The sequence below is a fragment of the Bos indicus x Bos taurus genome, chromosome 11 (genome assembly GCF_003369695.1).
Source record: "Bos indicus x Bos taurus breed Angus x Brahman F1 hybrid chromosome 11, Bos_hybrid_MaternalHap_v2.0, whole genome shotgun sequence".
In the NCBI taxonomy this organism is placed as follows: domain Eukaryota; kingdom Metazoa; phylum Chordata; class Mammalia; order Artiodactyla; family Bovidae; genus Bos; species Bos indicus x Bos taurus.
In genome coordinates, this window is record NC_040086.1 from 64,003,908 (window position 1) to 64,148,086 (window position 144,179).

Below are 144,179 nucleotides of genomic sequence, written 5' to 3' on the forward strand. Positions count from 1 at the left end.
TTGAAATGTGATGTGGGAGCAGCCCAAGATGGGCTTGGACACAAGCAGGGTCAAAACATAGATAGCCATATCCATTCTCAGAAACTGGACTTGCTCTTAATGACAGTGGAGACTCATTGATGGTTTTAATCAGCAAAGTGACATGACCAAATTTTTATTTTGGAGAATTCCTTCTGGCTGCTGCAAGGAGATGTGATTACAGTCAGACATGGATGAGAATGGTAGCAGAGACCACTTAGGATGCTGTGTGGTAATTTAAGTAAGAGCTATTGGTGGCCTGAACTAGGCTAGTGAGAGAGAGGCCCGAGAGAAGAGAGCAGAAGAGACGAGCTAGAGATGGGAGGAAATCAGAGGAGAGGAATCAGAATAACCCCCAAATCAAGGATAACACGTGGTAGATGGTGGTATATTCACCAAGGAGGAGCAGCAGGTTTGGGGTAAGAAGAGGAGTTTTGAAGAGCAAGGAGCTGAGTAATGGAGTCTGACCAAGTTCAAAATACATTTGGGCCACTGGGTGACAACCTCAAATAATTTATGAGAATAAAACTCAGATGGGCAATGTAACTGGGCCAGGTATCAAAGTGTTGCAAAGACCAAAGCTGATAAGACCTGGGTTCACATCCCCATTTGCTCATCTATTTTTGTTTTTTTAAGTTTGTTTGTTTTGTTGTTGTTGTTTGTTTGTTTTTTAATTTGCACCATTGCTTCTGTTTCATGTTTTCGTTTTTTGGCTCCAGGGCATGTGGGATCTTAGCTCCCTGACCAGGAATCGAACCTGCATCCCCTTCACTGGAATACAAAGTCTTAACCACTGAACCACCAGGGAAGTCCTTACTCATCTCTAAATGAGACAGTTGGGTTAGATTTTGAGAGTTGTTAAATTTCTGTGGCAGGGTGAAGAGTAAAGGCCGAGTTTGTAAGAAGAAAACTTTTGGAAGAATTCTGTCTCTATATAAATAATTTCCATTTTTGAAATTGATGGTTTGAGACTAACATCAATTTATTTTTGTGTCAGCAGAAATAGAACCAGGGTGAAGAAGGGCAAGTAAATACTCTGTATGTAAATTACAAGGAAAACAATTGTTAAGTACCAAATGATATGGCCAAGAGAAGGGAGTTGTGAAGGGAAACAAAATAAAACAGGTTGTGAAAAATGTGGGCATGATTTGATCCGGGGATACGGGTATAGAAAAGGAGAAAAAATGAGGGAGACATCAACTTATCAATAAAGATCCTCAGAAGCAGTGAAAACACCTGTGGGTATAACAACAGTAATAAAGGCTATAAAAGAGGCAGAACTAACCAGGAGGGGAAATAAGCTTTAGGGAGGAAGAAGGGGTAGGACAGTGGATGGAGAGGAAGATCATATGAGGCTATGATAACCGGTAGGTAAGGTTTGCAGAGAGATTCCTGGTTTGCTTGGTGGTATTAAGGCAGCTGGAAACACACGTCTCACTTGTGGGCTTTAACGCCTGTGAGCGTCAAAAGTGATGACAGTTGAGAGCACTTAGGGTGGTATAAAATTCTAGACACATGTAGGAAATTCTTAAGCTTTTTCAGTTAAAGAAGAAAAATATTCTTTCCGACGAGTGTGTTACTTGTTCTTCCCCACTGAAAACCACAGAGGAGTAGATCAGACACGTGAAGGTGTGTTTGCTTCTTACACAATCTCCTGAGAAGGAGACGTGTTCATACACCTTAAGTGGGAGAATTTGGGCAATTTATTCCTGATTATTTAGGACAATGATATTCAGGTTCCTCTGTGTGTCGTAGCTGTTCTACAGGGAACCACTGCATCTGTCAATTCTGCTAAAGTCTGAGTTTGAAGATTGTTTCATTCCTGTGACTTCCTTTGATAAATAATGTCTTAATACTCTGTAGACATGATCAAATGTAACTTGAAGGGGAATAACACTGGGAGGTAGGTTTGGCAAGGTATCATCCTCTAGGACTTACCCAGCAGGCATTGATTCAGGCCGAGTAGTTGAGAGAGAGAGATTGAGAGACAGAGAGATGATTATATTCACTGGAAAACAAGTACATATTAATGAATGTATTTTTTTTTTTTCTGTAAGCTAGCGAATGTGGCTAAGAGTCTTGACTTTTCTCCTTGGCTGAACATGAACTTCTTAAAGTCCACCTGAATGACTCTCAACTTTGGTTCGAGGCTTCCCAGGTGGTGCTAGTGATAAAGAACCTGCCTGCCCGTGCAGGAGATGTGAGACCCAGGTTCAGTCCCTGGGTTGAGAAGATCCCCTGGAGGAAAGGTATGGCAACCCACTCCAGTATTTTTGCCTGGAGAATTGCATAGACAGAGGAGCCTGGCAGGCTACGGTCCATAGGATCACACAGAGTTGGACGCAACTCAAGTGACTTGGCATGCATGCATGCGTATGCCATCCCCTGGCTCCTAAGCCAGTTTCTCTAAACTGGGTTATGGCTGCTGTGTGGCATTGTTCATGGGAATGCGAAAAGTGTACTTTCTGCCCCCAGGTTTTCCCACATAGTTTCTCTTAGCTTCTTCTTGCTCTCCCGTTGATGTCTTTTCACCCGTACTTTTTAACATAAGTGATGTCGGTATAGTACTTGAAGGATTTTCTGAGAAGTGCCACTTCTAGAGAACGTGGTCCCTTTGGGCCTCTGGCTGTGCTTCCAGAAGAGAGCATCCTTGCCCTCTTCTCTCCTTTCCTTTCTTTATTGTCTGCCTTCTTTTCTTCTTTCTTCTTCCCCATGCATAGTTGGATAGTCAGGCCTGGAGCGATCAGAGTTATATCAGTACCTGCCCTGAATTCTTTCCTAATCCAAATCCTTCCCCTACTTGGATCCCCGAGTCAGATGTCTGGACTGTGAGAATTTCTCTGGAGGAGTTGTTGCTCCCTCCAAGGTGGCTGAGCAAAGTAACATTGTACATGTGGCAGGCACATGGCTGCATGCTCTGCCTTTGCCTGGGATTGGATGTTGATTGACAGGGCACCAATAGCAACTTTATTTTATGTACCCAGAGCCCAGCTAAACTGTATGCCTTACCAGGTGGCAAAGGCTGGTCTGAAAGTCTGGAGAAACTGTGAGTGTCTGAGTGAGTTTTGATATTTAATTTTGCTCTGATCCATTTGAGAGGCAGAAAGGGAAGACCGTGGGTGGTACAGAGCCTCTAGGGGTGTAAGTGACACTCTGAAAGCATTCCTTCCTTTCTTGGTTGCTGTTTCTTGATCTAATGGAAACAGAAGGCCACATAGAAAATTCTTAAGCTTTAGCATTTAACTAATGCGTTTGGGGAATTGAGGGAGGGGAGCACTTTTCCAAACTGGTAGAAAGACCTCCAACATGGAAACAAGAAAAAACTCTTTAAAATAGCTGAAGACATGTTAAAATAAATAGGGCCACCTTGCCTTTTCCCTTTCAGACAAGACTTTTCAAGTAGCCGCACAAACAAAATCACTGTGCCTGGGAGTCTTGGGGACTCCACAAACACTTGATGGATTCAAGACAGAGGTGTGGAGGGCTGCACTGATTGTGGTTGAACCCAAGAGAAGACGTGACAAAGGATCCTGGTATATTCCTGTGTATTAAATTTCCCTTTCCAATTTAGTATGTTTCATCACATTTGCCGTCAAATTTAATAGATGCCGTTATTTTATGTTCCATAAAGAAAAGAAAAACAAGTTGTCTAAAGTATGAAATGCCATTGATTTTAAGATGAATCTTGATTTTAGAGCAGTTATTTTGTGAACAGCTTTAGAATAGGTGAAATATCATAATAGAAGATCTATAGACTCTAGAAGGGAAGAGAGATGACCTGCCCTTCATGCAGTTCCCTTTGCTGAAACACTGAGCTGAATGCCCAAACTTCTTTAAGTTTCTTCCTTTAGTAGATGAATAGAACTTAACAGGTTTTCCTCTACTAGTTGGTAAGTAGGAGTGCCTTTGACCTCCTGCCTATTTTCCGTGTACTTTGGAAACGCACGGTTATCCCCTAGGCCCAGGGATGGTCAGATTTGTGAAACAGATGGTGTATGCTTTTCAGACATCTCCATCTTGCTAAATCCCATTCATTCTGTGACACTCCATTCATTATTCTCCCCAGTATTGCATGCCCTCGTGTTCCCTAGTGATTGCCCAGGCGGCTCTGGGGAAACCTGTCAGTGCGTGTTTTGAGAAAGTACCTCAGATTCCTTTCTTTTCCATCCCCCATGTCAAAACTTAGTTGTTCTGGATACTATTCCCTTGGATCCTTGCTAGGTGACTAGCTAGTTACTCTGAGATTAAGTAGTGACAAACTGGTACTAGCTTAGGTCATTCCTTCCAAGATACACATTTTAAAGTGAACTTGGACCTTGTTGAAGATTTTTAATCCTAAAAGTGATGATTGAAAGGTCAAAATAATTGAGAAAATATTTGACCTGAAGGGCTTACTGTATTCTTCAAGTCAGAGTATATATAGAGAGCATATTCTAAGGCTTTAGTTTACCAGGTTAGTACATAGACTGTCAGAAGGATCTGGGGCAAGTCTAGCCCATATCACAAACTGTCCCCCACTCCTGAGCCCTTGGCACACTCTATGATTTAATCACAGCTCACTTCTTGTTGAGACATGCACTCAGAATCCTTCTTAACAAAACTCTTACATCAAGTGATTGGAGTTGACACGTGAAATGAAATCTGCTTTCTAGCTCTGATATAAGTCCTCTTGGGCAAGGGTGTTTATCAGCTCACATACCTTTTCTCGCTTATGAGCACAGTCACCTTCTTTCCATCCAGAGTCTCTTAATCCATCAGGGTAAGTGAAGGAAATAGTAAGAAAATATGTAGAATCTTGTTTTCAGAAGTATTTCAGTCTCATGTATCAGGACATTTGTCAGAACTGAAAACTGGAGAAGATGTTTTTGGAAAACAGTGTGTGCTTGTCCTATGTGGAGCTCTCCCGGGCAACATGGACAACAGAGAACTGGGGCAGGCTCTGGGCCAAGCAAGGGAGATGATTAAAGGCTGGGGCTGGAGCATCTGTGTGTGGCAGTGTTAAAGCATGGACTAGCCTGGAAAGGAAGAGCCTGCCGAATGACCTGAGGATGGTCATGACACGCTAGGACCGTGACTGTAGTGTTCACCAGCTATTTTCTGTCTCCCGGAAGATGATGGACCTCTGGCCAGAAGGAAATGTTGATTTGTTTAAAACAGGAGCTGCCAGAAAGGCCTGCACATGTTGAGTGTTTAGTATATAGTATATACTCTTGTAGGGGGTGCCCATCTGTGATGGAGTTGGGGGGCTACAGATTTCCTGCTCTTGAGCAGCTGATGGTAACTAGAGTGGGATGAGACAGCATCTTAATAGTGAACAGTTACTTAGGGCCCAACTGGAGCTCATAGTCACTCTTCTCCATGCTTTCCATACATTAACGTATTGTCTCCATTTTACAGATGAGGAACTGAGGCCTGGAGAAGTTCTGTAAATTTCCCAGGATCACACTGCTGGCAGTTATTTGAGTTACTTAGAGTCAGGATGGGCTCTAGAATCCCCACCTGAGTCATAATCCCGTGCTCTCTCTTCAGTCACTCTCCCCCTGGGCAGAATGAGTTACTCTAGAAAAAGAGAAGTGAGAGAATGCTCCCAGATTCCTCAGTACGAGCTCACTGGGATGTCCCTGTGGCCACTGAGAATCTCCTCCTGATGAACTCTGTGATTCTCTTGTAAAATTGGAGAACAGCGCCAAGACGTCAACCTATATGCATCCCCAGTGAGAAGCACAATGGTTGATAGGAAGAGTGTTCAATGGATGGATGGGTGAGTGGATGGATGTTTACACTGGACATCAGCCTAGTTTTGAAATACACACTAGGAGAGAGAACCAGCCTCTCCAGAAAAGGAGGGAGAACTGGTCTCCGACGAAGTTAAACAATAACCAAAATTCAAGACTCTGTTCCTTCCCAAGAACTCAAAGATTATGTCTTGTTAAGACCTTACCTAAAACTTACTTTCTCCACAGATCTCCACAAAGAGCACCAGACTTACTCCTTCCCATGCCAAATGTCTGTCTGTGCGGAGTCTCAGTCCATCTGGATGCATTGTACACGTCTCTGCTATCGAATGACTCCTAGTGAATTCTAGTATAGAATGAGTTCTGTGAGGTGACACACCAGCTCTCCAGAAGAGGTGATAGCCGATGTCTCAAATCTTTCATTTCTGGCTTGTTGTTTTGGCTTAGTTCTGAATGAGTATTTGAGAAATACTAATGAATCTGAGTATTTCCACTCAAGACGTAGCAGGTGAACCAATACAAGGCCCAGAAAGCACTATACCAGGGTTATTGTAATGCCTGCTGCTTATTTTTATTATTTAGAAAAGAGAAATTTCGATTTTGCTGCTGCTATGCTGATCACCCCCTGTAATAACTACTATATGTAGTCATTCATTTTACTGTGGGAGAAACGAAGCCATCCAATTCTGGTACAGGGCCAGAGACTGAGACTATAATCTGCTATAGGACTGAGACTATAATCCACACCTCCTGGTTCTTAGTTCCCTGCTTGTTCCTCTAAACCCATATTTTATTAGAAACTAGTCTAAGGAGTCCTGGTAAATGAGAGCAGTCACAAGTAAGCTTGTTGATCACCAAGAAGTTACAGCCATCAGAGGAAACGGTCCAGGGCAGTGGTTCTGAAAACCGGGCTGTAGGTCATGTGCCATCAGGATCAGCTTGAGTTCTTTTTATAAATGCATATCCCTGGGCTTCTACTCAGAACTGTTGGATAAGAATACCTGCTGGCTAGCTCAGGACTCTGCATGTTCCGCACATTCCCCAGGTGATACTCACAGCCAGGAATTTAATGGACCAGCTGGTCAAGTGATTTCCTACAGTATAAACCACTTATTGAATAGGCTTTGTGCATAAAAACAGTCTTAGGAGATGATTTACTTCCATTACCTTGGTTACTTTCTTGGGGTGGGGGGGGGGGTCTTTATTTCTGTTTGTCACTTTTCATTTTTTGGGACATTTAAAATTACATTTAAAAGAAATAAAAGAGAAGAATACATAAAATATGAGTTTCTTGAGCTTGCAATTTGGACTGGGTCATATATAATATATGTGCATAAACTTTGTTCTTGTATACATGTAAATAGAATTTGTTTTCAATCTGTTAGCCACATACAGCAGTGATGAACAAAGTGTGTATGTGTAAAGAGGTCTCATCTGGAAGCTGGTTCACCTAAAACGGGTAGTCCTGCGTAGAAATAGTTTGGAAAAGAATGAGGTTTGGGAGAAACTTTCTGTCTCACCTTGTTTGTTTTTGAATGATGTTTTAATGCTCTTTCCCACAGCCCCATTTTCTCCCTCTGATTTTTCCCAGCCCTTGGAAAACTTCTTAGTGGCTTTTCCACTCAGGCTGTGTGGCCCATGACTCCTTCCTCTTCCTCATTTTCAGGCCTTGCCTTGCCTTTAGGTCCATGATGAGATGTTCAAGACATCTCTCCAGGTCTATATTTTTCCATCTGTAAAATAGCTAAATTTATATTCCATCAAAGGATCATCAAATGTATAGTGAAGTTATTTTTTAAAGGTATACTTTAATATGTGATAAGCAGGAGTTCCCTTGGATCAAGAGGTTTAAATTTCTGCCAGGAAGTTACTAATCAAGACTGGCCTGCTGCCTGGTTGAAGCCCAATTTTTCTCTTAGAGATAGTTTTCAAATATACCTGTGATGGATTCATTTTGATATTTGGCAAAACTAATACAATTATGTAAAGTTTAAAAATAAAATAAAATAAAAAAAAATATTGGAATTTCAAGGCTCTTTTGGCTTAAAGTAGATGCTAGAATCTGAAGGCCTAGAGGGTACCTGAAGCCCAGAGAGATAAAAATGATTTTCCAAAGTCACATACCACAGTGGCAGAGCTGTTGGATGAAGTCTCGGACTCCTGGTCCAATATTTAACTTAAAATAGCACCAAGGGGCCCAACTCTTCAACTGCAGGCCTTTTTTTTCTTTTACACTCAGTAGCATGGCTGAAAAGTTGAAGAGACCACAGCTGGACTCCTAGGCATCAGTGATTTGGATCAAGAGGATGACATCCCTCAGGCAAAGTGCACCTGGAATATTTTTTCTTAAAGCAAAAGTTGGTCATGATAAAAATCATACTGGCCAGTGTCCTTGCATGTTTTATTATTACTAAAACATTAAAACATAGAAGTAGTTTGTTTTTACTTAGATTACTGTGTTTCTCTACTTGGAAAGTGGCAGTCAGCCCTTAGAATATTAGCTGTGTGGTATTGGTACAGCTACATGCAGTCTCTGTGTTGCTTTTTTTTCATCTTTAAATGGGACTGACAGGATCTGTCCTGCCTACCTTCCAACATAGTTGTATAGAAGGAATGACATGTGTTATAATAATATTTCAAAAATTAGAAGAGCTAAAGGAGAACTCTAGTCAAAGCTATGGTTTTTCCAGTGGTCATGTATGGATGTGAAAGTTGGACTATAAAGAAAGCTGAGCACCAAAGAATTGATGCTTTCAAACTGTGGTGTTGGAGAAGACTCTTGAGAGTCCCTTGGACTGCAAGCAGATCCAACCAGTCAATCCTCAAGGAAATCAGTCCTGAATATTCATTGGAAGGACTGATGCTGAAGCTGAAGCTCCAATACTTTGGCCACCTGATGGGAAGAACTGACTCATTGGAAAAGACCTTAATGCTGGGAAAGATTGAAGGCAGGAGAAGAAGGGGATGACAGAGGATGAGATGGTTGGATGGCATCAGCGATGCAATGGACATGAGTTTGAGTAGGCTCCAGGAGTTGGTGATGGACAGGAAAGCTTGGCGTGCTGCAGTCCATGGGGTCGCAAAGCATAGGACACGACTGAGCAGCTGAACTGAGCTGATAGGACAATTCCTGAGATCTGGTACAACTGTGATACATTTCAATAATGCAAAAGCCCTTGAAAGAAAAATGAGGAAATCGAAAAACTATAAGAGTAAGAGGAATGGGACTCCCATTCATCTTCCCCTTGCAGCTTTAACAGACTGGCTGGCCACTATGAGATCTGCATTTTAGATGAACAGGCTAGTTAGACACCCATCTATCATTCTCAGTCATTTCTTGGCCCCCCATTTGGTCAAAATTCTAAGTACAGTGTCTCTCTAAGACGTTTTGTTTCCCACATCCCTTGTCGTGAATGGAAAGCTCCAGAAAGGTGCAATGGTTACCCAATGACGTAAACTTTTCCAAAGATTCAAAGAGCCAAAGTCATCCCAGTGAGAAAACAAATAAAGAAAATGCTAAAATAACATTGAGGACAGAGGCTGCCATAGAACCTGCCAAGAAGATATGAAGTTTGATTAGAATAATTATTTTAATTGAATTATCATTTTAAATCAGTTACAGGAAAGGATTTCAATGGAAAGATGCCAAAGTGTACGCATGGGATCCATTTGTTGGGCGGCATGTTGGGAACATAAGTAACTGTGGGGTACACTCATGCCTTCCTTAATAAACACTCACACACACTCATAAAACCTCTCCCAACTGATCTTCACACCCAGAGCTGCAGACCTTGGCTCTGCTGGACCCTGTAATGGGATAACTCAGGGTGATTATGTGGTTTAGTAAATATCCATAAATTAAGGATAGTGTTTGAAGGCTGCCAGTAACAACCTCAGTTTCCCAGTATCCCCCAGAGGAGAAAATTAATTCTTCCTAAGAGTTTGGGGTAAAGGCAAGCCAGGACAGAGAAGATTACCTCCTTCTATTTCTCCCTTCCAATAATTGGTTACCCTCCTGGTCCTTCCCAGGACACTGGAAGCAGTTCATGCAATCTCTGGGTCTCAACAGGAACATACTTCGAAGAGGAGGCTGATTACATTGACTGAAATCCATCCTGGCAAAAAGCTTTTGCTGCAGCTGGTTCCATTTACATTTTGTATTTTTGTAGCTTGTGCCTGTTCCAGGGAGGGATGGGATAATTGATTTAAATCAAATTATGAAACGTGATACTTTGAATTCCTAAAAACATATTTCCTGGCACTGCATTCAGCAATGGAGCTCTCATAGGTACGGTGGAATGGGATGGGCAAGGCTGAGTCTCCTTGAACTGTGTGTGTGTGTGTGTACGTGCATGCGTGCACATGCATGTCTATGTATATGTGTTTAGAGCTTGGACAGGAGTATCTGCCTAAAATCTCTAAGGGAGTCTGATCTCCCCTTGTCGTAGGTGAGAAGCAGCCATCACGTCTCCACTGTTCCTTTCTCCTAGTACAGCCATTGATTTTAATAGTGAGCTTCTCCAGTTTCATGCCTTTGATCATGGAGCTGAAATTAAAGACTGTACATCGTGTAAATGACAAAGGAAATAGATGGGGGCTCAGCCAAAGATGCTAATAACTTTAAGACTTCACTGCATCACACATTCATTTCCATTTGGAAAGACAATTTGCCTCCTAGATTTTAAAAGCTATTTTAGAACGATTTCAAAATCAAGATCCTTAATGTCGCTTTGCTCCCATCTGTAGCCTAAATTATTTGTAATTAAGTTAAATAGCTTCATATAAATAGTAGACCTATGCAGTCGGGGGAACGATTGTTTCACATACATCCATGCTTTGTGGAATTACGAATAGCAATAGCATCTTTAAAAAGCAGCCCCCACTCTGTGTGGTGCAGAACTTTGACGTGGAATTTTGGAAAATGATTTTTTTCCTTTAAATATTACAAGTGATTCACATTAGATCCTGGGTCCAGTGAGGTAGCCAAATTTGAATTACACCTCTGCTAGTTACTACTTCTGCAACCTTGGGCAAAATATTTAACCTCTCTGTGTCTCAGTTTTCTTATTTGTAAAATGATCATGATAATAGCAACATTAGATTATACAAAAAGCCTAGCACATAGCAGGACTGTTTCTTTTTTTCAGTCATTATTGAAGAAAGAATAACACCTATCCTGACCATCTATATACTTCCTGGAGTGTTTTTAGCCATTTATTTGGATGGCTTGTTAAGCCTTGCTATTTCCACTCACGTGGTCAAGTACTCTTCTCTTCTAGAGACTTAACCCAGCCCAGGGAGTAGCTTGGGAAGGTCTTGCAACCTTAAGCCATTTGGACTGAAAGGTTGGGCCTTTCTGGGACTCTAACCTTACCTTGACTGTCCTTATATTTACTTATGGATAAACTTATGAATGGGCTTCCCTGGTGGCTCAGACGGTAAAGAATCTACCTGCAATGTGGGAGACCCACGTTTGACCCCTGGGTCAGGAAGATCTCCTGAGGAAGGGAATGGCAACTCACTCCAGTATTCTTGCCTGGAGAAACCCATGGACAGAAGAGCCTGGCGGGCTAGTCCATGGGGTCACACAGAGTCAGACATGACTGAGCGACTAACACAAACTTATGAACAAAGATGGAACTCTCAGACCAGCAGTTAATTTCTGAAGACCAGTGCTTGCTGTGTTGCCAGGCTTTATAATCTGCCCAGAAAAGTGTGTGCTTTCTTCAACTTCTCCCCAGCAGCATCCCAGGTTTGCTTCTGTGAGTGGTTTTTCAAATGAGTTAGACTTCATGACACTGTCACCCCCGCCCCCCACGAGGGGAGCACAGACACCTTTACTCAGGCTTGATACTCAGGCCATCTGGGCCTTGGCGAACCAGGGCAGTCCAGGAGAGCACTCAACAAGGGCAGGTAGAAGACTGATACAACTTTGCTTTCTGAGGTGTGAATTCAGAAGAATGGAGAGAAACCCAAGCTCATGCTCAACTCTCTTGAGATAGAAATGTCAGATAATGTCAAATAGTGCTTTGAGTCATTATCAAAATTCATTTTGATCTAAGTGATTCATGCACACAATTAAACAGTACAGGGAAACACAGAGAGAGCAGCCCCTTGGTCCCATTCTCATGTGCTTCATTATCAGAGAAGTAGATTTCAGTAGTCTAAACTGTTTCTTTCTGATGTGTATATCCATATTGCTAAAAGAACACCACTCTTAACTACTGTTGTTTAATGTAGACCTTATCTATTGGCTCCTTTTTTTGTGATAAATAACAATTTAGCTCTTAAAACACCAAAACCCTTAACTTCTTCTTCTCCTCACATCTCAATATAGTTATATCACAATCTTATTAAATTGATAGAATTTCCATTATCACAATTATACAAATATTGTCACTGTAGAATTAGTAGTATGCTATGATTCTAATGATTGCCCTGTTTTAACACATTGTGGATTTCCATATACTTTTCAGGTTGGGCTAGGTTTCATTCATTCAGTTAGTTCAGTCGCTCAGTCGTGTCTGACTCTTTGTGACCCCGTGGACTGCAGCATGCCAGGCTTCCCTGTCCATCACCAACTCCTGGAGCCTACTCAAACTTATGTACATCGCGTTGGTGATGCCATCCAACCATCTCATCCTCTGTCATCCCCTTCTGCTCTCAACTTCAATCTTTCCCAGCATCAGAGTCTTTTCCAGTGAGTCAGTTCTTCTTATCAGGTGGCCAAAGTATTGGAGTTTCAGTTTCAGCATCAGTCATTCCAATGAATATTCAGGACTGCTTTTCTTTAGGATGGACTGGTTGGATCTCCTTGCAGTCCAAGGGACTCTCAAGAGTCTTCTCCAACACAACAGTTCAAAAGCATCAATCCTTTAGCATTCAGCTTTCTTTATAGTCCAACTCTCACATCCATACATGACTACTGGAAAAACCATAGCTTTGACTAGTTGGACCTTTGTTGGTAAAGTAATGTTTCTGGTTTTTAACATGCTGTCTAGGTTGGTCATAGATTTTCTTCCAAGGAGCAAGCATCTTTTAATTACATGACTGCAGTCACAATCTGCAGTGATTTTGGAGCCCCCCAAAATAAAGTCTGTCACTGCTTCTGTTGTTTCCCCATCTATTTGCCATGAAGTGATGGGACCAGATGCCATGATCTTAGTTTTCTGAGTGCTGGGTTTTAAGCTAACTTTTTAACTCCCCTCTTTCACTTTCATCAAGAGGCTCTTTAGTTCCTCTTCACTTTCTGCCATAAGGGTGGTGTCATCTGCATATCTGAGGTTATTGATATTTCTCCCGGCAATCTTGATTCCAGCTTATGCTTCATCCAGCCTGGCATTTCTCATGATATACTCTGCATATAAGTTAAATAAGTAGGGTGGCACTTTATAGCCTTGACGTACTCCTTTCCCAATTTGAAACAAGTCTGTTATTTCGTGTCCATTTCTAACTCTTGCTTCTGGACCTGCATACAGATTTCTCAGGAGGCAGGTCAGGTGGTCTGGTATTCCTATCTCTTTCAGAATTTTCCAAAGTTTGTGGTGATACACACAGTCAAAGGCTTTGGCAGAGTCAATAAAGCAGAAATAGATGTTTTTCTGGAACTCTCTTGCTTTTTCAATAATCCAGTGACTGTTGACAATTTGATCTCTGATTCATTCAGTAATAACCCCATTTTAGTGTCTCAGAACAACAGAGGTTTTTTTCTTATTCATGTTGTGTGTTCACGATGGGTGATTTAGGGGATGTGAGAGGGACTCTACTAATTATAGTCACAAAGGGTCCTAGGCCCTTAGAGCAACTACTATCTTTTTAAAAAATGTTTTAGTGAAGTTGATTTACAATGTTGTGTTACACTTGTGTCTTTTTGTTTGGCTTTTATGGCTGAGCCAGGTGGCATATGGGATCTAAGTTTCCTAACCAGGGATTGAATCCATGCCTCCTGCATGGAAGGACAGAGGCTTAGGCCTGGACCACCAGAGAAACCAGTGTCTTGAACCAGCCCGTCTCCACACAGAAGGAAAAGTGCTCTGGAGGCAAACAAGCCACTTCAACTGCTCTGGCCCAGATATTATGCAGGTCACATTTGTTTACAATTCCTTGGCCAGAACTAGTCACATGGCTTCACAAACCACAAGATGCCTTTGAAGAGAAATTCTACCTTGTGTCTGAAAGGTGGAGAGGTAGATAGATCTGGTGAAAAGCATTTAAGTTGGCCACCAAATATTTTCTTAATTTTTCACAATTGGTTTGTCAGATCTATTAATATAATATATCTCTCGGTTATATGTTTTACCCAAGTGTTTAAATTTGTCATTTAATCAATTCCTTAAAGAAAACTATTTCACAGCTACTGTAATGGAGACTTCCTTTTGTCTTTCCTTTGGATTGGATCCCTTACTCCTTACTGTTTCTCCATCTAATTTTACTCCTTTTCATCAGGGAGGTTACTCTTTCAGTTGCTTCCTAAGAAAGGGTACGGGGAGCCAGAAGATGCAGGGAAGTTATAACTGAGTCTTTCAGAGCAGTCTTCCCTGCTCTTACCTCCAACTACGTTTTAATTTGGCTGTGTTAAGAATTCTGATTTGGCAATCACTTCTCACTAATAATTCTCAAGGCATTCTTCCATTTATCCAGCTCTTTATTATTGTTGAGAAGTCCTGTCATTTTGATTCTTAAACCTTTGCTTGCAACCTGGAGTTTTTGAGTGGAATCTTTTAGAATTTTCACTTTACTCTTACTTTGAGACTTCACAGTGATGTGCCATGGTCTGAGTGTTTTGCAAATGATTTTTTTGGTAGATGTTCCATGCTCACCTGGGGTTCTAAGAGTGTGGACCATTAAACGATTGATAATTTTGGCTTAGAGAAATTTTCTGGTATATTGGATAGTTTACATCTCAGCAGTTTTTTGTTTACTTTTGTTCGAGCTTTTATCTTCACCTTTTGTGTAGGTCTGTTTTTCTCTTATCTGCCATCACTCTATCATCTTTTATTTTCTTTTCGGATTGCATGATTTTTTCTTCCAACTCTTCTACTGATTTTTGAAAGATTTTTAAAGAAAGCTTTATCTATCATAACTAGCTACTAAAAGCTGTTCTATTTCTTTGATTGTTCCTCCTTTATAGCATCTAATTATTGTTTTATAGATGCAATATCTTCTTACATCTCTGAGGATATTAGTTATAGTTTGTGAAACTTTGTTTTGTTCCTACATTATCTGTGCTTCATCTTGGTTCTTATTTCTCTGTTATTTTGTTCTTGTCTCTTTCATTCTGGAGACTTTTCTCAAGTCTGGTGATCTTTGAATAGCTGCTCTTACTTGAGAGTTGTGTTGATTGAAAGCTTTGTGGGCCTATTAATTGGTATAACATCATTGCACAGAGAATAGCATTTCCGTTGGCGAATGCTCCATATGTCAGCGTATAGATGTCTAGGACTGCGCTCCATCTCCAGCAAAGAATCTGACAATGGGAACTCTGAGGGCAAGGCATACACTTTGCTAGTTCTTCAGATAGGGCGAGTAAAAGAGGCTAGTTGACAGCCCACAAAACTCCCTTAGTCTTCCAGTTTCTTACTTCTTTATCCTATCCCATCACCTTTGCTTTATCTGGAGCCTCTTTAGTTTATTCCTTTTAGAAGAATACACAGTTACAGTTTCTGCCTGGAGACTGTGTGGTATGAGGAAAGGAATTTAGACAGGCAACTGCTTTCTATGCAGACTTAACCACCAACTCCCGAAATCTGTATTTGACTTGAGCCTGACTGCTGCCTTCTCCAGCACTGTTGGTGCCTGGTCATCTTAGGGACTCTGTAAGGGATCATCCCTCTCTTCTCATTGTGATGTCTCCCTTTCTGGTTCTAGCTTTTCTGGCTTAGCTAGACTGCTCACCTGTCTTCCTTGATATAGTTTCCTTCTGAAAATGTATTAAATTTCTCTTCTACTGATGTCTCCTCTCCTGCTTCCCTGTCCTTCAGAACATATATCCTTTTTATTCCTTTATAATCATTTTAGTGAGGACTCCGAGGGATGAAAGGTTGCATGTCTGTGGTCAGGCTGCTGTATTTAACTGGAAATCTCTTAATGAAAGAATTATCTCATAGTGTTGGTGACAGATTCCTCTTCTTCCTAAGTCATTTACAGCAGTTCTTTTTCTCTAGGCAGCCTCAGTCCCAAACAAAAAGGTCAGTCCTTTTTGTTGTTGTTTGGGGTTTTTTTTGGGGGTGGGGGGGCATGCATCATGTGGGATCTTAGTTCCCCAGCCAGGGACTGAACCTGTGCCCCTTGTATTGGAAGCCTGGAATCTTAACTACTGGACCACCGGGGAAGTTCTGGTCGGGAGCCCTACAGATTCTAGGCTTGAAACTATGGCAAACTTGGCTTAGAAGTGGTAACTGCTTAGTGGTTTTAAAGCATGGACTCTGGAAAGACTTGAGTTTTTGCATTTTAGCTCCATTGTTTCCCAGCTGTGTAACCCTGGGTAAATTTCTTATTCTAAGTCTGTTTTCTCAGCTATGAAGTATAGATAATCATAGTATCTGCTTCCCAGGATTGATGAAAAAATGAAAGAAGGTTATACATCTCCTGTGAAGTGCACAGCATGGTGCCTAGCATGTGAAAAGTGAGCAATGATAGTGGATGTTATTATCATTAATTTAAACATTTGGAGCTTTCTGTTGGTGTTTTGGCTAAAATAAGTTTTATTTTACTTCACAGTTCTCCAGAAATTGCAAGCTGAACAAGTGACTGGATCACCTCCAACAAGCACTGCTCTTGAACCCAAGTTTAGTTTAATTTCTAGAACCCATAATAATCTGTCCTATTTAGGGAATGAGCTTATTCTCAGTGGCACATTTAAGTTAAATCCCAGCAACATTTTGAGCTCAGAAAGGCTGAGCCATACCCCAGAAGGTTGAAGTTAGGGTCAACCCATAGTCTAGAGCAGATGTTGGCAAACTTTGCTTGTAAAGAGCGAGATAATAAATATTTGAGGCTTTGTGGTCCAACTGGTCTCTTTCTCAACTCTTCAGTTTTGCCATCAGAGTGTGAAAGCCACCACAGACAACACAGAAACAGATGCACCTGGTTGTGTTCCAATGAAACTCGACTTATAAAAAATGGTTTCAGTTGACTTGGGTTGCTAACGTCTGGCTTAAGGCATAAGAGCAAGAGGAGGGAGAAGAGAATGAGAACAAGGAAAGGAAACAGAAATGTACTTATAAGGGGGGGAAGCCATGCCTCTCAAAAGCAATCTGGTGATTTAAAGTAGGCTTAAGGATGTTGACTACCATGAAATCTCTCTTACTTCTCTATCTAGTTGCCCTGTAAAGGATGACCCTGGGGAAAAGTAGGATGAGGGGAAACATTTTTGAGCTGCAATTTGAGGATCTTCATGCTCAACCCTCTTTCCTTCACATTCTTCTTTGACTCCCCTGCCTTAGGTAATGACTTCAAACTTCTTCCCCTATTTCTTTCAGAGCCCATTAGCACAAAATTACTAGTGATGGCTTGGTTTATTATTTCTCCTAGGGGAATTTGTACTTTGAAAAGGAAGTAAAATGAAAGAAAATATTTCCTCCTAAGAAATAGTTTTCTCCTTGTTTTTGTTTGTCATGTATACAGTGGACATACCTCATTGCTGAGCCTGACCCCACCTCACCCCACCCCTAATCCTTTCTAGAGTGTGGTTCAGAAATTGGGTGGTGATCCATGGTTACTATTGCACATGTTACTTGGCAATAAAAACAATGCTTCAACAATTTGAGTTGTTTTGAAATGGTTATGTTAAAATGTCCTGTTTCATCAAAAACATTAGCTTAACTTTTTAACAGGGTGACTTGATTGGATAACCCCAGTGGAATATATTCTAGGAGAAAAAGAACTATAAAAACGTCTTAAATGTTTGGGGAATCATATTATTGATTATAGCACTGACCTTGCCATCCTGAAGTTGTTGTGTGTGTATATGGGATAATTCAAATGGATATTTATTTTGCTTTGTTTAAAATTGAGATTTTCAGAGTGGTTTAAGGAAATAAAGATGTAGGACCAATGAGATAAAGTGAAAATCACATAGTCCAGAATTGCAATCAGAAGGGTCATTGTAAATTCATAATGTTCTTTCTTTAAAAAAAGACATATTTTCAAGCTCCAGTCTAAAAAAACTTAGAAATAATAACCACTCCAGTATTAATGTGTACCCAGTGCATCCGAGTGCTGTTCTACTTGATACCATTTCTCACCAAAGGATCACATCTCTTTGGAGAAATGGGTAATGCCACGTATGGGAAAGGAAATGTGCAAGATTAGTGGGGAACACTTTGTTAGACTAGGTAGTAACAAGGGTCTCAATAATATGGGGCTTATTTTAAAAAGACTCAGAAGATAATTTAAATAAACCTTTACTCATAGAAGGTGGGGCAATTTAAGTTGAATGCAATGTATTTAATCACCGGGAATGAGTTCATAGTGGTACTTTAAGACAAAACAAACAAAAACACCAAAAAATCTTAAATATATCATTGGTCACCTTTGGAGAAGAGTAGGGAGCTACCTCCTATTAAAAACAGGTAAGTAGAGGGAAAGACTCCAGCATGTATCCTGAGTTTCCAATATGATCTGTACCTTAGATTACCACATAGTTAATGAGAAGTTTCTTTTTATGGGAATATTTCAGTTACTAAAAGAAAATGATAGAATTAGGAAAAATCATGAGTTTGGCATCTCAGTTAACCTAGATCAATAGTCAACAAACTTCTGTAAACAGTCAAATAGCAAACATCTTAGGCTTTGTGGGCCATATAGAGTTTGTTGCATCTACTCAAGTTTGTAGTTGGAATATGAAAGCCATCATGGGCTATATGTGAACAGATGGACATAATTGTGTTCCAGTAAAACTACTTATAAAAACAGGGTACACTGGCTAGATTTTGCTTATAGCCTGTAGTTTGAAGACAATCAGATCAAGTGATAGACAACAATCATCAGTGTTTAATAGCATTATTATAAAAGAAACAACCAAATTATGGCCTCCTAATGGAGGTAACAGAGAAGGCAATGGCAGCCCACTCCAGTACTCTTGCCTGGAAAATCCCATGGACGGAGGAGCCTGGTAGGCTGCAGTCCATGGGGTTGCGAAGAGTCAGACACGACTCAGCAACTTCACTTTCACTTTTCACTTTCATGCATTGGAGAAGGAAATGGCAACCCACTCCAGTGTTCTTGCCTGGAGAACCCCAGGGACGGTGGAGCCTGGTGGGCTGCCGTCTATGGGGTCGCACAGAGTTGGACACAACTAAAGTGACTTAGCAGCAGCAGCAATGGAGGTAAACAACTCCATCTTGAAAAAACAGCAAATCAAGCTGGAATCTGACCAAGCCTCTAGACTTAATGACCAATTTCCAGAGAATAAAAAGAACATAGTAATTTAGAAAACTCAGGGAGAGGCAATCAGACAGATCTAGACTCTGGGAAACTCTAGAGAACAAACAACTGATTTTTAAACAAACAAAAACATTGCAAGAGGAAAAATAATGGGAAGGAGTTACCTGTAGATTAAAAATGACTTAAAAAACACATCAGACAATTTCAATGAATGCACGTGATTGTTTCCTGGCAAACAACCTCAACACCAGTAGTCAGCAATAATTCCTCCCATCTCTGTACAGTTGTGGCCTTCTCCTTTCAAGAGATGGGATCTGTTTTCCTGTCCTTTTGAATGTGGGTTGACCCTAACTTACTTAGACCAATAGCATATGACGGAAATGACACTGTTCTGGGCCTGAGCCTGAGGCCCCTTGCATCACCTGCTTTTGCCATCTTGGAACGCATCGTGTGTGCTAAGTCACTTCAGTCATGTTTGACTCTTTGTGATCCCGTGGGCTGTAACCTGCCAGGCACCACTGTCCATGGAATTGTCTAGGCAAGAATACTGGAGTGGGTTGCCATGCCCCCCTCCAGTGGATCTTCCCAACCCAGGGATCAAATCCATGTCTCTCAGCAATGATATAAGGATGTATCTCCTGGTAGAAACACTTGGATTAAGTGGGAAGGAGAGAATCCTGGCCCTCTAGCCATTTTCAGTGCAAATAAAGCATGAATTGCTATGCAAACCCTTCTCACACACCAGCGACTGCTCACCACTGCGCACCTTCACCAGCTGGCTGGAACACTCACTCTTCACCCTGGCATGTTCTTCACCAGACCTGTCTTGGATCAATGTAAACAAGGACACAAAACAGGATTGGAGCCTGAAATAATAAAAGAAGAGGAAGATTGGTATAAGATCAAGATGTATCCCATATCGGCCTGCAATTTAATTTCAGTAGTTCTGGAATTAAGTTCTGGACTGTACTATGCTCATACCTACACATGGGCTTCCCTGGTGACTCAGTGGTAAAGAACCCACCTGCCTGTAGAGGAAGTGTGGGTTTGATCCCTGTGTCGGGAAAATCCCCTAGAGAAGGAAATGGCAACCCACTCCAGTATTCTTGCCTGGAGAATCCCATGGACAGAGGAGCCTGGTGGGTTATAGTCCATGGGGTCTCAAAGAGTCAGGCAAGACTCAGAGACTGAACAACGAGCAACTAGTGTGGAGAGTGGGGGCAACCCTCTAGTTGTGGTTTGTGATCTCCTCATTGTGATGGTTTTGCTCGTTGTCAGGCACAGGCTCTAGGCACACAGGCTTCAGTAGTTGTGACTCGGGGGCTCTAGAGTGCAGGCTCGGTAGTTGTGGCACATGTTGCTTAGCTGCTCTGTGACGTGGAATCTTCCCGGACCAGGAATTAAACCCATGTCTCCTGCATTGGCAGGTGGATTCTTACCCACTGTACCACCAGGGAAGTCCAATAAATCATTGTCTTAAGCCACCAAGACTTGATATGCTTTGTTATGCAGCAACAGATAACGGATACATTGGAACTTATTAATACTTAGAAACAATTCAAACAGATTGTTAAAAAATTATGAAATAATGAGGGAAATATGAACACTGAATGAATATTTGATGTTATTAAAGAATTATTGTTAGAAATCTGAGGATGTTTCGTACCTTTGCACAGTGACAGATGGTAGTTACTTATTGTGGTGATCACTTTGCAGTGTATAGCAAATATCAAATCATCATATTGCATACCTGAGACTAAAACAATGTTACCTGTCAATATGCTTCATTTCAAAACAGAGAAAACTTTAAAAGCTTCACATTTAATTTATATAAAATTATCATTAGTTTTTTAAGGTGTGATATGGTATTGTGGTTATATCTTAAAAAGATACACATTGAAATATTTACACATACAATATCTGGGAGTTGCTTCAGAATTATCTGTGAAGGAAAGAGTTGATCAGATAGAAATGAAATAAGGTGATATTGATCATTTTTGAGACTAGATGATGAGTACATCAGTTCAATTCAGTTCAGTTGCTCAGTGGTGTCCAACTCTTTGTGACCCCATGGACTGCAGCATGCCAGGCCTCCCTGTCCATCACCAACTCCCAGAGCCTGCTCAAACTCATGTCCATTTAGTCGGTGATGCCATGCAACCATCTCATCCTCTGTCATCCCCTTCTCCTCCCACCTTCTGTCTTGCCAGCATCAGGGTCTTTTCAAATGAGTCAGTTCTTCACATCAGGTGGCCAAAGTATTGGAGCTTCAGCTTCAGCATCAGTCCTTCCAATGAATATTCAGGAATGATTTCCTTTAGGAAATCATATATGAGTATATATCATGAGTATATAGTGGTTCATTATTCATATTCATTAATCTTTCTACAGTTGTATTTCTTTGAGAATTTCCATCATTGAAACTAATAAAATTAAACAAAACAAAATCTTGGTTTATAGAACTTGTATCTAAAGGGTAAAATTCCAGACATTTTGTAGCAAGTAGGGGAGTGAAATTCTTGAGCAGCAGAACCTTCCTAGCCATCTTGAAAATACCATGAAGATAAACACCTACTCAGCAAGACCAGTCCTAAATGATCACCCTTAGTGTTATTCTTTGGGGATTAATTATATCTAGAAAGTTAATGTTAAAATTCATTTTTTAACACCTTAAGTTAACATGTTAGCTTGTTTTCACTCTTTATATACGATGCAGCATTTGAAGTCAGAAGAGCCATTCCTCTTGTGACTGACTGACAAGATTTTGGTCAGATCACCTAGCCATTCTGAATCTCAACTTCCTCATGAGGATCAAATGGGGATTTACATGCCTTACTTTGGCCGTGACATCTGGCCCTGAGACAGTCTGATAATGTCCATAGGAAGTAGTCAGGGGGCAGGCTGTAGGAATCCAGTGATCTCTAGTCGTGTTCTTGTAGAACTGGAAAATATTAGGACATCCTCTTATGATTCTCTTTCCACAGAGATGGAAATGGATGATCAGAGAATTTTAGTGAATTGTATGGGACTGATGTTGATGCTGAAACTCCAATACTTTGGCCACCTGATATGGAGAGCTGACTCATTTGAAAAGACCCTGATGCTGGTAAAGACTGAGGGCAGGAGGAGAAGGGGACGACAGAGGATGAGATGATTGGATGGCATCACCGACACAATGGACATGGGTTTGGGTGGACTCTGGGAGTTGGTGATGGACAGGGAGGCCTGGCGTGCTGCAGTTCACGGGGTCACAAAGAGTCGGACACGACTGAATGACTGAACTGAACTGATACTACTATCGGTTGAATTGTGTACCCCACTCCCCAAATTCATATATTGAAGTCTTAACCTCTAGTCTCAGAATGTGGCTATATTTGGTGATAAGGCAAGAGGTAATCCAAGATGACTGACATCTTTTTAAGAAGAGGAGATTAGGATACAGACATATATAGAGGGAAGACCACGTGAAGACAAAGAAGATAGCTATCTTCTCTCAAGGAGGGAAGAAATCAGTCCTGCTAACACCTTGATCTTGGACCTGTAGCTTACAGAGTTGTGAGAAAGTAAATCTCTGGTTGAAGCTATCCACTCTGGTTCTTTGTATGATAGCCATAGAAAAAGAATGCAAACTTCCAATCTCAAACATTAAGATTCTGTGGCGGATTCATTTTGATATTTGGCAAAACTAATACAATTATGTAAAGTTTAAAAAAAAAAAAAAGATTCTTAATGAGATCATGGCCCTGATGGAATAGGAGGTAAGCTCTGTGCTGGGAGGAGCTAGAAGGAAGTGGGGGTAGGAAAGAAAAGCAAAACAAACAAAAAGGAGCATGGTGGAATGGAACCTTGGTGCTCACTAGATCCTGTGAGAAAGGGACTGAAAGAGAATGCAAAATATGCAAACATCACCTTTGTAGATCAGCGCGGTTGGAAGGCTTGGACTGCGCACTGATACTGCGTGTGTGGGGTGTGAATGGCTGGACATAACCACATGAGGTAGGATTATGGCTATGCTATCAGTAGTCCAGCCAGCTAATAGACGTCTGCAGTATCTTTCTTCTAGAACAATATTTCAGGGCAAAAACTGGATCAATATACTTAAATATTTTTTTAAAAACCTCTTTAAAAATAAAAAAAAATATGTTTATAGGCACTCCTTTAATTTAGAGCTTTAAAAAGAATATGAGCAACATAGGAAGAAATGTGTGATAACTAGGTAAATTTGGTACTAGTTTTCACTATTTGTACTTACCTTATGCTTCTTAGATTACTCTGGAATTAACCTTCATAACTGGAAAATTTTCTCAAACTTTCAGGTCAAGCTCAAAGTCTTTTTTCCACAAGTAGCATTCTTAAAAGCACCCTAAAACTCTCTAATGAAATTTTATACATCTCAAGGTCTTCATACCTTTATATTTTATCTTCTAGTTAGTTGTCATTTATTTATTTATTTATTTATTTCTGCTTGAGGATTGAAAACACTTCGAGGTCAGAACTGTCTTAATTTTTGTATCTCCACATTGCCTAGCAGAGGGTGTTGTAATAAATATTTACTAAGTGACATTTTGTTTTCACTTGCAGAGACTCCAGTAGTTGAGAAGCAGCCACAGTCTGGTTCTTATATGATATGAAAAGCCCTCGAAAGGCTTTTTACTCTATTTTCTCAGAGTGAAGCACTGACACCCTCATATTACTCTTTCTACAAACTAGCAAAAAGTTATTGAGGGCCTGCTCAGCATCTTGGGTGCTGCTTGTCTTTCTTTCTTTTGTTACCCTTCTTATCTCTGGGGATTTGGCTCACTGACACCCCTTATTTATATGGTCATGTCAAAAAAACCCCCACCAAACCGGTCAAACAAAAAGCTGCTTTTCTTTTCTTTTTTTTTTTAATACTCTGTGATTGTCACCTTTCTATTAATTTATTGCAACTAAACTAGAAGCTGTGAAGTTCTCTCCTACGCTTTTCATTTTTGTTCCTTTTCTTTTGTTAAAAAATAGGTGATTGTCATTGCATAGCTTTTTTCCCCTTGTATTCCTACGGTTTTTTGCATTTCACCACTTGCTGCAGATTTCAGTATAAAAAGGTTCAACTTTGTTTTCTGAGCTTTCTGAAATGTTTCTGATTGTAATATAATAGAGCAGTAATTAAATACTGATTTAGGGAGTAATTTTCTTGTGTCCCATTTCATCATCAAGGGAAGAAAACTGTTATAGTCATCAATCTTGGGGCCTTATGGTGCTAATGTTAGGTTTTGATTAGAAACTTTTCATCCCCCATTCTCCAACCATTTTATCAGCCCTTGGAATTTTCTCTAGTTTTGCCAAGGGTTCCCAGGGGAATCCCTGCAATGTCTTAATGGCTTGGAGACAGACAGGATAATGCTCCACACCTCAGGGTTTCCTTACATCGTCACACGTGCACTCTCTATAGCCTCTGGGTCCAGGTAAAATGCTGGTACGGTTGCTGATTTGAAACGTGAGCCTGCCGCACATCTGCTGAGGACACTGACTATGGCAGAGAAAGTGACCCTCTCCAAGCTTTATTTGGGTCATAAAAATTCATGCTGTACACCACCTCTTTAAGAATCTGTGCCATTAAATGTGGCTAGATCCAGAGTACACTCTGGAGGAAGCCAGAAAGGACATTAAAATGCTTAGTCTATGACACACTTCCTTATTTTTGTCATTTTGACATTTATGTGTTGTTTCATTAGGGATTTTTAAGAGAAGACCCTTTTTCAGCAAGAAAATTCCCCCAGATCTTGGTAAGAATCAACAGTTTATAATCAAACAGCTGTCTGGTTTTCATTTGGACTGAGCTGGACCACCTGCCGGCTGTTAACCTCTGGAAGGTTATTATGATACAATTGTTGTTGTTGTTTGTTTAAAAAGTTTCGGAGCTCAAGGAAAATATTAGTAATGAGTTACTTAACCTGCAGTGTTTACTGTTCCCACTCAACTTGCAGATGGTGTCCCAGTGGCCAGCGAGAGGGAGGGCTCATCCGAGGCCAACACTATTTTGCACTTGTTTTGGAGACGAACCATAAAAATAGGCTTGGCAGTAAGGACGACTGCCCTTGTGGGAGGAGGAGTGGGCAGCCTTACAAAAGCCTTTTAAAAGGAAACACAACCCTTTCTGATGAGTGAGGTTGAGAGGCACCATCTCAACATAACTGTTCATTCAGCACACAGTAAACTTGAAGCTGAGGTCAGGAGATCAGTGGATCTTTTGAGCACATGTGTTTCAGCCTCAGCATTTTGAGGCTTGCTCACCATCTGCTTTTTTCACTTATATGCACACCCCTCTGACTAAAGAAATGGTGGCTACAGATTCTCTCAGGGGGCCACCTGGGTATAATTTTCTAGGCCTGATAAAAGTCCAGTCCCTGGACATCTTTGTGTGGGTTCTGATTACACGGTGACTTGCCTCTTCTCTGGACCTGGGGCCTGAGAGCATGGGCATCATTTGTAGAGATGGGAATGTCTCCATTTGGATGGAAGATTCCCCTTCAGGGACCACGAAAGGACCGCTTTCTGGAATAGATGATCCATGAGGATCAAGATTTCATCTGTTTCATTCCCTTCTTTATCCTTAATGCTTAGAATGGGGACCAGCAGCACATGGTAAAAAATCACTAAATAGTGAAAGACAGAACAAATGAATGAATATCTCTTCTTCCTGTTTTCTGTTCATCTTATTTATCCCCCAAACAATAATGAATAATATGAATAATCAATAATTATGGTGACTCTCACCATTCATATCACAAAACTTCCAAAATTCTTTCTCTCTTTCAGAGTTTGGGAACATTTAAGATGAAAATTAGGCAAGGTAGCATTCAGGGGTTGCTTTGGGATGATTTGTGAGGCAGAAGAGATTGGGAAAAGAATTCAGACTTTGGCTGTAGATACGCTTGAGTTTGGAGTTGGAATGTGTCTCTTTCTTGCTCTGTGACCTTTGGCAAGTTAATTAGTCCCTCTGATTCTCAGTTTTGTCCTTTTAAAATGGGAATAATGCTAGATATCCTATAGGTTTTTGTATTAGACTGTATAGGTAAAGCCTGGCAGAGGACAGAGGAGCTGTAAATAGCAATATAGGGATGATATAGTAATAATTGTTACTTGTACTATCAATACTATTATAATACTTACTATCATTAATTCTTTCTTACACTGACTACCAAAGGAATTAATTCTTTGTGGACTGAAACATTTTGTGACAGAAATTGCTGAGGATTTGGAGGGTTCTGGTAGCTAGCTGTATTGTTGTCATTTAGTTGCTAAGTCATGAGATCAAGTCCTCAAATGTTAAGTGCTCTTCATCTGTTCTTCTGCTCCTGATTTTCACAATTATTATTGTGTATTTTAATTGCCAATTTGTTAAATACAGTAAGATCCTTGAAGGTGGGGGTTATTGCTTATTTATCTTTGTCTCCTTATCACCTAGAAGAGCACCTGCTACATGGCAGACACCCAGTAAATATTTACAGAACTAATACTGAATAAACAAGATCATGTAGCTCAATGTTAAAAATTGCAACTTGAAAGACAGCAACAGGAAGACCTATGGGAAGGACACACCTTGGAAGGAATTGAGTTTAGGGATTTAACTCATGGGATAATGTCTCAGGAGAGGACAGAAATTTGGTGAGGTGGATTGGCAGAAATTTTTGAGAAATTTTAGTGAGTTATAGGATTAGATAATCCGAATTTCATTGGGCAGAACTTAACAATCATTTCTAACTAACAACAGATGGTTGACTGGATTGATGAGTTAATTGGTCATTCAATGAAATAGTACAATTGGCTGTAAACCTTAGATGGTAATACTCAGTAATGGTCTAGTAAATGCCCCTCAATATTCTTAGAATAAGGAACAGTTAAGAAGAGTATTACATCTAGTTCATTACCAAGTCATTCTTTTTGGAAAATTCTCACTTATTGCCTCTATGAATATACCATCTATGCCATTTCCTCCTTTTTTTTTCCTCTTAAACCGAGATGATAGAGCCAGGGTATGCAAACTTTTCTGTAGAGTTAGTAAATATAAATCAGCTATGTGGGCCATTCTGCTCTTGTTGAAACTATTCAATTCTATTGTAGAAATTACTCAATTCTATTGTAGCCTGAAAGCCTAAACAATAGGTAAATAGATACATATAGCTGTATTACAGTAAAGCTTTATTTATGGATCCTGAATTGAATTTTCACAGTTTTCATGAATCACAAAATATTAGTTTTCTTTTGATTTTTCATAATCATTAAGAACTGTAAAAATCACTTTTGACTCATAGCCAGAAGGCTGGATTTGGCCTGTGGGTCATAGTTTGCTGACTCCTGGTTTAGAGCATATCAGTCTAGAATCCATATCTCATAGCTGTTCTTTCTGGTCACTTTGGTTTCTCTGTGCTTTGATATAGATAAATTCCTCTATAATATCTTCTAATTTCAGAATTCTGTTCTTGATTGGGTCCAGTCTAGATTTTAACTTGTCTATATGAGTTTCTTCAATAGTATTAATGATTTATATATTTTACTTCCAAGATTTCTAATTGGTTCTTTTTCAGACCCACATGTTCTTATATTATTTCTGCCTGTTCCTGTTTCACATTTTTGTTTTCGTTTAAACAAATACTATTATTTAATTTTCAATTAAATTTCTTCAACCTACTTATTTAAAGTCTTTGTCATGCTCTTCTATATAATCAGTTTTATCTAGCATGAATTCACATTTCTGGTGCTAATCTTTTCAGATGTATTTCTTAACCATAGATTATGCTAAATATTCAGAATTTTATTATATAAGCTTATTTTGATTGGGTCATATTTTCTCTCCCTCAACGATCACCTCTCCTTATCTAGTGGGTTTGTAATTGCCTCTGCCTCCCCTTTTGTTCCCTCCTCCCTAAGTTCAAGATCAGATCTCACAATAATAACATTTTATACTTCTCCTTAAGATGAAGTCCCTGGAGAAGGAAATGGCAACCTACTCCAGTATTCTTGTCTGGAGAATTCCATGTACAAAGGAGCCTGGCAGGCTATAGTCCATGGGGTCACAAAGAGTCAGACATGACTGAGTGACTAACACTTAGGATGATATAGGAATGTGGCACATATAGACACTGAGTCAGAGGGTGGCTTAGCTCAGTCCTTATTAATGAAACTGAATATGTCTTTACCCTACTGCTTATATCCACAGCCACAGAACCAGGAAAAATAGGGCAGTAGTCTCCCATCTACAACTTCAGTTTCATTTCATCGGTAGGGGACCTTTAGCTTAGTCCCTAATTTCAGTTTCTCATTTTATATGGAGCTGAATTCCTAGCTCCAGTGTTTGCTTCCAGACCTGGAACCCAGTTGACCAGTTGCTCCAGCCAGCTTCCTCTCTCTGCATTTCTGGTTCTGAAGTGTTTAACTTTTGAGTTCAGTTATTGCTCTGTATTATTTCAGCAGATTTGGAGAGAGGGATTCCATTAAAAGGTTGTTACTCTTCCCTATCTTGACTTATACTATATTATAAGAATATAAATAAATTTACTTATATACCCTTTGGTTAGCTGCTAGAATGTAAGCAGCTTGAGAATAGGGCCCCTGTCTATCCTGTTGACCACTTTATTGCTAGTGCTAAGCACAGAGTAGTTGCTAAATTAATGTTTATGGAAAGAATAGTGATATAGATAACAACATATGAATGATTGTCTATACATATACATAAAGTCAAATTTTATTCTTTGTGCAAATTGCAATTTTATTTGATGACAAGTATAATTAGCACCATATCCACCTATCCATTTATTCTATGTATTCAGTGCTTGTAGGAGATATTTTTGGAAGTCAGGTATGGCATGTATTCATAAGTTATTCTTCTGCCTCCTATTAGCATTAGTCTTTGCACCTGTGAGCAAAAATAAATAGAACTTTATAAATACCAAATATTATCATCTCTTTTATTATAGCATTATTATGCTTCCAGTGATATCAGCTGTAAGATAAAAATAAAGAGAATTGAATCAATGACAGAAGCTTTTATTGATGCCCTGTTGGGCTGCTCTTGCCATATGGGAGGCTTATACCAGTACACCACTGAAGTGGTGTGAAGTTGCTTTCTGCTTTAGTTCAGAAGTATTTGTGGAGCATACATAGCTAAGTGCTGACCTTCTAGTCTCCTATTAAGGTAGGATAGTAGGTAGGGTATAACAGTCCTTACTGTCCATTTGGATAAATGATCTCTAATCATCTCCATGGGATTGTCAGCTCTGTGGGCTTCTAGGAACTAGAAAGCTAGTAGACTGGCCAGGAAAGACTGTACATTAATAAGTGTAAGACTCTTAGGTCCCTTCTTTGTCTAATTTGATAAGGATCTGAAGACAACAGCTCTCTTTGAATCCCAGAGAATAAGGACTTGCCACTTCTGCTGATATCTTCCCAGCAAGTTGAGAGCCAGCTGCATTCTTGGGGAAGGGATATAATCTGTCTAGTGCTGTGTGTCTGTTGGAAGTGCGTGGGGCTTGTTGAGTCTGTCATAGGGAGATTTATCTAACAGGAGGCAGTGAATATGTGTTTGGTATCATTATTAAGAGCTAGTTTGCTCCCATCCCAAGCCATGCTAAGTGCTGGAGAACAATTTATATTGCCAGCTAGAATAGTAATATCACAAGCTTACTGAGATGACAGAGTAATCTTGTTAGCTAGACTACTTTTCTATATTGAAAACATAAAGTATTCTGCATCAAATCATATAATCTACATTTTCCCTTTCTCTCTTTAATTTGATTATGAACTATTACTGTGCTTTGCCATAAAATATGAAAGTTTTACATTTTGATAGTTTTTCAAATGCTGATTTTACTTTCTGTGCAAATACTTCATATCTTTCTAGCATAATTATTTAGCAGCCTTTTCGGGTTAATTATTGTCATTAACAATATGAGTCCTATGAGGGAATATCAATTAAAATATGCACAGCTGAACTTTCAAATGAGTAAATAATTTAGTTTTGGAGAATGACTGGAAACAGCAGGGTAACAGTCAAAAGGGGAACAATTATTTTAATGCTTATTTGACAAATGAGTCATTTTTACAGCAAATTAGATTCTTATCATAGCACCCCTACTGGTTGCCACAGGAAAGCTGTTAACATGAGTTTTTAAAATAAAAGCTGTTAAGTTATGCATGCAAAGTTAAGGAAATCATTTGTATGAAGAAAAGGTGATTAGGCTATGCATTGTTAGCTGATGGAATACTGCCACTGGGATCTAATTAGGGCCATAAATCACACAAAATGATGTGTGTATATAGGGCTTGAAGCATACGAGTGATACATGCCATTGACAGTGAGATGGATGATTCGCCCACCCTGACTTTGATCGCTGTCCTTGTCTTTGTGCCAACCAAACCCTAAAGTCCTACTTAATGCAGAGTGGAGTTGGGGCCTGAGCCACAGGAGCTTACCATTGTAAAGGATGCCGGGGAAATTCCAAATGGACCTCCATTTTTTTTTCATTAGGAAAAAGCTCAGGAGAAACAGGATGGTGGCCTTTATGGTAAATAGCCTTGAGATGAGTTCCAGTCTGTATTTTGTCAATTTCACTTAGTTAAAAAATTTTTTAAACTCAGTGATTCCAGAAGAAAAGAAGGGAGGGAGGGAGAGAGAGGGGAAGGAAGGAAGGAAAAAAAGAAGGGAAGGGGGAGGACACATTTATAAAAACCACATATTGTTTCTAAGATACATATAGTGTCTACTCCAAGCCCCATAGGGCTCAGCGGAGGGTTGAGGCAAAGCCTGATTGTAGACTTCTGGAGTTCTGAAACCAGATAAACACACTCATCATTTCCCTAATTCTCTTGCTTGGTGTTTTTGAACTGAATTGCTTTCCTGAATCCGCTTACACCATCATCCCACGGACCTCTTTGTACTGGCCTCAGAATTGATACCACATTCCTCAGCCTGAATGGGAAGTTGCCCCCTCTCTGTCCCAGATGGAGTAAACTGGACCAAGGCAGCCTACCAGTCACAAAAATCAGACCCCAAGAAATGGTCCAGGAAAACAGATTCTGAGATATGATCTAGGCTACTTCCACGTCTGCTGTATCAGCATCACTGGGAAATGGCTAGAATTGCAAATTCTTGGACTGTACCCCAGATCTACTGAGTCAGAATCTCTGGGGTTTGGGCCCAGCAATCTGTGTTTTCACCAGTTCTTTGGGTGACTCTGATACATGCTTAATTTTGAGAAGCACTGAGCTAGGCTAGAGCCTGGAAGAACCAATCTGATACCTAGTTCTTTCACGTGATTCTGAACATGATTTCAAGAAGTCTCCAGGGAGTTAAGAGCCCTTGTAAGACACCAACGCTAGTACCTTCCCCTCCCTGCTGCCATTCATTGTTAACTACAGGTGTGACCTTGTACTTTCAACTTGATATTTTCAGGGTCTTAGTTTTTCATGGGTAAGTGCGAGTGAAACATTGCCTAAGGGAAGCAGGAATTTAGACAGATTAACTTGTAAATTAACTGCCAGTTCTTGATCTCTAATTTTTAAAGACTTGTTTAAAGATTAAAACAAGAGAGAATATATAGCAAGATATGCTTTCATTACAGGTTTCTGGAATTCTTTCAAAATTGTCACTTCCTAACTGTCTCCCCTTGCGCACCTTTTGTAGAGAGATCGAAATCTCAGGCTCTGAACTCTGGTGAGCATCTCCTCAGTGTCTGAACTTCGGCTCTGAAGAATCCACTTTCAGCTTTTCAAGAGCTTTTAGCCTCAGAAAAAGTGTCCCTGTTTCTCTGTATTACCACACCCAGTGGGATTCTGACTTCATCCCTTTCTCATCACTGAGAAATACAATGTTTGTGTCTGTCTTGACATTCTGTCCAAATCACGTTCTTTTAAGTGTCTTTATGTCCCACCTAATGATGAGTGTTTTCCTTGAACCTCATTGATGGAATGAACTTCTGCACTCAAAAACTTCACCAAACCAGTTCTGCAGAAGTTTGTAGCTTCTTGGTATGGAGGTGGGAGGCAGGAGGGGACATTGGAGGTCAGGTAGGGGTATATCTCAATTTTAGCAACTACTTATTATGGGCATGCTCCAGAAGGTGAGTTGGATATTCACATTTTAGAAATGCCATGTTTACATGCTTCTCCCACTGGGAAAAGTTTAGAAGTGTCTAGCTCCAGTCTGAGCTTCCCAGGTGGCTCAATAGTAAAGAATCTGCCTATGAACGCAGGAGACGGAGAATTGATCTCTAGGTGGGGAAGATACCCTGGAGAAGGAAATGGAAACCCATTCTAGTATTCTTGCCTGGGAAATGCTGTGGACAGAGGAGCATGGCGAGCTGCAGTCCACGGGGGTCACAACAGAGTTAGACACGGCTTAGCGACTAAACAACAGCAACAAAGCTCCTGTCCAATTAGGTCTTGAATAAGGTCATCAAGGTCATCTTTAGTGAGACTTCCAGGAAGTACTGCTCCCCTCACATGACTTCTCTATGGTGATCACAGTCTATGGGGTTGCAAAGCGTCGGACACTACGCTCTTGTGATTTAGCACACATGAGGAAAGAACTTTTTTTATATATTAATATATCATTTAATTAAAATTTTTTATTTTATATTAGAGTATAGTTGATTAACAATGTTGTCTTAGTTTCAGGTGTACAGCAAAGTGATTCAGTTATACATATACAAGTTTCTCAGATCAGTTCAGTTCAGTTCAGTCGCTCAGTTGAGTCCAGCACTTTTCAACCCCATGGACTGCAGCACACCAGGCTTCCTTGTCCATCACCAACTCCCAGAGTTTACTCAAACTCATGTCCATTAAGTCGGTGATGCCATCCACCCATTCAACTTCTGTCGTTCCCTTCTCCTCCTGCCTTCAATCTATCCCAGCATCAGGGTCTTTTCCAATGAGTCAGTTCTTCGCATCAGGTGGCCAAAGTATTGGAGTTTTAGCTTCAGCATTAGTCCTTCCAATGAATATTCAGGACTCATTTCCTTTAGGATGGACTGGTTGGATCTCCTTGCAGTCCAAGGGACTCTTAAGGGTCTTCTCCAACACGACAGTTCAAAAGCATCAATTCTTTGGTGCTCAGCTTTCTTTATAGTCCAGCTCTCACATCCATATGTGACTACTGGAAAAACCACAGCCTTGACTAGACAGACCTTTGTTGGCAAAGTAATGTCTCTGATTTTTAATAAGCTGTCTAGGTTAGTCATAACTTTACTTCCAAGGAGCAAGTGTCTTTTAATTTCATGGCTGCAATCACCATCTTCAGTGATTTTGGAGCCTCCAAAAATAAAGTCTCTCACTGTTTCCATTGTTTCCCCATCTATTTGTCATGAAGTGATGGGACAAGATGCCATGATCTTAGTTTTCTGAATATTGAGTTTTAAGCCAACTTTTTCACTCTCCACTTTCACTTTCAAGAGGCTTTTTAGTTCTTCTTCACTTTCTGCCATAAGGGTGGTGTCATCTGCATATCTGAGGTTACTGATATTTCTCCCGCATATCTTGATTCCAGCTTGTGCTTCCTCCAGCCCAGCGTTTCTCATGATGTACTCTGCATAAAAGTTAAATAAGCAGGGTGACAATATACAGCCTTGACATATTCCTTTTCCTATTTGGAACCAGTCTGTTGTTCCATGTCCAGTTCTAACTGTTGCTTCTTAAACTGCATACAGATTCCTCAGGAGGCAGGTCAGGTGGCCTGGTATTCCCATCTCTTGAAGAATTTCCCACAGTTTGTTGTGATGCACACAGTCAAAGGCTTTGGCATAGTCAATAAAGCAGAAATAGATGTTTTTCTGGAACTCTCTTGCTTTTTCGATGATCCAAGGGATGTTAGCAATTTGATCTCTGGTTCCTCTGCCTTTTCTAAATCCAGCTTGAACATCTGGAAGTTCATGGTACCTACTGTTGAAGCATGGCTTGGAGAATTTTGAGCACTACTTTGCTAGCATGTGAGATGAGTGCAATTGTGCGGTAGTTTGAGCATTCTTTGGCATTGCCTTTCTTTGGGATTGGAATGAAAACTGACCTTTTCCAGTCCTGTGGCCACATACAAGTATCTATTCTTTTTCAAATTCTTTTCCCATTTAAGTTATTACAGAATATTGAGCAGAGTCCCATGAGCTATACAGGAGGTCCTTGTTGGTTATCTGTTTTAATTGCAAGAGGGTCCACTTACACTGGGCAACTGCCCAGGTGGCACTAGTGGTGAAGAACCCACCTGCCAGTGCAGGAGATGTGAGAGATGAGGGTTCGAGTCCTGGGTCTGGAAGCTCCTCTGGAGAAGGGCATGGCAGCCCACTCCAGTGTTCTTGCCTGGAGAATCCCATGGACAGAGGAGCCTGACGGGCTACAGTCTATGGGGTTGCAAAGAGTCGGACACGATAAAGCAACTTAGCATGCCTGCACCACTTATACTGAGAGTGTCCTAGGAGTCCAGAGGACTGAATGTAGTTTGGAGTAAAGGAAAGCAGGTCCACTGGTTGACCCTCATTTCAGATGAGCCAGATTTATGAGTTAAGCCCATCATTTCTAAATAAGAATCAGACTTCATTCCTATTTGGAAGTTTGCACTGGCTGGTCCCTTTAGATCCTGGGAACTAGATTCACATAGTTTTCTGGAACACTGCTTTCATAATCCAAAACACAGCACATCATGTCCCCCATACTTTGTGGAAAGATGACACTCAGAGTCAGTTGAATGTCCCTCCAGCTCTTAAATCACTTTCTTTCATCACCTTCTCCCTTCCTCTAGCTCTTACTTGTTCTCAGGCTTTTTCAGAGCCTTGCCAGCCAGAACCTTCACTGGTATGCCATAATTAGCCCTACTCCCCTTACTTAACCAGTATCTCCTCATCAATCAAAACTTACCTGTCTTGCACGCCTTTTCCTCAAAGTCCTAATGGGTAGCTGAAACCAAGATGACAAATAAATCACCAAGAGATGTCAGTGCCTGATTGTTGTTTGTTGACAACCCACTATCTTAAAGGGACTGTGGCAACAGTCTCCCTGACAATCCAGCAGAGATGAGATTTTCAGCAGGCAGAGACTTTCCTACAATGTCAGAATTATAAGATTCACCATTTGGGCTGCCATATTATTCTAATTGATAGACTGTTCTTTGCTGGTTTTGTTACTTGCTGGATTGTTGTTCTTCAGTTGCTCAGTCGTGTCTGACTCTTTGCAACCCCATGGACTGCAGCACACCAGGCTTCCCTGTGGCATCACCAACTCCTGGAGCTTGCTCAAACTCACATCCCTTGATTCGGGGATGCCATCCAACCGTCTCATCCTCGGTCATCCTCTTGTCCTCCTGCCTTCAATCTTTTCCACCATCAGGATCTTTCCTAATGATTCAGTTCTTTGCATCAGGTGGCCAAAGTATTGGAGCTTCAGCTTCAGCATCAGCCCTTCCAATGAATATTCAGGGTTGATTTCCTTTAGGGTTGACTGGTTGGATCTCCTTGCAGTCCAAGGGACTCTCAAGAGTCTTCTCCAACACCACAGTTCAAAAGCACCAATTCTTCAGCACTCATCCTTCTTTATGGTTCAACTCTCACATCCATACATGACTGCTGGAAAAAACATAGCTCTGACTATACAAACCTTTGTTGGCAAAGTAGTCTCTGCATTTTAATATGCTGTCTAGGTTTGTCATAGCTTTTCTTCCAAGGAACAAGCGTCTTTTAATTTCATGGCTGCAGTCACCATTTGCAGTGATTTTGGATCCCAAGAAAATAAAGTCTGTCACTGTTTCTGTTGTTTCCCTATCTATTTGCCTTGAAGTGATGGGACTGGATGACATGATCTTAGGTTTTTGATTGTTGAGTTTTAAGCCACCTTTTCACTCTCCTCTTTTACCCTCCTCAAGAGGCTTTTTAGTTCCTCTTCATTTTCTGCCTTAAGGGTGGTGTCATCTGTGTTTCTGAGATTATTGGTATTTCTCCTGGGAATCTTGATTCCCACTTGTGCTTCATCCAGTACTCTTCATATCAGTTAAATAACTTGTGGGATGGCACCTGTTTTAATGTAAGATCATTGCATTAAATGTGGTCATGACATTGAAAGATGTCAGAGCACCCTCTGAGTAGCTCCGTGGCCATTGGAGATTCACATTGACAATGCCTCTGTACATTGCTTCTGATTTTCCATGTATGTGACATTTGGGGGAGTAGAGGGGAGTTCTTGATTTGGTACTCTGGGAAAAGTGGGAGGTCATCCATCTTTCTAATATGTATGGCATCTCTCACTGATTTTTGAAGTATCATTCATATGTATGGAACAAGTGGATTCATTAGACATTTCAAAATTTGTAGCAAATAGCTGTGAGAATGGACTAGGAATAGAAGATGAATGAAAATTAATTATAGGCCATTGAAAGGGCCATTTTTTAACCCTTTTCAATTGATCATCAATCAATCATTCAAATAGTTCTTTCTTCTTGATTGAATACTCATTTTACAAAACTCAAAGTGATGAGGTAAGCCTTGGTGAAAACTAGAATGAAGGGTCAGACACTGTCCTGGCCCCTACAGATCTCACAGTATGATCAGTGGAAGGATTCCCAGAGTGTCATATAAGCTGGAGCATAAGAGGGGTGGGCACTCACCAGAGGCATCTGGAATGCTTTTCCAAAGTATAGTTGCCTGGGCATCACCCTTTATCTTTTGGATAAAGTAAACAGAAGCAAAGCCACCTTGACATCTTAACTTTGAAAACACCTCCCCAGGTAATTCTGATGCACACCTTGGTTTAGGGTCCCTTGGGTTAATGAGTCATATGAAAGCTTAAATTGAAGCATGGATCATAGGGAAGACTATCGAGTGCCAGGCGAGGGTGAGTGGAGGGCAGATGAGAGCACCACAGTTGGAATGGTCTGAGGACCTCAGAGATGAAGAATCTGAGTTAGGCTTTGAAGGACAGGTAGGTTTTGCACAGAACCAAATAGGAGAAGAGTGTTTCTTTACCTATTTATCAGTCATCATATTTCTCAAACTTGTTGAATCATTAAGATCACATTTTATGCTTGTGAAAAGGCAAATCCACAAACCCAGTGCTAAAGGATCACGTTTTCTTGGAGTGGATCCTGGGAAATTGTATTTTAAACAATTGCCCAGGTAATTCCAGTAATTAAACAATTTTGTCAAATACTGTACTATATCTTGACTTTAGGAATCTCATTGGGCTTTTCAAATGGTGTTTCTGAAGCAGGATGTAAAACAGTATGGTACCAGTGCTTCACTTGAGAGTGGTGAAGGATAATGATGGGAAGGTTGTTAAAGTTCACAGTATGGTGAGCCTTCCATGCCAGTTCATACATTTTTTTATTTAATAACTATGAGAGTGACTTTCAACTTCATTGAGTAGGGGAAACCCAAGATAATATATTATTTGCAATGAAAGTTGCAAATCTAGTCTGATAGAGATCCCAAGAGAAGAAGTGGAGTGGGGGAGAAAGAAGCCTAAATCAGTGCAGGGAACTTTTGGTTTTATGCATCTGTGTATCTGTGCATCTACCTATCTATTTATTTTTGAGGATTCCACTGCTTCTATTGGTGTTGGAGAAAACTCTTGAGAGTCCCTTGGACTGCAAGGAGATCCAATCAGTCCATTCTAAAGGAGATCAGTCCTGGGTGTTCATTGGTAGGACTGATGTTGAAGCTGAAGCTCCAGTACTTTGGCCACCTGATACGAAGAGCTGACTCATTTGAAAAGACCCTGATGCTGGCAAATATTGGGAGCAGGAGGAGAAGGGGACAACAGAGGATGAGATGTTTAGATGGCATCACTGACTCAATGGACATGGGTTTGGGTGGACTCCTGGAGTTGGTGATGGACAGGGAGGCCTGGTGTGCTGCAGTTCATGGGTTCTCAGAGTTGGACACGACTGAGCGACTGAACTGAACTGAACGCTTTTATTAATTTTTAAGTTAATTGTTATTGGAGTATAGTTGTTTTCAATGTTGTTAGTTTCTGCTGCACAGCAAAATAAATCAGCTATACATACACATATATCCTCTCCCTTTTGGGTTTTCTTCCCGTTCAGATCACTACAGAGTATTAAGCAGAGTTCCCTGTGCTATACAGTATGTTCTTCTTAGTTATCCATTTTATGCATAGTATCAATATGTATATGTGTCAACTCCAGTCTCCCAGTTCATCTCATCTCCCCTTTCCCCCAGTATCCATACATTTGTTTTCTACATCTGTGCCTCTGTTTCTGCTTTGCAAATAAGATTATACCATTTTTCTAGATTCCACATATATGCATTAAAATATGGTCTTTATCTCTCTGTTTCTGACTTACTTCACTCTGTAACATTCTCTAGGGTCATTCACATCTCTGCTAATGACCTAATTCCATTTCTTTTTATGGCTAAGTAATATTCCATTGTATAAATGTACCACAGCTTCTTTATCCATTCATCTGTTGATGGACATTGATGTCGTTCCATGTCCTGGCTATTGTAAATCGTGTTGCTGTGAACACTGGGGTGCATGTATCTTTTTGAATTATGGTTTTCTCTGGGTATATGCCCAGTAATGAGATTGCTGGGTCGCATGGTACCTGTACTTTCAGTTTTTAAAGGTCCATACTGCTTTTCATAGTGACTGTATCAGTTTACACTCCCGCCAACTGTGCATGAAGGGGAACCTTTTGTTTTAGTGTGAAGATCCCAGGAAAGTTGTACAATGCAAGCTGGGACTTCCACACAGCGGGTCCTCAGTGGGATAGAATAGCACAGTTGCTTTCATTTGCCATATCATGGAGAGGCCTACGGGGGTCTGGGCATAGTAGAAAACTCTGTGAGTTGTGCTCCAGGAAAGGAATCCTGCTCTTCTATTTCTACCCCTTTTATAGATACTTTGGGAGTGGGGAGCCTTTGACCAAGCATATGAAAATGGGAGTGGTCATGAGGGTATCCTGCAAGAGAGGAGAGACCCCATACAGCCTGTGCCAGCTGCTAGAGGACTGGCACAGCTGTGCCAGGAGCTCGTGGAGACCTAGTGGGACGGTGAGACTTCTGAGAGCAGAAGCCAGTGCCCTCGCCAGCTCTTTGCCAGGCAGGCAGAAAAGAGCTGCCAGAATCAGCCAGGTAAGCCTAATTATTCCTCCCCGAACACTCACCCAAGGTTGGGAGGGCTGGAAGTGGAGGGTGTACTTTTTCTCTAAAGCCTGTCCTTAATCTAAATGTTGTGTAATTCGGTAAAGGAACAATTAAGGAATAAAAATTTCCAGAAAGTCATTCAGTGAAAGTCTCTTCTCCCTCTTACATCATGGGTGTTTCAACAGGTAGGATGGTCTATGAGAAATTTTAATCAGAAGAGGCCACACCTTCAAGTAAGCCACTCTTTAAATTCTTTTCCAGGCAAACTCATCACTCTGTAAATAAACCTGTAGTTGCATTTACATAAAAGTATTTAGTATGTTAGCATCTCCTCTGAAGATTGGGGCAAAAGAAAATAGATGGGATCTCTTTCTGTCAGTTAGGGTTGTGTTCATCTGCATGCTACAGAAAGCTAGGTTTTGGTGGCTTAAACAGATGAGGAGTTTGTTTTTCTCTCATAACAATAAAGTCAGAGGTAGGTAATTGCAGAAGCTAATTGAGAGGCTCAACAATGTCAAGGCTGACACTTCTGGGGTCCTCTTGGTTGGCATTTCTCTTGTGGTTCATGGCAGTTCAGCCACATGAGTGTTCAAGGCAGGAAGAGGGTATAGCCAGAAGAGGTACATGAGATGCCGCTGTCTCTTTCTCAGGACAATAAAAGCATTAAAGAAACCCCTTGCTCTGACTCAGCATACCTCTGACCGTTGACCTACACCTGGGCACATGGTCACCCCTTAACTTTAATGGAAGTTGAGAAAATGAGTCATTTCTCCTTCCAGCCTTTGCAGAGAAGATTGGCAGGAGAGAAGGGGATTGGAAATTACTTCAGGGTTGTCAAGTATCTATGTCTGCCTTACTACCACTCAGGCTCATTAAATTAGAGCCTCGCATTAGGATCAGTCAAGGGAGCTTTAAAGATCCAGATGCCCAGACCACATCCCAGACCGATTCCATCCAGGTCTGTGGGAGTGAGACCTAGTGGGACCCAGGCAGCAGTATTTTTGCAGATCAGTTCAGAATGCAAAGTTGAGAACAGCTGATGTAGCTGACTCTCCAGGACCTTTTGGAATAACTTCTTCAGGTAATATTTATTTATTTATTCAGAAGTCTCTACTGAGTGTCCCCTATGTTTATGGATACAGGAGAATCCATACAGGGAATGGATTTATGCTTTATGCTTTTTGATTACTTCCAGTACCTCTGATAGTAACCATACTATCATACTTTACAATGAAAAGAAAGCACTTTCTGTTTTAAACTCTATAGCACAGGGACTTCCCTCACAGTCTAGTGGTTAAGACTTCACCTTCCAATGCAGGGGGTGTGGGTTGGATCCCAGGTCAGGGAGCTCAGATCGCACATGCCTTGTGGCCAAAAAACCAAAACATAAAAGAAAAACAGTATTGTAACAGATTCAATAAAGTCTTTTTAAATGGTCCACATTTAAAAAAATAATCTTAAAAAAAGTAAATTTTAGAATAAGACTATGGGACAGTATTATTTCAGTTTAAAATCCAAAGAAGCCTGATAGTCGAGAAGGTGAAGGGAGTTGCTGCAAGTCTCTCAGCTTTGAGCTGGTGTGTGGTGGATGGCTGAGGTGTCAGTGGAAAAGAAGTTTTCAGTCTTTACATTCAGTGCTCTGTCCACTGGAGGAAAAACCCACATATATTCTATAGCTGAGTGATCATGCAAACTGAAACACCTTTTGCAAATGTGCCCAAAGTGAGGGGTACAGGAATATGGCATATGTTGATTGACCGATTAGTATCTAAAAACTGATTTCTCAGTGCTGTATTGCATGCAGTCACACATTAGATCTTTCTGACAAGACTCTTCACCAGGTACTGTTATCTCTACATTACTTTCAGGGAAACTAGAGGCTTAGTTACGTGTCTAAAGTCATAAGGTTAGTAGGAAGAGGAGATAAGATTCCAATCCTTGCATCTGGTTCCAAACCTGTGCTTTTAAGCTCTGAGCTGCCTTGTGTGGTTGAGCAGGTTTTTCACTGCATAAAGGGGCCCGGCTGGGAGGGCAAGTGGGAGCTGAAATTCAGTTCCAGCTTAGTTCACCAAGCCTCCACCCTAGCATGGGGCTGTGTGTTCTCACGGGAATTACATGTTTCTGTAACTCCTGTGCAGATAACCTGTAGACTATATGTGTTCCAGTCTTAATCGCTATTTATTGCCTTTTCTCAACACAGCTTCACTTCACTTATTCGTCTGACTGTATTAGTGGTTCAGTGGTAGAATTCTCGCCTGCCATTCATTTGTCTGGTCACTCATTCACAAATATCTATAGAAGGTCTTCAGTGCAGGGCAGTCTCTAGGAGACACTGACCAATACACACTTCAGGCCTTCCCTGCCCATATGTGTGCATATTCCTCATTAGAATTTATTCACACCAAGGATGTGATTCCAGGAATTTAAAAATAATTTTTCTTTTTAACTGAAGCAATTATCTAGAAATCAGATAGTTCCAAAAAAAATTATGAAATGCTCTAATCTGCCAGCCTGCCCACCCCTACCCTACCAGCTCTATCAAAGGTTCCTTTCTGGTTTTATTCTTGCTGATTCACCAAATATCCTGTGCCTTGAAAATGCTATCAAGCTGTCCACCGTGGTCCTCTTTGGCCAAGGGAGACAAATGAGGTTGAATTAGAATACATAGTTCCGGCTTCTCTCATGTAGGTAAAGTCTCAGAAACTTTAGCATACTGAGTTTTACTGCAACATTCTCTCTGTCCTTTTCTTTGCCTCATTTTTCCTCTCTCTTTTTCTCTATCACTGCTATGCCCTTTGTACCTGGCATGATGTCTGAAACACAGTAGGCATTTAATAAATACTTTTGAATGAACGAAGGAAGGGATATCAGTTATGGCTACTATTTACATGTTGTTGTTGTTCGGTCACTCAGTCGTGCCCAATTCTTTGTGATGGGATTTGTGATCCCATGGACTGAAGCACTCCAGGCCTCCCTTTCCCTCCTCATCTCCTGGAGTTTGCCCAAGTTCATGTTCATTGCATCAGTGATGCCATCCAGCCATCTCATCTTCTGACACCCTCTTCTCCTTCTGCCCTCAATCTTTCCCAGCATCAGAGACTTTTCCAATGAATCGTCTGTTTGCATCAGATGACCAGAATACTAGAGCTTCAGCCTCAGCATCAGTCCTTCCAGTGGATATTCAGGGTTGATCTCCCTTAAGATTGACTGGTTTGATCTCCTTGCTGTCCAAGGGACTTTCAGGAGTCTTCTCCAGCACCACAGTTTGAAGGCATCGATTCTTTGGTGTTCTCACCTGGCAGTTTTGAAAGTGCTTTTCACTTAATGTCATCCAGTCTTAGTAACAAACTATGGAATTAATATTGTTAATATTGAATCATATATATACATATATATGAATCATCACACACACATACATATGGAAAGTGAAAGTATTAGTCAGTCGTGTCTGACTCTTTGTGACCCTATGAAGTGTAGCCCACCAGGCTTCTCTGTCCATGGGATTTTCCAGGCAAGAATACTGCAATGGGTTGCCATTCCCTTCTCCAGGGAATTTTCCCAATCCAGGGTTCAAACCCAGGCCTCCTGCAATGCAGGCAGATTGTTTACCATCTGAACCACCAGGGGAATTGTGTTTAAATGACATAAAATAACCTACTCAGATGGTGGACAAGTACCTGAAGCCACCCTTCTCTGAAAACAACTACATATACTGAATAAAATTTTAAGATAGCTTTTTATAGTTTTTCCACACTTTTGCAAGAAAGTAAGGACTACTCCAGCCTAGAACTAGATGAAGGTAGGAGCCCGGTTACCACCGTGAGGACATTTTCTTGGTCAAACTGAGCATCAGTTTTTTAAAGTTTCCTGGAGTTTGAAGTTTGGAAGACAAAGTTCAGGTAGAGAATATAATAGAAGACCCTCACGAAATCTGGGGCTCTGTGGGGCTATATCTATAGTACAAGGGTAAATTAAAAATAAAACTAAGAGGCCCTCGTTTCACTCAGGGACCTCAAGGAAAATTGTGTCAACCTTGGCAATGAACTAAAGGGAGAAAATATTCCTTAAAAATTGATAATCATAAGCCATTACCTAGGTGGCCTAAAATATCTCAAGCTGATAAATTTCTTTAATGTTTTCCACAATTGGTAATGTCTCCATTCACTGACAGAAGCAAACACAAATATCTTTTTAAGAAATACCACATCCATCTTAGGCCTTAAAGATTTTTCACATTCTAAGGGAAATTAGCTTTTGATAATAAAAATCCTTAAACATACAAAGAAATGAGACACCATTTGCAACAGCCAGCAGAAACAACAGATAACAAAATAAGACCTTAAAAACCTTAGGTTTTGGAAAGGTCAACCACAGAATATAGACTACTATGTTTTATAAAGTGGAGTAAAATATGAGTAAGGAGCACTCAAATTAGTAGAAAGAATTCCTAGAAATAAAGAATATGATAATATCCTAGTGACCATTTAATGTTATAACATTGATGTGTTTTATGACATTTCTGTTTTAAAAGCCTTAATCTGTGTAAACAATTCTGTTGATATATTTGCATAAGGCAGTTCTATTTCTCTTTTCTTAGCATTTCTATGTGAATATCAATTTATACACAGCCACGGTACTCTGAGTTTCAGGGACCAGTCACAGTGAGGACTGATGCATATTTCTGTTTAATGACGTGATAGTATTATCTAAGGTGATTCAGCATAGGAATCTTTATTCACTGCTAGGTGGTTATAATAACACCACCTTTGTAGAGTTGTTCTGAGTATACTGATGAGCAGGTTGCCTATTGGAGTCTCAGACTGACTGTATCAACCACGTATAAACAGTGTGACCTTGAACAATGTTTTCATTCTCTCTGAGCCTTGATTTCCTTATTTGCAAAAAGAGGTTACTTATAGTACATATGTCATAATGTTGTCGAGGGAGAAAATGAGATCATGCAAGTGCTTTGCACTTAGCTGGCCCAAATCGATGTTGCTTGTGACTGTGAGTATATAGTGTATATAGTCTGGTACATAGGAGGAAATCCATAAATACTTTTCTATTAAGTAGTATTATTCTTAACCAGAAGTTATTTGAATTTATTTGGTTAAGAATGGCATCTGTTCATTTTAAGCTGAAAAGTACCCTACAGTTTAACTATTCTGTCCCCTCACTTTACAGGCAAAAAAATTCTAGAAATGTGGAGTTTGTATCAGAGGTAGTCTCCCTGGCCTCTGGGTTTGTGCAGATGGTAATGAAGGAGAGAAAAATATGAGCACTTTAAACATTGGTGGGTGAATCAATCCTTTATTCTTCTGTAATAAAAAGACACATTAGTGTTTCAACGGACTTTTTTTTTTTTTTCTCACAGAGCAGGACTGTCAGTGGGTCTGGCCAGAATTGCTGGAAACAGGGAGTTTGGAGGGGATGCTGAAGGTGGGAGCAGTCATCTGCTGGGACTAAGAGTGGAAACAGACTGGGTGTGAAGCCAGTCAGCAGAAGTACTGGCAAAGCCAGCACTGAGAAAAGGTTAAACTGAGAAAGGAGAAGTTTATGAGAGACTGAGAAAAGGGAGGTGGAAGTGAAAGGGAGAGGGGTTGGAGGGGGAGAAAAAGTAGAGGAAAAGGAGAGGTTTCAATGTTTTGTATTAGAAGAATAGAATATTGGTGGCTGATTTATTAATGTGACTTTTGAGATCATCTCATTTTCACTCTTTTCTAGAGTTGTGTATATAGTTGTTTTGAGTTTGAATGGATGATGAAATATGTCCCCAAAGCAGTATGGAATATTCCCCCAGTCAAGAAACCAATTTAAGTCTTTTAAAAAATCGCATAACTCTTTGATGAAAAAGATGTCTGTTCTGTGTAAGGGATATTGGTGCCTTCAGAAAACGGTTTCTGATGCTTTCTCTTTTTAAGTATCATTGAGACAGTTTACAAGGCTAAAAGCTCTGAGTGTATTGCTAAGGTAGTTGAGAACTTGATGTAACTAATTAAGTCCCCTAGAAATTAGTTCTGCCAGATGCTCTTATCGGCAATAACTGCTTGGGGAATCAGGAAAGTTGAGACAAAAATGAATAAAGAGGAAACTTAGCTATTTGTAGAGAAATAGAAAAGAAGGCTTATGTGCTCTCGGTGTCACATGAAAAGAAAGGAAGAGTAGGCTTTGAGCACTGAATTCATTGCAAGAGCCTGTATGAGGGGTGCCTGGAATATCTGTTAGTGATACAGAAAGAGAATATATGGATGTTAGCAAAGCCTAGAGGGCTATTTGGATCTGAGAAAACTCAGACGTTTTTAACAAATTGCTGAGAGGAAATTTTGATACCAAGCTTAGCAATTCAGATAAGGTGATTTAAAAGGCTAAGAATGAGTGAAAAAGGTACTTGGTTGTGACTTAGATGTTCATTTCTTGAACACTTGCTCTAAGATGTAATCCTTGAGATTACCAACTCAAACATAGCTATTGGTGGCCACGGAAGACAATTCTATTTCTACTTAGAGTTTTCATTCTGAAGAATTTTATGCTAGAAGATGAGGAAATATATTATTAGGAGGCTACAAGTTAGCTGTTTTTGATGTATCAATGGTGGGAAAATAAGTTGGTAAAGAGACCTAATAAAGTCTATAAAGAGAAAGATGTTAGTAGAGACCTACTTCTGAATGGCAGGTGAAGCCCCAGGTTTTTGGTTTTGAATCCGGTGGCCACAGCAGGGCCGCCACTTGGTGGCAGCATACTTAAAATATGCCTACTAGATTTTGAGTTGGGGTGATGAATAAAGTTCTTTTAAAAGTTGAAACTATGAAATAAAGCTTATGAAGTGACAAGAAAGTTATAGCAGTAGTGCTTGAATGGCTTAAACCCAGCCAAGAAAACATAAAGTATCTCTTATGCTACTAAGAATGAACAGAGAGTGGAAGAGATTTTTTTTTTCTTCTAACCTCTGTCTAATTCTTTAAATTGTGTCTATTTATTTTGGGTTTCTGCCTCAGATTTTTCGTTATGTACGTCTGTAGCCCCCATATTTGAGTTATTTTTAAAAAGTTGTCACTTTCCTTCCCTTTTGGGGGAGTAGAGAAAAAAAAACAAAACTTGAGTTATGATTAATTAACCTTTTATAGATCAGAGAAATTATTCTCTTGTTTGGCTCTTTGATCACTGGATCACAGAACTTAAGTGAGGGAAAAATATGGATATTTACTCAACTGTACTCTAGAGAGGAAGACAATTTCAATGTCAGAGATGGTTTTTGTTTGGTAGCTTGTTTTTGTTTCTTCTTAATATGAAAATTTGTGAGTTAAACTAAATGAACTACTGGCTTGTTTTGGGCTTAGCTCAATGAAGATTTTGTTGTTTTGGATTTGTCCAGTTCAGTGATATGAGAAAATATGTAAGATCAATACTGACTGAACCAAGGTATGGCACTGGGTCTAAACTTTGGGCAAAAAATATATTTCAGTTGATGAAATCACTGATAATGTTGACATTTGTGTTTGCTCATTTTACACTAGTTTTCTGTACCTAGTTTGGTAGATTTTAAGTTCTTCATAGAAATAACAAGTGTTGATAATATGAATATAGAGATATAGACATGTTTAATTTATGATATCTTGAAGTAAATTTTTAAATTTTTGCTTGTATTTATTGGAACATACTCAGCACGTCTCAGTCTTTTTCTGCACTTCATAATACGATGATTTGTAATCCTAGTGTTAATGAGCTCTTCCGGCCCCTTCTCTCTCTTCCACTTGAAAACCTGGGGACACAGTGTCCATGCCTGGAGCATTGGCAGCCACTTTCTTTCTTCAGGTGGCAACAGGGTCAGGTGGATGAATTCTGTCCACAAATCAAGCATGGAATTATTATCTAGAGCTAATAGTTAATAATTTGTCATGTTATCAGAACCTAGAGTAGCTTCTAAATGAGTATCACACAATGAAGCAAAAACCTGAAGAGTCCCTGTCTGGTCATCTTCTGAGGTTAATAAGCCATTGTGCCTTAGTGACCGGTGTCCTATAAAATAGAGGGGGGATATTGTTTAAAGCCAGTGAGGTCACTGGCCTCTTCTGCATTTTGAGAAGGGAGGCATACTTCCAATCAGTGGGGTCAGGAGTACTGAGACTATGTCTCCCCGCAGCCAGTCCTAACGGGAGCTAGATGGCATGAAGCCTGGAGCAGAAGCTGCGGGGGATACAGATGCTTTGGGTGTTGCCGGAGTCCAGCCCCAGGGGTGGAGACACTAAGAGAGGGAAATTTTCTGCAAAAATGGAAGACTTTCTTTTTTTCTAAGCAATAAGAGACCAGGGAGACTGGGAGGAAAGAGGGGAGTCATGCAGCCTGACCTGAGATTTACTGACAGAGTGACCAAAAAAACCATCCAAGAGAAATAGGGATCTAATATTAAAATATACAGTATTTGCAGTGCTGTCCTGTAAGCATCCCACATCACTGCAGATCTTCAGTAAAATCTCCAACGAGTACATACTCTTTGGGGGAGAGTTTTATTTTTCTTTTTTTTTTAGTTTTGTGGCAGTCAGGAACAGTGCTGAGTTTGCTACCAGGGTTGATATAAAGCATGGAGAAAGGACAGCTGTGGAGGCAGGGCTGCTGTGACATTGAGGATGATTGCTTCGTAGGAGCTGGCACTCAGATCAGAAGTGGCAGTGTAAACCCCAGGGAATGTGCAGCCATCTGGGGAAAGACGAGAAATGGAAATCCTGAGCCTCCAGTTAAGACAAAGAGAGAGAGAGAGAGTTTCCACCAGTACATGCCTGTTAGGAGAGGGCCCTCACTGTCCTTGCTTCCCGTTAGGTACCACAGACCAAGAGAAAAAGAGTAACACTTGGGCCTTTCCCTGAAGAAACCATGAACCAAAATGGGAGAATCAATTTAACACATGCAATATGGTAACGATATTTCTTCATATTTTCTGACATGGTAAAAATAGAAAGTGCTGCAGTGGAAGCAACTTGGGAAAAAAACTTAAGTTGGTATCAATATCTTTGTAGCCTTCTTTTAAATAGAATTAGAGTCAGCCAAATGATGGAAAACTTTGTTCAGCACTACAAGTGAAGTTTCACATCTCTGTAGGACATGCCTATTTCCCCATGCTTCCTTAACAATCTAGAAAAGAACATGTGGAATTATCAATAGCTTCCCACTGAGGGTTGATGACTCAGAGCAACTGCCATCTGATACCAACCCAATAATGATACAAAAAGTTAACGTTTGCTTGAAGCTTGATTATCTGAGCATGTTGCAATTCCTAGTGTATTTAATTCCCACAAAAATACCTGTGAAGTAGGCACCACTGTTTCCCCATTGGGCAGATGAGGAAACTCAAAAAGGTTAAGCGGACTGTCCGAGGTCACATAGTCAGTTGACAACTAAAATCTATTGGTCAGCCCGTTAGTTGGTCAGTGTCACTGTTTCTTAATGGAGGTGGCACAGCCCTCCAAAGGACATTTGGAGTTTTGTGGGAGCACCTTGTGGTTGTCACAGTGATCAGTGGGCAGGAGCAGCAATGCTGGGACAGCCTTATGCTGTAGAGAACTGGTCCCTATCCTGTGTGCCTTATAAATATCCCATGGATGTTCATGTGGGTAAAACAGTTGCACATGACTAACCAACAAACTATTTCTCTACATCGGGAGCTTTTGTGTTCTCAGCCATTTGCTCAGAAGAGGCAAGCATCTGACAGTGTCCTCATGCCTTCCAAGGCAGTTATGTCCTAGCAGTTACACACAGAAATACATATTTATTTTTATATAAAGTACCCATCTTTTGGGCTTCCCTGATAGCTTAGTTGGTAAAGAATCCTCCTGCAGTGCAGGAGACCCCGGCTCAATTCCTGGGTTAGGAAGATCCGCTAGAGAAGGGATAGGCTACTCACTCCAGTATTCTTGAGGTTCCCTTGTGGCTCAGCTGGTAAAGAATCCACCTGCAATGCGGGAGAACTGGGTTCAGTCCCTGGGTTGGGAAGATCCCCTAGAGAAGGAAAAGTAACCCATTCCAGTATTCTGGCCTGGAGAATTCTGTGGACTGTATAGTCCATGGGGTCACAAAGAGTCAGACGGGACTTTCACTGGGACTTTCACTTTCACCCATCTTTAACTTCTCTTTTACATTATAGCTAGGACATTATATTTAAAATTTTGAATTAAATTTATAGGTAGATTATTTATCATAAGTTATATTTTAGGGGAAGAAAGTTGTTTCAAAATTTTCTTTGTAAGAAAAGGGTCACGTGGATGTGAGAGATCAAACTAATTGTGGCCATTGAGGTTACCGGTCTCGGATAAGAAGTTGTAAACTGATGGCTCACAAGCCAAATTTAGCCCACAGACATGTTGGGCATGAGCCACAGAATATGGAGAAAGAGGTTCAAATGTGTTGCCAACATTTAGAACTAGATGTTTCAGAAACCTCCATTTCTGACTTCTATTGGAAATTCTGATAGTCTAGCAAATCAAGGACCTGTTCGGTCAATGCAGACCCAACCCCCTTTAGATGGACATCAGCTCTCCCAATCGGCAGGGTCCTGACTCAGCGAACTGGACTCCTTAAGCTTCTTTGTGGAGCACTGTGATTCTTGGCCACAGGGTGACTCATTTGGTAAACGTGACCATGCTGTGTGTTCCCCTGTTTGTTCTCCACGTTGTAAAGTGAAAGTGTTAGTCGCTCAGTCATGTCCGACTCTTTGCAACCCCTTGGCCTGTGGCCCATCAGGCTCCTTTGCCCATGGAATTCTCTTAGGCAAGAATACTGGCGTGGGTTGCCATTCCCTTCTCCAGGGGATCTTCCTGACCCAGGGATCGAACCCGGGTCTCCCTCATTGTGGGCAGATTATTTACCACCTGAGCCAAGTTGTACTGAAAAACTAGACCCCAGCTTCCTTTATCTGCAATGCCAGTGTTCCATCCAGAGAAGGCAATGGCACCCCACTCCAGTACTCTTGCCTGGAAAATCCCATGGACGGAGGAGCCTGGTGGGCTGCAGTCCATGGGGTCGCTAAGAGTCAGATACGACTGAGCGACTTCACTTTCACTTTTCACTTTCCTGCATTGGAGAAGGAAATGGCAACCCACTCCAGTGTTCTTGCCTGGAGAATCCCAGGGACTGGGGAGCCTGGTGGGCTGCCGTCTATGGGGTCGCACAGAGTCGGACACGACTGAAGCGACTCAGCAGCAGCAGCAGCAGCAGCAGTGTTCCATCACAAGGCTCCACAGCCCTTAATCCACTCAACTCCACTCAGGTGTGTGTGTGCAGGTGTTACTGCCCACTGAGATGTGGCCTCAGACTTGTGTTTTAGGAGAAAAAGACCAAACTGTCCATGCTTCCTGAGTCACCCTCCTCCCAGAGCCCCATAGTTAGTACATTTTATAACCACCTGTTCCTCTTGCTTGTCATTTTAATTTGGTGTTTGGATCTTGAAGTGAATGTTAACAGAGAGAGAAGCCTCATAGCTGAGAACCCTTTTTTAAACACCGGGCAAACACTGCAGAGAAAGGGAACACAAGACACACCTAAAATCACCTGCCACAGTTTCGTCCTGCGCAGGCTTCAGTTACTGCATTTTCTACCTCTAGAGAATGAAGAAATAATCTTAAAAATGAATGAAGAAATAATCTAAAATAATCTAGAAGAAATTAGGAATGCCACATGACTTCAATGAAACTAAATGGATTTTGAAATCAAATGCATGGAGTATAATAAGAGGCTCTGAATGTGTGTGAAGTGAATGGTGAGGCACATTATTATCGTGTTCTATTTTTGAACCCCCAAACTGGTCTTTGGCATCTCTGTGATGTTTTGTTCTCTCAGCGGGAGGCCTAGTTGGGGTCAGTCTCTCCACCTGTTGGAATCCTGCCCGAATCATCGAACAGGCTTGGGTAGATGTTCCCCTCCCGGCTAAGGAGAGGCCTGCTTGGTGTTGTAATCAGCATCCCCCGCTTCACTAATAATAGTCCAGTGTCTTAGTCACCCTGTGAGTACACACTGCACCCTGCTCGAAAATGCAGGAGTGGGGGAAGCATACGGTTAAGGTAAAGGTAAAACCCCACTTCAGTAAATGCTTTTTCAGCTCTTGTGTCCATGGGACAGTTCTCACTGATCTAGCCAGTCAAATAAATTGTCAGTAGTAGCAAGCAAGCAAACTATGTCTTCTCATCACCTGGACCAACTCAGGACTTGTAGAAAATAGATACATTGTGTGAAAGGAATGAATGAGTACTTGAATTTTGGTGGAGTCTAATCTACTCACTATAAGAATACATCTTCATTTACTTCATTTACACCTTCATTTACTCACTTATTCATTCACCCATCCAACAAATATCTGCCAGGCATCTACTGCATGCCAGGCATGTTCTAGTTGCTGGGGATCGAGTGGTGGATAAGGCAGTGTTCATGCCTTCACAGAGCAGCAGTTTAGGGACACAGACAATAGACCAGGAAGCAGATATGCAAGACAAATGCAGATAGGGAGAGATGCTTCAAGGAAAATAAAAAAGGCTGATGGGAGTGAGTGAGTGGGGCTGAGGCTAACTCAGATTGGGTGGTCAGGGAAGGCTGCACAGGTGAGATTTGATAAGATTTGAACAAAAAGGAGGAGCCAGGGGCACAAATATCTGGGGATGCAGTGGTCCAGGGAGGGGCAACAGCAAGAGTCTTAAGGTAGAAGAGAGTTTAATGTGTTCAGGAAACCTAAAGAAAGCCTGTGGATCAGGAAGAGTGGGATAAAATGCGATGTGAGAGGCAAAGAGAGCCCTGGGAAGAGTCAGTCATATAAACTGCTGTCAGAAGCCAGAGGAGGGCTCCAAGCAGGGAATATTATGATGAAACTACTCTTTCCTAAGATGAGCTTGGATGTAAATAGATAAGTAAATTTTTTATAAAGCATTTAAAAATATTTTATAAAGTATTTTTAAAATATTTATTTCTTTGACTGTGCCGAGTTTTAGTTCTGGCACACGAGATCTTCAGCCTTCATTGCAGCATGTGGGAATCCTTAGTTGAAGCATGTGAGATCTGGTTCCCTCACCAGGAATAGAACCCAGGCTTTGTTTTCATGCAATGGAATATGCTACCCTAGAGAAAACAAACTTTAGATCCCTACTTGTAATGATATGGATGAATCTCAAAAACATAATGATGGGTGAAAGAAGTAAGTCACGGAAGAACACGCATTATTCTATTTATGTCAAGCTCAGAAGCAGACAAAGCTAACCATAAACTGGGGGGAGCACTTTGGGTTCTCTAAAACAAAAAATAGATATCTTCTTTTAGTACATCCATGTGTGTGTGTTAGTCACTCAGTGGTGTCTGACTCTTGGCGACTCCCTGGACTGTAGCCCATCAGGTTCCTTTGTCCATGGAATTCTCCAAGCAAGAATACTGGAGTGGGTTGCCATTTCCTTCTCCAACATCCATGTACACAAATGCAAAGAAAAAGAATTGAACTGATAAAAAACTGAAACTTATGCCAGTGGGTACCCCATATGAGAGAACTAGAATGAGATGGGAGGAGAGGAGATAGCCTCAGTTCAGTTCAGTCACTCAGGTATGTCCGACTCTTTGCGACCCCATGAATCACAGCATGCCAGGCCTCCCTGTCCATCACCAACTCCCGGAGTTCACTCAAACTCACGTCCATCGAGTCGGTGATGCCATCCAGCCATCTCATCCTCTGTCGTCCCCTTCTCCTCCTGGCCCCAATCCCTCCCAGCATCAGGGTCTTTTCCAATGAGTCAACTCTTTGCATGAGGTGGCCAAAGTATTGGAGTTTCAGCTTCAGCATCAGTCCTTCCAATGAACACCCAGGACTGGTCTCCTTTAGGATGGACTGGTTGGATCTCCTTGCAGTCCAAGGGACTCTCCAAGAGTCTTCTCCAGCACCACAGTTCAAAAGCATCAATTCTTCGGCGCTCAGCTTTCTTCACAGTCCAACTCTCACATCCATACATGATCACTGGAAAAACCATAGCCTTGACTAGACAGACCTTTGTTGGCAAAGTAATATCTCTGCTTTTTAATGTGCTATCTAGGTCAGTCATAACTTTCCTTCCAAGGAGTAAGCGTCTTTTAATTTTATGGCTGCAATCACCATCTGCAGTGATTTCAGAGCCCCAAAAAATAAAGTCTGACACTGTTTCCACTGTTTCCCCATCTATTTGCCATGAAGTGATGGGACCAGATGCCCCGATCTTAGTTTTCTGAATGTTGAGCTTTAAGCCAACTTTTTCACTCTTCTCTTTCAGGGGTATCTAAAACTTTATCTATAATTTTTGAGTTTTTTTTTAAATTGATTTTTATGGGAGTACAGTTGATTTACAATTTTGTGTTAGTTTCTACCATATCGCAAAGTGTATCAGTTATACACATTACGTGTTCCCACTCTTTTTTAGATTCTTTTCCCATATAGGTCATTACATAGTATTGAGTAGAATTATCTGTGCTACACAGTAGGCCCTTTCTAATTTTTGAATTTTGCATTAACAGTGCTGGTGTTAGTTTCCTGTGACTGTTGCAATGAATTACCACAAACTTGGTGGCTTAGAATAGCACATATTTTTTCTCGCATAGTTCTGGGGACCAGAAGCCTGAAATCAGTTTCACTGGGCTGAGAGCAAGGTGTGGGCAGAGCTGTGTCTCTAAGGAGAATCTGTCCTTTGTGTTCCCCAGCGCCCTGTGCTCACCGGCATTCCTCGGCTTATGTGTGCGTCCCTCCAGTCTCTGCCTCCACAGTCGGATTGCCTTTCCCATTTCTGTGTGCATCTCATCTCCCTCTGCTCTTCTAAGGACAGTTGGGATGGTATTTAAATCATTCAGGCTCATCTCCTCATCTCAAGACTGTTAGTCACATCTACGAGGACCATTTCTCTAAATAAGGTCACATTTACAACCCCAGGGTTAAGAGAGGATATATTTGGGAATCATATTAAGCCTTCCATAGTGCATTCACATACCTGTTGTATAATTAAAAAAAAAAACAAAAAAGTCTTTGAAGGGTGTAGAAAACAATGTCTTTGGTTGCTGTGTGAAGACCAAGTAGGAAGTAATTAGATCATGCTGGTGAGAGCGACTGTAACCTGGACTGGGGAGGTGGCCGTGGTGATGAGATGAGTGGAAGGAGTTGAGATGCAATCTGGAGATAGTTTTTAGGAGTGACTGGTAGGTCAGATGCAGAAGAAGGCAGACAAAGGAAAAAATAAGGATGACATATGTCTGTGTCTTGAGAAGCTGAGATGGGTAACAGGTGTCAGGGGAGCAGGATTAGAAGGACATTGGGAAATGGGCTATAGCATAATTGTACTACAATGAATATATTTTCCACCCTTTGTGAAATGATTAAAATTATTGAGGCAAGAGTGTTTAGTGTTTTACTAAATTGATTTCTCACTGTGGGTTATCACGGTCTGGGAAAGAGATGTCGGGAGATCACAAGGAAGGCGAAACTGGTAGATGGTTTGTGGAGCTCCTGGCTCCTTCATCAGATTGAGTGACACAAGGAAGGATCATGGACAATGAGGGCAGAGGCAAACAGGCCGGCCTTAGATTCTGTGGTCTGTGGGTGGGGATCCCTGCACCTGACCTCTGATACCTGCTCTCCACAGTGACTGGAGCTACTGTTTCAGAGCTTCTGCCTGTGGGCATGATGCTAGACAAACAGATATTCTAGTTGCATCTTCTCACCTTCCTTCCAGGTGGCAGCACACTATATGTATAAAACGTTTTATTTTGCAAATTCTTTACTGCTGTCTAGCCTGACAGGGGCTTTGGAGTCAGTCAGATACAGGTTTAGGCTGGTGGCCATCTCTGCCACTTCCCATGTAACCCTGGGCTGGTTGACCCAGTCTCTCCAGGATTGCTTTTCCCAGCAGGATTGTTATGAAGGTCAGACTGTGTGCTGTGTAAATGACTGATATTACTGTTAACAGCTCAGCTTCATAGCCTTCAGATCTCTCCCTGTAGTTTTTATTTGGAATTGCTGAAATATAGTATTTTCAACTTTGCTGGTGGCTCAGATGGCAAGGAGTCTGCCTGCAATGCAGGAGACCCAGGTTCGTTCCCTGGGTTGGGAATATCCCCTGGAGGAGGGCACGGCAACCCACCCAGTATTCTTGCCTGGAGAATTCTGTGAGCAGAGGAGCCTGAATACTTCCTGCATGATGAAAACAATTCCCAAACAATTCAGGTACCTTTTTTTCTTCACCCAAGGCAAAGGCTGCCTTTGAAGGTTGCTTATAAATGAACAATTGTAATTTTCCCTCTTTCAATATTTTCTGTTCTAATGGTTTTCTTTTTTAAATTCTGTTCAGATATACTCAGCTGCAGTTATCTTGGAAATTAGTGCAAAACAACCCAAGTTCTGCAGATCCCTGAGGCAAAAACGGGGATAATTACTGAGGGGGGTTATCAGGAACCGTGATATCATCACCTAATTGTTCCCTAGGATTCCTTAACACTGACTCTGCAAACAAGTCAGCAGAGAGCCTGTGAAATTCATCCGCTTTGAGCTTTCTGTTTCTAAAGCTAAATAATGTCCTGATCATCTCTTTGCCCTGCATCCTCTTCCCCCAAATTTTATTGAAAGAAAGGAAACTCTAGTTCTTGCACAGATTCAGATAAATTTAATCAAACTTTATGTATTTTCTCACCTCCTCCCAGGTCTATTTTTAGAGCTGTATGTATTGGGCACAGGGAGTCAAATGCCAGGCAAAGTGTTTGATGTTGACAGGTCCCTAAGACTGGCAGCAATGCCTCTCCTGGGGTCCTACTTCTCAACAAGACAAACATCTGGAAGCTTTATTGATATGTCTTCAGCCAGGGCAAGTGGGTGGTAGAGGAGAAAGTAACCATCCTTTTTCTGTTTGAAAATATTTAGCTCGAGTGATGTGAAGATTTCAGTAGATCTGTGACAAGATCAAAGGCCATAAATTATTTAACAGTGGTTCTACTTTTGTGGAATTATTTAAAGTATCATAATTGCAGTTCAGCTTCCCAGCCTTCATTTTCGAGTCTGGAATTCTGTTGGGAGCTATCATAATCACTGAAGAGGATAATATTACAGGCTGGGTATAAAAATATCTTTTTAATGACTAGCAAATTAGTGAAATGTCTTGACCTGAGTGGAGACCAAATAGAAGACGATGTTTTTATGAAGGGGGGAAAAGACTAAATTGTAGCCACGTTGTTATTCTTGTTGAATTCTCTGATCCTTAAAATGTCAGTTGATTAGATAAAATTTCTAACACGGTGCATCAGTATAAGTGAGGAAGGGTCGTGTGGCATACAGAGGTGCCTTGGAGCTTATATAGCTTCAGTTTTAATTTTAGTATCACAGTCTGAAAGTCAGCCTAGGTGATTCATTACATTGATCCCATCTGAACAGCTTTGAGGACTCTTCTCACTTGACCAGGACAGTAGGACCAGGGCTCATAAATAAACAAAAGCTTTCTAGGGCACTGGGCAGATGGGTACCTTTATAATTTTTACTCAGTAAATCAAATAATGGCTTGCTACATGTATTTTCTGGCTTCCCTGGTAGCTCAGTAGTAAAGAATCTGCCTGCAATGCAGGATACGCAGGTTTGATTCCTGGGTTGGAAAGATCCTCTGGAAAGATCCTCCAGTAAAGATCTTTCCAGTAATCCACTCCAGTATTCTTGCTTGGGAAATCCCATGCACAGAGGAGCCTGGCGGGCTACAGTCCATGGGGTCACAAAGAGTTGAACACAACTGAGTGCCTGACACACATGTATTTTCCAGTTGTTATAACTTTTCTAACATTTTTAATGTAAGGAGTTATAAATTGAACTGTGTGAATTTATTTTTCAAAATAACAGGTATTCCATTCACAGCAAAGGCCAAATTTATAACCTTACAGGTTTAGAGTTTTGAACCAAAAATTTGAAATTCTTGTGGTATCAAAACTATTTGCAAAAGTAGTTGAGATTCTAAAGAGATGGCTCTTGATATTGATTAACTCTTTCTGAACCAGGGTCTTAGTAAATTAATTTTTAACTAATCAGCCACAGATGTACTGTGGTTCCCTTGGATTACACATATGTTCAGAGTAAAGGGTCAAAAACACCTAATTAACTCACGCATTTGAAGTTATATTGACTCTGTACTTTTTTTTATTAGAAATAATTAATACACAAAATGTGTCTCACGTTCATTGGGCCAAGGACAACCAAGTAAGAATCTATTGTACAGTGTGTAAAATACTGTCCACATCATCTTTTATCCCACTGTGCATATGCTTTGTGCAAATTTATTCAAGGAAGATACTCTGTTCTGAAGGCTGAAACATTTTGTTAAATTTGCCCCAAATGGTCTGACACTGTTGTACAAACAGAAAGTGTTCATTTCAGGGGGCTTCACTTACAGCTGCCTAGCCTTCGGGCGCCCTGGCTGAGGATGAAGAACTATCCTTGCCTACCTTCTCTGTTTCCCTGTCACTCTCTTCCTTGCTTAGCAGCAACTCCTCCCTTAGCAACAGAGGACCCCAGGAATCCCTGGGCAGGTGGGTCTTATTGATCCCACAGGCAGAGTCAATCAATCATGGTCACACCCACGTGGGGTGATCACAGGCTCTCAGGAGAGGCGGGTCCTGGGAGTTCATCAGTTCATTCAGTCCATTTAACCTAGCTCAAAAAGATTATCCAGAAGCTCTGAGAAAGCCTTGGGTGACTCATTCTCCAAGAAGGGCTTGGTTTTCCTCCCTCTTCCGTTCTACAACAGTAGCTCTGTACTAAAACATCTTAACCCACATTATCTCAATTAATCCCTCTGTTTACATATATCAGTTGGTTAATGGAGCCCAGACTTAGAAGGAGGCCTTTGATTCTAAGTTTAACTTCCCATTCTGCTCTGCTGTCTCTTAATAATAAGTTCTAAATCCGTAGCAACTAGTATCTGGAGGGTGCCTCCCAGTTCAGGGACACTTTCTCACAGAGAACCTGATGGGTGTGACTAACCCTGACCAGAGCCCCAGAAGGCAGGGCTATTGAATCCATTTCACAGATTCAGATTTTGAGGCTTGAGAGGTTATGATCACCCAGCCATGAGGTGAAGTTAGGATGTGAACTCAGCTTATTCTTATGACTGTGGCAAAACCCATTTTCTTTTCATGTTTGTATTGATTTCTCGATGCCTAACCCAAAGCTTATCTACCATCATTGTTTATTCTTGTCCTTTCTTCTCCAGGTTCAAAACATGTTCAGGAGAGAGGAGGTTTGGGGGCTAAGCATACACCATTGTTCATTTACTACTTTCATTTGCTATATATTTAACTATGTGTATCGATTTGTATATGTCAATTAAATACATTGCATATGTAAAATGAGTTAATACATTTATTTAGTCTATACTTAGAATCATGCCTGTTGCATAATACACACAACAGATGTTAGTTATTTTCGTTCATTTATACATTCATCATGTATTGATTCTTGCTCTGGGTCCATCACTGAGAAGTCTCTGCTAGGGAAAGTAAAGTAAATATTATTCATCACCTTCTGCTACTCTAAGATTCCACCTCTCTCTCTCATCTCCTTGATCATTATCTTTATGGGGTCAGGGACATACCTGTATCATTCACCTTTGTATCTCCAGTGCCTTGCACAAGGCCTGATCCATTTTAAGTACAGAAGAAAATACTCATTTGAACAAATAAATGAATACTTGGATACCGGAGAGTTGACAACTTACTTTTTCAATCATCTCAACCTAGAAATCAAATCATTCCATTCAGATTGGGTTCTCATGATTATTTTTCTTTGTTTTCCTGGCTGTCTGAATGGTACCTGTTCACACTCTATTTAGTGGACCTCTCTTTCCTTCTGTGCCATGGACATGTATTCCTCCTAGGCAGTTTCCAGGGAGTTGGTCTCCAGGCCCAGGTCCCTAGAGATCCTGACAGTCATAGGAAACCCTGGTGGGACCATGTATAATTGAGGCTTAGCGGAGTTTACTCAGGGTTGGGGAGGCCTGGCGGGAGTGGTCTGTTTGCAGGTTTCAGCCACTTCCTGAATAGAAGGCCCTCCCAGAGGCTCCCAGTCCTGAAATGTGAACTCTATTCCAGAACTCTCCCCACAGCTCACTCTGCAGTTCCAGGCCAACTCCCACCACCTCTGGGACTTCTCAGTGTGCTCTCTCAGGAATGGTCACTGTGCTCTGGCTGTCTTGTGAGGGGGAGATAGGGTAGGATGTGAAACTCAGAGGTATCTCTAAAAGCTTTGGCATATTTAGCAACTATTCCCTCCAAAGAAACTCAGCACCCAATAGTGAAGGGACAAAGGCCACAGCTGCCTAATGGTTGGAAAGCCTGGGGTCCACCTCCAGCGTGTGTCCTCCTCTGTGGGCCGCAGTCCTCACCGGTGGGGCTCCCACTCACTTTATCATGCACTGCTGCAGAAATGCACAGCATAGAGATGACAAAGGCAGCGCCCAGGGGTTCCTCGGAGGGTAGCCTGCAGCTGTGAGCATGGTTTAAGCCAGTTGTCAGGTCACATGGCACAGAGAGGAAAGTGGCCACATTGACTCAGTCCTGAGAGGAGCTCAGGGAACACACTCTAGCCTCATTGTCATCGGACCTGCAACTTTTGAGCACCGACTGCATGCCATGCCTTTTACATATTAAGATACCATTTCAGTTAAATGTTTTTGCCTGTTCTGTGGAAGTTGAAATTGAGAAGCTTTCCCTCCTATGTACTTTATTTTTTTTTAGATAAGTCAATTAAACCTTGGTAAGGTTAAATATTTCCCCTGCATAAAATAAAGAAGACGCGGGAGCTGAACCCAGTTTTGGTGCCAAAGCCTATGTTCTGAACCACTTTAGCCTTCCACCTGATTTAAATGCAGCTCCACACTGGAGCACCACTATGCAGAGCAGGTGTCTTTGTAGCTTTCTTATTCTCCCATGTCTTTCTTCTGAAAAAAACTGATATTGGACCATGTGGCCAGAGTTGTACAAACTTTGATACGTGGTAGAAAGGAGTTGTCCTGTCTTATGTTCTCTCTGGGTCTGCTTCCAAACAGTTCCCTGTAGAAACTCTCATTATGCAGATAGGAAACAAAGTCAATCTATTCCTCCCATCCAGTACCCCCAACTTCCAAAGATTAACATATAAGCGTGAGAGCAGGAACATAGCACACCTGTTTCTTTGGATTACAAGTACAAAATGAACTTGAAATTCCAAGTGGAAACTGAGTGAATTCCAACACCAGGTTTAACATAAATGATGTCCAGATTGGGTTGTGCTATTCTTGCCAATCAGAAACTGGATTTCAGCTGTCTTCTCATAGGCTAGCCGTTTTGCCATCACAGTGACAGCTTACTGTCTATGTCTCAAAACTCTGGAAAAAATTAGAAAGGATTAAATTTTGGTTTCTTTGGGAAAGAAAACTGATTAGAGTTGATCTGACTAGAAAATGGTCATTCAGCCAGGAAATAATGTCAGATTGAAGCCACAATCTCTTTTGCAGTTGGTTTAGCTTTCAGCTACTGTAAATGGAAGGAACAGTTTGTTCAGGAAATTTTGTTTCTATCAGGAAAATACAAGAGCACAAGAATTCTGAAAATGTCTAGAGATGACCTGAGATTCCTTCTCAAGGGTCAGATGGCAAAGTTAGAAATTAGGGACAGTGGGAGTCTTCAGAGTCAGCCATGGCTCCAGAGCTTAGTTTACATGCTACCTGTAGAATGTTAGGTAAGTTACTGAAATTCTCTGAATTTCAGTTTCTTAATCTGCAAAATGGGAGGTGATAACTACTCTGTAGGGTTATGATGAGGATTAAATGACATAACAATGTGAGACTCTTGAACTAAAGTTATACAGTCAAGCAATGTTAGTTCTTTCTTCCCATTCCTTTTCCGTCTCTCTCTGTTAGAGGATAGCCCTTCCAGAATGTATTAGTTTGCTAGGGCAATTGTAAAATGTTCTGGAGGCTAGAAGTCTGAAATTGAGTTGCTAATAGGGTTGGTTTCTTCTAGGCTATGAGGAAGGTTCACACATCTCCCCTAGTTTTCTGACAATCCTTGGCATTCCTTGACTTGAGGAAGCAGAAGCATCACCCCAATTCTGCCTTCAGCTTCACATGGCATTCTCCCTGTGTATCTATTTCCAAATTGTCCCTTTTAATTAGGGCCCACCCAGATGACCTCATTGTAATTAGATAACCTCTGTAAAGACTCTATCCTTAAATAAGGTAACGTTCTGAGGTACTGGGAGTTAGAACTCAGCATGTTGGGGAAAATCCTGCAATAACAGTGGGAAGTAAGTTTCTAGTGAGCTTAAAGGGCCAAGTCTCATTCCTACAGTATTAAGGCTGACTTTGCACACACTTTGAGGTGGGGCAGCCAGAATGAGTATCGCTTGTACAGCTTAAAAAAAAAATGCTTGAATAGGAAGTTTTAACTCCAGATAGCAAAGAAGTTAAAAAAATTGGTTTTGATGTCAATTTGAGATTGACATCATATAGCCTCTTCTGATTCAGTCATAAAATCATGGCATATAAAAAATATTAACTTGAAAAAATTTTAAATTTATTATTACTTCTTTCCTGTGGCTGTGCTGGATCTGTGTCACTGTGTGGACTTTCCTCTAGGTGTGGCAACGAGGACTACGCCCTGGTTGCGATGTATGGACTTCTTATTGCGGTGGTTTCTCTTGTTGTGGAGCATGGGCTCTACAGCACGTGGGCTGCAGCAGTCGTGGCTCCTGGGCTTTAGAGCACAGGCTTAGCAGTGGTGGCACATGGACTTAGTTGCTCCATGGCTTGCGGGACCTTCCCAAATGAGGGATTGAACCCATGTCTCCTGCATTGGCAGGCAGATTCTTTACTACTGAGCTTACCAGAGAAGCCCATTGGCATTTTTATAGTTGATATTTTTAAATTTCTCACCATGCAACAGGAACATTTTTGTTACCATTTTTGATTGGCAAAATAACTTGTAAGGGAACTTTTATGAGTAAGGAAACTGAGACACAAACAGGTTAATGTGGGTTGTGGGTCCTCTGACTTCAAATGATATTTCTCGTATTATAGTTACCCACACTGAGAGGCTTTCCTTGGGTGAGAGTCCAGAGGAAACATGGTCATACACAGTAGCACTGGAGTTTAGCAGGCACCTCTTTTGACAAAAAGCATGAGGCCTTTTGCATGTGGCAAAATGTGCTCAGTCGCTCAGTCGTGTCCATTTCTTTGAGACCCTCTGGACTGTAGCCCTCCAGGCTACTCTGTCCATGGGATTTTTCAGGCAAGAATACTGAAGTGGGTTGCAATTTCCTCCTTTAGGGGTTCTTTCCCATTCAGGTATCAAACCTGAATTTTGGGGGTCTCCTGCATTGCCGGCAGATTATTTACCACTGAGCCATGGAGGAAGCCCCTCTGTGGCAATATAGACTATTCCAATTGCAACCAAGCCAATCTTATTCATGGTTTGTCTACACAGTAGCTCAATTGGCAGAAACACAGGAGTGTTGGTTACTCTGATTACAGTGACTTTCAAGACCGTGACTGATCCGCTTAGACCAAAACTCCAGCCAACAATAGTTCTGGAAACTTGTACTGCCGTGGCAAATGTAGAAGTAGTCACAGTCCAAAACTGCATTCATTGCACGTACGTTTTATTATTGGAACCTGCACGGACTGGTGGTTTTGACTTTCCATAGCTACTATTTTACCTAAGTCAAGCGTTCTAGGCTGCTGTGGAGGGAAACCATTCCTTGAGGGCCTTCAAATCATGGCTTACTCTCTGAATAAGATTATCAGTGGCAGGCTTGGTAGGAACCCTTTAGAATTCTAACTGATGTGGTGGAAAAAGAGACCTCTCATGTTCTAACTAATTGGTGGGCAGTGTTGCTGGGGAGCACTCTTCTGTAGTTACATTCTAGAGCTTTCTGGATTTCTCCATTGTTTTTAGGCTTAAACAGGAAATTTTCTTGAGAAGGCTTTATCCTTGAAGGAGAATGCTAAAGTAATTGTCAACTAAAGTTTGAGAAACTGTATCACGTAGGACCACCATGTTCAATCTAGTTCACCTTGTCAGTATCCTTTGATGAAAAGAGAAGAGGTATCAGACATAATCAAATAGACCCAAAGTCATGTTTCCCTTTCTTAGATTTCAAGTTTCAGTGGGAACAAATGGCCTTAAAATTGGCTAAAGCCACAAAACTTTTTGTTGTTTACTTCCCAAACATGGCAGTTTGGTGTTTTGTGTCATAGTTATGGCTCTAGAGCAAATCCTCAGAGATTGGACAAAGGTACCAGGTGTAGAGGGCATCATGGAAAGTGTCGTCGGTGCCACACAGACTCTTGCCGTTTCTCCTCTCCTTAACTCAGTCTCAGACTTAAGCTGACATTCCTGGCCACACGGGGTCTATGTGGCAGCTGCAAAGTCGAGATGTCCAGCTGTATCCTGTACGTCAGACAGACGTGTGAGTCTGGACAGGGCATTTGGTGTGGAGTTGTTGCTCCTCATCTTCCTTTGAGTTGGTCGTGAGTGGGTATGTTAGGTCTTTCCAATCTGTTTCTTTCACATCCAGAAAGATACAATAGAGAAAAGTAAAATAAATTGTTGTTCAAACCATGAACATTGTCTATTGAAAATCATGGTCACGGGTGAAAAGCAGTAACTTTCCCCAGATTATCGAGTGTGTGAATGAGAAAAACAGCAATTAAATGATTGGGAGAACTGAAATGTAACTAATAAACATGATGTGAACCATAAAGGAAAATATGGGTAGTAAATATGAATGTTTTGGGTAGATTAGTGATTTTAAAACTTTCTTTATGAACTAAGTTGAAGGCTTGAATTTCAGTTCATGTAAAGGACAGCCATGGCTTTAGAAATCAGAGTCTTCAAAAGGATGAAAATGTTTTCAGTATTGAGGGTCTAAGGGCACTTATTCACCAGATTTCACTGCCATTGCAATTTGGATTTTATATGCAGCTAATAAGAGGGTATTTTCCATGTGTTGATTATTTATACAACACTTAACCTAGATGCCTTTTTATAAAATATTTTTGAAATATTTATTGTCTGTCCATATCCCTATCGTCTACATTAAAATCTTTTATCTTTAAACAAGGCATCATTAGTAACAACAAAAAAGCCAGAACATAGGTTATGACTTACAGCTGCACTATATAATATGGTAACTACTATAAAAGTAATGTGACTATTTAGACTAAAATTCAATAAAATTAAAATTTTAGTTCAATTGTATTAGCATAGATGTAGAACCTTTCTATCATTGCAGAAAATTCTGTTGGATATACAAAATTTCTTTTGGATCTGCCTTTCTTTGGTAGCTAGCATTTTTAAAAGCTTGCTGCTCAGTCCAAGTGATAGTAGAAAAAAAAAAATCTTTATTGTCAACAGGAAAACACCAGATAGCTTTTGTGTGTGGGGAAATGATTCTGCATTGTGACTCAACGTTTAAATGGTATAGGAGTAACTGACTTGTAGCAATCTGTGCTGATATTGAGAACTAGCGTCTATGAATCTAATATATGGTCCTCGTTACCTTAAAGTAAGCTTCCCAGGTGGCGCTGGTGATAAAGAACCCTCCTGCTAATGCAGGGGACCTAAGAGATGTGAGTTCCATCCCTGGGTCAGGAAGATACCCTGGAGGAGAGCAAGGCAATTCACTCCAGTGTTCTTGCCTAGAGAATCCCATAGACAGAGGAGCCTGATGAACTACTGTCTATAGGCTAGCAAAGAGTCTGAAGCGACTTAGCATGCATACATGCACCTTAAGGCAGAAGTTAGGGAGCTTTTCCCTAAAGGAAATAGTAAGGTTTTATGGGGCTATACTATCCCTGTTGCAACTACTTAGTTCTGCCATTGGTGTGGAAAGCAACTATTAAATAATAAACAGAGCTGCTTTTGACAAATACAAGCATGGGGATAGTTTGTCCACACCTATCTTAGAATACACTTAATATTTTCTCATGTCTCAAAAGATGATAAAAATGCAATTAATTTATTGTCTTGAGAATAACCATTTTTGTGTGTGTGCTAATTCTGACTATAGTGCTGTAATTAAAATGTAGATCTGTTTTAAACTTTGAAATGTAGAGCTTCCTTTGGGATCTGCCAAGATAAATACATACTGTTAGCCTCCCTACACTGTCTGTCTTTGACATTAGATAAATTGTGTGATTTTAGTTGTGTGTGTGTCTTAGAATGCTAACCTCTGGGAAGCAAGACTTAAAAAAATTGGCCTTGGAGAATGTGCATGGGTATTTTGCTGAAATTTTTTTGTTTGTTTGGTTTTTGTTTTTATTTCTATAGTTATATCAAGGCCTATGTGACATGAAGATGATACTTAGGGTGGTAAGACAAATCGTACTCTGAGATGCTTTTGAAAGAGATGGATTACTAACCTAAAACAGACATGTCTAACCATCATTAGATGGTTCTGCAAGTCATTCCAGCAGGCCCAGCCTAGAACCTGCTCCTTCAGCCCATCCATTGATTTTGAAAGCACCTGATTCTCTGTGTGAAATAAGTCTTTTCCTACTTAAATTATCTTAAGTTTCTGTTTTCTACACTGAATCCTGACTGATACAGTAGTGTATATAATTTTTATAAATTCTGAAATGTGTCTAAATTAGCAATCTTTTTTGAAGATTGTATCACTGCATGAGCTCCAACTCCATTTATCTGAATCCTAGGTTTACCTTTTCCTCATCCTCTTGGAAGTGTCTTAATGGTAATCGTCCACTTCCTAGATGGGGATGTCTTCACTGAAGGATGGGAGCCTGAATGCCAGTCCACCCCTGATGGAGTCGGGAACCATTACATGCTTTGCATTCCAGCCTTGGACTAGATACAAGTGATGAAACTAAATACTGAAGTCATGTGCTACAAGGCTGCCATTAAAACTGGAGGAAACCACAATTTGTTTGAAGCAAGCACTTATCAATCTTCAGTAACGTGTATGCAGTACAGTCCCATGGCATAATTATGCGGTAAGCTTCAAAGCCTTTGCTATGTTTGCAAAATGCATTAAAGAGACAACTCATCACCTGACTTTCATGTTTTCAAATTAGATTGTTTCTGTACACTGGGATCCAGCCAGCTCATATGGGTCTTTCCTTTGATCTGCTTAGCATTTCTTGAAATGCCATCTTGACCCTCTTATTCAGATCCCTGAAAGAGGGGAGGTTTGCAATGTACTCCTTGTGGTTTGTCCAGAAAGGATTCCCAGCCTGAGCATTTATGTGATATTCACAGTGCATCCCTGATAGCTTTTCTTTTTTAATTGTGATTCAGTGGAATGCCAACCAGAAGTTTAAAAAAAAATTACAAAGCATAGAGCTTTATGATTAATTACCTTGAGTTCAGATATAATTTAAACATATTGACTTGTCTGAAATAAGTGCCAGACAGTGTAGCTGGGGAGACAGGAAGTGCCTGGGTGAGACTGCTGAAACAGGCTGGAAGAGAAGTCAAAGGGGGGTAAGGACATCATCATTTAACTGTTCTCTGTAGCCGGACAGAAAGTAGCCACAACTGCTGATGGTCAGTGGAATCAAAGGAATAAATTATGGCTGAGCCTTGCCTTTGAAATTAACAGAAAGTTAGTCGATACTTCAACTTTGCACAATCCTAAAGAAACGGTTCTGAGACAATCCATTAAAAATGATTTTTTTTTTCCCCTTCGTACACATGATCTGTGCAGAGATTTCTCTGAGGGGCTGGAGCTGCTTTGCTAACTCCCAGCCTCCTCATTCTGAACTGGTGGGGTTTCAGAGTCCCTGCTTGGCTGAGGCCCCAGGCTGGAGGCAGACAGGCATTGGCAGTGGGGATGGGCAGCACATTTCTCAGCATGAATGAAGCCTTAAGACCAGCACGACTTTCCTTTATCTGGGGGAGCCAGGCTGCCCCAGTGCTTTCTGTAGCCAAGCTGTGAGAAAGAATGAAACTGATTTCTTTGCAGCAAACTGGGACCAGATGCGTTTCTCTGTGTAGAAAGTTTAGAAATCCAACCAGCTGCTTTCAGTTTTTGATAATGGATTATGGTGTCAAGGAGCCTGCACTAACTTTGATACCCGTGCATTCGAAAGCAGAATGTGAGCATTTGGCCTAACCTCACTGGTGGATTCTTAGCACACCCAAGACACACGTGATCCTGCGTTCCTTCGAAACTGAGCATAACTGTTCAATGCCATCTGGGTCACAGGGATGTCATCCAAGGAGGCCTGCTCACAGACTCTCATTCATCCTCTTGCCTGGCTCTGTGGTCCTCATGGAGGGTCTTCGATTCAGTACTGAGAACTGAATTCTGATTCCTGACCCCGGAGTTTCTGGAGAGCTTGGGATCCAGCCTGCCACTCCTCTCCCTCACACACGGTCTCCCTGGAAGCCTGCCGCTGCTATGTGAAAATTCACACAGATGGTGAAAGTAGGAGCATTGGCCTCCTGGATGTCTTTTCAGATAAACTCACCATCCTATCTCTGATGCAAAAACCTAAGATCCAGGCTGTTGGGGAGAATGCATGTTTATAGGTAAATTCACCTGTCATGAGTGAAGTGGAAAAGAGAAGGAAGAAGGTGTCCAGTCAGCTCCTTGAAATCTCTGGCCAAAGCTGAGTGTAAAGGTGGCTTCTTCATGCATCCCTTAAGTCAAGATAGCTCAGAAAGCCATACAGAACTCAGAGAAGACTCCAGAAGGATTTCAGGAACTGATTACATAATATAAAATAGAATTTGACCATCTTATTGGATAAAATCTGGGGTAAAAGACCTGTATTTGTGTGTATGTGTATTTAACTGGAGATTTATTAAGAGTTTTATTTTAAGAAATTGGTTCACATGATATGGAGGCTGGCACATCAACGTTTTCAGGGTAAACCAGTAGGCTAGAGACCCAGGGAAGAGAAGATGTAGCCCTAGTTTGAAGGCAGTCTGCTGGCAAAATGCCCTCATCCTCAGCAGACTTGTTTCTTTTAAGATCTTCAGCTGACTGGACAAGGCCCACCCACATTATATAGAGCAAAGGTCCTGAAACCTTTTGGCACCAGTGACTGGTTTCATGGAAGACAATTTTTCCATGGACCACAGTGATTAAAGGGGAGGAAAGGTTCAGGCATTAACGTGAGTGATGGGGAGCAATGGGGAGTGGCAGGTGACACTTTGCTCCCTCGCCTGCCACTCACCTCCTGCTGTGTGACTGGGTTCCTGACAGGCTGCGGACCCATAGCAGTCTGCCGCCTGGGAGTTGTGTGCATGCTCAATTGCTCAGTAATGTCCAGCTCTTTGCAACCACATGTACTATAGCCCACCAGCCTCCTCTGTTCATGGAATTCTCTAGACAAGAATACTGGAGTCGGTTGCCATTTCCTCCTCCAAGGCATCTTCCTGACCCAGGGATCAAACCAGTGTTTCCTGTGTCTCCTGCATTGGCAGGCAGGATTCTGTTACCACTGAGCCACCTGGGAAGCCCCACATTGGGGTTGGGGACCCGTGATATAGAGTAATACTCTTTACTGAATATCTGCTAACTTAAATGTTTACTTCATCTAAAAAATACCTTCACAGTGACCTATGACTGATTTTTGGCCAAATATTTAGGTACTGTGGACTAGCCAAGTTGACACATAAAATTATCAATCAGAAGACCCAAGTGTGAGAAAATTTACATTTGTTTTTGTTTCCCTAAATACCAAAAGAACTGGGGTGCAAAGGAATAAGTTTCAATATCACACAAAATGATAGAACCACATGTATTCCTCACATACCCATCTGTGCACACACACACACACACGTACACACATAAGCATGCATACAAAGTCCTGTGATCCGCAAGCACATCCACATAAAAGCACTAATGAGCTTCAGGGAAAAAGTGATCAGTAAAGAAAGGAAATTAAAGATACACAGCTCCTTGTGTCCTGTAAGTTTCCTCTTTCTGAATAAGAAATGGAAAAAGTTGGCCCTGAAAATTCTCTACAACCTTCACTCTTTCCTGTTGGAATTTCCTAAGGAGAAAGTCTGATTTTTTTTAAAAAACTGTTGCAGCTCAAATATCACTTTGTTCAGAAAAGAAACCTTTGCACAGTGATACTCCCTTTCATTTATGAAAGTCCTTGAGGGTGATGGATCACCATAATGAGAACTCTTTTCAAAGAACCCCAGCTTAATTTTAAAGTGCAACAGTGACCCTCATTCCAGTGGGGAGAAAACCATGGTCTAAGAATCGAAAAGACTGTGTTTTTGAAGACACAGACATTTCTGTGGAATTAGATATACTTTTATCATAAAACTTAATCATGAACAAAGTGCTTTTTTTTTTTTCTTCAAAGCCTTTAGAACGAAGCATAGAAAACATTAGGTGATGTTGAAAATGAAAAATTATAGTTTCCTTCCTCTGACCATTAACCAGAATTTGGCTTGGTATTCTGCAGCCTCTGGATAGTTCTTCCTTGTCCAGAGCAAGATGCAAGTCTGGGTGCCTATGTCCAACACCCCTGCAGTGGTATTTTTCAGTCTGGTTATAATGAAGCCACTGCTTAAGCTGTTTCTGTAGCATTGCTACAGAGGGTGGGTCTAGATGGCTTGTACAGTCCCCTCCCAGGCCCAAAGCCATTGATTCTGTTCTCAAACAGCTGAACTTCAGCCTTTCTGCATTTCTAATGGTTGCATGTCCTCCAGTCTTTATAATCCAAAACAGGCCACTGAGAGGAGCGTCTAAACATGGGAGGTGCCCACTAGTTCCTTTTCTTCACATTAGGAAAAAAAAAAATCTGCAAGTTGCCACCAAGCCACTGGTTAGTTGTCCCTTGAGTAGGGTTGCAGATTTAGCAAATAAAACCCCATAATTTCCAGTTATAGTTGAATTCCAGATAAATACCAAATAATTTTTTTTATTATAAGTGTGCCCTGTGCAATAGTTGGGGCATATTTATGCTAAAAAAGTATCTGCTGTTTATCTGACATTCAAATTTATCAGGAAATTCTGTATTTTATCTCACAGTCTTATCCTTGAGGAGTTCTGTTTCGAGTGCACTCCAGGGTGGCATGGATCTCATTTTATTGCCTGTGGGTCTGTCTCCCAAGTCATTTTCCCATGACAACATTTTGCTTCCTGCTATTCCACAGAGATGCCTGTAGTCTCTGCTGTTTTCCCGTTTGGGCATGTGCATTTTTGCTTTACAGCCATCACCCAGACTTTATCTCCACCTGGCATATTTAAATCACCAAATTTCATTCCTTCTTAGTTTTTTCTGAGACGCCAATAGGCATTCAGAGCAGCAGTGATTCTGTGTCGTGAGAGGGGGACAATAAATGCAAGTGTGTTTAGGAGCCATTAGGCAATATGAATGTTTGAAGCAGGACAGGTAACATCCAAAGGATGATGGTGGAGTCTGTGCCCAATAGCAGAGAGCAGCCCCTTCATAAAGACGTTTCCCAAAGCTTTATCAATTACTATGCTGGCCAAACCTGGCATGTCGACAGCTCAGCTAATGTGCCGTCATCTTGCATCTCCCAGTTTAAGGCAAAGTATTTCCCAGTCTTTTCCTTGGAACACGTGTTGTTGCTGAACACTTAGGTCTTGAAAAATATTTAAATAAGTTTGAGAAACATTGTGCATCCCCTCTTGAGTGTTGATTCAAAGCTTGCTAACTCGACCTAAGTTCCAAGAAGGCAGGAATGACATCTATTTTGTTATTTGCTTTAACTCCATAGCTTAGCATATAGAAGCCTCTCAAAAATATTTGTTGAATGAATAAGTGAAGAATGAAGTAGAGAAAAGTTTTAGTTGTTTTCTATCTTCCCCTGTCTTATCCATCACGAGTAGCCAATATTTTAAATATAAACTTTGGATGAAAACCAAGCTATACAAGATTGTTAAAGATTCTTGTGGTTGAGAAATTAATTAAATTTAGCATCTGATACCTAAACTTTGAAACTGGGTCTTTCTAGCTGAATCTGGCCCTGGGAAGTATTTTATTTGGCCCGTGAAGCATTTTAGAAAAATGTGAACTTTTCTGCCTCAAGACAGACGTAAGCCGATGGCTCACCAGTGTCTTCACTGCTCTCTCCTCTTACATCACTTACCTGGTCTCAGGAGGCATTTGAGTTTCAGCATCTGCTAGGGAATGATTCATCAACTTTAAGAACACATTTGATGTAAGAGCTTTAGATTGAGTCCCAGATCATCTATTCACTAACTATATGACTTTGGACAAGTTATTTACCTAATCTCCAGATTTGTCATTTGAAAATAAAATGCTGATGATAATAGTACTTACTTCATAGAGCTGTTAAGAGTTTCAAATGTATCAAATGATATAATACACGTAAATTGCTTAGCACACATCTGGCACATAGTAAATGTCCTACAAATGTTATTTATATAATAATAATAATTGTTATTATTGCTGCTTTGGTTTCACATGTATGAAGGCCACGTTCTAGAATTAGCAGAATGACTTTCAAACCCAGAAATCAGATGTCACTATCTCCTTTTCAAAATCTAGAGAGAAGACAGATGGTGAATGAATACATTTGCTTATTGTTTAGTTTTGTTCACTGATACATTCCAGGCACCTAGAAATGTGCTTTGCATATAATAAATGCTCAATAAGTATTTAGAAATGAACAAATGAACTGTAGATTTCTAGGATCTCATTAGGATCACAAAACCTCATGAATTTAAGTGGCTTGGCCTCTTCTAGCTAATCCCTAGGCTTTATCTTGGTTTCTGGGGTGGCTTACTCTGGGGGAAGGCAGCTACCCTGTGTGAGGATATCCATGCAGCAATGTGGAGAAGCCCGTGGGGAGAGGAATGGAGGAGGCCTTCTTAATCAGCATCACTCGCCAGCCATGTAAGTGCATCACTTGGAACAAAATCTTCCAGCCCCAGTTAAGCTTTCAGATGACAGCAGCCAAGGCTGATGCAACCTCTAGAGGGATCGTGAGCCAGAACTGCTCAGCCCAGCTACACCTACCTTCTTGACACACAGGAGCTGAGGGAAGCCCAGAAAAATAATTATTGCTGTTTTAAGCCACTAAATTTTAGGATAACTTGTTATGCAACAATAGATAACTAATACAAGAGGGATTTGACTCTGATCAGTGTTTCACGTGTTCCAGATAGATTATCACTGAAGTACAAAGAACGCTGACATAAAATGGTTTTATGTCCGTTATTGACAAGTATGTCATAGACCTTGACACATTTATCACTGCCCCAAAGAGGTCCCAAGATGCAGATGGCTTATTAGGAACAGCTCTACTGTGCAGATATCAACTCTTGAAGCCAGTTTTTCTAGAAAACGGAGAGCATATAAAGGGCCCCAAGGAGAGTTAAGAAAAGAATATCACTGAACAAATGAGTTGGGGGGTCAAGAAACACCACTGAACACCTTCTATTTGCAAGGCGTTGGGGATAAAAAGGGCAATGAGTCATGCTCACTGTGCTTTCAGAATCTTGTGAGCGGCCAGGATGCATCCATGTGGACTCCATTAGCAGTTCATGGTATTCCATGTGCGGCTCATTTACACCTGCAGTACTGTGGTCCATTCTTCCAGTGACATATTCAGAGGGTCACTGACATGTAAATGGACATCTAGAGGATGCGCTATCTGAGAAAAATGGGGTTGTTGAACAGGCAGGAGGAAAGCCCATGTGAACTGAAGGTGGTGCTTCCTGGAAGTTCCTGAGGATATCACAAGGAATATAGATGACTGATACTGAATTGTTCTTAAGCACAGAACAAAGACCAGCTAAGTGAATGTATAGGAGGTTAGATCTCTGCTCAACAGTGAACTTCTGGGACTTCCCTGGAGGTCCGGTGGTTGAGAATCCACTTTGCAATGCAGGGGACATGAGTTCCGGAGCTAGGATCCCACATGCTTCGGAGCAACTAAACCCACATGCCACAACTAGAGAGTCCCCGCACCACAGTGAAAGACCCCACAGGACACAGTGAAGACCCTGTGTGCCAAAACTGAGACCTAACAACTAACCTAACTTTAACCCTAACACAGCCAAGTGAATAAATAAATATTAAAAAAAAACAAAACCAAGGAACTTTTTGTCAAGGCTACCCAGATTAATGGAGTGAACCACCACCAATGATGAGTAATGAGCAGTGGGAGTGCCTGTCCTTCAGGCCTGTGGTAAATGGGTTTGCTGCAAGGTGTACGCGGTCAGCTGACCTCTGAGTTTCCTCATATCTCCTTGATGTGAACAGGCTATGGTTGAAGATGGTAAGTGGAAAGATAAAAATCTCTTGTGTCACATAGCATAGTAGGAAAAGCGTGGGGCTTTGGAGTCAGACAGAAGGAGTTTTAACTCCTGAATCCATCATGGAAAACTGCAAACCCAGGTAAGTTATGTAACTCCCCAGTTCTCAGTTACTTTGGTCACCTGATGCAAAGTGCCGACTCATTGGAAAAGACCCTGATGCTGGGAAAGATTGAAGGCAAAAGGAGAAGGAGGTGGCAGAGGATGAGATGGTAAGGTAGCATCACTGACTCAATGGACATAAATTTGAGCAATCTCCAGGAGATAGTTGGAGAAGGCAATGGCACCCCAATCCAGTACTCTTGCCTAGAAAATCCCATGGGTGGAGGAGCCTGGTAGGCTGCAGTCCATGGGTCGCTAAGAGTTGGGCATAACTGAGTGACTTCACTTTCACTTTTCACTTCCATGCTTTGGAGAAAGAAATGGCAACACACTCCAGTATTCTTGCCTGGAGAATCCCAGGGACAGAGGAGCCTGGTGGGCTGCCGTCTATGGGGTTGCACAGAGTCAGACACGACTGAAGTGACTTAGCAGCAGCAGCAGCAGCCAGGAGATAGTGAAGGACCAAGGAGCCTGGTGTGCTTCAGTCCATGGAGTCACAAGGAGTAGGACGTGACTTAGTGATTGAACAACAACAAAGATGAGGTGTGATAATGCCTGATTAATGAGTTCCTTGTGAAAAGCAGACATAGTGAGATAGCCCATGTCAAGCATGTAGTATTAGGGAGTCCACTCAGTGATTGCTCTTAGTGTTATACCATGAGATTTATTGGGTTTAGTTCTTGCCTTGAGAATCCCAGGGACAGTGGAGCCTGGTGCGCTGCCATCTATGGGGTCGCACAGAGTCGGACACAACTGAAGCGACTTAGCAGCAGCAGTAGCAGCAGCAGCACAGCAAGGGTCATAGCCAAGTGGGTCCTTTGGGCAGTTGGGGAAAGCCATGATCTCTAAAGCTACAAAAAGTGATCCCTTGCTTCCTTCCCAGTTCTGCCTGCTCTGACACATTTGCAAAAACCTACTGATGCCTTCCATAAGCATTGCCACCAGCATCCTGTTCCACTGGTCCTGGGCCAGAACATGTAGGTAGAGAGATCCTTCCACATAACAAGCAGGGCTATTTAATAATAAAATGGAAGGTGAGGAGAGGCAAGGAAAAAGACTGACTCATTGGCATGTTGATTTGGTTTAGCCAGCTCCTAGTCTGACCCAGCTCAGTCAGGACAGAAGCTGCAAAGAGCCACATGAGGTCAGTTGACAGTGTTCTCCAGCCTATTCACTTCTACAGGTAACCATTAGTAAAACACAGGTTGAGTTATATCTGTTTCCTGTTCAAAAGCAAACAATGGCCTTGCAGACTGCCAGCAGACTTTGTTTCTCCTATTAAAAGTCAAACACTTGCACACTGTTAACTTTGCCTTAGCTTTCCAGCTTTCTGTACACTTGTTCCTTCACCCATTTCCTGTGCTCAAGGTAAAGAGAATTACTCATTCCTTACCCTTCAAACTCTATGATCTTCTCTCTTTTAATTTTAAATATATAAAAGGTATTAGTGAATGTGAAGGTCGCTGAGTCATGTCCGACTTTTTGTGACCCCATGGACTGTAGCCTGCCAGGCTTCTCTTTCCATGGGATTCTCCAGGAAAAATTATTAGAATGGGTTGCCATGCCTTCCTCCTGGGGATCTTCCTGACCCAGGGATCGAACCATGTCTCTTACATCTCCTGCTTTGGCAGCAAGTTCTTTACCACTGGCGCCACCTGGGAAGCCCATAAAAGGCATGTGTACAGTTTAAAGGTTGATAAAATTAGCAGGAGTTGTTATGGGCTGAATTGTAACCGCCCCCCCATAAGTTTATATGTTGAAACCCTGAACCCCAATACCTTGGAATGTGACTGTATTTGGGGATAGGGCCTTTAAAAATGATTAAGTTAAAATGAAGCCTTTAGGGAAGGCCCTAATCCAGTCTGTGTCCTTATAAGAAGAAATTTGGATACATCAATAAAACCAGAAACACAGAGGAAAGACCACATAAGGACATAGCAAGACTGCTATCTACAAGTCAAGGAGAGTGGCCCCAAGAGAAACAGACCTGCCAACACCTTGATCGTGTGCATCCAGCCTCTACAACTGTAAGAAAATACATATTAGTTGCTGAAGGCTCACAGTCTATGGAATTTTGTTATGGTGGTTGGAATAAGCTGATAGGGGAGTGGATGCTCACTCTGTTCTGTTTCACCTCCAGCTAACAGGAGCAGGCTTTCTATAGGCGTTCCAGGCAGCAGGGCATGAAGAACAGAAACTTGACTGGAACAAAATAAAAAGAAGCCAAGTACTAATAAGAAGCTGGGCAAGATGTGCCTAGGCAGTCTATCCCTGGGTGACAAAGACAGTACAGAGGTATTGGAAATCTTGATGATTAATGCTCTTAATAGATATTTTTTTCTTGAGTTGTACTGCTCCTATATGGACTGGTTGCCTCTAGGTCTAGTGTTTAGCTATTTTCCTGGGATTCTATCTTTAAAATCCTTGTGAACTTTCTTGTCGGAAGCTTGTAGGATCTACTTTCTATCTCAGGTATTCTGAAATTTTCTAATGATGTATTTTTACCCTATGTACTAGGTACCTAGGGAACCTTTTAGCCTAACAACTTACATCCTATAATAATAGACTTTACTTTTTATTTTTTACAATGTCTTTCTTCATCATATAGACTTAAAGTTTTATTATACCCATTAATTATTTTTTATCAAGATATTGTTGATTTATGTTATGTAAGTTTCAGGTATGTCAGTGATTCACAATTTTTAAAGGTTATACTCCACTTACTGGCTTCCCTGATGGCTCAGATGGTTAAGAATCTACCAGCAATGCAAGAGACCTGGGTTCAGTCCCTGGGTTGGGAAGATCCCCTGGAGAAGTAAATGGCAACCCATTCCAGTATTCTTGCCTGGAGAATCCCAAGGACGGAGAAGCCTGACTGGCTACAGTCCCTGGGATCGCAAAGAGTCAGACATGACTGAGCGACTAAGCACACACACACACACACACTTCACTTGTAATTATTATAAATTACTGGCTTGTTGTTTTATTTTGTTCCTACTTTATTTTTTCTCTCTTTCTGAAACTCTTATTATTGACATGAGCAATTCCCTGATTTGGCTGGTGAATGTCTTTTCCTTTGTTTCCCAACTCTTTTTTTCTTTCTTTCTTTATTTTCTGAAAGATTTCTTCAAGTTTATACCCCAGCCTTTATTTTGAGTTTCAAAATTTTCTGCTTATATATTTTTAATTTTTGAAAGCTTTTTTTTCATTTTTAAATGCTCCCTTTTTATAGCTTTCTCATTTTGGATCATGGATATGTTGTCTTATATCTGAGGATGTAATTGTTGTTGTTGTTGAAGTTTCTCCAGTGTGTGTGTATGTGTATTGGCGTCCTTCTTTCATATTGGAAGCTTTCCTTAGATATCTGGTCATTCTTGCCTGTATACTCATGCCTAAGACTGGAGAACTAAACAGATGATAAAAATTCTGGGTGTGCAGGTGTGACTTGCCCACTTTGAGCTTCACAGTGGAATAATTTTGCCTGTTTCTTGGGAAAGACCTAACGTCAGTATCTGTACACCTTTCTTTTTAAGCTGATGTGATTCCCTGGAGAAGACTTTTTTCATCTCCTCCATGGAAGATGAGAGTTTGGCTGCTGATGTTCTGGGATCCAGTGGGAGATTAAGGCTGGGGGTCAGAGCATCAGTGTGCATATGGCTCTTTTGGCCCAGTTCCCATAGCCTCAGCTATAATGGCATCCCCTAATACAGAGACCTCCTGTTACACCTTCTTCAGAGAACATTCCTTCAGTCTTCTCACTCGATGAGGGAGGGGAAGGCTTATGGCATCTTGGAATGTGGGGGAGATTAGGAATTACAAAGAAGTCAAAATACAAAAACAAAAGTACCCATCACACAGCTTTTCCTGTTCTTTGTTTCCCTTTAATCCCCACTTCATCCCAGGTGATGCCCTTTGCTGAGTCTTTTGAGGATTCTGCAGGATAAATAAGGTTAGGTCTCAGCTTCTCCACTGCCAGGCCTAGGTCTGTTCAACTGCTTACCTGCTTTACAGCTGTCCAGGTTAGTTGGCATTGTCTCCTCTCTCTTGATGTCATTTGCAAAAGAAGCCCCTTTACTATGGTTTTAGGGTTTTCTGCAGTGTTTAAAATCAGAGGTGTTTTCAATCTACCGTGTTAACCCAATAGTTTCCCTGTTGACTGGCTATGTTCTCTCCTCATCTGGATTACTTTCCTCTACTTTGGCTTCTGTGAAGGTCAAGCTCAATGCTACTTTCATAAAAGTGTCCCAGTATGGAAAACCTTTCTGTTTTTCTTTCCACATAGCACATACCTTACTCTGATACCTGCCCCTCATATGCCAGCACACACACGCTACAGGGTGACAGGTAAATAATAAGTAGTTTCTTGGTAAGATTTAGAATAAGTTCATATTATCTATGTTTTCAGACTTTATGGTCACTTCTGGATCATAACTTCTGGGCATCATGGGCAGAGCCTGAGATTTGGGTCTGGGTGTCACCTCTGGCTGTTTCTCTTTGTGCGTTCTTGGACATGTTATTTAATCTCTCTGTGTTTGTTCCCTCATTCCAAAACAGAACCTACAAAATCAGGAGATGAAAATCAGACAAAATCAAATTCAAAATACATGAAAGGCATACCCTCAATATAGATATAGATCTATTACGTGCTATTGTTGTTATTATCCCCTTTCTCCTTCACAGGGGAATTTGAAGTTCAAAGGATTTTATTGAATGTGGCAGGTACCCTGGTAATGTAATGGGCTGTGAGATATCAGTTGAGTATTTCCTATGACTCCTCTGGGTGCTCCCTGAAGAGCCCAGCAGAGTGCCTTTCAGGAGTAGGTATCCAAGAAATATTTGTTGAATTGAATAAAACATCTCAATATTTAGGGAGCTATTATATATGAAGGGCACAAGTACGTAGTCATGTGTGTGAGTATTGGTCCTTGGAGAGGTTGGTATGCTTCATCTGTTTCAGAGTATTGAAAAAAATCCAATTCTTCTGGCAGTGTGGCCTGTTTTTCCTTCTGAAGACCCTACAGTGGTAGGCATTTGGCTTAAATGCAACAGTCCCCTCAAGCTAAAGAAAGTCAAAAGTAGGGTTTGGTATAATCATGACCAAAAGTAGAATATGTCCTCTCATTGTTTTAGAAGCTGTACAGGCCTTGAAGCATTAAAGACAGCTTTCAGGTTTGGAAAACTGCCCTGTTGAGTAATGATGATCTCAGACTCTGTCTCACTCTGCTCTGTCTCTGTATGTGCTTATATATAATGCTTGGTGCGTATATTTGTCTGTTGACTAGGGTTATTTACAGGAACATGGGAACTTTGCTACTTATGAATACATCGGCTCTTATTCACTTGCGGTCCTCTTTCTGAGTTTATGGAATCAGTTGCCTTGGAGACAATCATGATGTCACAAGCTGAGCACCATAACTTCAGATGGGAATCAATTGAAGGAACAGATAGACTTCTAAGAGACAAAGACAGTGTCATCATGTAAATGTTCTTAGTAACTGATACCACAGAAGGAGAGAGAATGTAAAGATGTACATCAGCCTCCCCTGGGTTACTTGACATGACTCCTCTCAAAGCTCTCCATGAAGGATTCATGTCTTGTTAACACATGGGATAAAAGGTGGAAGAGGAAACCACAACAAAATGATCTTGCTTTGTTGCGTAGTGAATTTATGGAATACTAAGCCTCTCGAATTGTTAAATTTTAACATTTGGTTTTGTTTGCCCATCTTTTCTTCTTAAATTGCAGTCTCTCAAATTTAAATGTATGGAGCTGGCGTTATTAAACTATGGATCCTGAGGCAGCAATTGTGGGAAGGAAGGATTCTGCATTTCTAACAAGATCCTAGGTGATCCTGGTCCCCAGACCACAGGGAGGGATGAGGGCTTTAAACTCAGAGTCAAAAATAAGGACCTTATGGTTGAAAAGCTTCCAGGTACACTTTCCTCTGGTTACCAAAAATATTACTGTTTCCCGAATTCCGAGCCACATGTTTCTTCACATTTTAACTTTTCTGAAACTGATGTGTAGCAGTCGAAAAAATGTACAGTTACTGAGCAGATGAGTACATTGTGATGTGTGGCTTGTTGTCTGAATATATGTGAGATCTGTGGTTGGTAGGACTTGCTTACCCATTTGTCACCTCCATTATCTGTATTGGTAGCACCACATGGGGATCAAAGTTTAACTTACATTTGTTCACTAATACTTTCATAAAAGACTTGGTAGCACATTGAATTCATCTGGAAAACTAAAATATATCGATGCCTGAGTCCCAGATTCAGAGATTCTAAGACAGTTTTTCTCCCCTGATGATTCTAACATGCAGCAAACTTTGAGCTTACTGTGTTAAAATATCTTCACAATGCACCTGCAGTTACAGAACACAAAAGCAGTATGTTATAGGGTACATGTCAAGCCATGTAGAGCAGGAGAAATCACCCCCACCTCTTAGAAGAGATCATAGACTTCTAAGCTCGGAGAGGCTGGTTGTAAGTTGAGTGGGACTCTCAGCCAGTGCTGATCATCTCTCAAAGAAAGCTTCCTGATCATGTTCCAGAGATGTTGTCTCATATCTAGTGGCATGTCAAACCTATCACCTTACCCAGTTGAAAATGCAGTTGAATTCTTGACTTCATTCTGTATGCCTGAAAATCATGCTGACCCTGAAAAGGCAGGGGTCAAAGTCATGAGCACAGGCTATGACAGCCACGTGTCTATGTGATACTAAGCATGGCTGCAATGGCCAAGCATGCATCCAAACATTTCTTTCATCCCTAATGTGAAGACAGCTTGGACTTCAATTTAGATCGTGATACGAAATGAGAACTGGCCTTTGGTGCAAGATGGATGCTTTGCGGGTGAGATGAAGACAGGTTTCAGCTGCTGATTGGTGGGCTAGCTGAATCCCCCAAAGCCTCTGCCTTTCTGTCTGACAGTCTGGCCTCCATCCTCCAGAGAACAGTCAAGGCCAGGGCATCATAGGCTAGTAGTCCTGTGGCATAGCATTCAGAACTGGAGGCCCTGAACTTACAGTCATGACTGGTTTCTTTAGGTGGGTCAAGTTCTTACAGAATAGGGAGGTCAGATACTTAAATGCCTCCTGGCCACTGATTTCTGTGGTCAGCCCAAGCCTGTGCTACAGGTGCCCTACCAGTCATGAGAACTGTCGTGTACACTAGGAGGGAGCAAACTGACTGAATTTAGCATCTCATTCTCACACACACACACCCATGAAAGGGGACATAGCTCTGAAGAGGAGGGGCTGGAATGAATTTGTTTGCAAGGTAGGCTCTGGAGGGAATGTAAGCAGCTTGAGGAAAAGGGGGGTAGTAGGGAGATTCCCCAAAGAAGGGCAGGGTACTTTCTTTGGCAGGTTCGGTCTAACTGAGCACTGTCAGCTGCTCCATCCTGAATATGACCCAGGGCTGAGCTGGACCTCAGAGAGGAACCAGTGCCTGGAGAGACACAAGCAAGACTGAGCCTAGGCAGTGGGTTCCTGGCCTCGGCAAATACCTGTGTGATGCCGTGGAAGCGCTGTCTCAGGGTCTCCCAGCCCTGTCGGGTTCACCTATAGCTACAGTGGACAGCTCGCAGAAACAGCTTCCCTCTCATGTGTCTGACCTCACCCAAGGCCAGCTTCTCCTATGCTCCAGTTATCATTCACCTTCTCAGAGACTCAGTTCTGTGGTCAGAACCACTCTCCCAAAACATCAGTTTTTGTGTGTTAGATTTTTCCTGGTGGTGGTGGTTTAGTTGATAAGTCATGTCTGATTTCTGTGACCCCATGGACTGTAGCCCACCAGGCTCATCTGTCCATGGGATTTTCCAGGCAAGAACCCTGAAGTTGGTTGCCATTTCCTTTTCTAAGAATTTTCCTGTTAATGTATTAAAAACCTTGATATTATTTATTTAAAAAACAACAGTAAGACTCCTTTTCACTTCAAAGCTTCCTAAGCATGCTTTCTAAAATTATTTTTTTCACCTCTCATTCTAAGTTTAAGCATTCGTCCACAGCCCTGAAGTGGCTGTTATTTGGGGTCAGTGATGACTTACTTTTTTGTTAGTCATCAACGGTCTAGCCTCATTTTATGATTAACAATTTTTTGGCATGGCAGGCCACACCCTCTTTCTTGAAATCTCTTCTGTAGAATATTCTGGTTCCCTGATCCCACATTCACCTGATATTCCTTCTGCCTCACTGGCCTATTCTCATCATTCCTCCCAAATTCCAAACTGCTAAGTTCAAGGGCCTGAGAGCTTTGTCCTTAGCCCTTTCTCTTTTCACCATCTCTTTGGTGAGCTCGTCAAATCCTTGAAGTATAAATCCAAACCATTTCAAACTGAAACCCCGTATCGAATACCTCCATTTGGGTATCTGTGAAGCATCTCAAAATTAATATGGCCAAGAAAGAGCTCTTGTTTCCTCTCAGTTCTAAAGCTACTGTGTCTCCCACACCCCTAGCCTTTTCTGTCTTTGCTTATTAGACAACCAGAGTCCCAGTTGCCTACGTCTAAAATCCCGTGTGGCTCAGACGGTAAAGACCGGGTTCGATCCCTGGGTTGGGAAGTTCCCATGGAGAAGGAAATGGCAACCCATTCCAATACTCTTGCCTGGAAAATCCCATGGACGGAGCAGCCCGATAGGCTACAGTCCATGGGGTCGCAAAGACACAACTGAGCGACTTCACTTCACTTCACTTCACTTCAAAATCTCCATTAATTCCTTTTCTCTCTCATACCTTCCATGACTGAGTCTCATCAGCTCCACCACAAGACAACTTCCACGTCGTTTGTGATTCATGTGTGTTGGTACATGTACTGATAGGTTTTTCTGTTTTTTGCTGAAAAGAATAGTAGTTGATTGTAGATGCTACTGTTGTTTGCCCATTTACCAGCTGATGAACATTTACATTGTTCCAGTTCAGGATGATAATGAGAAAAACTGATAGAAATATTTGCATACAGATTTATATATATACCTTTTTATTGAAGTATAGTCAATGTATTACATAAGTTATATGTGTAAAATATCGTGGTTCACAAGTTTTAAAGGTTATACCCTATTTATGTGTATTGTTGTTCAGTTGCTAAGTCGTGTTCAACTCTTTGCAACCCCGTAGACCGTAGCATGCTAGGCTCCTCTGTCCTCCACATTTTCCTGGACTTTGCTTAAATTCATGTCCATTGAGTTGGTGATGCTATCTAAACATCTCATCCTCTGCAGCTTCTTCTCCTTTTGCCTTCAGTCTTTCCCAGCATCAGGTTCTTTTCCAGTGAGTCAACTCTTCACATCAGGTGGCCAAAGTATTGGAGCTTCAGCTTCAGCATCTGTCCTTCCAGTGAATATTTAGAGTCGATTTCCTTTAACACTGACTGGTTTGATCTCCTTACAGTACAATGGACTCTCAGGAGTCTTCTCCAGCAGCACAATTCGAAAGCATCAGTTCTTTGACTTCTTTGTGATCCACCTCTCACATCCATACATGATTACTGGAAAAAACATAGCTTTGACTAGATGGACCTTTGTCGGCAAAATGATGTCTCTGCTTTTTAAATGCTGTCTAGGTTCGTTATTTCTTTCCTTCCAAGAAGCAAGCATCTTTTAATCTCATGGCTGTAGTCACTGTCCACAGTGATTTTGGAGCCTAAGAAAATAATATGTCACTGCTTCTATATTTCCCCCTTCTATTTGCCATGAAGGGATGGGACCAGATGCCATGATCTTAGTTTTTTGAATGTTGAATTTCAAGCCAACTTTTTCACTCTCCTCTTTCATCCTCATCGGGAGGCTAGCCCCATTTATATGTATACATATGTTTTTGTTTCTCTTGGTTAAGTACCTAGGACTAAGATTTCTGGGTTGTGTAGTAAATAGATGTTTAAGATTGCAATGAGCTTCTAAACTGTTTTCCAATATGGCTGTATTGTTTTGTATTTCTACTCTCAGTGACTGAGAAATTCCAAAGCTCTGCATCCTTGTCAGAACTTAGTATTTTCAAAGATTAATTTTTTTTAGTCATCCTAATAGATGAGTAGTATATTTCATTACAGTTTCAATTTGCATACCCCTGATGGTTAGTCAAGACTCTTGAGAGTCCCTTGGCCTGCAAAGAGATCAAACCAGTCAATACTAAAGGAAATGAGTCCTGAATATTCATTGGAAGGACCGATGCTGAAGCTGAAACTCCAATACTTTGGCCACCTAATGCGTAGAACTGACTCATTGGAAAAGACCCTGATGCTGGGAAAGATTGAAGGCAGGAGAAGGAGATGACAGAGGACGAGATGTTGGATGGCATCACCAACTCGATGGACATGAGTTTGAGCAAGCTTCAGGAGATGGTGAAGGACAGGGAAGCCTGGCGTGCTGCAGTCCATGGAGTCACAAGGAGTCGGACACAACTGAGCAGTGGAATAACAGCAACATATAGTGAGAATGTTAAATGGTGTAGCCATTTGGAAGATAGGCAATTCCACAAATGATTAAACAGAGTTACCATGTGACTCAGCAATTCCACTCCTATTTTATATCCAAGAGAAATGAAAATCTTGTACCTGAATATTTATCGGAGCATAAACTGTGGTATATCCAAACAAGGGAATATAATTTGGCTGGAAAAAGGAATGAAATATTGATACATAATATACTGTGTATGAACTTTAAAACATGCTAATTTTTAGAGACAAAGTACATTAATGGTTGCTTAGGGCCGGTAAGGAGTCAGGGGTGGAATGGAGTGGGAGTATACGAAGGGGATAGGTAATGAGTGTATAGTTTCTTTTTCAAGTGATGAAAATGTTCTAAAGTTGATGTGGTGGTTGCATATATCAGTGAACATACCAAAAGATGTTAATTATATACTCTATATGGGTGAATTTATGCTATGTCAGTTATATTTTAGTAAAACTGTTCTAGAAAGTAATTCTCTCCCTTTCTCACTAGCCTCTCCTTCTGAGACTACAAATAGATACATAAGGAATTGATTTCAACATTCTACTGGTTACATCATTCTATTAAGAACACTAGGATTAATTTACTATTCTAATTCATAGTCTATATTCATAGTTTCTCAATTGTCAGTAAAATATCTTTAGTAGTATTTTTAAAACCTAGGTGCAATCAAGGTTCACAAATTGCACTTGGTTATTATCTTTCTTGGAGAAGGAAATGGCAACCCACTCCAGTATTCTTGCCTGGAGAATCCCAGGGACAGAGGAGCCTAGTGGGCTGCCGTCTATGGGGTCGCACAGAGTCGGACACGACTGAAGTGACTTAGCAGCAGCAGCAGCAGCAGCAGCATTATCTTTCTAGACTCTGAATCTAAAACAATTACCTCTCCTTTTATTGTTTTTTGAAATATTTACGTTTTCGGAATAATACAGGCCATTTTTAATGAGAAATCATCCGTTGATTTTTAATGTTAACTGTTATGTTTTTATTTCCATTTTTAGACTCTTTAGTTCAGTTCAGTCACTCAGTCGTGTCTAACTCTTTGCAATCCCATGAACCGCAGCACGCCAGGCCTCCCTGTCCATCACCAACTCCCAGAGTCCACCCAAACCCATGTCCATTGAGTCAGTGATGCCATCCAACCATCTCATCCTCTTTCGTCCCCTTTTCCTCCTGCCCTCAATCTTTCCCAGCTTCGGGGTCTTTTCAAATGAGTCAGCTCTTTGCATCAGGTAACCAAAGTATTGAAGTATCAACTTCAACATCAGTCCTTCCAATGAATACCCAGGAATGATCTCCTTTAGGATGGACTGGTTGGATCTCCTTGCAGTCCAAGGGACTCTCAAGAGTCTTCTCAAACACCACAGTTTAAAAGCATCAATTCTTCGGCACTCAGCTTTCTTTACAGTCCAACTCTCACATCCATACATGACCACTGGGAAAACCATAGCCTTGACTAGATGGACCTTTGTTGACACAGTAATGTCTCTGCTTTTCAATATGCTGTCTAGGTTGGTCATAGCTTTCCTTCCATGGAGTAAGCATCTTTTAACTTCATGGCTGCAATCACCATCTGCAGTGATTTTGGAGCCCCCCCAAAATAAAGTCTGACATTGTTTCCACTGTTTCCATCTATTTGCCAGGAAGTGATGGGACCAGATGCCATGATCTGAGTTTTCTGAATGTTGAGCTTTAAGCCAGCATTTTCACTCTCCTCTTTCACTTTCATCAAGAGGCTCTTTAGTTCTTCTTCACTTTCTGCCATAAGGATGGTGTCATCTATATACCTGAGGTTATTGATATTTCTCCCGGCAATCTTGATTCCAGCTTGTGCTTCTTCCAGCTCAGCATTTCTCATGATGTACTCTGCATACAAGTTAAATAAGCAGGGTGATAATAATACAGCCTTGATGTACTCCTTTTCCTATTAGAAACCAGTCTGTTGTTCCATGTCCAGTTCTAACTGTTGCTTCCTGACCTGCATATAGGTTTCTTAAGAGGCAGGTCAGGTGGTCTGGTATTTCCATCTCTTTCAGAATTTTCCATAGTCTATTGTGATGCACACAGTCAAAGGCTTTGGCATAGTCAATAAAGCAGAAATAAATTTTTTTCTGGAACTCTCTGGCTTTTTCAATGATCCAATGGATGTTGGCAATTTGATCTCTTGTTCCTTTGCCTTTTCTAAAACCAGCTTGAACATCTGGAAGTTCATGGTTTACGTATTGCTGAAGCCTGGCTTGGAGAATTTTGAGCATTACTTTACTAGCGTGTAACATGAGGGCAATTGTCTGATAGTTTGAGCATTCTTTGGCATTGCCTTTCTTTGGGATTGGAATAAAAACTGCCCTTTTCCAGTCCTGTGGCCACTGCTGAGTTTTCCAAATTTGCTGGTATATTGAGTGCAGCATTTTCACAGCATCATCTTTCAGGATTTGAAATAGCTCAACTGGAATTCTATCACTTCCACTAGCTTTGTTCGTAGTGATGCTTCCTAAGGCCCACTTGACTTCACATTCCAGGATGTCTGGCTCTAGGTAAGTATGAGTGATCACACCATCATGATTATCTGGGTCTTGAAGATCTATTTTGTACAGTTCTTCTGTGTATTCTTGCCACCTCTTCTTAATATCTTCTGCTTCTGTTAGGTCCATTCCATTTCTGTCCTTTGTTGAGCCCATCTTTGCATGAAATGTTCCCTTAGTATCTCTAATTTTCTTGAAGAGATCTCTAGTCTTTCCTATTCTATTGTTTTCCTCTATTTTTTGCACTGATCCCCGAAGAAGGCTTTCTTATCTCTCCTTGCTAATCTTTGGAACTCTGCATTCAAATGGGTATATCTTTCCTTTTCTCCCTTGCTTTTCACTTCTCTTCTTTTCACAGCTATGGCCTCTGCATACAGCCGTTTTGCCTTTTGGCATTTCTTTTTCTTGGGGATGGTCTTGATTCATATCTCCTGTACAATGTCATGAACCTCCGTCCATATCAGGCACTAAGTTTATCCAAATTGGTTAGTTGAAATGTTGGTTTTCTGTTCATGTTTTTGAGTTTCCTTTTAAAACTTATTTAAACATTTTATGTAAATTATTTTATGTTCTATATCTAGGAATTTCATCATCTGAAGTTCCTGGAAGTCTGATTGTTTGTTGTTCCTGCCAGGCTCCTCTGTCCATGGGATTTCCCAGACAAGAATACTGGAGTGGGTAGCCATCCCTTCTCCAGGGGATCTTCCTGAGCCAGGGATCAAAACCTGGGTCTCCTGCATTGCAGCCGGATTCTTTACTGACTGAGTCACCTTGGAAGCCCCTTGTTTCTGGTGGCTCTTACAGTAGCTTGACTCCTTACAAATGTAGTAATTTTTCAATAAAAATTTTGCTATTTCATTGAAGAGGATCATGAGGTACTTGAAGAGCAGGTACATTCCTCTAAGACAATTTCTATTTCCTTTTCCTGAGATCCAAGGGCCATTTTAATTTCTCACTGAGGTTTCCTTACCATCCATGATAGTACAAATTTGAACCCCAGACTATTCTTTTCTGCAAGTGAAATTGCAGCTGAGAGATACAGGTTTCTACTATGGCTGCTTTTTCTAGTCTATTTCCCCCTAGCCTTTCACTGAGAAGTAGGGCCCTCATCACCATCTCTCCATCCTGTGTTTGCCCAGTGATCATTAATCCTCAAAGCTCTGGGCTCCAAATAACATTGCCCTAGGGCAGACACTGCTTCCCGATTAACTCACTGCTCTGGTTTCAGTTCACAAAGCAGCTCTTTGACCATGTGGGTCTACCTTACTTTCTCATAGTTTCAGCTATGCATTAAAAAGTATATTGTAATTGATTCTGCACTATAGGTTATGCAACAGGAGGATTTTCAGAGGAGTTGATCTGCCACACTGCTGGAAGCAAAATTCCCTACTCAACTCTGTGACCTCATCTCCCGAGTCTCACCTTCTCTGCTCTGCTCCAGGCACATTGGGCTTCTTTCTGTAACTCATCGTATAAAACTCTCAGCTGTCTCAGAGTCTTTTTACCCTATATTTGCTTTCCTTAACAGGCTCTTTCCTCTGATTCTTCATGTGGTTGCACTTTATCACCATTCAGGTCTCAGCTCAAATATCACAGCCTCAGATTCTTCCCTGATCACTTTTAGTTACTTTCTCTCACTTTAGCCTAATCTGTCTCTACAGAGAACTTCCCAGAAATTAAAATTAGTTTAATGATTGATTGATTTGTGTTTTATTCTCTAGAATATAAACTGCTGAAGGGCAGGGAAGCCTGATCTGGAAAAGTGGAAACACATGGACATGCTAAAAATAAATCTTTGTTGACGGGTTTGGTGATATCCCTGTTCTTTATCTTCTGCTGAGATACCCCTCCACAATCTTTTAGGCTGGAAACTAGGGCCATTCTCAGAGTTAAAATATCCAGCTTACTATATGGAAGTGCCATGCTGTGTATTCTAACAGACTCATAACCTGTGTGTGTATGTGTGTTTTTGTGTTTGTATAAATGTGTTGTAAATGTAGAAAACATGTGTTTTCAGGTATATGGTGGAATGATCTCTTCTTTAATTCATAGCTCGGTCCCATCAGTTTTTAAGAGTTCTGTAGCTGGATCTATGAGAGAATCTCCAAATTTCTCCCAATGCTTAAAACGCTGGAAAGAATCTTTTTGGTGGCAGGCAAGTGATTAACTCACTTATGAAGCTTTCTTTGAAATTCACAAGTTTTATTTTTGACTCTGAGTGAATAAATGATAATCCTTTCACTGAAAGTACTAAATATTGTTGTAGATAGAATATGTCACCAGGGATGTTGACTAGAAATGCAGCCAAATAACTACGACCCAAGAATTTTGAGCCAGGTTGGATGTGTGAGTTATGTGTTATACAGAGGTAATATTAAAAATATTTACCAACCACCACTGCATGGATGCTGGGCATAGCACTGGAGCAGGAAGTCCCCTACTGTGCCAGGTTGAGTTGTGAGGAGGCATCAGTAGGTTTTCATATTTATTCTCAAACATTAATAATAGGGAAACTATTAATAATAAACTATAATTTATTTGCCAGCTCTTCTTCAACTTTTTCAAATAATCCCTCCTAGTCTCTTTTCCATGTATTAGTATTGGTTTCATCAGTGTATGATACTAGTTTTAGAGAATTATTTACAACTCTTTCTCAGAAGAGTTGCTTTCAAAAATCTTTTTGAAATGACTGACTTTGCAGAGAAGCACCCATCTGTTAAGTGAGCAACTATTATCTCTTTCCTATTTCTTCATTATGGGTGAGCAAGATAAGCATAGTTAATCTGGAAACTTTTGGTTTAGTCATAACACTTAGTTTAGGCTCTGCTTCCTCAAGTCTTTTACCAGAACCGCACATAAATTCATGTGAGGGTACTTGTCTTCCTTTCTTCTGATCACCTGGGATGGGGGTTGTTGTGATACAATGGAAAGAGCCTGGCATTTAGAGCCTAAAGACTTTTGGAGAAGACCAATGAGCCAGTTCCTAACAAGTGCCTATAACATACAGTGGTTCCTCAAAAATGTTTGTTGAACCTGAGGTATATGTGTGAAGAGAATCCAGATGCTCTTGATAATTCACAACCTGGAAAATTAGACTCAGTATTCAGTGTCCACAAATTCACTCAGTCTTCTGATGGAACCCAAGGATGTAGTAGGCTTTCTGTTGACTGTTTCACATCCAATCTATTGATAGATACAAGGTCCCAACACCTTTCTTGTGGTCTTCCCAAAACACTTTTGGGATTCCAATTACAGTTTTTTGTTTTCCCAAAATTTGACCAACATAGGGGAATAGCTTAACAATTGTATCAAGGGGAAATAGAAATATCTTTCTTATAATTTAACTGGACCTCAGTTTAAAAAAAGTAACTTTTAAATTTCATTAAATGTAGACTGTGCTGTATAAAAAGGAGATGGGGATAAGTTTGACATTTTACAGCAGAAAAGAAACAATTAACAGGAATATTGCATTTGTGGCAAGAAGAGCAGTTGAAGTTTGGGAGGGGGTGTGCTAAGAGAAGGGCAGGAAAAAAAAAAAAAACTGTTTTACAAATGAGATTTCTTTAGCTTCCAGAAATAGAGAAAGTAGTTTACATACTCCTGCACATCTGTGTAGACTTGCAAAATGTGCTTTGCCTAATTCTTAGGTTGTTCTGTTTGTTCTATTGGTATGCAGAAGACCAGTGTCATTTTAATATTTATGATGTTAACAACCCTCCCCATCCTAGCCTCTGCTTATAATGGTGCATCAGGACAAGCAGCAGAATTTCAAAGATCATGGAATTTAGAGTCAGAAGGGACACTGGATAGCAACTCCTTATTCTTCAGGAGAAAAAAAGATCTCTTTTCTAGCTTCAGTCAAAAATGCTTTTATTTTCTAGGCAAAGTCAGTAGGATGATTACAAATCATATTAAGGGGAAAAAATGCCCTGTTGGAAGCTACAGAACTCTGTATTGACTGCTGAGCTTAGATGTGTGTGTGCCTGTGTGCTCAGTCGCTTCAGTCATGTCTGACTCTTTTCGACCCCATGGACTTCAGCCTGCCAGGCTCCTGTGTCCATGGGATTCTCCAGGCAAGAATACTGAGTGGGTTGCCATTCACTTCTCCAGAGGATCTTCCAGACCCAGGGATTGCATCCTGCATTGCAGGCAGATTCTTTACCTCTGATCCATCAGGGAAACCCTGCTGGGCTTAGGTATTCAGATCAAAGTATGCAGTCCAGTTAGCATAAGTATATTCCGCAGAAGAAAAGAAGCACCTCCCAGATGGATTGTCCCTTCTAGATGTTTTTTCCCTGTTATGGTTCTGTTTGTTATTGTTAGGTTTTTCCAAAGGCGCCAGATAACTGCAACAATTTCAAGTTCTAATCAATTCTCCACGCCCCCTCCCCCCAGTGCAAGATGTGTTGATTGCATTCCCATTTCAATTAGTTGTACACATTCATCTGTTCTTAGCTCCTGCCTAGTGCATGGCTCTTCACTCTACACCTTTCCTGGCAGATCCTAACAATCCTTTCCCTTGTCCCACAGTTCCTGTGATAGCACAGCCTGATCACTCGGCCCCTGCTGCTCCACATCCCATAACCCTTTCTGGGGATGAGGACACTTACCTGTGATCCCTCCTGGCTCTCCATCTCCGTGACCGTCCCACCATCTCAACAGCCAGCCACCTCTCTAAATGTGGGATGAAGCATCAGAAAGGCTGTCCCTCTCTTCAGAAAGAGGGCTTTGCTCATTCTTTGAGTTTTTCTGTGGTTTCTTAGGTATAGCTAGAGCTCTCATTTCTTTTGAAAATAACTTTTCTTTAAAAAATACATACTGAAGCACTTAATGCATTTACCAGTTCATTTCACTTTTGATCCAACAATTATCTATAACAATATAATGAATCCATATTGCCTATTCATAAAAAAGCAGATTTGCAGTGTAAAGCTGTCTTTGGGAGTAAATAAAAAGCTAAAGATCCTGAGCTCTGTGACCTGACAGACTCCGCTCACCACTCCCCAGCTCCAGTCTGCAGAAGAGGCCAGGGGGACCACCTGCGCTGACTCCCACTTGGCTAGAATTCTAGTTTTCACGTGTCTGAGGGGTACACATCTTTGCAGATTGCCTCTCCAATTCTGATTCCCTTTTCCTCTCTGGTTCTGCTGTTAGTACTTGATCTGGGAATAATTTTAAAATGAATGAGAAAAGCAGCAAAGCAAGCAGGTGTTTCTTTTTCCTTTTATTCTTTGCACTTCTCTTTCTTGTTTTCTATTCCCTTTGTCTTCACCTTCTTTGATGTCTCCAACTTCCCTTTCTGTTCAAAACTGAACACTGTGGTCCAGTTAAAGCCCCTCCCAGGGGGGCTGAGAGGGAGGCAGGGCATCAAGTTCTCGTGGTGACCTCACATCCCTGTAGGGCTCAAACTCAAATGTTATCTCCAAACAAGCAGAGAGACACTCATAACTTGAAAGAAGTCACGACTGAACCATCCTGCCCAGGGTTTGCTATAGCTTATTTTTTTTAAAATCTTTAATTATCTTACAAAGACCACAATTTAATTTGTTAAATATAAACATATAAAATACATGAAATTTTTGTAAATTTATTGTTTTATTTAAATATTTAAAGTCTCTCCTTCCCCTGAAAAAAGAAAGAAAGGGAGAAGGAAGGAAGGAGAGGAGTGGGCATGGCATGGATGAGCCCTTTCTCACTCTAAGAGTCTGTGGCTGTGGAAAGAAAGGGTGGGATGACCCAGTGGTCCTCCTGGCTCCATCACTGACCGGGAAAACCTCCTTCTCTGAGCCTTGCCATCTTCAGATATGAATTGAGGTGATAGATCACAAGTCTTTTATGGTTTCCTCCAGAGGTGGCAACTATCCATGATTCTGATGGCCCTTTTGTAGAAGTGATGGGTTTAAAGTTAGTGCTTCATGTTCCAGATTTTCATGGAGAAGGAAAAAACCTGATTATTTTTCCTTGTCTTGTTCTGGAGATGCTTAGAAAGCAAGCATTTGTCAAACATCATCCAAATGATGCAGCCAGGTTTAGCAGCATGGCTGAGTCAGGCTACTAGGAGCAAAGCCAAACGCAGGATGCAGGACTTAGCTAAATTCTCCGCCAGAGGCCTAGGAGACAAGGTCTTTTGAGAAGCATTGACTGTATCAGGAATTGAAATGAGCTGGAGAGGCTGGTGAAAGCAGGATTTCTCATGACAAATGCAGATGTGACCAGCAGGGGTTTTGCCTACAGGAAGAATACAGAGGAGGTCCTTGGAGAGGCATCCATCATACCCACAAATACTTCCTTAAAAGCTACCTTTAAATAATGGAAAATGCATGTTAATGCACATGGACAATGGAAGCCTGAGATAGCCTCCTATTGTAGGATATGTAGAATAATAGCTGAGCCTCGGTGTCTGTTGAGAGCTCAGATGTCTGCAGGGACAGAACCTGACTGTGAAATCCCAGCTTGCTTCTCACGTTGTCCATCACAGCTATTCTGACAGTGAATAATTTCTCATTCCTCCTTCAAGGTTTTCCAATTCTACAGCCTTTATACAGTCAACCAGTAGTTTTCAACACCCTAATGTGCCCTCGCCATCAGTGTGAGTAGTGCACCCCAGGATCCAGGCTGTGGGAGGTGAGCAGATTCAGGGATGAGATGTGGCAGCAGCTTGGTTAGCATCACTTGAAATGCAAACATACTCCAGTAGAGTTTATACTGATGTTCTCCCAAGTTAGAGGTCCATGCAGAAAACTCAAAGTTGGGAAAAATGTTGATACAATGAGAAAACTTAACACTTACACAGGAATGATTGATGTAGCCTTTGTATCATTGTGATCACACCAAGAAGAGGGTTCTGCCTGCTGGAAAGCAGGGGCTGAACCAGAAGATGTCCTGTGTTCCCTTTAAGGATGATGAGTTCAACATTAAGCTCTGTTCATTAGACCAGCAATTGCAGACAGAAGGAAAGATGATACTTACATGTTTCGTTTATTGAGAGCTTTACCAGGCATGTTACCCCCATTTATCCTCTATATCCCCCAGAATAACTCTGTAAGGTATGTATACAGTTACTCTCTCCACCTGGCAGGTCAGAATACTGAAGATTTCTCCTGCAGCATTGGGAAAGACCATGATGCTGGGAAAGAGTGAAGGCAGAAGAAGTAGGGACAAGGATGAGATGGTTGGATGGCATCACTATATCAATAGATATAAGTTTGAGTAAACTCTGCAAGTTAGTGAAGGACAGGGAAGCCTGGCCTGTTGGAGTCCACAGTATCACAAAGAGTCAGACACAACTGATCAACCGAGCAATGAGTAAGGAGCAGGACTCAGGTTCTGGCCTAACTATAGAATACTTGCCCCAACCATCATATCCAACTATCACAATCATATCATATCCAATACAATATCCAACCTTGAGTTCTGGCATTCGTTTAGAGAAAGAAGGATGGAAAAGAGAGCAGGGGATGAGATCACCAGAGCTCAGGATTACCGTTGAGAACCCACCTGAAATTCCAGTTGTAGGATATCTGAGAAGGAAAGAAAATGGCTCATTGATCATTCATAGTTGTGATTCATTTCTCCAGGGAGTTTTTTTGCAGAAGGATGGCAGACCAGGCCATCAGCCACCCTGAGTGGCTCAATTGGTCTCTAAAGTCCCCCAGTGGATCAGCTGTCTCCTGCGCCTTTAACAATGTAGCAGCATCAAGCATCAGAAAAGTACATGGCTACCATCCATCTAGATTCAGTCCTTGTGGAGGGAGAGGCTTTGGGTGGACGATGAGAAGGAATTCTTGAGTACAGGACTGGTCTGCATTGCCAAAGAATGTGGAATCTCTACCTTCAGGTCTTTAAGAAGGGGTGGAACACCCTCTCTTTGGTATGATGCTGGAGGCAAGGGGTCATGCATTGCACATTCCCTTCCAGTTCTAGAATTTGTCTTATAAAAAGCCTCCCACTCCTGGAATCCCTTAGTAAATTTTTACTCTTCTAAACGCCTCTTCAACAAGTCACTTTTTCAGGAGCCACTGGTGTCTATACATAACTACCTCTATCACTGTGACATTTCGCCAACTCTTGCCTGAGTGTATTTTTTGCTTCACATTGGTCCTAAGGTACTGGAGAGAAGTGAAAGTATTAGTGGCTTAGTAGCATCTGACTCTGGAGAAGGCAATGGCACCCCACTCCAGTATTCTTGCCTGGAAAATCCCATGGACGGAGGAGCCTGGTAGGCTGCAGTCCATGGGTCGCTAAGAGTTGGACATGACTGAGCGACTTCAGTTTGGAGAAGGAAATGGCAACCCACTCCAGTGTCCTTGCCTGGAGCATCCCAGGGATGGGGGAGCCTGGTGGGCTGCCATCTATGGGGTCGCACAGAGTCAGACACGACTGAAGCGACGTAGCAGCAGCAGCAGCAGCAGTATCTGACTCTTTGCAACCCTACAGATTATAGCTCACCAGGCACCTCTGTCCATGGGATTCTCCAGGCAAGAATACTGGAATGGGTTGCCATTTCCTCCTCCAGGGTATCTTCTGGACCCAGGAATCAAACCCACATCTCTTATGTCTCCCACATTGTCAGGTGGGTTCTTTACCACTGGTTTATAGATTCCTATAATTTTAAGGTTATAAAAGGCCTTTATGTCATTTAATTCAGGGGTCCCTAACCTCTGGAATCCAATACCTGATGATCTGAAGTGGAGCTGATGTAGCAACAATAGAAATAAAGTGTACAATGAATGTAATGTGCTTGAATCATCTCAAACCCCCACCCCCCGACCAATTCAGATCCGTAGAAAAATTGTCTTCCACAAAACTGGTCCCTGGTGCCCGAGTGATTGGGGACCATTGATTGAATTGGAACCCCAGAGTTTTACTGAGGAGAAAAGCAAACCCTAGAGAGGCTGCCTTGCCTCAGTTTACCACCTCATCGAGGGGGAAGCTACATTTTTCCATCTTCAGCAGCTCTTTCCTCCGACAACAGGAATGAAAGCAGAGGCCCACAGGCTAACGTAGCATCCTTAACAACCCTAGTTATTGCCTTGATTGAGCTTCTCTAATCAAAGCACAGCCCTCATAGAAGGGAATTTCCAAAAAGCTGCCTGAGGCTGCTGATCAACAATTCATTTTTAGCATTTCTTTTTAAATCGTTCTAAGTCGTTGCACCTGGGTCACAGTGACAGATGAATAAGGGGGTTGAACGGCGACGTTCTGGGCACCAGGTTGGTGAGCCCCCTCTGCCATGTATATGCATGAGCTCGCCATTTGCATAAAGTGAAAAAGCATCGCTCCCATTAATCAGCGCATTCATCTTAATAATTAGTGGCAATAATGTTGAAGAGCGGTGGTCTCCACATTGATCTCTGAGGCACCATGGGCCATTTCTGTTGCAGATGAATGATCATCAAGAGTGACAAGTTGATGTCTTTGGATCGACCACCCTAGTTCCTTGTGCTTTACAGCCTGGCAGCTGGTCAGGAAACTGGGGTGATCGGTGGGGCTAATGCTGTCCTTCCAACAAGACCAGTAAAAAGGAGTGATGTGACACCTGGGATGGGGGCTTAAGAAAGAGCCCCTGACCACTTTACGGGGCCCTTTCTCAGCCATGTGCATAGTAAACTAGCCGTAACTGCAAAGCAAGAGGCTATTTGTCATAAAGATTATGACTCTCTGGTTAAGTGCTTGAAAGACCACCACTTGCACTCAGACCTTCTCCATAAAAGATTGGCTTGGGGTCTGTAATTTGCCAATACTTCTGGGTCAGGAGAAAGCGGTTTCATATCAGAAATGTAATAGGATGTTTTAAGGCCCATGGTACAGTGCCAGAAAGGATAGAAGTGTTCATAATTTTCACTGTTTTATTTTTTTTAAAGGCCCTATCAGGTTAAAATAAAAAAAAACGAAGTCACAAAGGAATCCACTTGAAGATTTGAAGAGAAACTACAAAGGACTTCATTAATACAAAAGGGGAAGATTAGTCAGAGAACAAAAGAATAAGGAAGGAGGCAGCGATGGAGAGAGGAAAGAAATTGTAATAATGTGAGGTGAGAGACTGGTAAGGCAAAACGAGGCAGGAATTAAAAGATAGACTCCTCAACTTTCTAGATCCATGAGATCATCCTGGATATTTCCCCTCTGTAATGAGACGGAGACAGAGTGTTAGTGACAGGGAAATTTGGGTTTTAGATGGGAAAGTTTTCAAAGTGGAACAACAATCAAATTTCCCCTGGGGTCCTGGTTAGCAGAGGGCCATCAGCACAGCATTAGGGTTGATTTGTGAAATTTGATGATACATATTCTTTTGCTTTCTGAGTTTATATTCACCATTAAAGGTTTGAACCTATCTGTGAACATGCATTTTGCCTTCATTAGAAGGTGAGGTTTGTATTATCCATGGAAAATTGATAAAAAGCTCCTAAAGAGAGTGCAGGTGTTTCCAGTGGCTGTTTGTTTTCTTAGAGATTTTTCAAATACCACTGTCATCCTCCTTCTCCCCAGTGACATGAAGCGAGTTGTCCAGATCCCCTCCACTGCTTGTTGGGTGTCTGCAGTGGCACGTTCTCTGTGAAAGGGAGTGAGCACTGAATCTGGTCAGTGTCTGCAAGCAAATCACCGTGGAGAAAGAAACAGTTTAATTTATTCAAGCAACTGGCTGTTTTGTACACAACTCGGTGACCTCAGTACTTTTTTTCCCAAGGTATGTGGAGAGTGTGTGTGTGTGTGTGGTGTTACAGAGTTGAATGAAACACAACTGATTCAGTTTTCAGGACCAGATAACACAACTCTGAAAACTGAGCACTTTGAAAATTTTTGTTCATTGCTGTACATTCTTTTCTCCTTTTTGCAGCGTTGTCTGGCTTTTGTATCTAGAGAGAGGCATTGTTATAGCTCTGTGCTGGGTTTTGAAGTGAAAGAAAAGGTCCAATTGTGAACCATCTGACACATATGTGAGTAAATATCAGGGCTGACACTTGTCCTTCTAAATGAAGTTCATAAAGATCAGGTCTTGCACAATCCTTTGAACCCATTCCTGTTCCTCCCTGGAGAAGTGTGTTAGTTGCTCAGTCGTGTCCGACTCTTTGCTATCCCATGGACTGTAACCCACCAGGCTCCTCTGTTCATGGAATTCTCCTGGCAAGAACGCTGTAGTGGGTAGCCATTCCCTTCTCCAGGGGATCTTCCTAACCCAGGAATTGAACCCAGGTCTCCCGCAATGCAGGCAGATTCTTTACCATCTGAGCCACCAAGGAAGTCCGACCCCTACCCCCACCCCACCACCACCAGAGAAGGACAATGCTATAAAGAAAAGGTTTCTTTTATACAGGTTTGAAACTGAAGAAGGATGCTGGTCTGTGAAAATAGCATTCCTCAAGAACCCTTACTATGTGGTAGCAGAAGGTGAAAGAAGGAATGCCAGTAAGTGAAGGTAGGATTTAGGATCTTTGGTCCCAAGAATTATAGCATTTGGGCCAAGAAAGGAGGAACACAGTGAGGGTTATTGTCCATTCTGACCTTAGAAGTAGGCTGGCCCTCCTCAACACAATGGCCACCTCCTTAGGATGTGCTTGTCTTGATCTTAAGCTCTGGACGTTTGGCAAGGCCAGCTTGTTCCATGAGTACCCTCCTGCCCAGTGTGTCTTGCTGTTACTGGTCCCTTTGGCCTACTGCTCCGTGTCTGGAGTGTGCATGGGTGTTTTTAATTGGATTCTCTGAAATGCACTTCTGACACTGATTTGGTTACATTATATTCTATCCTGTTATCAAACAAATTTGCTGTCAAACAAAAGATCAATGTTATTGTAATGTCCTATTTGATGGATTAAATAGAGTATTATTCAACTCTTATTAAACAATCAAGAAAAACACACTGGGACATGCTCGCATTCGCAGCTGCTAACAAATACAGTGTATGTGATCTGTGATTAAGAAACAAAGAAGGAGCAGTTATTTTCAGATTAATTAAACAAACAAGTAGGATTTAGGGACCAGGATTTTTAAAACCCAGTACAGTTCTTTGAAACATGTTTGGAAAAGGACATAATTTACTTTAACTACATGAGTGAACACTTAAGAATATAAAATCTTTTCAGTGACGCAATTCTGGATTAATTGCCCGGAACTATCGCAGCGCCATAAACAAAATCATTCCAAGGATGGACCTTTCAGAATGTTTTTTTTTTTCCTTGTGAGTAAATGTCCATTTAGAGAGCTCTTCTAAATTTAGAAGCAGTGTTCATCAATCATTTATAATAAGCGCCGAGCAACTCCACTCTGCTGCCTGCCGGAGATCCCCCCTCTTGTGGCAAGCGCTCCCCTCAGAGTGCTTGCATCGTGAACTGCCATGCACTCCATTACCAGGGCCTGACCTTTGTGTTTCTCAGACTCTGCTCTCAAGATGCTCAGAGAAAGCAAATATTAAATCAGTAGAAATCTCTGCTTATCTCAGCCTGCCTGGCTCTATATTATCTTTAAATTCCAACCCCCTGCCCCCACCACCCCTATCTCCAGCTTTACATCCAGTTGGCTACATTCTGGCTCCTTCTGTCTGATGCTGTTTCCGCTAATGGCTGAAGAAATGGAACATTACACCATTTAACGTGTGTGGGTCACATTAATCACAGAAAATTCTTTTAATGTCTCAGAAGTAACTGTCAAACTGGACATACTGAATCTATTTAAACTAAAGCATGCCATTTTTTATCTACAGTGATCTTTAATTCCCATAAAAGGGTCAAGAAAATGTGATTAAGTGACAGTTTTAAAATGTACTATAATATTAAATAGCTTGATTAAGTGACAACTATAAAATGTAATACAATATTAAGTATCTGGCTATGTCCCAAAAGAACTTTAAAGTATTTTTGAACGGTTTGGGAATTCACTAACCCATAATGGGTTACTAAGGAATTTTTTTTTTTTTTTTGGTAGAGACATAAAAATAGTCGAACTTAAATCACACTAAAACAAAACAAAAACAACAAAAGTCACAGCATTTACAGATAACGTAGAGTTGCAGGGTTTCTCTTTGGGGCACCAAGACTGAGTTTTTGGCAATATGGAGTGACCATTTTAGTATCTTCACTTTACCAGTATTTGACTGGAATTGTATTGCCCATAACACAAAGAATAGGATCAAAAGCAGTTGTGGCAGAAAGACCTCATGGCTGGAAGGAAAGGCCACAGGCTGATCAGTGACCTCTCAGGTTACCTCTAAGGAGCTGATCATCAACTCCCCTGTTTCCCAGCTCCTATGGTGGACTCAGGAGGAAACACTCACTGGGCTGAGCTCAAGGTTTCCAACTCACCAGCTCTCTCCAGGATAGTAAGCCAGAAATACAAGATGGGTCCCATACATGGGTCCTTGCTGGGTCTGGACTCTGATGGAGGGGTGTCAGGGGGCTGAGGTTGGAAGGACACTGTTTTGTGCAGTGTGCTAGGGGATAAATGAACCAGGTGCCCAGGCATGATTAAAGAAGTTTATGCTATTATTCAGATATAGTAACTTTAGCAACTCCTGTGCCCTGATGTTGTGGTCACAGCTTAGCCTGGTTTCCCCACACCCCCTACTCCCGCCAGAAAGCAGAACTTGAGGCAAAGGTTTCTGTGCTGTTATCCTATTGGGGGCATAACCTCAGTGAGCAGGAGTGAGGGGACAGGAGAGTAACATAGGGAGAAGCATGAAGAGGACTAAGATGATTTATTCTATCAGCTGCTGCTGCATCCTACTAATTGCTTGATCTTGCAGGACTGGCCCTCTGAAAACGATCTAAAGTGCATAATTGTGTAGTCCATCAAGGAGGAGAAAGGAGAGAGTCTTTACCTGCCAGTGCCCATCTGTCACAGGACAAATGTTTTCCCCACTGTACATCCACTCATCATTCCCAGTTGTATTTGGGTGGGTGCATGGCAGGCTCTTGAGGCATCTCTGTGGCAACAGGGACTCCTCAGGGCATGAATGGACAATCAGGTGGAACCTGTGTGCTGTCCACCAGAGCTCATGCACAGCTGGTCCCTACAGTGGCATGAGGAACAAGGAGAGTGTGGGGGGATCTTTAGAGGCACATAGGAGGGTCCCGATCTGGGTCAGATAGGGGTACTCTGCAGGTAGATTCCCTAGAACATTTCCATGTGTCCCTGCTGAGAGGACCTCAATTGAATTTTCAAGTGTTTTCCTGAGTTGTGTCTCAAGCATAAGCTTTCCTCTCCCTGGAGAGATATGGGCCTGGGCACCATGGATAAATACATTGTGCTCCTCTAATAATGATAAAGTAGACGGTAAGTCTTGGTGATGCTTAGCAAGTGGCTATGCCTAGACTTGTGAACATAGATCACACGCCCTTTATGAACCTCCCAGTGTCCCAGAGAGGAAAAGGTGGATTCTGACTTTTAAGGACACTCTTCAAGAGGAGGATAAAGCACCCTGCTGGATATCACTCTGGGTCCTTCAGTGACAGAGACAAATGGCCATGACACATTTATGTAGGCTCACTCACTCTTTCTCGGGGTGATGATGAAGTTTCACTTGGAAGCTCTGCTTGTCTGTCTAATAAATCAGCGAGGAAAGTTTCCCTGATATTTACTCGGGACTTTCTTTCCCGTCTTCATTCCATTCCGTTCCTCCAGTTGCTCCCCCTCGTACCAGGCTCCATAAATCTCTTCTCTTCCTCCTGCCCCTTTGTCACCCATTAGCCTGCTCCCCCTCTGTCATTGTTTCCCCAGACCATAGATGTAACTCTTCTAATCTTCCCAGATAAATCAGGCTCTCGAATCACTCCTTGTTGCTCCCTCCAGCTCCCTGGAGCTGGGACAGAGGGCTCGGAGCGCCTGGTGCGGACGTTTCTTTTATAATGGGCCCTGAAAGGTTGTCAGCTGCAGATAATTAGGATCTCACTTCCCGCCATCGAGCTGCATATATCTTCTGTACGAAGAACCCCCATCACCTTCAAAAGAATTAACACATGCAGAGGAGATATATGAGGGGGCTGGGTGATGGAGGATGGGCCAGCTCTTCTGTAGGCCAAAACTGCTTCATGTTTCCTGTGAGAGAGAAGCACTTTCTCTCAGGAGCAGAACCTGACACTCCTCGCATGGTTTTATGATTTTAGGGTCAAAATCTCATACCACGAGTCTGGCTTGTGCCACACAGAGTGGTGTGAAAAATATCTTTTAAAGTAAATTATATTATAATAGTGTGCTGCCTTTAGGCTCCACCCTATTCTTTCTTTCCCCCCACTGTGCTAAAATTTAGTCTTGCGGTAGAAATTCGAGTATATTTTGCCTGTGGTTTTTATGTTCTGACTCTGATCACTGGGCCATATCCCTATTAGACAGACCCTTCAGTTTTCTGTAACAATTGTTGAGAAATATCAGTGATGTGACTTCAAGAAAACTGGATGGGCTGTCAAATGGATGTGACATCACAATAGTGTTGGCCCCCAGTGTAGCCCGGCACAGAGTAAATTCTTGGGTGAATGATCCATATGATGTCAGTTCAGTTCAGTTCGTAGTTGTGTCCAACTCTTTGCGACCGCATAGGCTACAGCACACCAGGCTTCCCTGTCTGTCACCAGCTCCTATGTCCATCAAGTCGGTGATGCCATCCAACCATCTCATCCCCTGTCATCCCCTTCTCCTACTGCCTTCAATCTTTCCCAGCATCAGGGACTTTTCTAAGGAGTCAGTTCTTTGCATCAGATGGCCAATGTATTAGAGCTTCAGCATCAGTCCTTCCAATGAATATTCAGGACTGATCTCCTTTAGGATTGACTGGTTGTATCTCCTTGCTGTCCAAGGGACTGTCAAGAGTTTTCTCCAACACCACAGTTCAAAAGCATCAATTCTTTGGTGCTCAACTTTCTTTGTAGTCCAACTCTCACATCCATACATGACTACTGGAAAAACCAAAGCTTTGACTAGATGGACTTTTGTTGGCAAAGTAATGTCTCTGTTTTTTAATATGCTGTCTAGGTTGGTCATAGCTTTTCTTCCAAGGAGCAAGCATCTTTTAATTTTATGGCTGCAGTCACCATCTGCAGTGATTTTGGAGCCCAAAAAATAAAGTCTGCCACTGTTTCCCCATCTATTTGCCAGGAAGTGATGGGACCAGATGCCATGATCTTGGTTTTCTGAATGTTGAGCTTTAAGTCAACTTTTTCACTCTCCTCTTTCACTTTCATCAAGAGGCTCTTTAGTTCTTCTTCTCTTTCTGCCATAAGGGTGGTGTCATCTACATATCTGAGGTTATTGATATTTCTCTTGGTAACCTTGATTCCAGCTTGTGCTTCCTCCAGCCCAGCATTTCTCATGATGTACTCTGCATATAAGTTGAATAAGCAGGGTGACAATATACAGCCTTGACGTACTCCTTTCTCAATTTGGAATCAATCCGCTGTTCCATGTCCAGTTCTGTTGCTTCCTAACCTGCATACAGATTCTCAGGAGGCAGGTCAGGTGCTCTGGTATTCCCATCTCTTTAATCACTTTCCACAGTTTGTTGTGATCCACACAGTCAAAGGCTTTGGTGTAGTCAATAAAGCAGAAGTAGTTGTTTTTCTGGAACTCTCTTACTTTTTCTGTGATCCAGCAGATGTTGGCAATTTGATCTCTGGTTCCTCTGCCTTTTCTAAATCCAGCTTGAACATCCGGAAGTTCTTGGCTCACATAATGTCAAAGCCTGACTTGGAGAATTTTGAGCATTACTTTGCTAGCATGTGAGATGAGTGCATTTGAGCAGTAGTTTGAACATACTTTGGCATTGCCTTCTTTGGGATCGGAACAAAAACTGACCTTTTCCAGTCCTGTGGCACTGCTGAGTTTTCCAAATTTGCTGGCATATTGAGTGCAGCACTTTAACAGCATCATCTTTTAGGATTTGGAATAGCTCAGCTGGAATTCCATCACTTCCACTAGCTTTGTTCATATATGACCTCAAGGTCTATCAAATTTGGTGGCTGGGATAATAGTCAGAGTAGGGGAAGCCTAGTGAGACAGTTCTGAGATCCTCCCCACACTTCTATCAGAGCAGATTTATTTTTAATCATGCTTTGTATTCATATTCCATGTATGGTTTTGTATTTTAAAAGAGGGGGAATAAATTAGAAAACTTCTGATTCCATCACCTTGTACATGACTGAAGGAGCCTAGAGGTATGAAAGTCACATGGCTTGTTGGTACTGAACCAAAGTTAGAATTATTGTTGTTCAGTCATTAAGTCATGTCCAACTCTTTGCAACCCCATGGAGTGCAACATGCCAGACTTCCCTGTCCTTCACTATCTCCTAGAGTTTACTCAAATCCATGTCCATTGAGTCAGGAATGCTATCTAACCATCTTATCCTCTGCCACCCTCTTCTTCTTTTTTTGCCTTTCTATTTTCCCCAGCATCAGGGTCTTTCCCAATGAGTCAGCTCTTCGAATCAGGTGACCAAAGTATTAGAACTTCATCATCAGTCCTTCCTTCCAGCAAATATTCAGGGTTGATTTCCTTTAAGATTGACCTGTTCATCTTGGGTGGCCCTGCATGCCATGACTCATAGCTTCACTGAGTTATGCTAACTCCTTCACTATGACAAGCCTGTGATCCATGAAGGAGGAAAAATTTAGAATTCAGGACCCCAAATTCCTGTTTTATTCATCTTTTTTCTACCACTGTGTTGCATCATTATCTTCATAATGTTCTTGACTATTGTACTGGAATCATTAAGAAATAGGCCTGTATATTCCTTATAGTCCCAGGGACTAATGCTGATAATGAAGTGCTGTCAGTGGTCCGAGGTGCTCCCGCTGGCGTGTGCACTTAAAGTGACTTTTCTGGTGGTGGGGACAACTGTACACTGAGTTGTCGTCATGATCACCATCATCTGAGAGATGATTGGTGAGTCTCAGGGCTGTGACCTTTGACTATGAACCTCAGCAAAGGGAACTGATGTCTTGAGGAAGAAAGCAGTTTGGCCTCGGCCCCATCAGAGTCACTATTGGAGCTAAGCATGGATTTCAGAGCTAGATTGGAACTTGGCCATGTTCCCCTCAACCTGCCCCCCACCCCCAGCCCAACCTGCTCCTTTTAAAGCTGAGGATGTTGAGGCCCAAAAGGTCAAGTGGCTTTCCCACACAGAGGAGGAGGAATTTTAGGACTGATGGGTAACAGGCATTGATTTTTGTTTCTTGGCTGGGTGTGACTCAGTTTGTCCACTTTCCTTCTTCTCTTTCTGTCAGGACCAGTCCAAGACAGTAATGTGGGTAGAGGCACCTGCTTTGCAGACTAGAACTCCCCATGGGCCAGCTGTTCCAAGGCCTGGATGGGAGAGAAAAGGAGGCTTGCAGGAAGTTATCATGTCTGCTTGATTCTCACCCCAGTCAGTGTCTTGCCCCTGGGTCTTATCTGAAATAGAGATGGTGGTTTGGCCTCATTATGCTAACTCACTTTTATTATTTCCTTTAATTCAAGTACTTGGGTGAGGAGGAAGTGTTAGTCACTCAGTCATGTCCGACTCTGCAACCTCATGAAGTGTAGCCTGGCAGGCTCCTCTGTCCATGGGATTCTCCTGGCAAGAATGCTGGAGTTGGTAGCCTTTCCCTTCTCCAGGAGATCTTCCTGACCCAGGGATCAAACCCAGTCTCCTACATTGCAGGCAGATTCTTTACTGTCTGAGCCACTGGAAAAAGGAGTGTTACTTATTGGGTGCCCTTGTACCCCAAGGCCCAACATTCGACTTAAACTTGTATCACCAGCAGTCTATTGACTGGCACCTCTGTGAATCTAAACGAGCTTCCCTGTGGGGTATGGAGGCAGCTGGAATCATTCTTAATAAGAAGCCCAGTGGTTGGCATCCTTCACTGAAATGGGTGAAGACCGAAGTCATAGTAGGTTTTGACAGAGATTCCTTCTCTAAGCAGCGTTTTTAAAAACATCTCTAAGAGTAAAACTTGAAACAAATGGGAGACCTTGTTCCCACCAGGATTTAAAATACCAACATATGTATCAAAGACTCTATTCAATTTGATAAGCCGGTTCAAAGTGACCAGGAAATAGCAAGAAGAAGCCAAGCCTGGAAACCAGCACTTGATGTTTGGAGAATGTTAAATACCATCTGTACATGGGTTGTTTTCCAAAATCCTGAAGTTCTGAAATATCCCCTCCCCCCACCCCCCCACCTTCTGGTTTTTCTTTCTTGTCAGACATTTATTTCTTTTTAGAGATTCAGAGGGCTTTCTCTGATTAGGACAAGGTGTCACATGAAAAAAAGCAAAAATGGAGTTCACCTACCAACATTGCATTCTGGTCACAGGGATGATGGACACGGCAGGGCCGCTCTGAGGGCAGGAGCAGAGGGAGCAGCTCATTAGGGCAGAGAGGCCTCTGCCAAAAACCATGCTGCTGCAGAAAGAAAGCCACTTCTTATTCTTGGGAAAGGCAATGATTTTAAAGGCGTTTCCTCTTCTGGAAGGATACTAATAACACCTACCTCACTGGGTTGATGTCAGGGTAACGTGAGGGAATTATAGTCAACACTTCATGAACAGGAAAATGCTGTGAAAATAGAACATAGGAGGAAAAGAGGTGGTTCAAAACCCCGAAAACACCACAGCAGCCTGAAAAAGTGGGTCATGCATGTCGGCGTGTTGTATGGTATTCTGGGAACTGATGTGTCCGAGCCCTCTGGGTTTGCCTTCCTCTTTGTACCTCCATAGAAAGTACAAAGGGGGGATACCGCTCCTTCTGAGGGTAGACACCAGCTCTGAATGGCTCTGGCATCTAAAAAAGTAAGCTTACTAAGATCCAACAACGTGCCTGTCACTCACTGCATAGCACCCAGCCTTCTACCATTCTCAGAGGAGCACCTCCTGAAGCCCCCTGAACATGGGAAGGGTGCCCCCCAAGTGTGGGTGGCTGTAAGGGGCCAGCTCCCCTGCCCCAGCTCTGAGGTTTCTGCCCAGCCGTGGAAAAACTAGAGAAGCATCTGACAGAAGCATCTGACTTATGGCGGGATGAGCGAGGATCTCACTCAACTTGGTACCCACATCAGATCACAGCAGGGGGCACTTTAGTCTTTTGCCTAGAGACTAGCTTGGGTGTTGATTAAAATTGCATTAAAATATTAGTAACATTGAATAAAGATAGGGCATCTCCCAGAATTCAGATGTTTGTTCATTCAACAGATATTTATTGAGCATCTAGTTTGTATTGATTTCTAGATGGGAGTTGGGAAGACACAGCAGTGCAGGGGTACAGGGGCCCCCACGGGCAGCATTTCCTAGTGGGATGACAAGATTGCAGGTGCCCTGTCACACCAGGGCATGACTTGTCTCTCCCACAATCCCTTCAGGGTGCTGGTCTGTGCTTCTCCTTAAGTAGCAGAATCTGGATGGCTTGATTCTAACATCTAAGGCAGGTAAGGTGTTTTATGTTCTTGCCTGTCATCCCATGTGTTCCTTATGCCTTTTTTTTTTTAAATCAAAGAAAATTATTTACTTTCCAGTGCCATTTTAACTTGTTACTAGCGAGCATCTGGCCTGGGTGTTTTGCATTAGCAAGAAAATTCAGGAGGCTACAGAAGGAAATATCTACAACTGAGCAGCAGTGAGAGAGCCACTCCATTCCCTCGCCAGACAATGTGTCTTGCATTTCTCTAGTGTAAATAAAATGATGATTCAAAGAATGTTCCCCATTAATGAGTATCTGATTTAGAATAAAATAAAATCCATGCTGGGAAGTTGATGAGCTTGATTTTGCTGAATTGCTTCTAGCAGGCAACTTATATTTATGGGTCCTTCCCCTTTGACAATTGTCACCAATCGTCTGCAGTTCTTTCTGCTGAGTGGAAAGGGAGAGGCTTGCAGGTTGATTGTAGTTCCCTGTAACTAGAGGCGACATTTGAAAGCTCCAAGCTATTGAAAAGGTAGGTGATTATTAAAATGTAATGTGTTTCTGTTTTCCTGATTATGACCTCCTGGTCTTGCAATTTGCTGCCAAGCACCTGCCAAAAGCTGGAACACAGGTGGTGATGCATCTTCCCAGCTCGGGGAGGGTTTTAGACCACATTAACCACCTACTTGTTCACCTTTCCTTACTGTTTTCTGCAATAGACACACTGAAACATTAGGATACAGGGAGAGAGAGCTGGAAGGTTATCTGGTTCCTTTAATGAAGGAGGAAGGAATATGGTGAGAGAAAGACAGAGAGAGGAAGGATTAAAGGGAGAGAGAAAATAGCACATAATTAATCAGAGATAACACTGAAAACAATTGCTGTGGAAGGGTATTTCCCAGAAAAGCAATAGAGTCCATTCTGAGCACATCTCTACTTACACGAAGCATGCATTAAAATTAGTGGCAATTTGCTTCTGCACACTCTCTGGTTAGTTCCTAGTCTGGCTCCAGCTTGCACTCCAGTGAGCTTGTTCAGATGGAAATGACTGTGTATATTATGGAGAGTAGGAATCATGGTCAAGTGAGAACACAGTTTTCCTGGAGATAAATGATGGGTGCCCTGCACAAATGACTGGGACCCACCGTCAGCAGGACACCCACGCAGTGCTTTCTAAAAGAGTTGATGGAAACAATCAGCTAATTTTCCTGTCTAGGCTGTTGGAATCAGGCAAACAGGGGCAGTTTAAAGAGCAAGGAGCTCTGTAGCTTGATCACTATGTGAAGTTTCTTTTCTTGTGGACGCTCTATTTCTCCATCTATACAGTGGAACTAATACCTGTGTCAAAGGAATAAATAAAATAATGTTCCTAAGCATGCCCAATAATTCCTGGCAACCTGCACGTGCCAGCTACAGAGAAGGGATATGTTAGTTATGAGGTTCACTCCAAGGGATAGTTTTAAAACTCTGCCCTGTGGTATTTCATTAACAGACAATTCAGAAATTTAAACTAGGGCAGACTCTGAGAGAGAACATATTCTACTCCATGTAGGCTGTGTCTAGAGAGACAAAAGAATTAGTGGCCTAAGCCCACCGCTTCGATGGCTGTTTCCTATTCGTATGCGTACAGGCCATTTATTTGATGATTGATGTATGTTCATAAATCCCAGCCCCAGCACTCCTTCTAGCCCTCCTGCAAAGTAGTATCAAATTAAAAGTTACCACATTGTTCTCCCTTTTCTGAATTGGGCAAGGTATACACAGAGTTAGATCTTTCATTTAAATGCAGGTAGAGACTAAGACTGAATGACTACAGACATAAAGAATCCACATTGCTCCTTCTGGTTTCAGGTCAGATGTCCTTATATACCAAGGACAGGGTCTGGTCCCACAGGAGATCCCATACAGATCTTCTGTAGATCTGGGTGGGAGTCATGAGGTCCTCTCAAGTTTCACATGCGACAGCTCAGCCCTGCCTGACTATGCATTGTGACTGCCAAGGGGAGGTCGGAAATCCCGCCAAAGAGCATCAACACAGGCTCTGAGAGAGAAGGCACATACAACAAAAGCCACCGCCGCCGTGAAATTGGATCCGTCTCTGCCTCTGTGGGGCTAAGTGGCAGTTGAGTGTGCTTATAAATGGCATAAATCACTTGCAGAACCTCAAGGAACAATTAACTCGGATTGAAAATAGCTGCTGAGATTTCACCTCCTTGTGCATTTATGTCCCTTCACTTCAGTTTTTAGTTTTGAAAAAGGTAGGGTTAACATTGTTTTGAGGGCCAACTTGCCAGGAAAGTCTTTAACTGTGGCATCTGTTTCACATTCCGTGTGATTTGAATATTCACAGGTTTGCCTTTTTAAAATAATTATATAGTTATTAAAAGGACAAAATGAAATAGAAGCTAACTGATTCTTTTGAGACATCAACCTGGTAGTGTAGAGTTGTTCAGATGGTTTCAGTGCAAAGGAGGGAATAGATAGATAGATAATGGACAATAGATAGATGATAGATAGATGGGTAGGTAGGTACGTAGGCAGATAGACGGATGGATGAAAGCCTCTAGAAGGAAACCAGGCTGGCAACAAAGAAGACTTTCCATGTCTCTTTAGATCCACCTGCAGTCCTGTGGATCCTTCACTTTACATTGGATGAGGCATTAATCGCTCAGCCATTGGGAAGCACAGGATGAGCCTATGAAAAATGATGAGAAGTAGAGTGTTCATCGGAGAAGGCAATGGCACCCCACTCCAGTACTCTTGCCTGGAAAATCCCATGGATGGAGGAGCCTGGTGGGCTGCAGTCCATGGGGTCGCTAAGAGTTGGACACGACTGAGCGGCTTCACTTTCACTTTTCACTTTCATGCATTGGAGAAGGAAATGGCAACCCACTCCAGTGTTCTTGCCTGGAGAATCCCAGGGACAGGGGAGCCTGGTGGGCTGCCGTCTATGGGGTCGCACAGAGTCGGACACAACTGAAGCAACTTAGCAGCAGCAGCAGCAGCAGCAGCAGCACTTTCATAAAGAACTATGCCAAGAGCTGTTACCTTTCTTTTTTTTTTCTGAAAGAATAATTTAAGCTTTTTTTTAAAAAAAAGAATTAAAAACAATTTAAGTTCATGAAAGGAAATGTGGAAAATACAAGAAATATCTTAAAACATTAAGATGATCTCTAGTTTTTCTTCCCTGTGTTTTGATGCCTTTCTTTCCAGCTGGAAAGGCTTCGCAGGGAGTGAGCAGGAAGTAGGTCAGAACATTCAGAGGAGTGGATGAGGTTCAGGATCTGTAGGCTTCTCAAGGCTGGAGCCCTAGGGGCTGTCTGCTCTGTCCAGTCTCCTCCAAAGGACGATACTTAGAGACCATGTTCCTCCCATAGTCCCACTCCTTAAGTCCTGAAAGTCTCTATAAGCAGATGTAGTTGCTCCAGAGGTAGGGGAAGGCAAATCTAATATCTACTCTGTTTTGTTTCTCTATTTTCCTCTTTCAGAGCCCTGTGAGGTCCTCTCTTTGTACACTCTTTACTCTCTATGTGGCATCCCCCCAAAGCCCCTCCCTTACAATGGGAGGAATGCTCTGTTAGAAAAAGCACAGAACTGGGGAGTGCTCAGCTTGCCTCATACTTAGGCAATCGTGGGCAATTTTTCTCATCTCTCCAGGGGGTGAGGGTCAATGGCTCTTATATGTGGACAGGAGGACAGAAGCATGTCGTAATCACCTAGGGAGCTTTTTCAAATGAATAAGAAAACAAGATCTGTAAGCATTCACCCAAGTCAAGCCCTTGGTGATTCACTGGGAGTGTGGTGGGAGTGGGTGGCAGGGCAGCCACAGGTAGGGACATGGCCCCAGCGGCTGGGAGTCCACAAACTTGAGGGGAGGATGCTCATACTCACTTCCGCTTCTCTTGAGCAACATGTCACTAGACAACCCCCAGCACCGGCCATCCGAGAGATTCCTGGGAGGAGAAACGTGCTGCTGTGAATTGAGGGAGTAAAGAGCCAGCTCAGATCCCACTTTCTGTTGCTGTGCAACGTCTTGCCTAGAGACACTGACCACAAGGGAAGGAACCGGCCTTTTCTCTGTCCTCTGACTTTGTATTCATCAGGAAAACTAATTTTTGACTCCAGTTTTGAACTTTCTAGCCAGAAAAGGTTAATATTGTGCTTTTCACCCTGTGGTAAGTTTTTTAAGCTATCCGTCTCCTTTCCCTATTCAGTGGGGTTGATGAGAGCTAAATTGTAGAAATCCTTCATACCAAGCCAGATAAATGCCTGTGTGATGCTACTAAATGGATAGCATTAGGGATGAACAAAAGTCAGGAACCACATGCACCTTTTCCCACATTATTTTGCGTCCCTTATAAAATTCTCATGCCAGCATGTGTGTAACAGTTTTTCATTTAAATGTAAATACCCTCTGTACTCACATGACTTAACTTTGCTAGTTTCACTAAAATAAGACTACGTTGAATAACTTTATCATTTAGAAGGTTAGTGACAAGGAGAAAAACTTTCAGAACCAATCAGAATTCATTGGGTCAGATGTAGGAAAGAGTGGAGAAATAGTGCTTAGGGTAACTCTTCGTTCACTGTTGTTGTTCAGGGGCTCAGTTGTGTCTGACTGTGACTTCATGGAGCTGCAGCACGCCAGTCTTCCCTGTCCTTCATCATCTCTCAGTGCTTGCTCAAACTCATGTCCATTGAGTTGGTTTTGCCATCCAATCATTTCCTCCTCTCTTATCCCCTTCTTCTCTTGCCTTCAATCTTTCCCAGCATCAGGGTCTTTTCCAATGAGTCGGCCCTTTGCATTAGGTGGCCAAACTATTGGAGCTTATGCTTCAGCATCAGTCTTTCCAATGAATATTCAGTATTGATTCCCTTTAGGATTGACCAGTTTGATCTCCTTGCAGTCCAAGGGACTCTCAAGACTCATCTCCAACACCACAGTTCAAAAGCATCAATTCTTTGGTGCTCAGCTTTCTTTATGGCCCAGCTCTCACATCCATCTGTACATGACTACTAGGAAAACCATAGCTTCATTCACAGGCATTTATCTTTTTTCTTCTAAACAAGAAGAGTTCTTTTTCTTTGCTTGGCCTCAGTAATAAGCAGTAGAGTACTGAGTGGCTGCTTGTTGGTATTTATGTCCTAAAGCTTTATATTTAAATAAGAGATCTTTGATGTATTTACTCACTGACACAGCATGAGATTGGAAACCCCCAATCAGCAATTGGCAGCAACAGTGTTAGACGTGTGCACATCAATTGTTACGGGAGCCTCTGCTTACTTCACGCTCTCCCTGAGCCAGGGTTCTAAGACAACATGAAAGGTCCAGTGAGTAAATGAATGAATGAATGTCCTGATTTTGGATTCAGTGGAGAGTAAACTTGAAAAACAGTATTGGCAAATCCTTCATCATGTTATAGCACCAATAGTTCAAAGGGGAAAGGGAGGTATGTCTTAGTCTTCTCAAGCTGCTGTAACAAAGAACCATTGACTTCATAATGAATTTTGAGTAGACATAAGGATTCAGCCCATAAAGGGTATATGAATCAAAGGAATGTTAATAGAGCATTGAGGCTCAACTCCCCTGTCTGTGAGTGGGTTACCTAACTTCCTTAAGATTTTTCTGTTCATCTATAATACCTACCTTAAGTATTGTTCTGAAGGTGAAGTGGCATGACCAGTGTTCCACAGTTGGCATAAGGATTAGTCAATAAATGCTCCATCAGGATGACTAACATTACCTCTGCTGCTATTCCTAATCCCATGCTCCTGTCATTTCTCATTCTTAGAGGAAGGTAAGTACTGATGATGATAGATCTACTTCAGAGAACCTCGAGAGCTTCAAGGCTCTCTTAGAGTGATAGTTTCTATCTTGTGTTTTCATGTACAAAATGCAAGCACTCTACAGACGGCTACAAACCAAATGCTAGGAAGTTCCAGATGCTGTTATTGCTATAAGGAGAGCACTCTTGGAATGCCAAGCGAATATTGACTTCTGAGTCTGTGCTAGTGCGTTATGGTAAGCTTGAATGCCTCTTTCTTATCACTTTACAGGGTGAGAGTTGAACGTAGGCTCCAAGTTGGAAGATAGCATTGGAGCCTGGTTGCTTACTACTCAGAATGCCATTTAGGGGAGCTGTGTAAAATCAATAAAGAAGCCCTTTCTGCCCTTGCAGGAATCCGTGTCTTACAAATGTCTCTAATGATATTTTTATGAGCTAACCTCTGTGGTAGGTTTTTGGTTTTATTTGTTTTATTTCATTTTGTTTTGATGTTTTTGCCCAAAAAGGCAAAGAGAAAGAGAAAGCTTGCCTTTTTAATTATTATCACCATGTACTGGATGTTTGAGGGTCTCTTGATCATAAATAAACCTTACCTTAGTTACATCTTTCCTTAACTGGAATTGACACAGTGACTAACCTTAGTGATTTGAGAGAAATGACTAGGAAATATACTTCAAGTATCCATATAGAATTTTCAAGCGATACTAGGGAAAACCTTCTTTACTGTGGTAGAGCTCCTTACAAAATGGCTTAAGGAACTCCTAGTTCTATCATACTGAAATGCAAAAAAGACTTTTGTTCATAAGGCATTTGCATTTATGTCTTTGTGCTGAGGGATTTGGGGGCAGATAGGAACCTTACCTAAGTTGTCATCACTGTAAGTCATCACCCTCAAGAAGATGGCCAGTTTGAAGGGGAAAAAGAAAAGGTGTTTCAACAGTTAATTCTTGAAGTAGAGAAAAACTGACCAAAACGTTTGCCTAGTTTCTTGTCACCCAGCATGCACTTTGGTGTCCATGAAAAGAAAGAGTTGTATCGGAGAAGGCAATGGCACCCCAGTACTCTTGCCTGGAAAATCCTATGGACGGAGGAGCCTGGTGGGCTGCAGTCCATGGGGTCGCTAAGAGTCGGGCACAACAGAGTGACTTCACTTTCACTTTTCACTTTCATGTATTGGAGAAGGAAATGGCAATCCACTCCAGTGTTCTTGCCTGAGAATCCCAGGGACGGGGGAGCCTGGTGGGCTGCCGTCTTTGGGGTCACACACAGTCGGACGCGACTGAAGTGACTTGGCAGCAGCAGCAGCAGAATTAACACAGAGGGCATGTACTATATCTTCCCTTAACTGTTTCTCTTCAGGTAAGATGAGGACTTACATAACCAGGAAAAACATTTTCAGGATACTCTTTTGACTTTGGGTGGATGTGTGTGCATTTTTTAAAAACCACTAATCTGTCAGAGCAAGTTGCGCTCTGCCACTGGGAACAAGAGACTGGGTGTGAGCCATCTCATCTCCCAGGCTAGTAGAGCAGATTGGGTGGTGAGGTGTAGTGTATTCCTATCGATCACTGATAAATATATTCCTGTTGAGGTGATGGGGTACCACACAGCCGTTAGACCACTGCTCTAGAGCCAACTGGCATTGGTTATGTGGCTGTACCTTCTGCTGAGTCTCCAGGGTCACAGAGAAGGGGAGAAAGGAGTTCTGATCTGACTCCACAAATGCTGAAATGCCATCACTTGCTATTTTGACACCAATTCGTCAAGTTGTTCTTGATTTTCAAGTGCATCAGAATCACCTGGGTGACATGTTAAAAAAGGAGACTTTGCTTCCCTGCAAGAGGTTTTGATTTAGCAAGTCTGAGGAAGAGCCTAGAAATTTGCAATTAAAAAAAGAAACTCTTGGCTAAAAAGATAGGTTTACCCTTTAAGAAAAGAAAAAAAGCAACAGACTCTTACTGAGTATCTATAGGAGAATGTGCCTGGCACAGTGAGATGATACATATTTTATCTTGGTAAGTTTTAATTTTATTTATGTTTTCTTACATATGAGAAATCCAAAGGTTGGGTTAGTTATTACCTTGTTAAAGGTCACATAGCTAAAATATTTAAAAAATTTTTTTCCTTAGACTTCTGGATTTATACATGCAACCATTTGGATTAGGCTTTGCCTAGTGAGGAGGCTGGGTTTTGCTACTATCTGACTCAACCTGGACTTTCCAGCCTGATCCTGTGGAAGGATGTGGGACTCATGCTTCCTAGGTCCTGTGATCACAGAATATCACTCCTGGAAGGCTGGCTGGATTTCATTGCTTATATTTACCAGTTCAGGGGCCATGAAGCTCCCCTATGATACAGTCACCATACAATTAGCAAATGAACCATAAAGCATTGATTTCATTAATTTATTCACTTATGAATTCATTAGTTCACTTAAATATTTACCAAGAATGACTCTGTTTGCTCAGCATTATGCAAAACACTAATACAGTAGAAAGTTGTAGAGTGAAGCTAGTAAATCAAAGTTTGTGTGCTTCCCTCAATGCTTGATAAGCATCGTGTTCCTAGATAAGTCCCCTCTGGTCTCAGGTTCTCCCTGTTGGCAAATTTAGGGAGTGAAACTAGATGCTCCTGAATGTAAAATTTGATCCTTGAACTGTGGGATGTATGTGTTCGGTGGGTGTGGAGGGAAGTAGACGAAGAAGGAAGAGACCCAATCAAAATGTGTGCACATGACATCATTGGAGAGAAATTACAATTTTGTGTCTGACCCTAGGGGAAGTCAAGTAGTACAGCTTCCTATGGGAGAGGCAGTCAAGTATGGTGGCATACGAACTCGGGAGTGAGGAGTGGAGAAGTTTGCATTAGTGGAAAGGAAACAGGAGCAGATTCAGCAAGTGTGTAAACTCTGAGGCATGAACTTTGCTGATTTCACACCACCTACCATAGCCCAGGGTCCTCTTTGCCATGCTGGTCACAGTACAAAACACCTCTGGGGCTAGGTGAGCCATCTGTAGGCAGTTGCCAGGTTTAGCAAATAAAAGTACAGAATGCCCAGTGAAATTTGAATTTTAGATCAACAATGCAATTTTTATAAAGAATAAGTATGTCCCAAATATTTCATGGAACATATACATACTTAAAAATTATGCAGTGTTCATCTGAAATTCACATTTTAACTGGATATTCTGTATTTCATCTGGCAGCTCTTTGCTGTGGGCAGTCTCTCAGAATCTGGGCATGCCCATGAACAGTGAGGGGATAGCAGCCTCTGAGCACTTTAGCTGTTTCTAGCTCCTTGATCAGTGGCTCACTCAGAACAGCTCCCTGAAGTTCTCTTTGGCCAGAGAGCAGAGAGAACCAAGCTATCCTTTTTTCTGCCACCCACACTCTGCAGGTGAGAACAGAGCAGCCCTTGGAATCCTTGTCTCATGAGCCTGCTTATCACCAGAATTAGCATTTATTGTCCTGGAAGCGTTAGATTCCTTTATGTCTCTCTTCCCCATGGCCTTGGAGGCTCACGAACACATTGGAAAATTGTTCTGCTTGCATTCTCTTGTCTCACTTTCATTCCCACCATTCTGCCCCTTGTCAGTAAGAGCAAGAGCAGCTGTAAGAGTAGATTTCTGTTACCATTGGTAAGAGTTATTATTTTTCTTGTTAATCGCTTTCTTTTAAGAAAGAGTCCCTGTCTTCTCTGTCTCTTGAATTTTGTCTTTATTTCTTCATCTCCCTGTGTACTTCTTTTATCCTCACCTTTGGATCCTTGAGTCCACTGCCTGTTAGGTGGGCCGTCCTCAAGGACACTTGCAGTCTGAGATTGATTGAGCAGCCTGAGCAGCACAATTCCTGTCCATATCCCAGCACGCTGTTCCATGTAAGGCAAGTTAAAGGATTTCTTTGGGACACGGGTAATATCCGAGTTTTCTTCCTTGAACAATCATGAGTCTCTCGTGAGCAGACAAGCTCTATTCATTAATCTGTTTCTCCAACATCTCTTTGGTGCCATAGCAAATGTCTTCAAAATGAAGCTCTGCCTGTGGTTGCTCAGGAGGTGCACGCTTCAAACCTCCAATCTACTGTCCTATCTTCTAGTACAATGGGGTGGTTTTTGATCTACTGCAATCGGGGCAACCTGGAAGAGGTCAGGACTTAACTTTGACCTGCCTACTGAAATGGACCAAGTGCTAGGAGCTCCAGGCTGGGGGTAATGCATGGTATCAGAGGCATCAGCAGGTCATGATCCATATGACAAGGTGTCAAGTGGAGAAGGCCCCATAATCCAGGGAAGTCTTTTAGCAACTAGGGCCCCAGCTGTAGATGCAGATTCAAGAGTAAGATCTCCACTGAAAGGGAGAAGAGAATCTGGCACAGGGTGGGCAGGGATTTAAAGGCCTGGGAACAACTTAAGGCAGGGGCCCAATCACCGGATGTAGGACACAGAGTGGCCTGGGTCTCAGAAACAAAAATACCCTGCCTTGTCAGAACAGGGACACATATTGGGAGCCACAGAGGTAGCAAGTGATTTGTGGTCATCAGAGGCTGAGTTAGAACGGCTTAAATTCAAATTTTCCAAGATCAGGGTTGTTCCTTTGGGTGCCATGGAAATGAGGCTGGGTGGCCTGAGGAGAGGCCAGGTAGGATAGGTGGGAATTGGGCAGGGCCTGTCATTGCTATCAGCCTCTCATGGGTTTTCATGAGCACAAAAATTTAAAGAGTGTTTCAGGCACTGAAAATGATTTCCAGGGACTTCCCTGGTGGTCCATCGATTAAGAAGCATTTGCCAATTAAGAAGCTGCCTGCCAATTCAGGAAACGCAGGTTTGACCCCTGGGAAGATTCCACACGCTGTGGGGCAGCTAAACCCATGGGCCACAACTCCTGACCCCACGCGCTGTAGCTACTGAAGCAGTGCACTCTAGAGCTGATGCTATGCAACAAGAGAAGCCACCGCAATGAGAAGCCCACACACCACAACCAGAAAAGCCCGTGCACAGCAACGAAGACACAGTGCAACCCCCTAAAAATAAGTAAATAAAGGACATGGTTTGAAAAAGAAAACTAATTCCATTGGGTGAATCATTCTAATCAGACTGGATTCCTGGATAATCTACAAGGCAGCAAGTTTAAAACATCATTCAGATCCAAGAAGCAGACAGATGGTTGCTGTTTACAGAGGCTCTAGCTTCCTCTGTAAACAAGGGTTTTAGCATGGCTCCCGGGGGTCAAGGAAGGAAACTAGGAAATGGCCCTAGGGGAGGGCCACTGAAGCCTGGTGCCAGCTGAGTTATGATACAGAAAGGTGTTTGCCAAGCTGTAGTGAGACCTGCTCTTCCCAGAATGCGATGGTCTTTGCACAGTCAAGAGCTGGCTGGAGAAACCACCGTGGCTGCCGGCCCCACAGGGAAGGACAGGGGAGATGTTCCAGTCACAAGTCTGTGGACCACGCAGGCGAGACCCTCAAGCTGCGTCAGAGCAAACCGCCAGCAGGTGCTTCTTCTGCCTGAGCTCCTGGAGTCAGCATGTGGAGCAGCCAGCTGTGTCTCTGGTGACAAGTGACTATTCTCAAGCTCTTTGGAGCGTGGAGTCATCCACGCAGAAAGCTCAGACCACGGTTGAGTGCAGGTAAAGTGAAATGCTGGGTGCCCAGCAATGGCTCGAAGGGCCAGATGAAGGACGCAAAGGAAGGACCACAGGATCTGCATTTTCCCTGGAGAGAGGAGGAGGCCAGTGTGCCGGAGGACGCTTCACAGCTCCAGAGGCCATCGATGGCAACACAACTTGTTGTCATCCTTCCAGAGAGAGCAGACACTTGTGGCAGCAACTTATCTCCTGGGCCTTGCTCTTCCTACTCTGTCCCAGAAAAGTAAGTCACACAGCCAGCCCTACCTCGGAAGAGGATCTCAGCTAAAATACTCTCTCAGGACTGGGATCCATAGTTGTTGTTGTTTTTTTAAGTCCCTAAATAGGTATTTTCAAGTGAGGCTTCCCTTTGGGGCTGTTATTGCAATTTAACTGGTTTATAAAGATTTTAAGAAATGCATCTTTAGAGTTTTATACATTTATCTATTTTTGTTGTTCAGTCGCTAAGTTGTGTCTGACTCTTTGTGACCCCATGGACCGCAGCACGCCAGGCTTCCTTGTCCCTCACCATCTCCCAGAGCTTGCTCAAACTCAAGTCCATTGAATCGATGATGCCATCCAACCATCTCATCCTCTGATACTCTCTTTCTCTCTTGCCTTCAGTCTTTCCCAGCAACAGGGTCTTTTCCACTGAATCAGTTCTTTGCTTCAGGTGGCCAAAGTATTGGAGCTTCAGCTTCAGCATCAGCCCTTCCAGTGAATATTCAGGATTATTCTAGGCCAAACAGCTGTACCAGGTAAACACTTTGGCCTGGTCCAGTCCAGGCTGATGGCTGGGTTCTGCAGTTCTGGGATTGGGTGGTAACAGACTTCCTAGTGTGAAATTCTGCAATTCCTGGTCCACCATTATTATTCTTCTCATGCTGGACTGTCTCAATGTAAGGAGACCTAAAAGAGTCAGCGCATGTCCATAGGGCTTAGACTGGAAGAAGACATGATAAGAACCCTGAACACTTGTCTAAGACCTTTGCCTCTTCAAATATGTAACATCATCTAATAGTTCTACTAGATTCTTAACAGTTCCATGGAAAAAGTCAAATCATTGTTAGTACTTCAGTTGTTTGAGGAAACTGCAGCCCAGAGGGGCTGAGTGGCTTGCCTGAGGTCACACAGCTGAGACTCAGGTGGGCCAACACAGATCCATGCTCTCAGCACACCGTGAAGGCTGCTACAAGTGAGGGTCTGTTCCAGGCTCCAGGTGGGCTGCTTGTTCAAATTGTTCTTCACATTCTCCCTCCCAGTCATTTAGAATATGTGAGCAGGGTCACTGGCCTCATGTTCTAGACAGAAACTTCCAGTGCTGTTTCTACCCGAGGATTTTGTTTCTTGAATCTCTTCTCCAGTCTTCATTCTACTTATAGCTGCTGGGCAAGAACCTTAATTTTTATTTAAGCTCCTACTCTGTAGTTTTAAAGTACTACTTTTAGTTTTAAAGTACTAAAAAACTACTCTGTTAGTTTTAAAGTAATTCTAACTTACTTATTCCTCATAATAACCCTATGAAGGAAAATACAGTTTCATCTCTATTTTTCAGATTTAAACCAAGGCAAGGGACAGTAGGCGGATTCCATAGCCAAGAAGTGGCAAAGATGCCATTCAGTTTAAGCTGGCGGGTCTCAGTCCATTGTCTTCATCACTATGTCATCTGTTTTAATGTAGACCAATGATTCTCAAACAGTATACATTAGGGTCTCTGACTCTCTCTCAGATTTGGATTCAGTAGATTTGGGGTAGAAGACATGAGAATTTCCATTTCTGGCAAATAATGATGCAGATGCTGCTGGTGGGGCCCACACTTTGAGAACCCTTGATTGAAGGGTGCCCATATAGCTACCTGAGAATTCACTGGGTGAGTTTTGAAAAATGATGACTCCCAGGCTCCATTCCTAGATATTTTGACTTAATTGGTTTTGAAAAGGGGACTAGGAATATGTAGCTTTACAAAACTCCACTGGGGATTTTTAATTTTTATTGTTTTATTCTTTTTTATTGAATGAAAATTCTTCAAATTCTATAGTGCTTTACAGTTTTCAGGTTTTACACATTTGATTTCATATAATCTCATAATAACTCTCCCCCCACCCCGCACTTCTATATTGCTTCTTCCCTCTTTCCTCTCCCCTCGGATAGCCACTAGTTTTATTCTCTATGTCTGTGAGTCAGCTTCTTTTTTAATTTTATTCACTAGTTTGTTGTATTTTTCAGACCCCACAATAAGTGACGTCATACAGTATTTGTCTTTTTTTTGGTCTCACTACTTCTCTTAGCATAAGGTCTTCAAAGTCCATCTGTGTTGCTGCAAATGGCAAAAATTTCATTCCTTTTTATGGCCTAGTAGTATTCCATTGTACGTATTTACCACATCTTCTTTATCCATCTATCTGTGGGTAGATTCTTGGGCTGCTTCCATACTTCGACAATTGTGAAGTAATGCTTCTATAAACATTGGGGTACATTTTTATTTTCAAATCAGTGATTTTGGGTTTGGTGGGGGGATATGTTCCCAAGAGTGGAATCACTGGGTCATATGGCAGTTCTATCTTTAGGTTTTTGAGAAACCTCCATGTTTCCCACAGTGGCTGTACCCTTCTGTGTTCCACCAACAGTCTACAAGGGTTCCCTTTTCTCTGCATCCTCACCAGCATTGGTTATTTGCATTCTTTTTGATGATAGTCATTCTAACAGTGTGAGATGATTGTCTCACTTTGGTTTTGATTTGCATTTCTCTGATGATTAGCCACATTGAGCGTCTTTTCATATGCCTGTTGGCCATCTGCATTTCCTCCTTGGAAAAAATGTCTGTTTAATTCTTTTGCCCATTTTTTAATTAGGTTGTTTTTTCTTTTGATGTTAAGTAGTATGAGCTGTTTGTATTTAATAGTTTGGATAATAACCCCTTATCAGTCATATAATTTGCAAATATCTTTGAAGAAAGGAAAAATCCCTTTAAAAACAAACCCAAAACAGTTAGAAGAATGGCAATAAAGACATATAGATAATTACCTTAAATGTAAGTGGACTAAATGCTCCAATCAACAGACATAGTAGGTTGAATAGATGTAAAAACAAGACCCATATATATGCTGCCTACAAAAGATTTGATTTAGATATAAAGACACACACAGACTGAAAGTGGGGGTATTCCCATTTTCAGGAAAAAGGAATTCCATGCAAATGGAATCAAAAGAAAGCTGGAATAGCAATAATTATAACAGACAAAATAGACTTTAAAATAAAGACTGTTAGCAAGAGACAAAGAAGGACACTACATAATCATCAAGGGATCAATCCAAGAAAAAGATACAACAATTATAAACATACATGTACCCAAAATAGGAGCACCTAAATATATGAGGCAGCTATTAATGGACATAAAAGGAGAAATCAACAAGTATGGGAGTTTAATACCCCACTTGGAGAAATGAACAGATCATCCATACAGAAAATCAGTAACAAAACACTGACCTTAAGTGACACATTATTATCTGATGAACTTAATTTATAATACATAGAACATTCTATCCAAAAACAATAGAATACACATTCTTTCCAAGTACATATGGAACATTCTCCAGGATAGATCACAAGCTGGGCCACTGGAGATTCTGATATCCAAATATACGTCTTTGATATTGACATATATATACTACTACGTATAAGATACATAACTAATGAGAATCTACTGTATAGCACAGGGAACACTATTGAATGCTCTGTGGTGATCTAAATGGGAAGGAAATTTTAAATAAGGGGTGGCAGGTTATGTATATGTATAGCTGATTCACCTTGTTATACAGCAGAAACTAACACAACACTGAAAAGCAACTATACTCCAAAAAATATTCTTAAAAAATAGATTTATCTCCTGGTGACTCAGTTTTCCAACTAGAAAATTAGCATAAGAATTAGTCCATTTACGCAGTATTGTTGACTAGCTCAAATAAGGAAACCAATATGAAAGTGTTTTGCAAGATAAAAGTTATGATCAGAAGCAGTTTGTTGTGGTTTTTAAGCAGTTTGTTGAGGATTTTGTGGTTGGACAGCCTACTTTTCACTCATTTCATTCTAGAAATTAGAACTTAAAAATTTTTAAGATCAGAGTTTAAATAAGGAAACTGAGGCCCAGAGAGCTTGTGGAAGTTCACATATGCAGCAGTGGTAGAAGAGAACTAGGAGCCAGGTTTTCTGACTTTGTATTCACCTATACTCAGACTATTTCTAAAGTGTGACTTTTAGGTAATTACCATGTTGTTGATTCAATATATGATTAATTTTGTTAATGGTTAATAATGGTCCTTGCTTGCTGAATCCTCATTATCTCAATCAGCCAGTACTTCATAGATCCTTCTACTTTGTAAATACATTTAAAATTTCTAGAGTCACTTCTCTAGCAGAAACCCCACTCCCGGCCCTTCCAGATCATGCCAGTCTGCATCTATTCCCCTGGAGAGTGAGGAAGTGGGAAGGACCATCTCATTGTTCTACACAGGGTGCAGAATGATGGTAGAGGATGAACTTCCTCTCCTCCCCACGTCACAGGTAGGGGGCCAACCGTTAGGTTAGTTCCACTTGCCTATGCTTAGTAGAAATACAAGTATTAGTTATCTTTGGGCTTCCCTCATGGCTCAGCAGTAAAGTATCCACCTGCAATGCAGAAACCTCAGGAGACAAGAGTTCTATTCCTGGATTAGGGAAATCCCCTGGAGGAGGGCATGGCAACCTACTCCAGTATTCTTGCCTGAGAATCCCATGGACTGAGGAGCCTGGAGGGCTACAGTCCATGGGGTCACAAGAGTCAGACATAACTTAGTAACTAAACTACCACCAATGCATCTAGCCTGTTGTATACAAGATACCTTGCTATGCACTTTACGTGTATTAATTTACCTACGTGTATTAATTTATCTAGTGCTCACCCCCATCCCTAATATGAATACATTATCCCCATTCTGCCGATGAAGAAGCAAATGTAGAAAGGATAAGATGCCTAAGGACAGAGCAAGCATGGAGAGAAATTCAGGTTTAATCATGGCCGTATGGCTCTGCAGCCCATGACCTGACTTCTTGGGGCTCCATTGTCTGTCAGTCTTATGAAATAGGTATTATTATTAACATTTAAAGGCGCAAAAGCTGAGGTACACTCTGATAAGTTTCCTGACAGTAGTCACACAGGGAGAAAGTGACTGGGCATACTTGGACCCAAAATCACCATACTCTGCATTCAGTAGTCTTTTGCCTATACCCCACTGCTGGCCAGAGTTTCCCTCTATTGCTTATTTCTCCACCCATTCATCTAGACTATCCATTATTCAATGCATTCTCCATTCCAGCTGCATCATTCCTGTGAAAGTACTTTGGTCTTTTCTATTTATGGAAGAATATGGAGACTGTGGTTCCAGCGCCTATTCCTATAATGTGCTTGAGGCCCACACCTCATTTCCTTTGGGGTCCTGAGAGGTGTAGCATGGCCCATAAAAAACACCTTCTCTGCTCATATCTCATGATTTTTGCAAATTAATGATCTAAGTAAAATGGACCATTGCCTTTAAAAGTGTGCAATAAAAAATGATAATAAATGCTAGGCTGAAGATCATAATGGAAAAACAACTATTTGGAGTATTTTGCTATGGTACAGTTCCCCAGCCTGAGTGCTTTAAGTGGAACTGGCTGGGGTTTTTTGGGTTCCATGTTCAATGCCTCGAGTCTTCACACATGACTGGGTGCAGAATAAGAACTGCCTGTGAAGTCAGAAGAGGCTTAAATCTGAGGCTTGCCAATAGGCGTATCAATTAGACAGTGACCCAGAAATTCTTGGAAGAGTGATTTTGAGCTTTCTTTTATCTCCTCGCGGCTCCTTTCCTGCCTTCCTGCCTTCCATAACTTCTTGGTAGAAAACTGGAAGAGCTGGGATTTTTGCCCAAGAAGGCTTAGGAAAACAAAAGTTAACTGCTATAGCTTTGAGAAATAAATTGCTCTGTGAGGCAAAGGAAAAATCAAAGATCTGGGGAGGAAAATGAAGGCACAGTTTCAATTATAACTGTTACCAGGTTTAGATCCAACTATGGGCCAAAGTGTCATCCAGACAGATGTTCTTGCAATTTGGTTTCCAGAATAAACGTTGTACTTGTGAAAATATTTTAATGACATCTCAGCACTTTACTAGGCCTCAAATTCTCGAAGATTTTCCAGGTCAGGCAAGGACCATTTGCACCATCTCACCCAGCGACCTCTTTCCTTTTGCTGGGGCTTGTGAAGAACATTAAACTTGCAGATGTAATTATTGCATAATAAAGTATTGATTTCCTAAGAAACCCTATAGCATTTTCATCTTAATAATTAGCATTTATAAGGAATATATCCAAGAACTTTTATAGGGGATTAACCACCTATTGCCACTTGAATAAGAGACGTAGTATTTCAGTTAAAAGACAAACATTAGAAAATAGCTTCAGGCCACAGAACTGCAGATCAGCTGCACCTCATTTATATGGGTATCCACAGTGTCCTAGTTCAGATTTTAGAATAATTTGGATATGTCATATAAGCCATTATGAAAATGATATTCTCAGGTAAATTGAATTATCTTCTCCCATCTGATACAGACTTAGTTTTGCTTGGCAATAATATAACTAACTTGCTGAATTACCTCCTCTGGACAGTTTTTATCTGTTAAAGCATCAACAAGAACAATGCACAATTATAAAGTGAAATTCCTGCTAGAGTCAAAGAAATTTTCAAGTACAATTTAAAGATAATTTCTGACAACTGAGATTATGTAATACTCCAAGTGGTCAAAGGCCATGATGACTGGATGTATTGGTGGGAGGAAAGAGAAGATTTATAAATAAGTCATCTGAACATAATGCTTTTCTGCATATTTTTGGTTTGCTCCTGTTGGAATTAGGGAAGTGCTTTCATGTCCTTCATATGTTCTATTGGAGTTGCCTCCTGAATGCGTTGACATTCGCTTTGGGGGGACTTCAGACACCAGGGCTGCTGGATCTTGAGAAATTGTGTGTTAACATCAGTACAGCAGCAGCCAACCTGTACTCCATTTCCAGTTGCACCACTAATGAGCTCTGCCACTTAAAAATATTGCCTGTCTTTGGCTGTGTGCTTCCGTCCTGCTGTCTGAAAGCAACTTGGCACTGGCCTTGTAATCAGGGAGATTGTGGTACCATTTATTCCTTCTGTATCTCCCAGAAGAAGGAGTAAGGCATTCAGCTGATCAAATAAAAGATTTTGTTGAGCTCCTCCTGTGTCCTCAGCCTTGAGTTGAATAGGGTGTTGGGATGAGGTTGGAAAGGAGGCACAGCTCTTGTCCTCAGGTCACAGACAATCTCAACATGCCAAATGCGTGTGCACAGATGACTGAGCATGCTTAACTGTCTAAGTAGGGCTTTTGCTCCTGCTGTTCCCTTTACCTGAAAGTATTGTCCTTGTTTCTTCAACCAGCTAACTTGAATCGTCTTTTAATATATAGTTCAAATCCTCTTTCTTCCAGGAAGCTTTCTCCAAACCTAATCATAGTTTCTTTCTCCAAACCTCATCATATTTTCTAGATTATGTTAAAGTTATCTTTCCACATGTCTGGCTCATGTTATTAGAATCCCATTCCCTCCAAACAAGGATTGCTTGTGTTTCTTTCCACATCCTAGGGCTTAACACCTATTTTTTTAATGGTATTGGATAAATACCTGGCAGGGAGTTAATGCCCCTCTTCTCTGTCTGTCTCTAGCACACAATGTTCCTAATGATAAAGTACGTATAACTATCTTGAATTATAGTTACTTGGTTATATGTCGCCTGTTCTGAAAGACTGAAGAGTTAGTAGTGCTTTGCTTCAAAAAGGCACATATTCGAACCCTTCACTACTACTCACTGGCCTAGGGACGTGGACATTTTGTTGGAATAACAATATTTACTTCATAGAATTGTAGTGAAATTTAAAGGACATGGGAAGTGCCTAATAGTGTTTGATACACAATATACATTCCATAAATGTTTTTCTCTATGCCCATGTTCTCATTGATGGAAGGTAAACTATCTGAATTATGTACTGTGCCCATAGTAGATATTAAAAAATGGGTGAAAATATATGAAACCAAATTAATTATATAGACAATTAATAGGGTAGAAATTCAGAGAAAGGCAACCATTGTGGGAACTATGGTGCTCAGCAGATGCTTCACACATGAAGGGAGAACTGAGGGAACACTAAAGGCTGCATGGGATTTCCAGTGATCACAGGCTAAGAGCTTTTACCACTTGTCGAGCACTTGCTTTGTGTCAGGCACTATGCAGACCATTTTATGTGTCTCTTCAGTCTTCATAGGAACCCTTCAAATAAATATTATGATAATGACTATGATTTTACAGAGGTGACATAGCAAATTTTGGTTCTGACTTTCAAAGTGTCATTTGTACCCATGGTCTCTGCTAGCCTCATATGATCCATCTATGCAGATTAGGAAAAGGTCCTCTATATCAGTCAGAGTCCAGCCAGAAAGAGAAGACAGAGGCAAAGGATTTAATTGGACAGAATGGAATAAAAGGAACATTTACAGAGGTGTGGCCAGGGAAATGGGGATCTACGAGGGTTGATGAGGCATCCGGGGACTAGCAACATGGAAGCCTTTATTACCCCCAGGCCTGAAAGAACGAGGGAGGGAATAGCATTATTAGAGGCCAGTGAGAGCTAGAGCCATGGGAGAAGGGCCACCCAGCACGACCACAGATGCTGTCAGAACTGTGGGCATCAGGGAGGGGGCATGGTGCAAGGGAGGGTGGTGATGGAGAAAATATTAATAAGTAACCTGGCCTCTCTTTTTTCTCACCTAACTCATTTCCTACTGGTGATTGCAGTTGGCCAAACCACACTGGAAGCCAGAAAATAAGAAATTCTCAGATGTATTGTATAGAGGCCATTATATGGGGCAAAGGGTAGGACAGAGAAAAATCAATAAATGGGTCTGGGGAGAGAGGAGGAAATGGGAATTAATCAGCACATAACTTCCTCTGGGCAGGAAACATTTCCTCTGGGCAGATGCAGCTCCAAGGATGAGTAGCTTAGTGAAGGTATCCCCATAAGGAACAGCATACTCAGTCCAGGGACCCATAAAGCAGTGAGTGGAGACCAGCCTGGATTTCAGTCCCCAGTTACCTCCTAGGCTAGGTGCCTTGGTGTCAGGGTAATCTGTATGCAGCAGCCCTGTCTAAAGCAATCTTGACTTGGCTTACCTGACTATTAACACAGGAAGCACATAACCCCAAATATAGTTATGGCAGGAAGCTGATAAAATGCATCCCCAAAGAACCCTCAAAATAACTGAGCTGTCACTAATAGGTTGAAATACACCTTGATGTCTTGCCTCCATCTGGTGAAACTCATTTCCCCAGACCAGACCCTACTGCCTTAGACATCTCTAGATCCAGTGTAGCTCCTCAGGTGACGGTCAAGCCTCCTGAGTGCTGTCTGGAACCAGAACCCCTACTCCTTCCACCAATTGGACCATAGCCAGCAGCAGTGCATCTGAAGTCAGGGAGGAGTCTCAGTCTATCCTTCCTGGTCTTGTACCCATGGAATTCCCCATGGTCTGGGAATGAATTAGTGCATCTTTATTCTGATATTATAAGACCATTGGTTTAAGGGCTTTGAAGAGGAAGGAGCCAAGTTCATACCTACGAAATGATCATTTCAGGTAGCCTTAAGTCTTCAGTGATCTGTACAAACAGGACAGCCTGGATTTTCTGGGAGTGATTGCATATTTACTATGTTCCCAGGCTCTCAAGTTCTGAAAGGTAGGAGTGTCCCCATCTATTCTCTTTCCTCATTGCTTCTGAAAACTTTGCCCTTGATGGGGCCCCTTGGTATGCAGACCTGTCTGGCCAAATCTCATTCTTTGCCGAAAACTATGTTAATTGGGTAGTTGCATTGTGGGTTATTTATAAGAATATAGTTTTCTTGAACATTGTAATTATTTACTTATTCAGTCCATCATGAATAAATTTCTGCCATGTCCCAAGTATTGAGGATACTGATATAAAATCAAGATCTCTGCCCTCAAAAACACCAAAAATACACCTGGATCCCAGGGTTTTGCACTGAGAAGAACTTAGAGTTTTACTAAGTTGAAAGAAGAAAGAAAGTGTTAGTCACTCACTCTGTCCAACTCTTTGAGATTCCATGGGCTGTTGCCAACCAGGCTCCTCTGTCCATGGAGTTCTCCAGCCAGGAATACTAGAGTGGGTTGCCATGCCCTTCTCCAGGGAATCTTCCCAACCCAGGGGTTGAACCTGGTCTCCTGAATTGTGGGCAGATTCTTTACTGTCTGAGCCACCAGAGAAGCCCCTTTACTAAGTCAGACCCTTAGATTTTGGCAGCCAAGCTGTCTTCACTTTAAAAGCACCTGTAGAAGGGTCAGAGCATTAACAGTTTACTTGGTCTGAGGCCCCATAGCAGGTTAATGGTAGCAAGGGGGCTAAAGGACCACTCCTTCTCTCTCATCAAGACATCTTGGTTAGCAAGGATGTACTGAAAAATTCCCATTACCTGGCCAAGAGTTCTTAGAGCCTCTTTCACCTCTTTCACAAGTGAAACCATAAACTGATCATTCTTGTTAGATGTTGCACTGGCCTGTATTGCTACTAGATTTAACAGGAAAATCTCAACTTGGTAATAACCTCATTTTTTAAGCCAACCCTAAGGCCTACAGGAAAGGTTTCTGGCTTAGACACAGTCCATATACCTCACTCCTTGGGTTAGAGAGGAAATGGCTTTTGGCTCACCTGATGGACCAGGTGCCTCTGGGTTGTTCCTGGCTTGATTCACTTCTTGGTCAAGGGGATGCACTTGAACACCTCTGGCCCTAGGTCTAAAAGATACAGTACATGCTGAGAGATGACCCAGAGAGCCTGGCATTCCCACCTGATAGCCACACGCTTAGACCCCAGCACCCCTGAAACAAGAGCTGAATCCTGATCCATGACTGTGTGATTATACCGAGTTATATAGCAGTGCAATTAACGCCACTTAATGCAAACTGAAAACAGAATTTTTGCAGCTGCCAACTTCCTCCAGCTCTGCCAGTGCTATATGCTGACTTCATTTATGAGCATTATTTTCTTTCTCATCATGCTGATTGCAGAAAGAAAATTCGTCCAAGAAAGAGAAACAGACATCTAACTTCAACCGACAACACACAAAGTACAAAATTTAGATTGCAGGTATTGATTTCCATCTAGCATCACGCCAACTGCTCCATAAAATTGAAGCCCTTCTGACATCTCAGTCAATGGTCAATTTGAAAGCATCAGGCCTATGAGTTCTGCTGGACATCAACTAAGGATCTTGGCTGAGCATCACATTTCTTTATTTCTTCAGTTCATTCCCTACCTTTATCCCAGATTTCTCTGCTAAGTGTCTGAGAAAACCTACAAAAAATATAAATGAACTTTTGTTATTCTAATCATTCAGTCACTGCCATGATTTCATTAGCAAAGGTCTGACTGCCTCTGGAGGCATTTTCCTGTGTTCTGTCTACTAACCTTGGACATGTGAGATCTGTGAATCAGCAAGACCTGAATGGAGTATGGTCTTTTGGGCCATGTGGCAGGCATTGAAGTCTGCAGAAATCTTCAGAGTAAATTAAAAAAAAAAAAGGCATTTAATGCTTGAGAGATAAGGGTTTTCCCAAATCTTGCTTTATAATAATAGAAAAGATAGACGTTTTTACATGAGGTTATGATAAGGGTGAAATTTGATTTTTGTTTTGAGCCAAGCTGCTAACTAGTGTGTGTGGTTTAGTGTTGGGAAGGGAATTGCAAAGCTACAGTAGTACACGTGGTAACTGAAATCAGTACTGTCTCAGAAAATCAGAAAAGAGATGAGAACTGAGTGGATAGCATGTTTAGCTGTGAAATATCCCTTTCAGGCAGAATTTCAGATCCCACTCCTAGGTCTTTTGCATAGTTCTTAGTCTGTCAGTTTGCCAGAAGCAACTCACTTTCTGCAGTGAGGACACAGAGCCAGGGAAGTTGATAAAAAATCATCATTGATCTGTCTCTATCCTTCCGCACATTGGCTTTACTCTCTATACCCTTTGAAGCCAGTAAGAGCTTCCCCAGCTGAGAAGATATCTTGAGTTGGGAGAGTATATTGGAAATTGGGCCATCCCTGGAAATGAAATACCATCAATAACTAAACTCTTGGTCAATGTACATTTTCCGAAAGTGCTGGAAATCTCTGAAGAGTGTAGTTAGAGAACATTGCTGTTCAACAATTGAATCTTCCACATCTTGGCTTCAGCTTTCAAGACACATGAAAATGCTAATGTCTATTGTTATATACAGAGAAATACAGGAAAATTCTAAAGTAGGCTCCAGAAAATAGCAAAAAGTGGCCTCTGCCCGACCCCCCAATCCCTGGTACCCCAGTGGAGTGTCATAAGAGTTGTACAATTTATAGCCTCAGTAATCAGTCACATCCCAGCCTTCAAAGTCTGGGTGGCCACACCCATGCAGGGCAGAGCCAAAGCAGACCTGCATAGCAGCTATGACATCAGGAGATTTGTGCAGGGGAGTCATGGATTTTCTCAGTAGTCATTTCCACATCAAAGGAAGATCTCCGCTGTCCTTATGAATGTGTCTTCTACCAAAGGATTTTACTGTGTCTATGCAAACCTAAACTAAGGTTCTGCTCCAGGCAAAACAGATACATTTCCTTTTCTGTACTCTTCCATCTTCTTGTATATAGTTCTGCTTTTCTTTCCCCACCAGCCAGCCCCTACAGTACATTCTCATTGAACTTCATCTGATCCATACTCCCGCACTTCCAAAACCTTGCCTCTCTGTGCTTTCTCCCTGGTCTTCTTCCCTCAAATAAAGTGAGCTGTTTTCTTAGTTCTGTTTTCTTGTTTCTTGCTGCTTGCAATTCATGTTATTAACTGATTTAAGCCAAAGTATTAATGACTGAAAATGAAAATTAAAGTGGTAATCCAGCCAGGCAACCTATGTATAAGCGAGTGAAAATGTTTTATTATTATTTTAGCTACCGGCATAATTGCTCAGAGGAAAGGCTCATTGTTTGGAGAAAATGATTTATCAATCTATTTGGGGTAGAAGATGAGACTCTGAGGGAACAGTTTCAATGGGAGCCCAAAGTTTAAAAAAGATCCTTGAAGTGAGATCCTACTTGAGAGACTTGTGTTTTACTCCTGAGAGAAAAGAGAAAGATGCAAATAGATGGGTAGGAAAGTGTGGTAGGGAAGAGGGTACCCCAAGAACCAGAGTTCCTTGTGAGACAAAGAGCTGGTGAGATTTCTATATGGGCAGGACCAAAGCAGATTTAAAGAATGTCTAACATTTCATGGCTCATTATTGCCATGAAACCTCTTTTTCTCCGAACCTTTATTTACATCCATTAGACACACAAGTATATTTTGTGAGTGTATTTGTGTCTCTATGTGTAAAGAAAAAAAGAGTTTCACAATTTCAGCAATGAGGTATGTGCAGAAGCTGGAACTCACAGACTGAAGTGACCCCAAGAATAAAAATCTGCTTTCCCTCTCCTAGGAATTCACAGAATTTTTAGGATTTACCCTTCAAATGTATGCAACTGTGGGAACTTCCCTGGTGGTCCAGTGGTTAAGATTTCACCTTCTGGTGCAGGGGTGCAAGTTCAATATCTGCTCAGGTAGCTAAAATTCCTTAGGGCCAAAAAACCAGAACATAAGAAGCAATATTGTAATAAATTCAACAAAAACTTTTTTAAAAAGTCCATGTCAAAAAAAAAAAAAAGTATGCAGTTTTGCCTCATTTGACCTATATCTAAAGGAATGGGCAGAGGAGCTGAAATATGAGTAATACGTGTAGCCCAGTGAAGTGAAAGGGCATATAGCAGAATTTGTTGATGGGGAAAGGAAGAAGGGAAATGAAGCTTCCCGGGAGGGTGGAACAACCCTGGGAAGCTTGTTAAGACCATTCCCCTTGGGATAGGAAGGAGGGAAGGGGTTTTGGACTCCTGTGGCCTTAAGTGGAAGCTGGAAATAATGGCTCAGTGATAAAGAATCTGCCTGTAAAGCAGAAGACGCAGGAGATCCAGGTTCGATCCCTGGATTGGGAAGATCCCCTAGAGGAGGAAATTGTAACCCATGCCAGTATTCTTGCCTGGAAAATTCCATGGACAGAGGAGCCTGGCAGGTTACAGTCTGTGGGGTCACAAAAATCAGACACGACTGAGCGTCTGAGCACGAGCACGGGAAGATTCCATGTGATATGACACGGGACAATCCCCCTTTACTGTGCTCAGATCTGTGAAAATAACTGACTTATGCAGTGTAGATTGGAGAGGAGCCTTCTGCCTCGATGGGTGGAGTCTCTGAGCAACAAATACTGGAGCCAGTGTGGGGCCAGTAGTATGGGGTGTGTGACTTTATTTTTGGCAAAAGCAGCAACATAGTGGACCAGGTATGGCTGAAGTCATCAGGCTAAGGCACAAAAACAAGGAATGACAGCATGTGTTACATTTTCCCAGGTCTCCCTTTCACTCCCGTGTCAGCAATGCATAGGATCTGGAAGAATCTGGGTTTTTCTGCCATAGACAACTTGCCTAACGTGTTCCAGGAAAATATATCTCCAAGTATAACCTGGGGTGGGGAGGCGGGGATGTTAATATCAACATATTCTAATGCAAAAGAAAAAATTTAGAAACAAGATAGTCTTTCTCACTATACTCTTTAATGAGATGACTTCCATGTGCTGGGTACATGGATGTATATTGAATATTCTTTATTCCAGGCTTTACAAAAACCCAAAGAGGTAGATATTATATATTCTACAAATGAGAAAACATAGGCTTCAAATGATTAAAGACTATTTATCTCCAAGTTCAAATGCCAGGATGCTCAGGGGAGGAGAAATGCAGTTTTAATTGGTCTGATTTTAAAGTTAATTGTCTTCTATGGCAAGAGTCAGCAAACTGCAGTGGTGGCCCACAGTTTATTTATGCTCCATTAGCTAAGAGTGGTTTTTGCATTTTGAAAGGGGTATCTTATAAAAAGCAATAATATAGACAACAGAGAGCATATATATCCCACAAGCCTAAAATAATTACTGCCTGACCCTTTGCAGAAAAGGTTTGCCAATCCCAGTTCAGTGGCATAAACCCGCTACTCTTTCTCTACACCAGGGCAGCCCTGAATATGACTGTTGATAAACAAAGATACCATCTCTGCCTGATGACATGGAAACACGGGTATTTCAGGTACTTGGTGCCCCTTAAAAATCTTTGTTGGACCATCAAGATGGCTATCAGCTAGAACTTTAAAACATCAAAACACAGATTATATAAAATTCCAAGGAAATGATGGGATTGCAAAAACAGGCTTCGTCTAGAGTATGAACTTATGATTTGGAGACTGTGGGTTACTAAGGGGTCCAGAGACAAGCTTAGAGGCGTGGGGCCCTCTGAAATTGTGCACAGTTCTCAAAGAGGTGATGACTTCTAAAAAGTTATGAAATCTGCCTCTGGAGGAGTTCATGTTGTGCTCAGTCGCTCAGTTGTGTCTAACTCTTTGTGACCAGATAGACTGTAGCCCACCAGGCTCCTCTGTCCATGGAATTTCCCAGGCAAGAATACTGGAGTGGGTTGCCATCTCCTCCTCCAGAGAATCTTTCCAACTCAGGGATCGAACCAGTGTCTCTTGTGTTCTCCTGCATTGGCAGGCAAATTCTTTACCACTGCACTGCCTGGGAAGCCCATGGAGGTGTGAGAAAGAGAGACTATTGGGACTGGAACAAACATACACATTAATCCCTTAGGTCAGAGCTATGTTTTTCTCTCTTTGTAGTATATTCTCTTTCCCAAAGTGATTCCCTCTATCCACATTCATGGCTGGTGTTACAATCTAGACACATATTCAATGATCTGGAGTCTACAGTCAAAATGCCTTTCTTCCATACTCTACTGGAATGTCTCAGCTCCACAGGCACCAAAAGGAAAAGTTTTGCTCTTTCCCTCAAAAGAGATTCTTTTTAGTGTCCCAGCTGTACATGCTAGAAAGCAAGGCATGACCCTTGGTTTCTCACTCTCTGTCATCACTCTTCCCCATCTCCACTTCATTACCAAATCCTTCCCAAATGTCTCCTAATACTCACTTTCCTCTGTTTCTCTCCATCAGTCTGCACTCAGCTACCACCATCTTTACTTACTTACTTGGGCTTCCCTCGTGCCTCAGATTGTAAAGAATTTGCCTGCAATGCAAGAGACCAGGGTTTGATCCTTGGGTTGGGAAAATCCCCTGGGGAAAGGAATGGCTATTCACTCCACTATTCTTGCCTGGAGAATTCCATGGACAGAGGAACCTGGCAGGCTACTGTCCATGAGGTTGCAAAGAGTCAGACACGACTGAGTGACTAACACTTTCACTTACTCTTTTGGGCTGCCATTTCCACCTCCAACCCCTCTCTGAATCATTCTCCTGTTACTTCCAGACTGTCTGGGGTTGGGTTTCCTAAAAGTCTGACTTGGGATGGAGAACTAGCACACAAGAAGTTGATGAAGCAGTGTTTCTTGTTTTTTCTTTTGCTCTCTCATTCTTTTCTTTTTTTTAATTAATTTATTTTTTAATTAAAGAGTGTCTTTTGTGGAAAGGAAAGGAGTTAGCTTGGATGAAGGGAGAAGTTGGAGTTGCAATGAAGTTCCAGCTGAAGCCTCAGCCAACACTGTGGGGATTTTTGCTAATGGATAACCCATCAGTGCTGCCCCAGGCTAAGAGAAGCAGGCCTGGTCTTATATCCTTGTATTGATCGAGATGTGAGCCCTGGAAAGGGGTGAACCTTGGGCGCCGTGGCTCTCTGGTTCAGGCAATTCCTGAAGGGATTTGACAGCTGAGGGCTGCTTCATTTTTGAAGTGGAATATGTGTCTCATTGTGAATGTTTCAATTCTAATTATATCATCCTTTTGTTTAAAACTTCTCAATGTTCATTGCAGCACTGTTTATAATAGCCAGGACATGGAGGCAACCTAGATGCCCATCAGCAGATGAATGGATAAGAAAGCTGTGGTACATATACACAATGGAGTATTATTCAGCCATTAAAAAGAATACATTTGAATCAGTGCTAATGAGATGGATGAAACTGGAACCTATTATACAGAGTGAAGCAAGCCAGAAGGAAAAACACCAATACAGTATACTAACGCATATATATGGAATTTAGAAAGATGGTAACAATAACCCTGTATATGAGACAGCAAAAGAGACACTGATGTATAGATCAGTCTTATGGACTCTGTGGGAGAGGGAGAGGGAGGGGAGATTTGGGAGAATGGCATTGAAACATGTATAATATCATGTATGAAATGAGTTGCCAGTCCAGGTTCGATGCACGATACTGGATGCTTGGGGCTGGTGCACTGGGACGACCCAGAGGGAGGGTATGGGGAGGGAGGAGGGAGGAGGGTTCAGGATGGGGAACACAGGTATACCTGTGGCAGATTCATTTTGATACTTGGCAAAACTAATACAATATTGTAAAGTTTAAAAATAAAATTAAAAAAAAAATTCTCAATGACCTTCCAGGAGCTCATAAGAAATGTTCCAACTGTGTAACATGGTCCTCAAAGCTGTGCATGGTCTGACCCCTGCTTGACCTTTCCAGCTTCAGTTCAGTTCAGTTCAATTTAGTCGCTCAGTCGGGTCCGACTCTTTGCAACCCCATGAACCACAGCACGCCAGGACTCCCTATCCATCACCAACTGCCAGAGTCTACCCAAACCCATGTCCATTGAGTTGGTGATGCCATCCAACCATCTCATCCTCTGTCGTTCCCTTTTCCTCCTACCCTCAATCTTTCCCAGCATCAGGGTCTTTTCAAAATGAGTCAGCTCTTCACATCAGGTGGCCAAAATATTGGAGTTTCAGCTTCAACATCAATCCTTCCAATGGACACCCAGGACTTCCAATGAACACCTTTAGGATGGACTTGTTGGATCTCCTTGCAGTCCAAGGGACCCTCAAGAGTCTTCTCCAACACCACAGTTCAAAAACATCAATTCTTCAGTGCTCAGCTTTCTTTATAGTCCAACTCTCATGTCCATACATGACTACTGGAAAAACCATAGCCTTGACTAGATGAACCTTTGTTGACAAAGTAATGTCCCTGCTTTTTAATATGCTTTCTAGGCTGGTCATAACTTTCCTTCCAAGGAGTAAGTGTCTTTTAATTTCATGGCTGCAATCACCATCTGCAGTGATTTTGGAGCCCAGAGAAATAAAGTCAGCCACCGTTTCCCTATCTATTTGCCATGAAGTGATGGGACTGGATGCCATGGTCTTAGTTTTCTGAATGTTGAACTTTAAGCCAAGTTTTTACTCTCCTCTTTCACTTTCATCAAGAGGCTCTTTAGTTCACTTTCTGCCATAAGGGTGGTGTCATCTGCATATCTGAGGTTATTGATATTTCTCCCGGCAATCTTGATTCTAGCTTGTGCTTCCTCCAGCCCAGCATTCTCATAATGTACTCTGCATATAAGTTAAATAAACAGGGTGACAATATATAGCCTTGACGTACTCCTTTTCCTATTTGGAACCAGTCTGTTGTTCTGTGTCCAGTTCTAACTGTTGCTTCCTGACCTGCATACAGGTTTCTCAAGAGGCAGGTCAGGTGGTCTGGTATTCCCAACTTCTTCAGAATTTTCCACAATTTATTGTGATCCACACAGTCAAAGGCTTTGGCATAGTCAGTAAAGCAGAAATAGATGTTTCCATCTAACTCAGCTTTGCTCTCTGGCCTCCAGTCTGACCTTGTTTCAGTCCCCCATATTCACTTTGCTCCCTCCTACCACTGGGCCTTTTTACACACTCTTCTCTATCTTGCAGTTGTACCCTCCACCTAGTTAAGCCTTTAGATCTATCCTTAATGCCCCTTTCTGACCTCCTCGCCCAGGCCAGTCCACCATTGTAGACTCTCACAGCTTCTATTCCTCTGTGCAGTAGAACTTGGATCAGTTGCAGTTTTTGCAATTGTCTGTGTGGTTTTTTTATAGTGAACCATATCTTCCTTTAGAGGAGTCACTCCATGAGGACAAAGCCTGATTTTTTTTTTTTGCTCAGCATTGAATTAGAAATTCCTGACCCATAGTGAGTGCTCAGAGAATATTGGTCGATTGAAAAGTGTGTGAATGCTTTGTTTTGTGTCGAATCGCCGAAGAGATGGTATGGACTTGTTGGGAGTTTAACAGCTGCTTCATGCCAGAGAAGGACATTTAAAGTTATTTGCGTATTGTGTGCTATTTGGAGATTGTGTGGCTTATTCAGAGGCAAGTTTTCAGCTAAAAGTTGATCACTGCCCCTCCCTTCAGCTCTCCTCTTGAACTGGATCATTGCTGTTTCTCTTCCTAGAGTTTTCCCACTTTATTTGTGGTCTTCACTTACATAGTCAAAATAATAATAATAATAAAAAACCTCAAATGGATTGATGGATTGAATCCAGTCACACAAGACTTTGAAAGTAATTTCAAATCCTACATGGCACACAGAGTCAGGTGACAAATTCCTTTGCTTTTATACTCAGTTGTTGTCACATGATGGACTGTAATCTTTGCTCCATCCAGATGTCCCACCCCCACCCCAAGTCCAGATTTCATAGTAAAGAGAGGGAGAGAAACAGGAGAAAGGAGGTTGGCCTATAAGGTATATTTCTGGGCTCCAGTTTAGAGAACAATGATTTGGAATCCTGGGTCATAATTCACCAATCAGGCTACATATGCAAATGAGAACATCCTGACTTGTTCAAAAGAGTTCCGTAAATAATATTATTCATCTCCTAGAAGCAAGCCATATTTTTACTGGACTTTTTACTTCAGACCTGCATTACTAATGAGAATATATATTTTTGAAACTCTGTTATTTATTTCCTTTCTGCTTAATATTTCAATCAAACATACATTTACCATATTAATCACAGAACATGATGGTTTTAAAACCTCAGAAATCATTTTAATTGAATACTTCATGTCTGTTTAATCTAAAGTTAATAAAACCTTTTTTTTTTTAAGCATCATTGTATCCAATTTTAATTTCTTGCTGTAGGACATTCACCTCTCCCATCCCTAAATTTTTTTCAGAGTTAGTCTTATTAAAAAATTCATATTTTATTTTGAGATCAAAGTTAGGTTATTTTTTGCTAGTAATGCTAACCTGCTATTTATTTAATATCAATGCGATAACCAAATAAAATAGAGAATTGTATCCAGCAATAAAAATTTATGCTGTACCAACTCAAAGTGTGTTTTGAAATAAGAAACTCTCAGCTGATATCAGTCATCTTCAGACATGAACACAACAGGATGAAAAGTTGGGTTACAAGACCTTTATGTACTGGTATCAGTGGGAGTTCTAGGGGTGGGGGATTTGGAATTACGCGTGGCACCAAACAGCATTTCGTTGATTAATTTGGTAGAAATAGCACGGGTGCAACAATAATGGATTTGGCTATTCAAACAGTGGAATTCATTGTTCTACATATCTTTAGTGTTCCCAGTTCTTCCCGTTTACTTTTAGAGTTGTGTATTGTTCCTGGTCTATGGATAATAGGTAAATGATGGCTTTTCAGCTATGCCTTTTATCAGAATTCCCTGACTCTGTGTTCATGTTGTAAAGAGAAGGGAAAGGTGAATTGAAAAAATTTCAACCCAGAAAGCTTGGGTGTCCATTCCCTTGGGGCTTCATATATTGTGGTTGATTAGCTGGGTTCAGTCTCCTTTTAATTTTGGTAGCCAGCATTGCTTTAATAGCAGGCTTCACTTCTAGCTCTTCTTACACAAATGTGTGATTTGTCTGACCAGCCATGTGCAAGATCGATGAACCCATTCCTTTTGGAGAATAATATCCAAATATCATTTCACTAGGGCAACCATATAACCCATTTACCAAGGTGTGACACTTTTCAGCACTAAAGAGGAAGCATGATTGAGTCAGGGCAGTAAGCATAGACCTCAACCATCCATGGAGAAACAGCACATCTGGTTGCTCTGCCTGTTGTGTATCTGGAGCACCAACCTCTTTTTTTCCCCCAGGGGAACTTTCCATGAACTCTTTCTGCAAAAACTGTTCATTCATATTATATGCCTCATAAACTCAGTCTGACACAAGATTCTTAAAATCACTCACATCTATCAGATCATTTTGATTACAGTGGAAAGTTCTGAAACTCCAAGAAATGACCTGACCTAGCGTAGATATTAGGTCCACCCTTAAGTCTTTCTGGCACAATTCAATTCATGGCCTCACAGTCCTGGAAACCCATAGCTCCAGAGCAGTGGTGACAAGTCAGCGTGACCGACTCTCCACATGGCTGCATAACAGCAGCTCACTGAGGGCCTGAGCCATCTTTTACTTGGTTATAGTCCTGTCAATGTCCATTATAAGTTGTTTTCTGCTTGTCCGAGCCTCTGGAATTGCCTCTAAGGATGCAAGGACCCCCAGGTAGGACACCTCAGAAAAGTGTCACTTTTTAAAATATTTTAATCCTTTCTAACTATGAGCCAATTTGAGGAAGGACACAGGCAGTGGAGAGTTCCCCATCACATTGTAGGCCATTCTGTTCTTGAAGAGATAGATGTGTGGCAGAAAGACTGCTCATTTCCTAGAGTTGCCTTTCCTAGAGTTACACTATGTAGGTCTCAGACCTAGAGGTCAAATTGTACAATCTTGAATTTGTTTTTGAGGGAGACTTTGTTTGGTAAATTTTCTTCCTGAGAGAATCCTTTGTTTGGAAGTGACCAGAAAGGATGAGTTATTGAACAAGTCTTCTGTCTTGGTCTGATGGGCAGAGAAAAAAAGCAACACTTCTATTATCCAGACCTTCATGAAGACAAGTGCAATCAGTTGCAGATAATTAACCTGTTCATAATCCAAATACTGGAGACAAATCTCAGTTTGAAGCCCTGGGGCACAGAGTTCCAAACTAAGCTACAAAAAGGAAAGAAAAGATTGAGAAAAGTCTTGACCAATATTTTACATGATTCTCAACCCAAGGAAACCCCAGGCCATCAAAGGACTTTCTTCTTGTGACACAGATCTGTTCTGAGAGAAACAGCAGAAACTTCACAATATTGAATAGGATGTGATTAAATCATTTCCCTGCACCACTTCTAAGCAATAAGTGCTAGGGGGTGAGTTTAATGTGTAACACAGGAGGTGATATGGTGCAATGCAGTGGGTGATCTTTTTCAGCTGGTACTTCAAGCAGCAAATAACACTTTCCATGAAAAGGGACTTAAAACGTTCTTCCTAATACCTCATAGCCAAGAAGACACTGAAAGGTTTAAAGAAGGCAGATAAAAAATCTGGGCTTTGAGAGACAAAGGCTAAAGGATCATGCCTCCATTTTATTGACAAGTAGTCAAATTGTCATTCATCATTTGCAGAATGTGTTGGAAGAACTTTTCATGGGTGTAAATTGATAACATTTTAGTTCTTAAAAAGTGGCAAATGAGCAGGGTTGTTGTTGTTCAGTCACTAAGTCATGTCCAACTTTTGTGACCCCATGGACTGCAGCATGCCAGGCTTCCCTGTCCTTCACTATCTCCCAGAGTTTGCTCAAATTCATATCCATTGAGTCAGTGATAGTATCTAATCATTTCATCCTCTGACGCCCAGTGGAAATGCACATAGAAAGACCATTATTTTCCCTGTGACTAGTAAGAGACTATTGTAAAAAATAGCCATCTCAGTGCTAAAGTCTTGAAATGCTAAGATCTGGGACATGGAGAAAAGGATAAAAGAGAGTTCCTCTAGTAATGTTTATTAAAGGTTATCACTAGTTCCTTAATGAGCAAAAAGTAGAGATTGTAATCAGGATCCTTTTTAGTTCATTCCACATAAATATTTATGTAGTGTCTTATCTTAATTATTTAATTATTCTCAGATGATTTTATTTTTATCTTCACTGAGGTCAATGTTAAAGTATTAATCTATATATTCTGTTTTTCTGCACATACCAGATGGAGAAATGCGTCTGATTCTAGTGCTCGGAATATACAAATCTGGATAACTAGTAGTCCTTAGAGAATAGAGACAAGGTACATATGTCAAAAGGCTTCTGTGGTGGCTCAATGGTAAAGAATCCACCTGCAATGCAGGAGATGCAGGAGAGACATGGGTTCAGTCCGTGGGTTTGGAAGATCCTCTGGAGAAGGAAATGGCAACCGAAGCCAGTGTTATTCCCTGGAGAATCCCATGGACAGAGGAGCCTGGCAGGCTACAGTCCAAACGGTCACAAAGAGTCAGACACAAATGAAGCAACTGAGCATTCATGCACATATTTCAAAGGGGTCCATCCAATCCCTGAAATGAAAAGTAAAGTTCCATCTCCTCCTTTATTCCCAGCTACACCCTCCACCCACAAACATTTAGAAATACAATTTAAAAGTCTGACTCAAAAGAGTCAGTAGGAAGTTTCTTTATCCCCACCCCCACATTTAATGATGGAATACTAAAAAGACTTGGCAATATTTACATTAATACAGAGTTTATCTTCAGATTCTTCACATATTTGCCTTTAATCTCATCCTCTGAGAAAAGCAGAAAAGGCATCACAATTCTTATTTGGTAGGAAACTAGGGCTGTGGTGGCATCAAGTTTGTCCAACATTTCACCTCTAGTCAATAGCAGAACCAGGACTAAAACTCAGGTCTCTGGACTCGCAGGCTCCTCTGCACATCACGTCACACCACCTACCCTGGAGCAAAGGCAAGGCTTCCCCTCTCATTTCTCTTGCTGGAAGGAGGAATGCAACACTATCATTGTTAGGGAAAGCAGACGAATTGAAGGGCATTTACTGGTCGAAGAGTTAGCTGAGCTTATGGAGTGGAGACCATCTGAGTCACATGGTATCCTGCTTAGTGAGATGGTAGAGCATTCTAGAAAAAACAACAAAAAAAGTTGTATTGACACAAAAAGTTTACTTAGAGGACTGGTAAAGGATAATTTCAGATAAATACCAACAATGAGTGGTGACAGTGAGGAGAGGTAATGTGAGGGGCAACACAGAGAAGGAATAGGCTTGAGAAAATTTGGATTTTATTGCTACTACATCACTTACTAGGTCCATGCTCTTGAGCAAAGCTTTTAATCTCTCTGTGCCTCAGTTTCCTTGTATGTTAACCTGCTTATCCTTCTCATAGGCTTCTGTCAGAATCGAGTAAGATAATGAACATGACTTTCAAGATTCTGAAGTGCTGGATAAAGGTAAGAAATCATAGAGCATTACACATAGTGGGTATTAACAAACATTGTTGAACTAAAAAGACTATTTCAACTGGAATTGATTATCACTATATGTGGTGATTCGTACGATTATGTGTTGATAATTATTGCTTTAATGGAAATGGCTAAGTGAATTAAACTGCTGCCAGAATTATGGATCCAATAACATTTTAGAAAATAGTTATTATTCTTCAGTCCTGAAATATCTGGGTATGGAATGCAGTAACAAACACGCAAATTTTGGCCAGCAGCCTGGGTGTTTCTGCTACTTGATAAAATTGGAATGCTCGAATACAGTTTTCCATTTGAAAGGCATATTACAAAAATCTACCAAGACAAGTTAAGTATGTGTCTCTGGCAAAGAAATTAAACAAATGTAGGGAGTGAGAAACATCGATGCAATGTTAGCTATTTTAGTGCTCTATTATCACCCATAGAGATTCTTAATGCAGTATGAAAATGTCATGATTATAAATTCCAGCTATATGGCCTGCCTTGTAGACTATCAAGGTCAGTGTTGCTAAGAACAGATTAATTTGAATTTTACAAACATACTAACCAGTCATAACAGACCTCCATTTCATATGCATGGTGCTTAGTCACTCAATCATGTCCAACTCTTTGAGACCCCATAGACTATAGCCAATGAGATTTCCCAGGCATGAATACTGGAGTGGGTTGCCATTCTCTTCTCCAGGGTATCTTCCTGACCCAGGGATTGAACCTGGGTCCCCTACATTGCAGGCAGATTCTTTATTGTCTGAGCTACCAGGGAAGCCTTCATATGTGTATGTATGTATGTACATGTATGCATATCTATGTCTATTACATCAGATCAGATCAGTCGCTCAGTCGTGTCCGACTCTTTGCAACCCCATGAATGGCAGCACACCAGGCCTCCCTGTCCATCACCAACTCCCAGAGTTCACTCAGACTCACGTCCATCGAGTCAGTGATGCCATCCAGCCATCTCATCCTCTGTCGTCCCCTTCTCCTCCTGCCCCCAATCTCTCCAGTATCAGAGTCTTTTAAAATGAGTCAACTCCTCACATGAGGTGGCCAAAGTACTGGAGTTTCAGCTTTAGCATCATTCCTTCCAAAGAAATCCCAGGGCTGGTCTCCTTCAGAATGGACTGGTTGTATCTCCTTGCAGTCCAAGGGACTCTCAAGAGTCTTCTCCAAGACCACAGTTCAAAAGTATCAATTCTTCGGCACTCAGCCTTCTTCACAGTCCAACTCTCACATCCATACATGACCACAGGAAAAACCATAACCTTGACTAGACGAATCTTTGTTGGCAAAGTAATATCTCTGCTTTTGAATGTGCTATCTAGGTTGGTCATAACTTTCCTTCCAAGGAGTAAGCGTCTTTTAATTTCATGGCTGTAGTCACCATCTGTAGTGATTTTGGAGCCCAGAAAAATAAAGTCTGACACTGTTTCCACTGTTTCCCCATCTATTTCCCATGAAGTAGTGGGACCGGATGCCATGATCTTCGTTTTCTGAATGCTGAGC